At 39.9% G+C, this 119,013-nt stretch overlaps 18 protein-coding genes and 1 long non-coding RNA gene across 31 annotated transcripts; 7 read left to right on the forward strand and 12 right to left on the reverse strand.

The window, feature by feature from the left end:
* Positions 1–7,985: 7,985 nt before the first annotated feature.
* LOC125312477 (transcription factor bHLH162-like) lies at positions 7,986–14,271 on the forward strand. 2 transcript variants are annotated; one of them, XM_030665759.2, is made up of 3 exons: positions 7,986–8,375; positions 8,703–9,059; positions 13,951–14,271. In XM_030665759.2, the coding sequence occupies exons 1-3, from the start codon at positions 8,058–8,060 to the stop codon at positions 14,017–14,019; spliced, it is 744 nt and encodes a 247-aa protein (XP_030521619.2). In that variant the 5' UTR covers positions 7,986–8,057; the 3' UTR covers positions 14,020–14,271. The 2 variants fall into 2 exon arrangements, with proteins under 2 accessions (XP_030521619.2, XP_048138366.1); XM_048282409.1 differs by lacking the exon at positions 13,951–14,271 and adding an exon at positions 9,517–9,684.
* Positions 14,272–17,075: 2,804 nt separating this feature from the next.
* Positions 17,076–19,049, forward strand: LOC115734816 (transcription factor bHLH162-like). Of its 2 annotated transcripts, XM_030665764.2 has the most exons (3): positions 17,080–17,485; positions 17,818–18,174; positions 18,637–19,049. In XM_030665764.2, the coding sequence occupies exons 1-3, from the start codon at positions 17,348–17,350 to the stop codon at positions 18,703–18,705; spliced, it is 564 nt and encodes a 187-aa protein (XP_030521624.1). In that variant the 5' UTR covers positions 17,080–17,347; the 3' UTR covers positions 18,706–19,049. The 2 variants fall into 2 exon arrangements, with proteins under 2 accessions (XP_048138909.1, XP_030521624.1); XM_048282952.1 differs by lacking the exon at positions 18,637–19,049 and having other exon boundaries at positions 17,076–17,485; positions 17,818–18,252.
* A 4,496-nt stretch (positions 19,050–23,545) lies between these two features.
* On the forward strand, positions 23,546–24,206 carry LOC125316048. The gene is made up of 2 exons (XM_048282953.1): positions 23,546–23,953; positions 24,033–24,206. Exons 1-2 carry the CDS (start codon positions 23,784–23,786, stop codon positions 24,166–24,168), a joined length of 306 nt encoding a protein of 101 aa, XP_048138910.1. The 5' UTR covers positions 23,546–23,783; the 3' UTR covers positions 24,169–24,206.
* A 907-nt stretch (positions 24,207–25,113) lies between these two features.
* LOC115734780 (protein DELETION OF SUV3 SUPPRESSOR 1(I)-like) lies at positions 25,114–26,762 on the reverse strand. 2 transcript variants are annotated; one of them, XM_030665704.2, is made up of 3 exons: positions 26,682–26,762; positions 26,359–26,478; positions 25,114–25,389 (listed from the first exon to the last, which is right to left on the reverse strand). In XM_030665704.2, the coding sequence occupies exons 2-3, from the start codon at positions 26,447–26,449 to the stop codon at positions 25,262–25,264; spliced, it is 219 nt and encodes a 72-aa protein (XP_030521564.1). In that variant the 5' UTR covers positions 26,450–26,478; positions 26,682–26,762; the 3' UTR covers positions 25,114–25,261. The 2 variants fall into 2 exon arrangements, with proteins under 2 accessions (XP_030521564.1, XP_030521563.1); XM_030665703.2 differs by having other exon boundaries at positions 26,677–26,756.
* An 862-nt stretch (positions 26,763–27,624) lies between these two features.
* LOC115734998 (aldehyde dehydrogenase family 2 member B4, mitochondrial-like) lies at positions 27,625–43,466 on the reverse strand. 3 transcript variants are annotated; one of them, XM_048283200.1, is made up of 13 exons: positions 43,416–43,466; positions 31,421–31,455; positions 31,239–31,322; positions 30,623–30,766; positions 30,384–30,526; positions 30,112–30,265; positions 29,798–30,027; positions 29,540–29,629; positions 29,236–29,409; positions 29,008–29,145; positions 28,509–28,646; positions 28,346–28,407; positions 27,625–28,054 (listed from the first exon to the last, which is right to left on the reverse strand). In XM_048283200.1, the coding sequence occupies exons 3-13, from the start codon at positions 31,318–31,320 to the stop codon at positions 27,781–27,783; spliced, it is 1,629 nt and encodes a 542-aa protein (XP_048139157.1). In that variant the 5' UTR covers positions 31,321–31,322; positions 31,421–31,455; positions 43,416–43,466; the 3' UTR covers positions 27,625–27,780. The 3 variants fall into 3 exon arrangements, with proteins under 3 accessions (XP_048139157.1, XP_030521904.1, XP_030521903.1); XM_030666044.2 differs by lacking the exon at positions 43,416–43,466 and having other exon boundaries at positions 31,421–31,564; XM_030666043.2 differs by lacking the exon at positions 43,416–43,466 and having other exon boundaries at positions 31,239–31,514.
* On the forward strand, positions 31,530–56,368 carry LOC125316090. The gene is made up of 5 exons (XR_007199408.1): positions 31,530–31,645; positions 39,853–39,858; positions 50,115–50,125; positions 51,935–51,940; positions 56,358–56,368. It is a non-coding gene; the product is annotated as an uncharacterized LOC125316090 (long non-coding RNA).
* Positions 41,159–43,157, reverse strand: LOC115734999. Its single transcript, XM_030666045.2, has 4 exons — positions 42,825–43,157; positions 42,406–42,486; positions 41,696–41,835; positions 41,159–41,599 (listed from the first exon to the last, which is right to left on the reverse strand). The coding sequence occupies exons 1-4, from the start codon at positions 43,155–43,157 to the stop codon at positions 41,353–41,355; spliced, it is 801 nt and encodes a 266-aa protein (XP_030521905.1). The 3' UTR covers positions 41,159–41,352.
* On the forward strand, positions 43,219–44,320 carry LOC115735001. Its single transcript, XM_030666048.2, has one exon. The coding sequence runs from the start codon at positions 43,219–43,221 to the stop codon at positions 44,068–44,070; it is 852 nt and encodes a 283-aa protein (XP_030521908.2). The 3' UTR covers positions 44,071–44,320.
* LOC115734997 (RNA-dependent RNA polymerase 2) lies at positions 44,517–49,586 on the reverse strand. Its single transcript, XM_030666041.2, has 4 exons — positions 48,893–49,586; positions 45,776–47,682; positions 45,524–45,674; positions 44,517–45,450 (listed from the first exon to the last, which is right to left on the reverse strand). The coding sequence occupies exons 1-4, from the start codon at positions 49,439–49,441 to the stop codon at positions 44,686–44,688; spliced, it is 3,372 nt and encodes a 1,123-aa protein (XP_030521901.1). The 5' UTR covers positions 49,442–49,586; the 3' UTR covers positions 44,517–44,685.
* On the reverse strand, positions 50,464–52,863 carry LOC115734710 (probable inactive receptor kinase At2g26730). The gene is made up of 2 exons (XM_030665608.2): positions 51,379–52,863; positions 50,464–51,031 (listed from the first exon to the last, which is right to left on the reverse strand). The coding sequence occupies exons 1-2, from the start codon at positions 52,652–52,654 to the stop codon at positions 50,469–50,471; spliced, it is 1,839 nt and encodes a 612-aa protein (XP_030521468.2). The 5' UTR covers positions 52,655–52,863; the 3' UTR covers positions 50,464–50,468.
* Positions 53,453–57,544, reverse strand: LOC115735000 (ubiquitin-conjugating enzyme E2-23 kDa-like). Its single transcript, XM_030666046.2, has 7 exons — positions 57,361–57,544; positions 56,555–56,621; positions 55,457–55,536; positions 54,562–54,676; positions 54,344–54,396; positions 53,988–54,116; positions 53,453–53,790 (listed from the first exon to the last, which is right to left on the reverse strand). Exons 2-7 carry the CDS (start codon positions 56,596–56,598, stop codon positions 53,654–53,656), a joined length of 558 nt encoding a protein of 185 aa, XP_030521906.1. The 5' UTR covers positions 56,599–56,621; positions 57,361–57,544; the 3' UTR covers positions 53,453–53,653.
* Positions 57,545–59,599: 2,055 nt separating this feature from the next.
* LOC125316057 (RING-H2 finger protein ATL48-like) lies at positions 59,600–61,296 on the reverse strand. Its single transcript, XM_048283049.1, has 2 exons — positions 61,118–61,296; positions 59,600–59,975 (listed from the first exon to the last, which is right to left on the reverse strand). The coding sequence occupies exons 1-2, from the start codon at positions 61,188–61,190 to the stop codon at positions 59,803–59,805; spliced, it is 246 nt and encodes an 81-aa protein (XP_048139006.1). The 5' UTR covers positions 61,191–61,296; the 3' UTR covers positions 59,600–59,802.
* A 1,984-nt stretch (positions 61,297–63,280) lies between these two features.
* Positions 63,281–67,956, reverse strand: LOC115734885 (protease Do-like 9). 5 transcript variants are annotated; one of them, XM_030665861.2, is made up of 10 exons: positions 67,836–67,852; positions 67,140–67,805; positions 66,370–66,569; positions 66,074–66,254; positions 65,756–65,947; positions 64,886–65,118; positions 64,428–64,523; positions 64,214–64,264; positions 64,024–64,128; positions 63,281–63,759 (listed from the first exon to the last, which is right to left on the reverse strand). In XM_030665861.2, the coding sequence occupies exons 2-10, from the start codon at positions 67,717–67,719 to the stop codon at positions 63,661–63,663; spliced, it is 1,737 nt and encodes a 578-aa protein (XP_030521721.1). In that variant the 5' UTR covers positions 67,720–67,805; positions 67,836–67,852; the 3' UTR covers positions 63,281–63,660. The 5 variants fall into 5 exon arrangements, 3 of the variants coding, with proteins under 3 accessions (XP_030521721.1, XP_030521720.1, XP_030521722.1); XR_007199223.1 differs by having other exon boundaries at positions 64,239–64,264; positions 67,140–67,955; XM_030665860.2 differs by having other exon boundaries at positions 67,140–67,954.
* A 3,516-nt stretch (positions 67,957–71,472) lies between these two features.
* On the forward strand, positions 71,473–78,211 carry LOC115734853 (rac-like GTP-binding protein 3). Its single transcript, XM_030665815.2, has 8 exons — positions 71,473–71,948; positions 72,380–72,467; positions 72,610–72,719; positions 72,809–72,872; positions 74,507–74,571; positions 74,655–74,720; positions 76,912–77,006; positions 77,866–78,211. The coding sequence occupies exons 1-8, from the start codon at positions 71,844–71,846 to the stop codon at positions 77,903–77,905; spliced, it is 633 nt and encodes a 210-aa protein (XP_030521675.1). The 5' UTR covers positions 71,473–71,843; the 3' UTR covers positions 77,906–78,211.
* A 745-nt stretch (positions 78,212–78,956) lies between these two features.
* On the reverse strand, positions 78,957–87,432 carry LOC115734852. Its single transcript, XM_030665814.2, has 4 exons — positions 86,847–87,432; positions 84,748–85,119; positions 80,263–84,666; positions 78,957–79,414 (listed from the first exon to the last, which is right to left on the reverse strand). Exons 1-3 carry the CDS (start codon positions 86,997–86,999, stop codon positions 80,302–80,304), a joined length of 4,890 nt encoding a protein of 1,629 aa, XP_030521674.2. The 5' UTR covers positions 87,000–87,432; the 3' UTR covers positions 78,957–79,414; positions 80,263–80,301.
* A 1,614-nt stretch (positions 87,433–89,046) lies between these two features.
* LOC115734854 lies at positions 89,047–91,357 on the reverse strand. The gene is made up of 4 exons (XM_030665816.2): positions 91,218–91,357; positions 90,283–90,378; positions 89,995–90,144; positions 89,047–89,376 (listed from the first exon to the last, which is right to left on the reverse strand). The coding sequence occupies exons 1-4, from the start codon at positions 91,234–91,236 to the stop codon at positions 89,318–89,320; spliced, it is 324 nt and encodes a 107-aa protein (XP_030521676.1). The 5' UTR covers positions 91,237–91,357; the 3' UTR covers positions 89,047–89,317.
* A 14,115-nt stretch (positions 91,358–105,472) lies between these two features.
* LOC115734695 (nucleobase-ascorbate transporter 6-like) lies at positions 105,473–111,673 on the forward strand. 4 transcript variants are annotated; one of them, XM_048281848.1, is made up of 15 exons: positions 105,473–105,514; positions 106,985–107,139; positions 107,903–108,000; positions 108,098–108,274; positions 108,409–108,509; positions 108,729–108,804; positions 108,894–108,953; positions 109,100–109,284; positions 109,695–109,791; positions 109,880–109,966; positions 110,452–110,510; positions 110,601–110,692; positions 110,790–110,867; positions 110,966–111,126; positions 111,247–111,673. In XM_048281848.1, exons 2-15 carry the CDS (start codon positions 107,049–107,051, stop codon positions 111,463–111,465), a joined length of 1,581 nt encoding a protein of 526 aa, XP_048137805.1. In that variant the 5' UTR covers positions 105,473–105,514; positions 106,985–107,048; the 3' UTR covers positions 111,466–111,673. The 4 variants fall into 4 exon arrangements, with proteins under 4 accessions (XP_048137805.1, XP_030521453.1, XP_030521455.1 ...); XM_030665593.2 differs by lacking the exon at positions 105,473–105,514 and adding an exon at positions 106,456–106,658 and having other exon boundaries at positions 106,852–107,139; XM_030665594.2 differs by lacking the exon at positions 105,473–105,514 and adding an exon at positions 106,464–106,614 and having other exon boundaries at positions 106,852–107,139.
* Positions 111,674–111,945: 272 nt separating this feature from the next.
* Positions 111,946–114,899, reverse strand: LOC115734697 (LIM domain-containing protein WLIM1-like). The gene is made up of 5 exons (XM_030665596.2): positions 114,536–114,899; positions 113,455–113,551; positions 113,341–113,375; positions 113,118–113,207; positions 111,946–112,548 (listed from the first exon to the last, which is right to left on the reverse strand). Exons 1-5 carry the CDS (start codon positions 114,671–114,673, stop codon positions 112,330–112,332), a joined length of 579 nt encoding a protein of 192 aa, XP_030521456.1. The 5' UTR covers positions 114,674–114,899; the 3' UTR covers positions 111,946–112,329.
* A 1,131-nt stretch (positions 114,900–116,030) lies between these two features.
* Positions 116,031–118,245, reverse strand: LOC115734982 (mogroside IE synthase-like). Its single transcript, XM_030666023.2, has 2 exons — positions 117,544–118,245; positions 116,031–117,113 (listed from the first exon to the last, which is right to left on the reverse strand). The coding sequence occupies exons 1-2, from the start codon at positions 118,177–118,179 to the stop codon at positions 116,358–116,360; spliced, it is 1,392 nt and encodes a 463-aa protein (XP_030521883.2). The 5' UTR covers positions 118,180–118,245; the 3' UTR covers positions 116,031–116,357.
* Between the last annotated feature and the right edge of the window lie 768 nt (positions 118,246–119,013).

Below are 119,013 nucleotides of genomic sequence, written 5' to 3' on the forward strand. Positions count from 1 at the left end.
TATCATTTATGTACTGCTCGTCGGCGAATTACGATCTACATCCTATCGATTCACCTCGAGAAATAAATTGATCTTTTGCATAAGATGTAGCATTGCCAAGACATCTCGCTCTGTTGGAAAACCCTACGATAGTTAACCGAAATCACAAGAATTAAGATTCGTATCAAGGTCATGTTTGTGGTAATAAAACTTAGAGTTGCTGTCCGAATAAAACTTCGAGGAGTATACATGTACAGATGATGGAGAGAAGCGGCCAAAACCTTGGTTTCCAAGTGAATTTTAACCTCGTGTGATGATAGAGCTACGTACATGTGACTTTTAGGGTTTTGGACAGAGCTAATGGACTACTCTGGTACCATAACTTAGAGAATATTAACGGGGGGCTTGGTCATATTGTTGTACTTGCAACATGAATCGCCAGCTCTAGACAGATATTAACTCCATTAGAATCACTATATTCGATAAGTTTCGCGTCAAATTTGAGGGACTGTATCATTTTCGCTCCATTGATCTCTTGGGTGAAAACGAAAACCGTGAACTGCATGAAACCGAACCACTAAATAATGATCATCACAACACTTGACAAAGAGAATTTATGACACCATCAATGGCAAACCGAGGAGGAAAAGGAGTAGAACTCTAGAGATGAGGATGATGATTAAATTGCCATGAGGGGCAATCTCCGTCATTAACAATAGTAACAAAAGTCATTGACAAAAAACGATTTGAGATCCTTCGCTTTCATCTGTTCAATGTAATTTTTTACTATTCATGAAAATATTAAAAAGACAAGTCCGAGATAACGTGAACCCATCCTTATATTGCGATATAATAGGAAAGGGAAGCAATCATGGAATTATCAGAGAAACAAACGAGGAATAATGAACGATCCTAGAGATTTACCTGTTTCGGTCCAAATATTGGGTACTTACTCCATAGGAGAGCCAGCAGCAAATAATCAACTAATAATCGAATAATCACAGAGTTAATAATTCTTAGGAATTTCCTTACCAAAAAAATAATAATAATAATTCTTCGCACGCTTGAATGTTTTGCACATCTGAATTACATCTATTTCCTCGACGTTTACAAATGAAATAACTCCATTTAGTGGAAAACTCGCAACACGAGATCCTCCGCGTGTTCGGTGCTCCTTTAGTTCAGAGCACTCCGTACGACTGAAAATGACGGCGCCGCCACCGTAACCGACCATTTTTTGTGCGGCATGCAGGAGGAGGGAAATCAGAAAGCAAAACCCATGCTTTTCTTTCTTCCTATGGCCATCTCCTGGGCCCACTCACAGGTACTTATTTAGAATTAGGGTTGTCGAATAGGTAGATCGAATCAAATTTAGATTGAGTCAAAAATTGATTTATCTAATTCATTTGATATATTTATATACAATATAAATTTAGTGGCCCATACTCAACTTGATCTGTACCCAACACGACGATTTACAATAGTAATTTCATATTTAATAGAACTTATAAAATTTAGACAAAAAAAGAACTTATGAAAATTCGTACCTACCTGATTAATTCTAAACCCATTTATTGAACATAGCTCGCTCATATAATGACTCAGCCATTTAAATATGGTTTTACTTAGAATATGTGAGCCCTACTTTTTCTGTGACGCAAAGAAGTCACTCCACTGTGCATATTATAAAGAAAAGGGTCCAAAAAGTCAAACCAGTCAAAGCTTGGATAATCTTCTTTGATAGAAAACAAAATCAAGTTCCACCACCTAAAAATTTCCAAATCTAATTCGGATAAAAGGGCACATTGAATTTCAAATGAGTTCGGATTCGTGGGCGACTCAAACTCAAGACACAATTTGTCAATGTACTCTTGATTTCTGAACGTGGCTGTTGCTTGTTGGTTGATCTCATCCGCGAGAAGATGCTAGAGAGTCAACTTGATATTTTATGCCCCTTGAAATCAGCCGTAACTTCGATCTATTAGACTCTTCCCCATTAGCGCAAACGCCGGCCGGCGTGTCTCCACTAGTTACCAGTTGTTATGTTGGACAAGAGATTGCTAAACTAAATGGAGATAAGTTGGGTGCCCAAAAAGTCTTGAACATTCCATTGTTACATAAAAAAAGACATTGATTTCTTATAGGAAGGTAAATGCCGAAGTGTAAATGGAGTTTTATGAAAGTTAATATAGACAAAAAAAAAAGTATTTATCGCTTAACTTGCTTGTAAAGTTAGTAGATCCTATCAATTTTCTGCTATGAAAATTTCACATCATCCATTAGTTTATATATAACAGTCAAATTGCATAACTTAGGAAATATGCCTTCGACCGCATAAGACAATAATGAAGTGCTTTTAAAATAGAAAATCATGTCTTTAACATTGCAAAATACACCTATTATATAATTCTAATTCAAAAAGGAAAACCTTTTTTGTCTACTATTTATATTGTCCTTTTTGTGTTTTAAGTTTCTACTTAAATTTTTCATATTTAGTATGATAGATGAATGCTGGAGGAAATTCTGCAAAAAGTCCTAAAATCTATTACACTTTTGCCAATTTAGTGCTAAACATTTTAATTTTGTCAATTAAGTCACAAACTGTTTTATGTGTAGCCAATTGAGCCCATTTAGTCAATTTTCACCGAAAATTGCTGAAGTAGATGACGATCATCCTAAATGGCATAATAGGCGTTGAGGTGGATAATTTATATATTTTTTTTATTTTTAATTAATTAATTATTTATTTATTTTTTCTTATGTTTCCTTCCTTCCTTACTTTTTTCTTTTTTCTTTTCCTTTTCTTTTTTATTTTTTCCCTTTGCCATCCATTATCGAACCTCGACGGCTAACATCAGCGGTCTCGGGCGAGGGTGAAGGGTGCTCTAACCCCATCCAGTGAAGGCAACCCTTGCTTGAGGCTAGCGACCTCCATCAGCCATCGACGATGGCCGGAGGAGGAAAAAGAAAAAAAAAAAAAAAATAAAAAATTGAAGAATTGAAGAATGAAAGCTAAAGAGATGAAAAAAGGAAAATAAAAATTCAAAAAAATATTAGAATATTATCAAAATTGTCCACGTCAATGTCAATCGTGTCACGTAGGACAATCGGTGTCCACGTTAGCGAGTTCGGCCAAAATTGGCTAAACGTGCTAAATTGACACCATTTGAAAAATGTTTAGGACTCAATTGGCAAAATTAAAAGGTTTTAGATTGAGGTGGCAAAAGTATAACAAATTTTAAGACTTTTTGAAAGATTCTCCTTAAAATTCTACAAAACTATGCACGATCAAGAAAATTTTGCTTTGGCTATTGACCCCACCAACAAGTCTTCACGCTCCATCTCCATTCCCGAGCACTGTGATGTACTAGATTAAACTTATTTAGTGTTGAACATGATCCATTTCCTTAAATGTCTACTTGTTGACACCTAAATTTTGATTTTTAGAAAATCATTCACAAAAATGAGAATTAGATATAGTTCTCACTAAAAGTAAATTTATCATGCATTGCAAATTTATTTTTCGTCTGTCATGCGTATCATTGCATTCGGGCCATAGGTGAGTCAACCGAGCTTAATTTTAGAGGCGGCTGGACCAGACTCGGTTTAAAATTTTCGATCATGCACAAAAGGGTGTGCCGAATTTTATAATGGCCAATTGGACCTAGTTTCAAGCTCAATTCAACCCATTTTTGCTCATTTAATTGTTAAAGGCTTTTAATTAATTGTTCATTTAATTAATTAAAATTCAATTTGAGCCCAAAGTTGTGCGTGATGGCCCGCAAGGAATTAAAATTCGATAGCCCATATCATAGTCCTTCTTGGCCAAAAATTGCAGAATTTTAAGAGATCCGGACTCTTGGAGATTTAAGTCAGATTTTTTTTAAGAGTCCTATCTTATCTAAAAAACCTAGTTGACTAGGATATTGGTAAACCCTTTGCCAATTGCAATACACGGCCATAAGTGTGAGAAGAAAAAAAGTATTCGTTCTTCCTGCAGGTTTGAAGGGAGGCTTGCTGATGTACGAAAAGAGAGAACAGACGATCTCTTCCTGGAAAAGATCTTGGTGAAACACGTGAAGAGGGAGAGCGGCTGGGGAGTGAAGAATAATTGAAGGAGCCCATGGGCAGGGACTTCCTTCTCATGAAGTTCAGGCCTTTACATGTTCATCATCATGATCGCATGAAACGCTTCACATTCGTACTTCCAATTTGAGTTTTTCATTGTTTTATTTGGATTATTCACTAACCACAAAAGCAATTTGCAGCGGCCACATTGGAGATACGACAGAGAAAGGAGGAGGCGTTGGGGACCGGTGATTTTTGTCTTCGGTGGTCCATGCCGAAAGGATAAGAGAGAATTTAGGGGTTCTTTGTGCAGGTTCTGAAGGTCCACACAAGGGGGGGACACAAAAAGAGTCACGCATGGTTCGTCCAGGAGCAAGAAGGAGATGAAAAACAGGGTTGTTTCGCCACTGCTCGGAGGCCCTTTTAATGCTGTTTCACGCTCAAAACAGCACTGTTTTAGGCGTTTTATACTTACCTTTTCAGTGCAGAATTTTTGCTACGAGTTGAGGGATCAGTTGGCTGCTGTTCGTGACAAAAAACAGCAACTTTTTTTTGGGACAATTACACTAACTATTCAGTGCAGATTTTGCCCGCTGTCCATGGTCAATTTTACTGCTATTTGCGCATGGTTTCTTCACTGTTTTGTGGTGATTTTTATGTGGATTCGTGCTCAAAATTTCCGCTGCAAGTTGAGCCTTGACAAGCAGCAAATTAACCTCCACCGAAACCTTTGATCCGTGCGCAAATCCCCTTAGCAGAATATTTTGCTGAATGTTAATAGATTATAGTTACTTGATTTGAAATCTTGAATTCGAAATATCTTGAGAAAATTGTGCATATATTTGTAAAATTGTGCGCATCTTTTTGAATATTCATGGTTATCCGGTGATCAAAAGATGAATGCATCCGAGAGCATATCGGAAATGATCTTTATCTCGGTTGGGAATTCTAAACATATCTTTAAAATTCAGGGAATTATCTAAAAAATTCTTCCAAATCTCAAGAGACAACTTTCATGAATTAAAAAGATATGATCCTTTGTGGACGGGATCTTATACCCTTTAAAATTTCGGCAATCCCCTAGTTGGCCGAAAATTTCACTTCTATTTTTTTATACCATGGTCTAAATGAAATATTTTTATAATATTTCTTGAGTAAAATACATGCTCCTTTGTGCCTTGTCGCTCGGAATTTGTGCATTATGGATGACTATCCGACTTCACCCTAGAAGTGTGACGTCATCTGCAGAATGGATTGCCGAAAATTTCACTTCCTTTTTTTATACCATGGTCTAAATCAAATATTTTTATAATATTTATTGAGTAAAATACATGCTCCTTTGTGCCTTGTTGCTCGGAATTTGTGTATTATGGATGACTATCTGACTTCACCCCACAAATACGACGTCATCCGCACAATGGAATTGTCTATCTTATTTCATCACTTTGGGATCGGACTGATAAATTTCATAATACATAAATTCACTATCTGACCCCAATCCCAAGGTACGACGTGAATAAATTATCTTCTGGGTACGAAGCGAATTTATCGAAAATTTCGGATATAAATGTGTATGGTGCTCAAGGTTTATTATACATTTATTTGATTCATTTTTCATAAAAAAAATCATTAAAAAATCATGTCTTGACTGTAAATGAATTTTTTCATATATTACATTCAAAGATGACTTAATATAAATTATATTTTAACCGATCAATTTGTATTAATTATCAGGCTAATATATATAAAAATCGAAAATTCATTAAAAGATGACGACATTTCATTTACATTCCATATAGTCTAATTCATCATGCATTCTTATATGTCATTCATGCATTTTTATGTATTTTTGCTGGACATTGATTTGGATTCATATTTGCTATGCATCAAAATCCAATTTTTGAAATTCATCATGCATTGTTTTACCATGTCATAAATTCCTTTTCATGTCATCTAGATTAGAATATATATTTACTCGCATTAAAATTCATTTTTTTAAAAAGTCATCATGCATGGTCATTGCTCATATCATATATTTTCCATCATGTCATCATATAGTTGCATTTCATGTAATCATTATTCATGTCATATAGTTGCATTTGCATTCATTCAATCAAGAAAACCCAAAAAATAATTGCACATTAATTCATTCATTGAAATCAATTGAATATATCAATCAAGAAAATAGTCACAAGAATGGTACCGAAAGGGTGTTGATTGCAAAATTAACATAATCAAGTTCCCTAACCTAAATCTCTAGTTTGCAGAAAATAAAGTATTCTCCCATACTTTATTTAGGTATCTAATATACCTATAAAAAAATATTAGTGGCGGCTCGAAAATTAAAAATCTTTTGATTAAAATCAAGTGAACCTAAGTTGTGAATTGGTAGAGCTTGATAGAGCTCGGACTAGATTAGTTAATTCATTTAATTAATCTGGTAATCCATTAACCCGAAATTCAACCGAATTTTAGGTCGCAACACTACTTGCAATCTATCGCGCTGCGTCGCTTAGTATACAAATTTTGGAAATATAATGGTGCTCTTTGATTGAGCGTGTCTTCCAAATTCGTCCTTTTATATAACTACGAAAAAAGTATCAAGGGTGAATTTTTTCAAAAGACCGACCACATAATCAATTAAAGACAATTACGCGGACCATATAATAGACGTACAGTAGAAAATTAGAAAAGAAAATTGCTACTTTGAGCACGCATATGACATTTTTCATTCAATCTCGATGCATTTACATGCGAGAGATGCCCACTTTTAGCTACGCCATGGACATATAGAGATCCACGTAAAGATTTCACCATAACACGTATCGCCGAGCCGATTGAGTAAAGGATAAACATTGATCTACGACTTTGCTTGACGGCGGCCAGAAAATCTACGACTCGCATCATGTTTGGCAAAACAGTCCGTGAAACATAACACGAGAAACCCTAGACTAGCAACATATGGTTCGGTGGCCATGTACATTAGGGAGCCAAGAAATTGGTCTGGTCTTTCACGATAATGTCACGAACACGGTGGTTGGCTTGGTCGAGATGGGTCAAAACGATTGTTGTGGTCTTCGATTAGAATGTCAACCCCCTTCCCCAAAAAACAAATCGTTTTTGTCATTCCTTTGATTGTCAAAAATCTCCAAGTGAGCATCATCTAGATATGGTCAAAAGACCAAATTCTCTCACCGTGATAAAGAAGAAATTACACCTAAGGACGACCTTATTAAAAAAAAATTGTCACTTGGTTAAAAATTTAGTTAGGAGAGGCCAGACGGCCAAACTTTCGAAGCCAACTGGAAGAAAGGGACAGGGGGGGTACGATGGTGTGGCCGGTGAAAGCGCGGGGGAGAGAGTCAAGGGTCAAGAGTCAACGAAGCCAGATGACCCGCCTCTTAGGACAACATTTAACAAAATACGTAATTAATCGCCCAACACTTGTAAATTAATTAATTTACGTGGTCTTCAATTACGAAGAAAAAGGGGAAATAGTCAAGGGTCACGTGCTCTTTGCGATCTTCAATTACCCGTAAGCTTAAACGTTATGGGTCGGGACTTTCTGATATGATATCAGAGAGCCTGATTTTGCCTCCGTTTATTTCGTGTGTGCGGCCCATGATCGTCAAGATTCCATGTGACTTTCCTAATCCCCTTGCAAGACAAAGGGAAAGTTAAAGTCAGTCGTGCGGCTTGTCTATGGGAGTTTATACAGAAGTATAAATGCGTTGCATTAAAACACGTACGTACATAGCAAAATCGGGTCACAGTTGAAATTCCAAAGCGAGACTTTGGCCCCATTGTATTGCCTTGAGCACAATATTGGACTATTGGAATACAAGTCAAGCAGCAAATTTTTTTTACTTAACAAGTTGTCTTTGAAGGTCCTCAACTTCCCATTCGCGTTGCTGTTGAAAGCTACGGTCGGAGGTGGGGTTCAATAATCTCTCTGTTCAATTTCGGTTTTTCTTGCTCCTCATCAACAATCTTTCCATTTATAAGCACGCATGCCCGCAAATATCAGACCTCTTCACACAGAAAATACTTCCTGTCGAAAGTCTCAGGAGTCTCTCAAGACGCGCTCTCTTTGCAGCTGTAATTGCCTTCTGCTCCTTTTCAGACTCGATAAGCTATATGTTCTGCGGGTGAATGATACTAGGGCTGATCAAATCCGGAACAAAAAGATGAAGAAAAGTGCGAGCAACAGTCAGTCGTCAGCAAAAGTCGAGCGCAAGACCGTGGAGAAAAACCGAAGAATCCGCATGAAAGTTCTCTGCTCCAAGCTTGCTTCCCTCGTTCCTCAACACCCTATCACCACTTCTAAGGTCTCTCTCTCTCTCTCTGAGGGTTTACTAGAAGTGATCAAGTAAAGTGCTTAACCTTCTTTCCCAGCTTAACCGTTTGATAACACATCAATTTCTTTTTTTATTTTTTTTTTTTGTATTGGCTTTTTAACAGCAAGTTGTTGAAAATAAACTGTCTTTTGCAATCTTTAGTTTTCTTGGAAATGGATGGAATTGTTCTATCAAAGTATTGTTGTGTATAATTAGATAAATATGTACATAAATCCGGGTTACGTGCCTCAACTTCAACAATCAAGAACAAGTGAAAATTTCCTTAATTTGCCTTTCTTTCTTTTTTTTGGATTTCAGGAATTGCTGTCGCAGCAAGATCTGCTGGATCAAGCAGCGACACACATAAAGCAGTTGAAAGAAAAGATTGAAGGGTTGAAACTGAGGAAGGAACAAGCGCTATTGCAGTCCAAAGGGATTGGCACAAGCAGCTATTTGACTTCACCGGATGATCAGGGGGCTCAACTAGGGTTCGTGCTTCCGGTGTTCGAACTGAGAAACCACGGTTTAGGTCTAGAAGTGATCTTGATCAGTGGGAGGAGGAAGAACTTCATGTTGTATGAAGTGATCAACATTCTTGAGGAAGAAGGAGCTGAGGTTCTCAGTGCCAGCTCTTCGGTTATTGGTGATAAGATCTTCCACACACTCCATGCTCAGGTAATTCATTATCTAGACTTATTTCATCTAGGATGTTACAACTTTGGTTTAGCAGAAATAAAGATCATGTAGTCTGGATGTTATCCTCAATTAATTAAAGAATGGAAACTAGGGCTTCTTAAGTACACGTGAAAGTAGAGATATGGTGCGGTATTAACTGATTTTGGCAATTCAAAAGTTGTAAATACCGCGTGGTAATATAGTCTTTAAGTAGAGGTTAAATTATATATAATTTGAAGCCTATCTAGGTTCGAGAGTTAAATTTAATGAGGTTATATAACTAGTATAAACTTCACTACACTTCGTTCTTGGTGTGTTGAAGTTTAGGATGATAATTTCCCTCACTTAGTTCTTTTTTTTTTTTTTGCTCCTCTCTTCAGTTCTTTGTTGTAAGCATTTCGGCCGACCCATGATAAGATGTCTAGCTCTCATATTATAATTTGTGATGGAATTGCAGGTAAGATTGTGTAGAGTTGGAGTCGAGACCACAAGGGTGAGGGAGAGATTGAAAGAATTGATCCGGTGATTCTCTCCAGAGATCCATCTTGTAATGTTGCAACAACAAATGGTACGAGAAAAGACATGAACTTTTGCTTGAAAGATGGCAATCGACCTATGCAGATTGGAGACGGGACGAAATGCAGAGTCAACGATGTTACATATCGTTGGAGAACTGAAGTGTTACATATCGTTGGAGAACTGAAGTGGCCACATCTAGCAAGCTGTATAGTCATTTGTAGCAAATGTTGAAGACGTAATCTTAGTAGTAAAAAAGGCCAACATAGAGTGATATGTGTAAAATGCTTACATGCGGTTATTACGCGCTTCATGTATACACAGACCGGCATATACTACTTCTGAAGCAATTTTGGATCTATAAAATATCATTTTTGTACTGCTCGTCGGGGAGTTACAGTCTACATCCCGTCGATTCACCTGGAGAAAGAAACTGATCTTTTGCACAAGATGTAGCATTGGCAAGGCATCTTGCTCTGTTGGAAAACCCTAAGCTAGTTAACCGAAATCACAATAATTAAGGTTCTGTATCAAGGTCATGTTCGTGGCAATAAAACTTAGAGTTGCTGTCGGAATAAAACTTCGAGGAGTATACCTGTACAGATGATGAAGAGAAGAGGCCAAAACTTTTGTTTCCAAGTGAATTTTACAGTCACCTCATGTGATGATAGAGTTACATACATGTGAGTTTTAGGGTTTTGGATAGCTAATGGACCGGTCTGGCACCATAACTTAGAGAACATTAACGGGTGGCTTGGTCATATTCTTGTATTCGCGACTTGAACCAATAGCTCTAGATAGATATTAACTTCGTTCGAATTGCTAAATCCTATGAGTTTTCCATCAAATTTGATGGACCGTGTCATTTTCACTCCATCAACCTCTTGGGAGAAAACGAAAACGGTGAGCTACATGACACAGAACCACTAAATAGTGATCATCACAGCACTTAACGAAAATAATTCATGACAGCATCAATGGCAAACCGAGGAAGAGAAGGAACAGGATTCCATATATGAGGGCAATGATTAAATTGCCGTAAGGGGCAATCTCCGTCATTAACAATAGTAATAAAAGTCATTGACAAGAAAAAATTTGAGATTCTTCACTTTCATCTATTCAATGTAATTTTATACTATTCACGAAAATATTAAAAAGATAAGTCTGAGATAATATGAACCCATACTTATATTGTGATATAACTGGGAATGGAATCTAATCGGATCTTGCAATTAAATCATCATGAAGAACGCTGGAGATTTACATGTTTCAATCCAAATATCGGTACCTACTTCATGGAGAGAATCAACAGCAAAAAATCAATTAATAACCGAATAATCGTAGCGTTAATGGTTCTTCGCACCCTCATTCTACATCTAAATCCTCGGATGTTTACAAATAAAATACCTTCATTGAATGTAGAACTCACAACATGAGATCCTCCACGTGTGAAAATGAGTGCGGCCGCTAGCGCACCCGACGGTTTTTTATGCGGCTTGCAGGAGGAAGGAAATCAGAAAGCAAAACAGCGCTTTTCTTTCTTCCTCTCACAATTTTCCCGGCCCCACTCAGAGACACTTATTTAGAATTAGGGTCGTTTAATAGTCAGGTCGACCTGATGCAAATTGTTTATTTAGACTGATTTGACATATTTATACATAATTAAATTTAGTATCTCATACTCAATCCAACCCATACCCAACTTGACGCATTTACTATAGTAATTTCATATTTAATCCCGCTTATGAAAATCCGTACTCATCTGGTTAATTTTAAACTTATTTATTGAATATAACTGATTCATATAATGACTCAGCCCTTTAAATATGGCTTAAATGGTAACGGATCTACTTAGATCATGTGAGCCCTACTTTTTCTGCGGCGCATAGAAGTCCCACCTCTGTGCACATTAGAAAGAAAAGATTCCAAAAAGTCAAACCAGACAATGTTTGGATGATCTTCTTCAATAAATAAATAAAAAAGGTTCCACCGCCCAAAAAATTCCAGATGTAATTCGGATTAAAGGGCATATTTAAATTTCAAACGAGTCTGGATTCAAGGACGACTCAAACTTGAGACACAATTTGACAACTTACTCTTGACTTTTGAATGTGACTGTTGCTTGTTGCTTAATCTCATCCGCGAGGAGACATAGAGAGGCAACTTGATATTTTATGCCCCCCGAAATCAGCCGTAACTTCTATCCATTAGGCTCTTCCCCATTAGTGCGAACACCAGCCGGCGTGTCTCCGTTAGTTACCAGTTGTTATGTTGGATGAGAGATTACTAAACTAAATGGAGATAAGTTGGGTGCTCAAAAAGTCTCAAAGATTCCATTGTTACCGAAAAAAGACACTGATTTCTTATAAGAAGGTAAATGCCGAATGGTAAATGGAGTTTTATGAAATTTAATATAGACAAAAAAAATATTTATCGCTAAATTTGCTTGTAAAGTTAGTAGATACTATCTATTGTCCGGTATGCATCCATTAGGAAGTATGCCTTCGACCGCATAAGACAATAATGAAGTGCTTTCAAAATAGAAAATCACGTCTTTAACATTGCAAAATACACATATTAAATAATCCTAAATAAAAAAGGGAATCCTTTTTTTGTCTAATATTTATATTGTCATTGTGTGTTTTAAGTTTCTATTTAATTCATTTTCCATATTATGATAGATGAATTCTGGGGAAATTGTCCAAAAAGTCTTAAAATCTATTGTACTTTTGCCAACTCAGTAATAAATATTTTAATTTCATTAATTGAGTTCTAAATCATTTCATGTGTTGCTAATTGAGTACCTTCAGTCAATTTTCTTCGAAAATTGCTAAATCCCTTGCCAATTGCAATACACGGCAATAAGTGTGAGAAGAAAAAAAGTATTCGTTCTTCCTGCAGGTTTGAAGGGAGGCTTGCTGATGTACGAAAAGAGAGAACAGACGATCTCTTCCTGGAAAAGATCTTGGTGAAACACGTGAAGAGGGAGAGCGGCTGGGGAGTGAAGAATAATTGAAGGAGTCCATGGGCAGGGACTTCCTTCTCATGAAGTTCACGCCTTTACACGTTCATCATCATGATTGCACGAAACGCTTTAGATTCGTACTTCCAATTTGAGTTTTTCATTGTTTTATTTGGATTATTCACTAACCACAAAAGCAATTTGTAGCGGCCACATTGGAGATACGACAGAGAAAGGAGGAGGCATTGGGGACCGGTGATTTTTGTCTTCGGTGGTCCATGCCAAAAGGAAAAGAGAGAATTTAGGGGGTTCTTTGTGTAGGTTCTGAAGGTCCACACAAGGGGGAACACAATGTGAATGCATCTGAGAGCATATCGGATAAAATCTTTATCTTAGTTGGGAAATCTAAACATATCTTTAAAATTCAGGGGATTATCTAAAAAATTCTTCCAAATCTCAAGAGATAACTTTCTTGAATTAAAAAGATATGATCCTTTGTGGACAGGATCTTATACCCTTTAAAATTTCGGCAATCCCCTAGTTGGCCGAAAATTTCACTTCCTTTTTTTATACCATGGTCTAAATCAAATATTTTTATAATATTTCTTGAGTAAAATACATGCTCCTTTGTGCCTCTCTCTCTCTCTCTTAGGGTTTCCTAGAAGTGATCAAGTAGAGTGCTAAACCTTCTTTCCGAGCCTAACCGTTAGATGACACAGCAATTTCTATTTTTTTTTTTTCATTGGCTTCTTAAGAACAAGTTGTTGCAAATAACTGTCTTTTGAAGTCTTTAGTTTTCTTGGGAATAGATGGAATCGATCTATCAAAATTTTGTTGTATATAATAGAGAAATACGTTACTTAAATCCGGGTCATGTGCATCAACTTCAACAATCAAGGACAAGTGAAAATTTCCATAATTTCCCCTCATCTTTTTTTTTTAATTTCGGGAATCACTATTGTAGCAAGATCTGCTGGATCAAGCAACAACATACATAAAGCAGTTAAAAGAAAGGATTAAAGGGTTGAAGCTGAGGAAGGAACAAGCAGTGCTGCGGTCAAAGGATTGACACAAGCAGCTCTTTAACTTTGCCGGATGATCAAGAGGCTCAACTAGGGTTTGCGCTTCCGGTGTTCAAACTGAGAGACCACGGTTTAGGTCTGGAAGTGATCTTGATCAGTGGGAGGAGGAAGAACTTCATGTTGTATGAAGTGATCAGCATTCCTGAGGTAGAAGGAGCTAAGGTTGTCAGTGCCAGCTTTTCGGCTATGGGTGATAAAATTTAGGATGACAAGTTTCGTCATTAAGTTCTATATTCTTTTGTTCCTCTCTTAAGTTCTTTATTGTAAGCACTTCGGCCGACCCATCATTAGATGTCTAGCTCTCATATTATAGTTTGTGATGGAATTGCAGGTGGGACTATGTAGAGTTGGAGTAGAGACCACTAGGGTGAGGGAAAGATTAAAAGAATTGATCCGCTGATTCTCTCTAGAGATCGATCTTCTAATGTTGCAACAACAAACAATACGAGAAATGACACAAACTTTGGCCTGAAAAATGGTAATCAACTGATGCAGATTGGAGACAGAACGAAATGCAGAGTCGGCGTATGTTTCATGTTGTCGCAAAACTGAAGTAGCCACGACTAGCAAGCTACATAGTCATTAGTAGCAAATGTTGAAGCTATAATCTTAATAATAAAAAAGCCAACCAAGAGTGATATGTGTAAACGGCTTACATACACTTGTTTCACGTGGTTTGTATACCTATACAGGCATATGCAAGTCCTAAAGGAATTTTGGATCTGTAAAATATCATTTTTGTATTGCTCGTCGGGGAGTTACGATCTATATCTTGTCGATTCACCTTGAGAAATAAATTGATCTTTTGCATAAGATAAAGCATGGGCAAGGCATTTTGCTCTGTTGGAAAACCCTAAAGTAGTTAACCGAAATCACAAGAATTAAGGTTCTTTATCAAGGTCGTGTTCATGGTAATGAAACTTAGAGTTGCTGTCGGAATAAAACTTCGAGGAGTACACCTGTTCAGATGATGGAGAGAAGAGGCCAGAATTTTGTTTTCAAAGTGAATTTTGAGGTCACCTCGTGCGATGATTTCCAGAGAAATTATCTTGATTAGAACTACTTTTGGGTTTCTTCCTAAAGAGTTGTGGCTCTTGTTGATGTTGTGGTGCCATTGTAGAGCTACATACATGTGAGCTTTAGGGTTTCGGATCAAGCTAATGGACCGGTCTGGTACCATAACTCGCGACATGAATCGACATTAACTCGACAGATATTAACTCTACTCGAATAGCTAAATCTGATAAGTTTCGCATCAAATTCAATGGACCGTGTCATTTTCGGTCCATCAATCTCTTGGGAGAAAACAAAAACGGTGAATTGCACGGAATTGAACCACTACATAGCGATAATCACAGCAGTTCATGAAGAAAATTCATGTCATCATCAATGGCAAACCGAGGAAGAGAAGGAGCAGAACTTCATAGATGAAGATGACGATTAAACTGCCGTGAGGGGCAATCTCCATCATTAACAACATTAACAAAAGTCATTGACAAGAACCAATTTGAGATCCTTTGCTTTTATATGTTCAATGTAATTTTGTACTATCCACGAAAATATTAAAAAGATAAGCCCGAGATAACGAGATCCCATACTTACATTGTGATATAACGCGAAAGCTAACCTGGTCTTGTAATTAAAATCATCACAAAATTATCGGAGAAAGAAATGAGGAACAATAAAGAATACTGGAGATTTACATGGTTCTTTCCAATTATCGGTATCTATGAATGGGGAGAGTCAACAGCAAAAAACCAATAATCGTAGCGTTAACAATTCTTCGCATGCTCAAATATTTTCCATACCTAAATTACATCCAATTCTTTGAATGTAGAGCTCACAACACGACATCCTCCGCGTGTTTGGTGCTCCTTGAGTTCAATGCATTCCCTTGCACGACTGAAAATGCGGGCGGCCGCTACCGTACCCGACCGTTTTTTGTACAGGAGGAAGGAAATCACAAAGCAAAACACGGGGCTTTTCTTTCTTCCTCTCACAATCGCCTGGCCCACTAAGAGATACTTATTTAGTATTAGGGCCGTTTAAAAGTTACGCGGGACCGGATTTAGATTGGATCGAAAACGACCCGGTGCAAATTGATTTATTTAACTGGTTTTCATATATTTATATGCAATATAAATTTAGTAGCCCGTACTCGACCCGACCCGTGCCCAACTCAACGCATTTACTATTGTAATTTCATATTTAATCCCGCTTATGAAAATCCATACCAACTTGATTAATTTCAAACTTATTTATTAAATATAACTGACTCATATAATGACTTAACCCTTTAAATATGGCTTAAATGGTAACGGGTCTATGTAGAATATGTGAGCACTACTTTTTTTTGCAGTGCAAAGAAGTCCCTCCGCTGTGCACATTATAAAGAAAAGAGGCAAAACGTCAAATCAGTCAAAGCTTGGATGATCTTCTTCAATAGAAAATAAAGTCAAGTTCCACCGCCCCCAAAAATTCCAGATCTAATTCAGATTAAAGGATACATTTGAATTTTAAACGAGTCTAGTTTCGTGGACGACTCAAACTCGAGACATAGTTTGACAACTTACTCTTGACTTTTGAATGTGACCGTTGTTTATTTTTTAATCTCATCCGTGAGGAGACGATAAAGAGTCTACTTGATATTTTATGCCTCTTGAAATCAGCCGTAACTTCGATCCGTTAGACTTTTTCCCATTAGCGCAAACACCGGCTGGCGCGTCTCCACTAGTTACTAGTTGTTATGTTGGACGAGAGATTGCTAAACTAAATGGAGATCAGTCGGGTGCTAAAAAAGTCTCGAACATTCCATTGCTACCTTAAAAAAAAGACACTGATTTCTTATAGGAAGGCAAATGCCGAAGGGTAAATGGAGTTTTATGAAAGTTAATTTAGACAAAAAAAAATATTTATTGCTTAATTTGCTTGTAAAGTTAGCAGATACTATCCATTGTCCGGTATGGAAATTTCATATCATCCATTAGTTTATATAGAACCGTCAAATGGCATAACTAAGGAAATATGCCTTCGACCCATAAGACAATAATGAAGAGCTTTTAAAATAGAAAATCATGTCTTTAACATTGCAAAATACACCTACTATATAATTCTAAATGAAAAAGGAAATCCTTTTTTGTCTACTTTTTGTATTGTCCTTTTTGTCTTTTTAAGTTTCTACTTAAATTTTTCATATTTAGTATGATAGATGAATTCTGTGGGAAATTGTCCAAAAAGTCCTCAAATCTATTGCACTTTTACTAACTCAATACTTAACAATTTAATTTTATTAATTGAGTCGTTAACCTTTTTATTTATTTTTATTTTTATTTATTTTTATTTTTTTCTTTTCTCGTGTTTCCTTTTTATTTCTTTTTATTTTTATTTTTTCCCTTTGCCATCCATTGTCTTTGAAGGTCCTCAACTTCCCATTCGCGTTGCTGTTGAAAGCTACGGTCGGTGGTGGGGTTCAATAATCTCTCTGTTCAATTTCGGTTTTTCTTGCGCTTCATCAATAATCTTTCCATTTATAAGTACACATGCACCCAAATGTCGGACCTCTTCACTTCACGTTTCAAAGCACTCTCTATCGAAAGTCGTCTCAGGAGTCTCCCAAGATGCCCTCTCTTCTCAGCTATCGTTGCCTCCTGCTCTCTTTTTCTCAGACACGATAAGCTTAGGTTCTGTGGGTGAACGATACTACAGCTGATCCAATCTGGAACCCAAAGATGAAGAAAAGCACAAGCAATGATCAGTCGGCGAAAGTCGAGCGCAAAACCGTGGAGAAAAACCGTAGAATCCGCATGAAAGCTCTATGCTCCAAGCTTGCTTCCCTCATCCCTCAACACCATATCTCCACTTCTAAGGTCTCTCTCTCTCTCTTTCCCTTAGGGTATACTAGAAGTGATCAAGTAAAGTGCTAAACCTTCTTTCCGAGCCTTACCGTTAGATTACACAGCAATTTCTTTTTCTTTCTTTTTTTGTTGGTTTCTTAACAACAAGTTGAAAATAACTGTCTTTTGAAGTCTTTAGTTTTCTTGGAAATAGATGGAATATATCTATCAAAATTTTGTTGCATATAATAGAGAAACACGTTACTTAGATCCGGGTCATGTGCATCAACTTCAACAATTAAGAACAAGTGAAATTTTCCATAATTTCCCTTTGTCTTTTTTTTTTTTTTTTTTTTGAATTTCAGGAATCACTGTCGCAGCAAGATCTGCTGGATCAAGCAGTACCATACATAAAGCAGTTGAAAGAAAGGATTGAAGAGTTGAAGCTGAGGAAGGAACAAGCAGTGCTGCTATCCAAAGGAATTGACACAAGCAGCTCTTTGACTTTGCCGGATGGTGAGAACGCTCAACTAGGGTTAGTGCTTCCGGTGTTTGAACTGAGAGACGATGATTTAGGTCTGGAAGTGATCTTGATCAGTGGGAGGAGGAAGAACTTCACGTTGTATGAAGTGATCAACATTCTTGAGGAAGAAGGAGCTGAGGTTGTCAGTGCCAGCTTTTCGGTTATGGGTGATAAGATCTTCCACACACTCCATGCTAAGGTAATTCATTATCTATACTTATTTCATCTAGGATGTTATAATTTTGGTTTAGCAGAAATAAAGATAATATAGTCTGGATGTTATGCTCATTTAGTTAAAGAATGGAAACATGGAAACTAGGGTTTCTTAAGTATGCGCAAAATTAGAGATATGTTGTAGTATTAACTGATTTTGGAAATTCAAAATTTATAAGCACCACGTAGTAATATTGTCTTTAAGGTAGAGGCCAAATTACATATAATTTGAAGGGTAGCTAGGTTCGAGAGTTAAATTTAATAGGTTATATAACTAGTGCAAACTTCATCATGCTTTGCTCTTGGTGCGTTGAAATTTAGGATGACAATTTCCGACACTGAGTTATATTTTCTTTTGCTCCTCTCTTCGGTTCTTCATTGTAAGCATTTCTGCCAACCCATGATAAGATGTCTAGCTTTCATTTCATAATTTGTGATGGAATTGCAGGTGAGACTGTGTAGAGTTGGAGTAGACACCACAAGGGTGAGGGAGAGATTGAAAGAATTGATCCAGTGATTCTCTCTAGAGATCGATCTTGTAATGTTGCAACAACAAATGGTATGACAAAAGACACAAACTTTTGCTTGAAAAATGGTAATCAGCCGATGCAGATTGGAGACGGAACGAAATGTAGAGTTGACCTATGTTCCATGTTGTTGCAGAACTAAATTACCCATGACTAGCAAGCCATATAGTCATTAGTAGCAAATGTTGAAGAAGTAATCTTAGTAGGAAAAAAGGTCAACATAGAGTGATATGTGTAAAAGGCTTACATTCGGCTATTGCGCGCGGCATGTATACTCATACCAGCATATACTAGTTCTGAAGCAATTTTGGATCTATAAAATATCATTTTTGTACTGCTCGTTGGGGAGTTGTGATCTACATCATGTCGATTCACCTCCAAAAATAAACTGATCTTTTGCATAAGATGTAATATTGGCAAGGCATCTTACTGTGTTGGAAAACCCTAAGGTAGTTAATTGAAATCACAAGAATTAAGGTTGTGTATCAAGGTTGTGTATCAAGGTCGTGTTCGTGGGAATAAAACTTAGAGTTGCTGTCGGAATAAAAATTTCGAGGAGTATGCTTGTACAGATGATGGAGAGAAGAGGCCAAAACTTTGCTTCCAAATGAATTTTATGGTCACCTCGTGTGATGATTTTCAGAGTTTGGCATTCTTCCTTGAGAGTTATGGCTCTTGTTGATGTTATGGTGCCATTGTAGAGCTACATACATGTGAGTTTTAAGGTTTTGAACAGAGCTAATGGACTAACGACATGAATAGACAGCTCTAGACATATGTTAACTCGATAGATAATATTTCCGTTTGAATTGCTAAATCCGATAAGTTGCGTGTCAAATTCAATGGACCATGTCATTTTTGTTCCATCAATCTCTTGGGAGAAAACAAAAACGGTGAACTGCAAGAAACTAAACCACTAAATAGTGATCATCACAATAGTTCACGAAGAGAATTCATGACACCATCAATGGCAAACCGAGAAAGAGAAGGAGCAAAACTCCAGAGATGAGGATGACGATTAAACTGTCATGAGGGGCAATCTCCATCATTGACAACAGTAACAAAAGTCATCGACAAGAAACAATTTGAGATCTTTCGCTTTTATCTGTTCAATGTAATTTTGTACTATCCACAAAAATATTAAAAAGATAAGTCTGAGATAACAAGAATACATACTTACATTGCGATATAACGTGTAAGCTACCCCGATCTTGTAATTAAATCATCATGAAATTATCGGAGAAACAAACGAGGAACAATGAAGAGCGCTGGGAATTTACATGATTCTTTCCAATTATCGGTACCTACTTCATGGGAGAATTTACAGCAAAAAATCAACTAATAATCGAATAATCGTAGCGTTAATAATTCTTCGTGCCCTCAAGTATTTTTCACAACTAAATTACATCCAAATCCTCGATGTTTACAAATAAAATACCTTCATTGAATGTAGAGCTCACAACACGACATTCTCCGCGTGTTTGGTGCTCCTTTAGTTCAATGCATTCCTTCGCACAACTGAAAAAAAGTGCGGCCGCTACCGTACCCGACCGCTTTTTGTGCAGGAGGAGGAAAATCAGACAGCAAAACACGTGCTGTTCTTTCTTCCTCTCACAGTCTCCTGGCCCACTAAGAGATACTCATTTAGAATTAGGGTCGTTTAATAGTTTGGTCGGATCGGATTTAAATTGAGTCGAAAACAACCTGACGCAAATTGATTTAATTAACCCATTTTGGTAAATTTATATATAACATAAATTTAGTGTCTCATACTCAACTTGACCCATATCCAACTCGACGCATTTATTATAGTAATTTTATTTTTAATCCCGCTTGTGAAAATCCATACCTACCCGATTAATTTTAAATTTATTTATTGAATATAACTAATTCATATAATGACTCAGCTCTTTAAATATGGCTTAAATGGTAACGAGTCTACTTAGAACATGTGAGCCCTACTTTTTTTGCGGCGCAAAGAAGTGCCTCCTCTGTGCACATTATAAAGAAAAGAGTCCAAAAAGTCAAACTAGCCGAAGCTTGGCTGATCTTCTTCATAGAAAATAAAAGCAAGTTCCACTGCCCAAAAAATTTCAGATTTAATTAGGATTAAAGGGAAAATTTGAATTTCAAAAAGAATTTGGATTCATGAACGACTCAAACTCGAGACACAATTTGACAACTTACTCTTGACTTTTGAATGTGACCGTTGCTTGTTGCTTAATCTCATCCACGAGGAGATGCTAGAGAGTCCACTTGATATTTTATGCCCCTTGAAATCAGCCGTAACTTCGATCTATTAGGCTCTTTACCATTAGCACAAACACTAGCCGGCGCGTCTCCACTAGTTACTAGTTGTTATGTTGGACGAGAGATTGCTAAACTAAATGGAGATGAGTCGGGTGCTCAAAAAGTCTCAGACATTCCATTGTTACCTAAAAAAAAAGACACCGATTTCTTATAGGAAGGCGAATGTCAAAGGATAAATGGAGTTTTATGAAAGTTAATTTAGACAAAAAAAAATATTTATTGCTTAATTTGCTTGTAAAGTTAGCAGATATGATATAGTCCCCTCTCTGTCTGTCTCTTCGAGTTTCTACTACTAAGTAGCACTTATGCTATTCAATCATAGAATCGATTTCGATCCAACTGAAAAAACCTTAACTGGTATGAAAATTTCATATCATCCATTAGTTTTTATGTAACCGTTAAATGGCATAACTTAGGAATTATGCCTTCGACTACATAAGACAATAATGAAGTGCTTTTAAAATAGAAAATCATGTCCTTAACATTGCAAAATACACCTATTATATAATTGTAAATAAAAAAGGAAATCCTTTTTTGTCTACTTTTTGTATTGTCCCTTTTGTGTTTTTAAGTTTCTAATTAAATCTTGCTAGATGAATTCTATGGGAAATTGTCCAAAAAGTCCTAAAATCTATTGCACTTTTTGCTAACTCAATTCTAAACAATTTAAATTTCTTAATTGAGTCCTAAACATTTTCACGTGTTGCCGATTGAGCCCATTTAGTCAATTTTCACAGAGAATTGATGAAGCGGATGTCAAGTTGGCGACCATCTTACTTGGCTTAGCAAGTGCTGAGATGGACAATTTATAATAATTTTTAATTAATGTTTATTTATTTTATTTTTCATTTTTTTCTTTTCTTCTGTTTCCTTTTTGTTTCTTTTTATTTTTATTTTTTCCCTCTACCATCCATTGTCAAACCTCGATGGTCGACCCCAGTGGTCTCGGGCAAGGGTGAAGAGCGCTCTAGCCTGATTCGGTGAGGGCAGCCCTCTCGTGGACATTGACGTGGACAGTTTTGATAATATTTTAATATTTTTTTTTGAATTTTTATTTTCCTTGTTTTCTTTTCTTTTGTTTCCTTCTTCACTTTTTTATTTTTCTTTTTTCTTTTCACTCCTCTGGCTATCATTGTGCATCGTAAAAAAAAGATATTAAAATTTTTTTAACTGAATTGGTAAGTGCAATAAATATTAAGGCTTTTCCGACCATTGTCCTTAAAATTCTTCAAAACTAAGCGCAATCAAGATTCTTTTGCTTTGCCTATTGACCCCACCAGCAAAGTCTTCACGCTCCATCTCCGTCACCGAACACTGTGATGTACTGGATTGGACTTAATGAGCGTTGAACATGTGCCTACTTGCATTGCGTCACGTTGCGCCGCTTTTTACACAAATTTTGGAAATCTAATGATGCTCTTTGATTGAACGTGTCTTCCAAATGCATGCTTTTTATATGATTACGAAAAGAGCACCAAGGGAGAATCTTCGTTGAACTAGGTCGGGCTGGGCCGGCCACAGCCAATGGTTCATGCCGTGCCGGTCGGACTCCTCAATCAGCCCAGCGTGGTCCAAGGCGCATGTTCGGCCCGTGTCGGGCGCCGGCCAGATATGTGGGGCCTCTCTGTGGCCGAATTGCCTTCGGCCCGATCTTTCCTACAATTCAATGTAGATGGGGGACAACTAGTAAGAAATCGACAACTTGGGCAATGCAAACTCTCTGTGGTTGAAGGAAGATAGGAACCGGTCATTGTCACCGATAATTAATGTATATCGCCCAACTATAGGTGTGTTGGCACTATCAATCCTGTCGCTATCGCTCGCACTAAGTAAAATCTTCGTAATTGAGTGCATTGCTGAACATCAAATTGAGTGTGGAATGCGCTGCACCACCCGTATATTATATTCGAGATTCACTAGGCAATTCATCAATTCAACCCCATAAGAGACCCTAGGTGGATTATTTATCAATCCTAACATTTCAATCTTCAAGAATTGCTTCAATCGAGGATTTCTTGATCCTGGAGGCGGAAGTTTGTCATGCTTGTTTAGGGAAAGAAACCGAAAAATGTGTTCCGTGGATCATTTTTATCATTATCCCATCTAAATTGAGTTGCGAAGCAGATAAAGTTCATCTTTTTACGGGGTCTTCGCATCTCCGGGGTTCGAGTCTGGAGAGCCCGACTAATTGGAGGCTACGACGGAGCTATCATTTCGATAATACCCGATCTCGGGGCGATGCCCGCTAAATCATATAAAGCACCCCGGCTATTGGACGGAGGAGAGTGCCGTGATCTATTTAGGTAGCTTTAATGGTAATTAGTAACTCGTGTAAGATGATCTATGGAGAGAAATGTTCCATTAAAAGCTCAAATAAGAGTCTTTCCTGAGAGAAGAACAGGGTCCACCCTGGAGCCTGGTTTGGAAAAAGATTGACCACCCCCACCCTATAAATCTTTGACCTTTCAAGAGAAACTCGGAATGATTTGTTTTTTTTTGGGGGGGTGGGAGGTGGTCTTGCTTCAGGTTCTCTTCATTATTTAATGTCACGAAAGACAGGAACAACACTTGTAACCAAGAGCCCCCTTCAGGTTTCTGCTTTCGCCCGCCTAACTCCACAGATCCCACGCACAACACTTGGGTTGCTCACTTGCTTTCTCAAGACTGCTCAGTTTCTGCCTCCTCTTCAAGTAAACTGCAGAGTTCCTGAGACGACTGGGTCCAGATACGATCAAAGACCTCTTGCCGTGATTCTTGAATGAGACTTGACCCTCCAGAGGAAGCTTCTTCTTCTGGTTCAGTTTCTGATAAGCACAAACCCGATCCAGTCAACATCAAGAGAACCAACCTCCCGAAGAAGAAGAGGAAGCATGGAGGAGATGAGAACTCCTCTGTTTCCGGGCTCTTCGGCTATGGAAGTTTAGTCTGGTAATGGAGATAGTCATTTCCGTGGTCTTGCTGTTCGTGGGTATCGCAGTCTTGGTGGTGATACATGTGTGCGTGGTAGGGAGAGCGTTCCGGGAAGGAGGATTCAGTGGAGGCCCGGTGAGGAGACATGTCAACTCCGCGGCCGCGAAATTGTCAGCCGAAGACTTGAAGAAGCTGCCTTGCTTCGAGTATGGTTCGGAGGAGAAGGTTTCTAACCGGAATGTGGACTGTGCGGTGTGCTTGGAGAATTTCAAAGCGGGAGAGAAGTGCAGGGTATTGCCTAACTGCAAGCACTGCTTCCATGCTCTATGCATAGATTTGTGGTTGTTGAAGACGGCCGTTTGTCCCGTTTGTAGGACCTCCATAGCTCCCCCGGAAAGAGGCGCCTGTTTAATTGAGGAAGGTCGAATAGAGCATAATGCTCCTGTTGAACTCGCGTAGGACGCCGAGAGATCTACCATCCGAGATTCCTGGTTTGAACTTCCGAAGGCCACATACAAAGCCAGAGTGTTTCCAGCGATCTCATGGTGATCATGGTTTCAATTGGTAATAACTGTGCCTTAAGACAGGTGCATGATCGCAGTAGCAGGTACTCTTTGGCTCGTCAATTATCATGGTCGAAAACCTATACCAAACAATAAGATAGCCTTTGCCAAACCGCACAGTTTGTCTTATTGATGTAAAAAATCTTCATGTTAGTGAGCCATTTTCTTGTGATGAATTTTTGGGGTACAGGAACTGAAGCTGCAGACTTGAATACTAGAGGCACTTCGCAGAGACCCCTTTCAAACTAGGCTCGTGGATATCAAAGACATAACTCGGATGTGCATTTTCGATATGGAGCTTGATTTTCCATGAAAAGAATGAAATTTCTGATGCGGAAAGCATGCGATAAGTCCTTGTATTCGAAGAATCCATATAACAATGGGAAAGAATTCCCTACGAATTTGCTAAATTTGCTAGACAATTATGCCGCCTTAGCAAGATAGCCAACAAAACTATTTTGTGGAACGAAGAAAGTACATGTTGCTCGGTCATTCCATACCACTTAGCAGAATTACCTTCCAACTCTTAGCGGTATTTTTCCTTTTTCTGTACTTGCATTTCCAAGTGAATTAGCAAGGGGAGGAGGGTGGAGAGAGCAGCAAAAAGAGCTAACATTCAGAATTTCAATCTCTTAACAAGAAGGGATGCAGAAGTTTCCAGTTAAACACGCGAAGGTACAAAGCTTGTTTTGCGAAGTAGACAATGATTACCAAACCAATACCTTGAACTACGAACGACAATCAAGAATTCCTAGGTCAATCTTCAGCTCTTGGCAGCATTTTCCAGCTCTCTCCTTAGCTGCAGAGAAAAATCATCGTTCACATCGTCATCATCCCAATCATCCTCCCACTGCTGGGGCGCTTCTATTACCTCTTCCAGAGCGTCCCACTCTGCCGTGAAGATTCATTTCAAAAAACAGAGGAGGAAAATAAAAAAACATCTCTATCCAAGAAGAACGACTGGGACAAGTTTTCAGAATACATTGGCCTTCCCAATGGTTAGACGAAGTGAAACCCTCTTGACACTATAAGAACAATGACACGCTAAGATTACCAACGATCTAAATTCTCAGAATAAGGCACATAAGAAGCAAGCAAGCAAGCAAAGAACCCTACAAGCATGACAATTCTATCGACATGCCGCCAGCATAATTTTTGTATGTGAAAGATACTATGGAGATACAGAGCTTGTCCATGAGTGGTATGACACAGAACAACAAGACTGGCAAGACAGAGAACGCCAGATTAGGAACCAAGCATCTGCCTTGGAAAACTAATAAGGCAAGGAAAATCATAGCCGCATCTCACGCTGGAATTTCCTAATTCTTCCATGCTGCTATTTTGTCTAGCCAGCTCTCTAATCTCTTTTATCAATAATCAAGAAGCAATGCTCTTCCATGGAAGCTCAGATTCTTGTAAATAGCATGTATTACCTAGCGGTACCACCAGAAGAAATGCATTCACAGCAAAGAAACAGGACAACAGAAACAAATCGGTCCAGCCATATCGCAAAACATAGAGCCAACTCCTATAAGCGCTCAACATTCCTTAGACTGATTCACCCAACCGCCTCACCAGTATTGATTCAGCAGACAAACGATGCCCGGAATCGAGAAACCAGTAGCTGACAGATACTATTTCTGCCGAAGAAAGGCCTAGGTAAGAATCCTAGATTCGCGCATGTGACGAGAAGTCGACGAATGACTAAGTGGCCAAATTCTGATCCCTAACAGAAAGAAAGTACAAAATTTTCCAGACGAGACTTCACATAAGGAAACCAAACAACGTAGGTTTCACAGAAGCTTTTGCTCATTCGGTACTGTTTCAGGTCCCATTCGAGGAAAATAAGACGAATCGCACCTTCGTTGATCTCAAACTCTTCGAACTCATCGTCGTCCTCGAACAAATCGTTCTTCGCGTCCTCCGTCACCGCTTTCGGCTCGGCCGCCATCTGGAACCCACAAGCCCACAGAAATCAACCTGCCCAACATTTGCCAAATCGAAATTTTCAGATTCTGCGCTCACTTCCGGACAAGTAAAATCACCAAAAACCCTAGCGACGACGAAAAGGAATTAGGATCTAAATCAACAGAAGCGGGGATGAGACTGGATGAAACCGGCAACAAATTGCTACATTCAATCGCGAGTTGCGAGTACGAATGGGGCGGTGAAGATAACCTTACCGGCGATTTCTTCGTAGAATCTCTTGTACGTCGTCGTGCCAGTGGAAAGCGATGCAGGCGTGACACGCGCAAGCCAGCTCGCGAGGGAAGATCTTACTTGCAGGGGTGGTGAGATACGAAGAAACGCCGTCGTTTTTAGCGTTTAACTCCTCAATGTTTCTTGTGCGAGAAGTAGCGTTTTAGCACAGAGAATAATTAATATTCCCACTACCATTATTGCAAAATAAAACACGACTTTTAAAGGAACGACGTCGTTTCTGTTCACGTGTACAGTGCCTGACAAGCACGCCAGCAATGTTTACCCTTCAAAACGACCTCAAGCCTCGCGCAAACTCTTTCTTGACAAAATTAATTTGGAATTGGGGCCACAAAAGGAATTGATTTTCTTACTAAGTTTCACCTCCGGCGACTCTTTGGATCTTGCACGTGGGTCCATGTCAGGCATTTTTTTTTTTTTTTGAGAGGCGTAACGAGCACTATGAGTGAATGCCTTTCATAATACGATATATCAATCCGGAGAACTTACTTTTAGTCCTAAGTCATCCATCCCGCTCTAGATAGCTTTATACCCTTCATCAAGCTCGAAAAAAATCCGAGAGGCGATTTTATTGCTTTCCCATGTGGAGCGTAACCCTAACTCGCAACAACTCGAAAACCATCAACATCCACAATTTCTTATCTTCCACTACCCTAAGGTATGAAATGATCATTAATATTCGCAACGATTAATCAAGATCGACCGATCAACATTTACACAGTAAATGGTTCATCCTTAATCATTCAATTCCGTTCGGCTTATCATCAGAAAAAGCCGGTCACTCATACTGCGAGCGGAGTCGAATCTATTCACGCCAGCTACCCGAAATTGCTGTGGAAATTTGATCAGAATGGAGGTAAGTGCCTCCTGAAAAAGATTTGACCGTGAGGACAAAGAAGACTACAATAGGAGACAAAGACTGTTATAGAAGTTCGTCATGTTGCTTCAATACGCTCTCATTACACACAGATTGCGAGGTGTCTCATCTCAGCAGACAGACGGAGAGAGTCTGTAAAAGCAGACCTGAACATGGTTGAAGATTATTTCTATGATCTCACATTTCTATAGCCATGCCGGGTTCCTGAGAGGCGTCACCACAGCCTTCACCTGCAGGTAGCCGTTGAGGCTGTAGATCCCCTTCTCCCTGCCGATCCCGCTCATCTTGTACCCGCCGAACGGGATGGCGGCGTCAAACACGTCATAGCAGTTGACCCACACGGTCCCGGCCCTCAGTGCCCGGGTCAGCGTGTTGGCCGTGTCGATGTTCTTGGTGTAGACTCCTGCGGCAAGACCGTATGTTGTCGCATTGGCCCTCCGTATCACTTCATCGAGGTCCCTGAGTCCAAGGGCAAGGTTTAGAATTCCACGGCATGTACGATCAATGCGTGATGATACACGAGTATAAATACAGGTTTCCGCAAAGCTTGTAATGGACTGATCATCTTTTCCTACCATTCCACATCCTTGTTTTACTCTCAAACAGCAGTTATCAATCTAGAGTCAGTGAATAGATCGTGATAACATAGCCTACGTTCCCCTCCCTGACTGAAGTTTTTTAATTACCAGCTTCAGAGAATCTTGTCCTAAAAAGAGAGATGAATATGATGTTACTGTTTGTTTTACTCACTTAAATTTCAGGATCGATTGAACGGGGCCGAAGATCTCGTCCTGTGCTATCGGCATATCATCCTGATGCAAGGAGATTTTAGTTTCATGACAATGAAACGAAGCCTACAAGAAACATTGAGCTGCCTTTGAGGAGATTAGATTAGAAGGGCAATAAGTAAAACCTGGACATTGGAGAAAACTGTTGGCTGTATAAAGAAGCCTTTGGATCCGAACCTTTCACCTCCGCACTCGAGGGTCGCGTTGCTTTCGACGCCTAATCTTATGTATCTCAGGATTTTCTCGAATTGCTCCACATCAATCTGAAAGGATTTTGTGAGGTCATAGCAAGTGTTACTACCATTCACAAGCACCATATTCTGTTATGAGATGATGACCAAAAGATCAAACCATTACGGAGAACCCCGTCGCCGATTCTGCAAATAGGTTAATTACAAAGAAAACTGACATGCATTTCCCTTAACGTAAACTTGAATTATATATGGTTTCCCTATTTGACAAAGCCTAAGCTTGTTCAATGTGTTTTTTTGCTTCATCTTGTTTTCCTTCTACACATACTCTGCTAAAGGTTTTTCTTGGAAGTCCAATCTTCAGAACCGTTCAAGAATCCCATTCAGGGTGTGCCTGTTCATAATAAGCTACTAGGAACCTGAAATCATGTACCTGGGGACCTTGCTCGACGCCCTTTTTGAAGGGATCGCCCACCACGCGTTTCATGGCACGAGCTTTTGCTTTCTCCAAGAACTCATCGTAAATTCGTTCATGCACATAGGTACGTGACCCGGCACAACAGCATTGCCCCTGTAGTGGCAAATTGTTCTCATTCACTATCGGGAAGTTCCATACAAATCACAAGTCCAGGCCATGGAATAAGGTCAAGCTATGAGTAACCTGATTAAAGAAGAGAGCAAAGTGCGCAGCCTCAACGGCCTCATCGATGTCGGCATCTTCACATATGATGAAAGGTGACTTTCCTCCGAGCTCCAAAGTCACCGCCTTAAGATTGCTCCTGGCAGCCAGTTCGAGAACGATCTTACCAGTTTGAGTTGATCCTGTGAAGGAGAGCTGCCGAAACAACATGGCAAGTGGTCGTCAAAAATCGACATGTCATGAGAATGTTTTAGGTGCACAAAAGCCGCCATCATCATATGTACTGAAATTTGAAGTCAAGCCCGAAATAATAAACCTAATGTACCTTGTCCACATTCATATGGCTTGCGAGGGCAGCACCGGCAGTTGGACCATAGCCAGAAATGACGTTCAGGACGCCCGGTGGAAGACCAGCCTGCCACGAAGGAAATGGACCATAACACAAAACATTACCTTGGACAAGAGAGGGAGATAGCATTGTCTTATGTCATCTCAATGTTGATCTAATTTCAGTCTCGCGTTATAATCGATCTCTTATGTCAGTGAGGCTGACGAGAAAAGGCGGGGATCGAGAGAGTTTTACCTCATGAAGAAGCTTTGCAGCATATAGAGCAGTCAAAGGCGTCTGCTCGGCGGATTTAAGGACGACAGTATTACCACAAGCAAGAGCAGGTCCGACTTTCCAAGCAAACAGGATCAGCGGAAAGTTCCACGGAATAATCTGTCCTGCCACGCCGATTGGTTCATGCAGTATCTGCATATGATAATTCCCATCAGCCGGAACAGTTAATCCGTGTATTTTGTCCGCCCAACCTGAGAAATTGGATCAGATGTGTCAGCCATTTCGAACAAGGACAGTACATGCCTAGTAAACAAGGAGACAATTCATTTTAGTACCGGCATAATAACGAAAGAGGCGCGCCAGCGATGGGATTTCTGAGTGAAGAGCCTGCTCATAAGGTTTTCCATTGTTCCATGTCTCCAGCGCAGCAAGCTCCTCACTATGTTTCTCGACCAAATCGGCGAAGCGCAGCAGGATCCGACATCTTTCCTGAATACAGAAGGGTAGAAAATAGCAACATAACTAGTAACATAAGGCGATCCAAACTTTTATTTCCAACAGTGCCGATTCAACTCAATTGGGCGCAAGAAAAAGGTTAGATTCTAACATAAGGAGTCATCTTCGGCCACGGCCCCTCATCAAATGCTTTCCGAGCAGCAGCCACCGCCCTGTCAATATCCTCAACCTCGCCCTCGGCTACGTTGGCAATCACCTCCGCAGTTCGCGGATCATAGGCCGGGAATGTTTTCCCTATAAAAAACAGAGAACGAATCAGACCACAATGATGAACAAATGAGTCCAGAGATTTTCAACTTCCATTTGTTTGAGGATAAAGTAAAGGGCCACCTGAGGCTGAATCAACAAATTGACCATTGATCAAATGCTGCGTGTAACAGACTTGAACAGGAGGGGTGACTAGCTTCTCAAGTGCAGCCGCAGCCGCAGCCGTGCTGAACCTGTTGATACTCCTTCTCGAGCCCGGATTTTTCCCTGGAGGTTGAAATCCATTGACTGAGTTCAGGGGAAACAAGAGTTCTGATTTATGATCAGTTTGAATCATCCTTTTTTGAGAGATTCACAACTTTGAAGGGGTTTACAGATTTATCAGAACTGAGGGGGAAAAAAAAGACGTTTGAAGCCAAGACCCATGAAATTGAACAGGCTGATCAAGATCAGTGAGCTGAGTACAGAAAGATCTCCCTTTTATCTTCCTCTGCTTTTTGTTTGTTGGTCCAATGAAAGTTGCCAGAAAACAGGTCTTGTCGCAGTAATTTTCCAAATCAAAAAGGATAAGAATCAATCAACTGGGAATATAGGCAGGTTTGAATATATGATCAAACATCAATCTCCTGATTCCAAGCACGAGACCAACAGACCGAGGCACCATCACCATTCAAGATGGAGAAATTCAAGAACAAAACAAGTGTGCATGGAACAGGAAAGAAAGACAAGCTCTGCCAACCTCGAGAGAGGAGCAGGGAAGAACACCCAGAAGGAGCAGGGAGCGAGCGAGCGAGCAGCGATGATATCCTGCGAGCCGCCATTACTGCACCCACAAAAGCACCCAAGGTCATCTTTTTCCCTTCGTTTCAGAGAGTTGTTGAACTCAAGCCAAGGTTCTCATATCAGAAACAGAGAAAATACAGCACAAGCTCTCCACCAAACTCGTTCACTTCACACTTTCCTCCCCTCCGTCTAATCTCTCTCTCTCTCTTTCTCCACTCAGCGGGACAAGCTACTCTGGCACTCACAAAACCCAGACAGGAAGGTGGTGAGCAAGGACAAAGATGTCAACTTCGGGCAAAGAAAATGATACCCAAGTCGATGAACCGAGGCTTAATGATATTATAGAAAAGTCGTTCGATTGAAGTTTTTTTTTTTTTTTTTTTTTGAGGGGGGGTTGCGGGTGGTGTTTTTTGTTTTAAATTCGATACCCAACAATGTCATGTTCGTCACCCTCCAGGTCTGTCGCTCGTCTAAAGAGGCCTCCGTTTTCTTCACCTCATACTTTTGTTTATGTGTATATCACATAGTCAAAAGAGAGTTTATTCTCACTTTTTTAATGTTAACGTTGCATTATAAATCTCGCATTAGAATATGCAATTATTGAGATGCATTGTGAGTTATGTCAGAAAAATCTCACTTCGAATAATTGGTATAGTATAGGGTAATTAGCTTTTGAATGAAGGCGGGTCTAATTGGATATCCCGATAAACTCGGACTTGATGACGTAGTTTTTACAAAACAAACGGCCTTATCTAACTTTTTTTCCCAAAAATTATATCTTCATTTTCATGTAACGCATCCACGATCACGCAAATGAGTAGCTTGTGCCTCAACGGTGGTTACAAAATATGCAAGCTGCCTCTTTCGACAAAAGTGCTTAATGCGGCATCTGGTGGCGCTAGGGCTAGCAAGACTGATGTGTACAACGGATATGTCATCTGAGCCAAACTGAAACTACATATTTTCCAACGAAAAAACAACGTACTTTGAATAGGCTTTGTCTCTCTCTCTCTCTTTTTCCGGAGCCCCAAATCGGAATTGCACAGCGGGTGGCCATGATTTCGCAACATCGATTTTGTAAGTTAATATACGAAATTCGAGCAAATCATAAAGTTGGATTTGTGTTTAGAGTTTGTAAATTAAGGTTTCAAATAATTTATTTCGTCACGAATGGAGCAAGTAACTCATTATAATCAAAGCAGAATGGCAACAATTTTTACTCGACTGAGATATCACATAACTGCCATTAGCCACATCATACAAAAACTTCTTTGGACAGAAAAGTCAATGATGAATGCTCATATCCCTCGAGAAACATTTCATTCCTTTTTGTGCATCGTTTTAAAAATGAGATTATACATGTCCAATAGGTATAATTTATCAATATTTTCGTCCGAGGGTGTAAGTTCATGGCTTTTCTTTTTTTCATGTGGCATTTTTACATAATGAATTAATCAACACGTGCCGGTTGCTCAGTTCGGTGAAACTCACATAAAACCGCTATGATGTTATGGCTCACATGCGTTGGGGTTTACATGCATCGGTGCGTGCAAAGACTTAGCTCATAGCAACGACAGCGATGCATATTTCCGCGATTTCTAAAGCTTTTTCTTCTTATGATTCTTACTACTTTGTGCTGGAAAGAGGCCCTCGTTTCTTCATCTTATCCTCTTTTCGGCCATGGTGGTAGAAAGAATTGTGGGTGACCACACATATATATGCTGAGAAATTGCCCTGTTGATGTGACTGATTTGCTGACCTAAGTTCCAGCAATTTTGCCACCAAATTGGAGCAAGTCATGTTAGGTAAATCAAGATGCGATTAGGATGGCAGGCAACGACCTTTGTGGAAGTAATTTTGCGTGTGAATAAAGGAGGTGGGCCTCTGGAAAGAGTGAACGTGAAGAGACTGCTACAGCACTTGAGAGCAAGGATAGCAACATGCCACCTAATAAAACGTACTCAGGGCCAGCATTAGAGGCTAATCATAAAGAAAGGAAGCGCATAGACCATCATCTTATACAATAGAATATAGCAATTATTGTCGGGGTCCGAGAAAACAAAGTCCAGAAATTGACAAGCTTGAATATTTAATCCAGCTTTTATTTCATAAGAAGCATATCCGAATGGGGCAGTAACAGTCAATCAAAAGAATGTTATGATGAGAGGAATTAAGGATTAGCGGAGGAGGTGTGAGGCTGTGCGGGCTTTGCGACATCTCATCAATCCACAATAGACATTTGAGTAAGGACAGGAGCTAATGATGAAAGATATAATCATTAACTATGAGAACAACGATGTTTTCCTCCACTTATCTTGATGAGCTAATCTCAACCGAGGATTAAAATAATATGAATTTTGGAGGATAGGATCTTGTCTTCCGAATCCCTAGGACTGTTGTTTTCTAGAGCCTTTGGTTGAAAAAGTACAAATCTTTTTTAGACAACAAATTTTTTTAAAAAAAAAATTTATGTTATGATAAATGAGAAAACAAAGACGAAATTAAAATCGACAATAAGAAACAAATACAAAAATTTACGTAGAAACTCTTGTGGAAAAAATTACGGGAAGAGGAGAAGCAAAATCCACTATAAAAAAAAGAATTACAAAAGGTGGTTCTCAAAACCAATGACTCTTTCTATCTCTACTTCTTAATCTAATAATTTGAGAAAAATAATATTTATACTACTTCTCTCAAGCCCTAACGTTGGGCCCGTATATTATTCAAGACATACTCAACAAATTTTCACTTCGACTTGAATTCGTCAGATAAACATAAGTAACAAATAATCCTCTCCTTCCACCAAAGTAAAACTCGGTTGCAACATACATTAACCAAATCCAAATAATGTCTGAATTTGGCACTAGGCAAGAGCCTCGTCAACATATCAATTGGATTATTTTTTACACCAATCTTCAAGATATTAATATAGCCATCATTAAGAATGTCTCGAATATAATGATATTGCAAATCAATGTGCTTTCTCCTCTCATGAAACATCTTATCTTTAGTAAGATGTATAGTACTTTGACTATCACAAGGGACAACAGTTAGACCACGATCTACACTGAGCTTTACAAATAAGCCTCTTAACCATATGGCTTCTTTAACTGTCTCTGTAATAGTCATATACTCTGCCTTTGCAATAGACAAAGCAACAATATGTTATGAAGAAGCTTTCTACACTACCTCCAAATAGTAAAGATATACCTAGTCAAAGACCTCTCTTATAAGGTCATCAGCATAATTAGAATTAACATATACTATAAGAGTGTCACTAGTGTTCCCAAATTCTAAAGTACCCTGCAGATATTTCAAAATTCACTTTACAGCTTGCCAATGAACTTTGCATGGGTATGATAAATATCTACTTTCCACGCCAATAGCATGTGAAATATCGGGTCAAGTACAAACCATAGCATACATATGGCTATCAACTACACTAGAGTATATAACACGTGGCATATATTTTAGCTCTTCATCTGTTTGTGGAATAAACTAGCTGATAAATTAAAGTGAGTAGCAAGAGAAATACTTGTTGATTTGGGATCTTTCATGCCAAAACGATCTAACACATTCTCAATGTAGCTTTTATAGGAAAGATATAATTTTCCCCTTTTTCAATCTTGCCGAATTTCCATGTCGGGGATTTTCTTTGATACATCTATATAAGCTCAATTGTGCCTTCAAATTTTGTATATCATATTTATCTTTTGCTGCAATCAACATGTCATCAACACATAACAGCAAATAAATATAAGAGTCATTTGAAAGTTTGCATAGATATACACCACTGTCATATTTGCTCATACAATAGCCAAATTAAGCCATAAATGAATAAAACATTTTATACCACTATCTAGGTGATTGCTTCAAGCCATATATAGACTTTTTCAATAAACAAACATGATATTCCTTACTTTCAAACTGAAAACCCTCTAGTTGACCCATATAGATTTTCTCTTCAAGTTCACCATGTAAGAAAGCTGTTTTCACATCGAGTTGTTCCAACTCTAAATCATGTATAGCAACAAATGCAAGAAAAACATGAATGGGGATGTGCTCAACGACCGGTGAAAACACATCATTAAAGTTAACTACTTTAATTGTGCCGATTTGCCTTAGCAACTAGACGAGCTTTAAATCCGACGTCTTCAACTTTAGGAATACCTTCTTTTCTTTTGAAAACCCACTTGCAACTTACAATTTTCTTTCCTTTTGGTGGCTTAACAAGTTCTCAAGTCAGATTCCTTTTAAGAGATTTCATCTCTTCATTTTCATCAACTAACTGCTTTGTTGAATCTTTTGAAGAAATAACTTCCTAGTCCATTTTAGGCCCACCTATACTCTACCGACTTTGCAACTGAAAGAGCATAAGTAGCCAAATCTGAGTACCCATATTTTCATGGAGGTTTCATTGTCCTTCTTCACCTATCTCTTGCAATAAAATAATGGTTCTCTTCAATATTATCAGTAGATGATTAAATTAGTTGCGAAGAAATTACTTCAAACTCCACCTTCTCCACAGCACTTTTCAGATTTTCATGACAAGGAATAGACGATTCATTGCTGGGATGAATCATAGCAAACTTATCAAAAGTAACATCTCTGCTAACCTTAGATGAATCAAAAGACCAAAGCCTATAATGCTTTATGTCATAAGCATAATCAAGAAAGATTCATTTTTTTGCTCTAGGCTCTAGTTTCCCCTTATTAACATGTGCATATGCCGAATATCCAAATATCTGAAGAAAAGAATAATCAATGTATTTACCCGATCATACCTTCTTGAGTGTCTTGCACTTAATAGATGTGCAAGGCTAACGATTTATCAACCAATAAGTTGTATTGATTGCCTTAGCCTAGAACTTGTCGAAACCAGTGTTAGACAACATACACTTAGTCCTTTCTAATAAGGTTTTGTTCATTGGGTTCCGTAATACCGCTCTGCTATGGTGTATTCGCTATCGTATGATGTCTCACAATGCCTTCATTCTTGCGGAACTCATTGAACTCGCCTCTTTAAACCTCCATCTCATCATCTATTCTCAGCCTCTTAATCTTTCTTACCGGTCCACTTCTAAATCAATGCTTTCCTCTTGTTTTTTTTTTTTTTGGTCAAAATATTTCCATTGTTCGAATATAACAAAAACATCACTTTCTTGAGAAAATGACACTTTTGGTGCCAAAAGTTGCGTACAAAGATCACTTTGGTGCCAAAAGTTTCCGTCAGATTATTTTAATGCGAATTTTTTTTAAAAAGGATCACTTAAATGTCAACTCCGATATTCTTTGCCGAAAATCCGATGTGGCACTTTTTTATTAATATATGACGATGACGTGGCTCGCCAGAGGTCCACTGTGGTATTTTTTTTAAATTTAAATTTTTTATTTAAAATAATTTAAAAAATAAGCTGAAATTTTTTTTTAAAAAGCCAATTTTTTTTTAAAAAAAGGGATCCATAATCTGCCTTTTTTTTTTTGCTAATTTTTTTAGGTTATTTTAATTTATTTTAAATCAAGTTTTTTTTTCAAAAAAATATGTTAATTTTTCTTTTTTTAAAGTTGAATTTTATTTTTTAATTATTTTCTAAATTTCAAAGTCCACATGGAACCCATGTGGACTTTTTAAAAAAAATGCTAATTAAAATTCAAAAATTAATAAAAAATGCCAAGTATTGAGAATGGTCGAAATTTTTCGCCGTAGGCACAAAAATAATCGTTTTGTCTCCGATTTAGCACTTAAGTGATCCGGAGAAAACTTTTGCCTCCAAAGTGATCTTTGTACACAATTTTTGACACTAAAAGTGTTTTTTTTACTCGATTCTTGTTTTAGAAAATAGACCCAAACTTTTATTGAAAAATCATCAATAAAAGCGAGTAAATACCTTGAATCAAGTCCTTTGAAGGAACTTTTGTAGGCCCCCAAAAGATCAAATTGAATATAATCCAAAGTGCCATTTGTTGTGTAAATTTTTGTTTTGAAACCGACCCTTTTATCTTTCCCAAAAGCACAATGCTCACAAAAATCCAGCTTTTTAACTTTCTAACCACACAAAAAACCTTTCTTACTGAGCTCTTCCATCGCTTTAATACTTATATGGCCTAATCTCATATGCTAAAATTTGGTATTGTCTAATTCTGTCATAGCGGATGATACCGCAGCTGAACCAGCAACTATAGTGCCTTGAAGCTGATACAAAGTGCCATTTGTAGCCCTTTCATCAATAGAAGTGAACCTTTCATAATATTCATAACTCCGCTTTCAGCAGTAAACCCACACCCATTAGCATCAAATGTACCCAATGAGATGAGGTTCTTCAAATCAAGAACGTGTCCGCCATTCTCTAAGGTTTTGATCATCCCTTTGTGCATCTTAATGTTGATAGTCTCGATCCCAACTGCTTTGCATTTAGCGTTATGTTCCATTAGAGTAACTCCACCTTTATATTCTTTGTACATGGAGAACCAATCACAATTAGGACACATGTGATACAAACAGCCTGAATCAAGAAACCAATTATCGTTGAATTTGTCTTCATCGTCCGCAAGTAATAACCAATCTACGTTTTCTTCTTCAGTAATACTAGCTTGAGCAAGATTTTCATTTCCCTAATTATGTTTGTTCTAGTATTTTTTATTGTGCCTATTTGCATTCCTTTGATTTTGCTAATTTATATTAGTTTCTCTTAACTACTTTGCCTTTACTTTCGGACAATTTATCTGAATATGCTCCTTAGACTTACAATAGTTGCAAGTAAGATCCTTATGCTTCAATTTTGACCTGCACTGCCAATATTGCTTCTCTCAATAGACCCCCCATCAAATAAAGCATCCCCATAATCATTATTATCTTCAAAACTCAATTCCATATACAGTATTCGCTTATTTAGCGAACTAGTCTTAATATCTTCAACATCGATCGACTAACAATCACAATCTATATGAAATTCTAATAAGAGGGAGGTAGTGAAACCAATAGTAAAAGAGCTTGATCCTTATCTTCAATCTTAACATCAGTCCTTCCCAATACAGAGATAGTAGCATTGAACTTAGTACCATGACACTTCAGGGAAGCACCTTTAGCCATACGAAGAGTGAAGAGACGTTGCTTGAGTCTCAATCGATTGGTGAGGGATTTTGTTAAAAAAAAATTCCCCAATTTCGTCCATAAATTTGCAGCTAATTCTGATCTAGCACCCTACAAAACTTTATTCATAAGACATAACTGGATAGTAGATAAAGCTTTTTCATCCAATTCTTCCCAAATTTTATCTGACGTGCTCTCTAGTTTCTTCCTTTCCCAAGCAGAATTTTCTTCAAACCCCGCTACGTAAGACAACCAACATAAGAACTTGGCATATATTGAAATTGCCGCTCCCTTCAAACTTCTTAATATCAATTTTCGTTGTTGGACTTAAAGTCATAGCTAGAATATTGAGATATCCTATGGCTCTGATAGCAAATTGTTCTGACCAATATAGAAACAATAACAAAACTAAAACTGAGAAGAAGAAGCAAACACAAATATTTACATCGAGACCCTTCGGAAAAATCACGAGGAGCAAAATCCACCATGAAAAATAAAGAATCACAAAAATGGCTCTCAAAACTAAAGAATTTTTTTTTTTTTACTTCTTAATCTAATAACTTGAGAAAAATAATATTTATACCACTGCTCTCAATCCCAAATGTTAGCCCAAGCGCATAAAGAATTCATGACATACTTAACAAATGTGTTATAATCTAATGTAGCGAGCTTTTTTTGTTGTGCTTGAATACGACTTGGTTACTTAAATTTCCATTTGTTGATTCGTCGCACCCTTTTATAAGTTCATCTTGGTATTTTTATTATCATCTCCGTCTAAAAGAGAATCTCATGAATAATTTAATCATAAATTTTCATTTTGTTAATAATCGCGTTGTAAAAACGAGTTTACAATTAAAAACATACGAAGCATAAAAAAATTGTGGGCCCATGACCGGTTTTATTGGACTTAATTCCCTAAAAAACTCCAAACTTTAAGTGAAATCTCAAATCTGCCCCAAATAGTTTTTTGTCGCAGAAAAAAAACTCCCAACTTTAGGTTCAATCCCAAATCCGCCTCGAACTTTTTTTTGTCTCATAAAAAACCTTAAGCTTTAAGTCCAGTTTTAAGTCTACCCCGAACTTTTTCTATCTAAGAAAAATCACATATTTTTAGTCTAATAGCAAATCTGCCCCATTAGCCATTTGTCCAAAAATTGTCATTAGTCATCCCTAATTTGCATATCCTAAAATGATTTTATTATGAAGAATTTCTTTATTAGGGCGACTTTGTTATCCATGTCAAAATGCCACCTCAGCCCGTACATATCGCCCCATTACTTTGCTAAAGTGGGGTTTTTTTTTTATTGGCGTGAAAATGCCTTGTTGGAACTAGACCACGAGTAAGATTTGATAATACATTGAAAATTTGTGATTTTTTTAAATAAAACATATTCGGGGTAGATTTGATATTGTATCTAAAGTTTGTAGTTTTTTTGAAGACAAAAAGAAGTTCGGGTTAGATTTGGGACTTAACCTAAAGTTGAGGGTTCTTTTCGAGACAAAAAAAAAAAAAAGAGTTTGGGATAGATTTGGGATTGGACCAGTTTTAGGGAATTAGGCCCATTATGTAAGATGAGTAGCAATTTGGGCTTGAAACAGTTGGCTGGCCCATAAACTGAACCTTCATTACCACTAGTTACAAGGGAGGAGACACATAAATCAATTGGCCAAAAAAGAGGCATGTATCAACCAGCCAAACCAGATTTTCGTGCGAGATATCGCGCAACTTAGGGTTAGATGTCACTAACATTTCCCGCCTTAATAAGGTCCTGTGTGAGCAAATTTCGACTCGACGAACCATTCAAGAATGAAAGCGACTACGTAAAGGCGTAGTGTGGGTATGTAGTTTCTCGTCGGCTAAATTGATTCTCACTCTCAACAAAACATTAGCGATGGCCATGTTTTCTCTCGGGAGCACTTAATCTATAGAAGTTTCATTTTTTAACAACGTTAGTTACATAGTTCACGAAGATTTAATGTGTATGGTGAATGTAGTATGTTCTTTATTCGTTCGTCCTCCACTTTCGCTGCATTATTGCAGTTTCCTGCTCTGACTCTGAGCATGAGAGCACCAGCGACCACTGGTAATTCATAGAAGACTCGAGAGTTATTTTTTTTTCCTTTGGGTTTCTTCTGTTAACTAAAATGATGGATTTCATACGTTTGGAAAGGAAAAAAATGGCTGAGAACACCAACTTCAGCTGTTGATGGAAATCGAGAATGGAATTGGAGGGGTTCATGAAGAAGAACCGCAACATTCATGAGGTCAGCAAATCCTTTCCTTCAATCCCTGGATGATACTATGTTGACATTTCCCCAGCTTGGCCAGGTGTATATGTAACAGAGCATGTCTGTAGATCAAATGATAGAGAAATGTGTGCTTTCTTTCCTGGTTTTTGTTGCCCTTAAAAGTGATTCACGAAAAATCGTGAGGACCAGGTTGGACCAGCTCCTGGACAGACGTTGTTCTCTATTTGGCTCACGTTGTTTTGATTTTGAAAAATGGGATCTTGTTCTGTCGATCAATTGTATCTTTTGCCGTCCGGAGAACCATGGGGTGGATAAAGGACAACACAACCCACGATTCCGTGGCAGTTCACATAGACACGCTTATGTCTAGTCCTGGACAAGTATTCTTATTGTTTTTGCTAGACTACTGCAGATCCAGATCAGATTCTCATAGTCAGCAGGAAAAATTCAATCTTAGAAGAGCTGGAACGACAGTGAAACGAAATTGAAGAAAGAACCATAGAACAAAAGGAATGGAGATAACACCATGCGTATAGAGTTCTCATTGTATAGAATTCATCAAATTCATCTGCAAATTTTCAGAAAATTGCCATTCTACTGAGATCACAGACAAGTTTTGTTATTTGTCTCACAACAGCTATTAGCACTAGTGGCCGAAAGTTAAAACTACAACAACATTGTAGCTTTGTGTAATAGAAGCAAAATGCACACACCAGAAGCGCGATGTTCTTTAAAGGGGAAGCCCCGTTTCATTATCTTTTGTGTTCATGGAGAGTATACACAAACCATGAGGAAGGAAAAAATAAGTAGCCATAAATACAAGAATACCAAGGTCAGCTTCTTCGCCCACTGCTGGCCGACGAGGATTAACCCAATATATCTGGCTTGCACACCATACACAATACAGGCTTGCGACAATCCCCATAAGTTTCAGAGATTGATAGGATCTGTTCCTGATGGACTTAACGGACTTCACTCTGCAAAGCAATCATATTTAAGTAACAAGAACCAAAAAGTGTCCACAATCATGCCACAAGAAAACTAAGTGAAATGGATCTTGATGGGAATAGAACCTGTTGATGTAAACAAAACCACAAATGAGGCAAATGCATAAGAAACCAACAACAACAACAGCATCAGGGTTGACAGGTGCACGGTTTTTCCACCAACCAGTGCTCAATATCCAAGTATACATAGATGAATGGCCATTTTCCTGCAAAGTGGAGAAACACACACGTAACGATGAATGTTCAACTTAAGATTTCTAGCAAATTTAATGATTTGAAACCCACCATCAACCATGAGTAAGTGCAAAAGTTTTTGCAAGCAAGACAGTGAGAACACATTTCTCATATTCTAAGAAGTATTCTCATTCTTCTTTCAAACTGAGCCTTCATCATACACCCAATGCTAAAAATGAATATATTGGCTTTAATAGAATCAGTTCGTACAGAGTTAACTCACCCATTACTGAAATGATCGACATGGCATTCACTAAATCTTGTGCAAGTTAAAATTTTATGGAACAATAAGAAACTCAATTCACATTTACACGGTCAGCGCCATTTGAAGAAAATCAAATAGCTTAAGCAACATCAATGAGAAGGGCAAATATGCAACTTAGTTCTAAGTTCTTGTACGCAAGATATAGTACAAATTACATGATAAAGCAGCTTAAAGTTGTATATAAACTCCAATATCATCTCCACAAAGGAGGATATGTAAAGATGATGTCGTATTGACTTTAAAGATGCTCGATAACACCTCAGGACGAAATCAGTACCTCAAACAAATGGTCTAGGAAAAAGTGGGATAAAGAACCGGCAGCTACCAACAGCAGACATTGCCTTCTAGTAAGGGGCACCTGCACCAAATCATACCAAGTCGAGGATTATTAAGGAAGCAACTTAAGGGCACTATTATGATCACTGAACGGCAGTACACTATAGTTGGACTTACAAGGCCACCTTGGCACTTCACAAGATTGAAAATTTATGAGGCCACTGACTTTGTAACCTTGATCTCACTAAACTCGACTCATCATCATATTCATCACCAAGAGACTTGCTCTTTCCCTGTTTGCCAAAATTACACCCCCAAACCCATAAAATCGCACAAACCCCTCAACAAAATCAAACAACCCATATTTCTTCACCACTCTTCTACATGAACCAAGCGATCAAAACACTTGAGAGAACTCACCCTAGAAACAGAATCAAGAAGGCCCTTTTGGAGCAAAACCTTGGAGACCCAAGAATAGAGGATCGAGAAAGGCAAGCCCAGGATCAGCACGTAGTAGAACGGGTCGTGGACGGCGTCGGCCAGGAGGGAGCCGAGGGGGCCGGCGAAGCCGAAGCCGGGCAGGTCGGAGAGGGTGTAGCCGAGCCACTCGGAGAAGGAGCCGATGTCGGGGCCGAAGAAGGCGTTGAGGGTGTAGGCGAGGGTGTGGTGGGGAGCGAATCTGCCGTTGGAGAGGGACGTGAGGGCGAGCCCTGAGCCCATGGCGTACATCAGGTGAGGGCCCGGGCCTGGCATTTTCACCCAGAGAGAGAGAGAGAGAGAGTGCAACTATTGCAGGATTTTGAGCTGACCCGGCATGAACTCTAGTCGTGCAGATCACAGGATTTTACGATGCACCGCGGAGCAGCTGATCTTGATCACCGCTTGGGTCTTTCTAAGCATATCCTCTTCTACTCGCTCGGAAGTTACCGAATTGCCCCTTCCTCATCACTCGCTCGGATGTGAAATATCATCCCCCCGCGATCCCCTGTTTCACTTAAGCTACAACGTAACCTTTCCTCTCCCTCTCTCTCTCTCTCTCTCTCTCTCTCAACATCACCGGAAAAGAGTACAGACAAGAACTCTCACCCACCGGAGAGAGAGAGAGAGAGAAACCATGGAAGAAGTGGAATCGCCCGCTTCGTCGAGGCGCAACAAGGAAGCGGATCCAATGATCGAAGAAGGATCGTCTCCGGCCCACGACACCTCCCTCTGCTGCAACCACTGCTTCGGCTTCCGCCGCCCGGGCCGCGCCCGCCCGTCCTCCTCGTCCAGCTTCTGGGAGCGGATCGGGTCGTCGCACTTCGACCGCCGGTGGTGGGCCCCGGGGCTCAGGGTCCTGAAGAAGCTCCGGGAGTGGTCGGAGATCGTCGCGGGCCCGAGGTGGAAGACCTTCATCCGGCGGTTCAGCCGGAGCCGGGCCATCGGCGCAGCTGGAGGGGCGCACAACCCAAACAGGCACGGCAAGTTCAACTACGATCCCATGAGTTACGCCCTCAACTTCGACGAGGGGCCGGGGCACGACCCTCACCTCGACGACGAAGACCACTTCCGCCGGTACCGGAACTTCTCCTTCGTCCGGCACGCGTGGGCTCCCGGCGGCGGGGACTTGGCGGCGGAGGACGTGGCCGGTAAGGGTAAGGATGCGATGGTGACCGCGGTTGCATGACAGGGCCCCAACTTCCCATGACTCGCTCGTCGTGGGGAGTTGGACTCGATGACGTCACTTGGCGGCTTGATATTTAATACCTCGGTGGATCGTAAAAGCGTCGTCGTTTTGAGTGGGTTTGTGTTGTCGTTTTTGGTTGCAACCATACGGATGGCTTGTAAAAGGTAGATTGCACGTAGGAAGTGAAGCTGCGTCATCCATGCGCGGATTGGAAACAATTCCGTGCACGTATTACTTAAATTGTTCCTTCTTCTATTAAGCCAAAAAAAAAAAATATATAGGGGGATTTTTTAAAAAACATATTTGAAAAACCATATAAAAATCCTTACTTGTGTGGACTGAAGTGGAAGAGCAAATTGTCTCATTTATTAATTTTAAACTTTTTTACGGTTTGGTTTGGTTTATCTAATCAACGAATTGGCCACCCAGTCACACCTGACAACTCGAAACTTGCAAAGGTTGAATTCTAATTGCATCCACGCGATCGCATGAGCATAAGCATGAAATATGGAATACGACACAGCGTTTCTCGTTTATGCGCACGAAACGATCCCTTGAACACAAGATTCGGGCAAGTAAATGGTGACTTGATGATACCACACAGCAGAGCAGGTGCTAAGCGAGGGATTTTCTCCTGTTCACTGATCTTATGCTGAGCAACACATCCCCCACGATCCACGGGAAGCTCAAGAAGTTGAAGCTCCGGCGAATGAAGGATGGATGGTACGCCACGCGATACCATGCTGAGGCCAGGCGCTCCCTCTCGTTCGCCTTGCACCCGCTCTCGAACCATTCTCTGGCCTCTTTGTGCAGGCTCTTCACCGACAGCGAGATCCGGTCCTTCATATCTCCGTATTTCCTGTTGTCCCTCCGCAGATACACGGCTCGGCTCCGCAGATTGCCGGTCAAGATTTCATCCTCGCTCTCCGCCCCGTAGAAATGCATCAGTGCGCTCAGTTTCTCTATGTACTTGTCCCTATGAGTGACTGCTGTGTCGACGAATGCCTCGTAACCGTCGACTTCCAGATCACGATCGTAGTACTCTCGAGCGACTTCCTCCGACCAGATGATGTTCGACTTCTCTAGCGAGAACTCCTGCGTCGCACGATACAGTTTTCCAAGCACACCGGTAGATGTGTACATTGGTTTGTCTACTCTCTCCATGAAATCTGGAAATTCTCTTGGCTTCAAAACCCTCGGCATCTCAGCTGGTGCACCAGTCTTTGCAAAGTCCACAGCCATAGAGTGAAGAGTCGCCAACTGTAGACACTTTTCACTCCGGGCCTTTTCTGGTTCACGGTCAGCATGAACCAAATGAGCAGTTGAGATGGCACCCAGCGTGTCATTGATCATGTAGTCAACGAAAAATTTATGAATTTCCTGAAAAATATTTGGTACTGTTAAAGAAAGGATACTACAACCCTATGACAAAACAAAGTCTTGAGACACTCACCTCCAGTGTCACTTCATGATCCGTTATGCGTGGTCTCCTCCCAGTATAATCCATTGGAGTATCAGTTCGCATCGGGATGATATCTTCATCCCAACTGATAAAGAACAGGTCTCCATCCAGATCGCCACCAGAGCACTCGTTAGGATGAGGCCTGTCAAAGCACGTTATAAACCCAATTTTAACATGCATGGCGAGCAAAGTTGCAATTATCGGATGTGGAAGAGTATAACACAGATATGCAGCAACTCGGACCTTTCTCCTTTTTGAGGGAAGACAATGCAATCGACCAAGCCCGTTTCTTCCAATTCCACCTCAAAAACAGCCTCAAGGACTCTGATATCCCCAGGGTGAAGGCAAGGGTTTTTAGTGACAACTACCTTCCCTATAACTGCTGCTGTTGTCTCATCTACCTTCCGCAAAAATCTTTGCTCCCCACTTTCTAGCTCTGCTTTTGTCATGGTAACTCGTACATAAACTTGGCCATAGTCAAGTATTCCGGCCTCATCCAAACAACCAAGCAAGATCCGACCCTTTGGAACATGAATGCGGCACCTGCTCTTCAATTCAGACAGCTGAATCTCATGATGCGCTCGAAGCATCATCAGAAGGTAAGGATCCGCAGTTGGTTCATATCCCGCGACTAGCATTTTCAATATAATGTTTCTGCGCTCTGCACCGCTCAAACTCTCCAACGCAGTTAAAGCAGCCTCCCTGTCAGTTAACATTCTCCCGAGAATAAGCAACTGTTTCTGTTGCATAGCCGCAAGCTTTTCATCTTCCACTCCAAGAGTGGAAAGAAGAGAAATGATCTCCCTGTTAAGATAGCACGGCATTGAGTCACTCCACTTTGTAACATTAAGCATCCTGTTGGATGACTCAAACTTATGCATGCTCTCACGAAGAGAGAGCTTTCGGAAGGAACGGCGGTCAACAGCAATAACACCTTTATAGCCACCATATCGGATTTGAAAGGCTGAAGGACTGTCAGTCAAGCCACACTTCTGAGCAACTTGCCTAGCAAAAGATTTTGAGATCTTTCCAATCCCATCCGAGAAACAGTAGTCAAATCCTCTGGTGTTGACCTCAATATCAGGAATGATCTCCACATCTTGTGCAGGGACAACCATAGTCTGTACAGAAGAGCTAAACATTTGACCCATCCTCGCTGCACACTTGGACACGCTTCGGATTTTGTTGAAGCAGCCCATCCATTCTCTGATCTGTTCTGCAGTCACCTCGTCATTTGAAGAAAACATCCAGACGGAGTTTGACCGAAGTTGACTAGCTGAGAAAGCAAGAAACTGAAACTTCTTCTCACCAATCACAATACCTTCACGAAGAACAGTCAATATACGATGATATATTCCAGTCCTCAGAGGTTTTGAAAAAACGCCTTGCTGAGTACTGGTAGATAAGGCATTCGGGGGAATTTTGCTCCAATCTTCTTCGACGAAAGAAACCCTTAGAAAGTCAGAAGAATGTGATGCAAAGTTCTTCACCACGTAGTTAGAGGTCTCCAGCTCAGGACCTAAGCAATAAATCCTTGTCGGGGTAACAAAAGCTCTGTGACAAAACATTACATTACTGTCTGTTAACCTTCTAAGAGCGGATGAAGGAAGATTTTTGCTGTCTCTCTTAAGGACATGTAACTGGGTCTTCACAAATGGCACGGGATCATAACAAGTGGATGTAAGCTTGTGCAGCTTCTGGAGAACCAAGACAGCAGTGTCAACATCCAAAGTGCTAAGGATGTCGGTTAACTCATACGCAGCAGCCAGACTTATTTTCTGGGTATGAACAAGAGCATTAAGTTGGAATACGATCGCGTAGTCTAACTTAGGACCAGAGTTACACTCCAGGAGTGGAACTATCTCAGATGCAGAATGAAAGTCCCCACCTTCTTCTATAGTAAGATCAATTGTTCCTTCTTTATAATACGGAAAACTTGCAAATACATCTGCAGCTGGTAATTGCAGCACTTCATCAACTTCCCAACAGAAAGTAGTCGATTGACCAACTGCCTTCACAGGAGAAAAGTCTGTTGTGCGGACCCAAAGAAAATTGAAATCTTCTTTGTAGATATGGTATCGATCAGGACTAAACTTCGAGTTTACATCAGATCCAGAAATTCTCTTGTAGATCCTTGGTCCGTTTTTAACCTGTGATAGGAGAAAACAATGTTCAAGCACCATAAATGACCCTTTTCTCACACGAACTAACGGGTTATAGACCAACAAAGAACTGGAAAACCCAATCTGAGAGGAAACAACAGGAGAAAAATAGAGTATATTTCCCTGTAGTACAGTGGGACAGATACATTTTGATGCATAAAAATTTTCTGGATAAGTTAATTAAACATATGCACTAACATAATTATCTAGCACCCATAAATTAGATATTGATGCGTGCAGTGTTTCAGTAAATATTCCTAAAAAATGTTTGTCTACCACAGTGATCTGTCTCCTTCCAGCGTTGAACCGAACCGATCTAAGTCAAACAGATGAATATCGAGGCAAAAACTTGGAGGCAAATGCATAATGCAGATCACCGCTACCTAACCAACATTATACTCTTCCTATAAAATTTATGATTTGCCAAATTCATAAACATTTCCCTAAATTAAGTAAAGCCGGTCAACTAAGGATACCGCTTCATAAACGATCTTCATTTTTTGGCCTTGTAACCTGTATAAATCCATTTAAGCTCAAACACATTTATAGAACTAGTCTACGATTATCCTTCCAAAAGGTAAAGTCATATATGGAAGCGTAAGTTGTAAATGAAATTGGGAACGCACACAAGCAAGGGTAAAATCGGAGTGCTTAGAAGCAAGTTCTAACTCGCCTAGATATGAACTGAAAGTTAAATTTCCCAGAAAAACTCGATTCCAATACACATTCATTTAGGAAAAAACTAACCTCATTGAAAACTAGAAATTCGCCAAATTAGATTTTTATTTTTTATTGGCAAGGATCGTGGTAGATTATCAAAACCTTAATCATGCTCGACTGCAATATTAAAGTATATGCAATGGGAGAGTCTCCTAGTTCATATGATGGTAAACTCAGCGAGATTTTCCTTCTTCTGGAAACGTTCAGAAACATTAGGCTACCTTCATTTGCTCGGATTATCATTGGATTAGACTGCCTGAACAGTGCTAAACCAAGAAATTGAACTCGAAATACAGGCAAGAGCTAGCAATTACAATTATAACCAAGCACAAAACCAACAAGCCATCAGGTTGCCACATCGACGGAAAAAACACGGCAAACAACCACAAATAAATCAACCCTTCTTTGATTTTAAGGAATTTCTACTACATCGATGAATTATCTCCCAAAACATCATAAAAAAGATGAAGGCATATACCGTCAAGAGAAGCGCATTGATTGCTTTGCCGGCGGAACCACCACCATCACCACTCGACCGACACTCAACACTCTCCACCACATCATCAAACCCAACCTCGAGCTTATAACACTCCTCCTCCACCCAGACCCAGAACTCAACCCTCCTCCTCTCGGGCATCAACCAAACCCTAACCCTCCTCCAGCGCTCCAGTTCGCAGAGGCAGCCCCTCTCCGCCATGAACCCGGCGTGGAGGATCCCGCCGTCGACGCGGTGCCTCTCGTGGACGGGCCGCGGGACGATGTCGTCGTAGGCGTCGGAGAGCGCCAGGGTCTGGGACTTGAGCACGAGGGGCTTGGAGAGGGCGAGGTCCCGGTGGTGGAGGGAGGCGAACTGGACGCGGCCGAAGCCGCGGGGCTTCCAGTTCTTGCGGTCGGTGACGATGTCGATGGCGTAGACGGAGCCGGGGCCGAGGGCGGACTCGAGGAAGCGGAGGAGGTCGTGGGCCGTGACGGTCTGAGGGATGTTGGTGACCCGCAGGGTGGGCCTCTCCGCCACGGGACCTCCCATTGTTGCAGTTGCAGTTGCAGAGAGAGAGAGAGAGACAGCGCGGCTGTTTGCTCGCACTCTCCGAGTGTTGCGAGGAAGACGACAAGGTCAATCGGTCTGCGTTTTTCTTTGCTTATTCGCGCGCACTGCGTCTTTCTTTTGCCTTTCTACTTTAGCGTAACTCTCAACTATTATTATTATTATTATTATTATTATTATTATTATTATTTGTGAATGACATCTTCCTTCCGATAAAAAAAAAAAATTGAGAATCACTATAAAGAAAAAAAGTATCACATCCTATATTAAAAAAAATTAAATAAAAATCCGAAATTCCTTCATTTTCTTCTCGTAAAAGTATCCAAATGAATCTTATTTCAAATAAAAGCATGAAATGTCCAACTTTATTTTCGATAAAATTAATATTTAATTAAGTCTATCATCAAGAATAATGCCAATTACAAAAAAAAATGATTGAGACTACAAAAAAAAAATCTCAAGTTATTCCAAGTATGACACTAATACCTCAATTTTTTTTTCCCAAAACCCTCGAACTCGTTCCTGACTTTTCAATCACACTAGTACAAATTTAGGGCATCGGTGATATGAAAAGAGCTTGGCGGTATCGATGTCAAAGCGGGTAAAACTTTGGGGTTTTTTTTTTTTGGTCAAATGGGTTTTCTATGTTTGACAGAGGGTTTATTTGTCACACTGGTACAAATTTAAAGTTTTAGTGGTAATAAAAGAAATTGAAACATTGATCCTAATGCAAGTACAGTTTAAGATTTTTTTGTGGCATTCTTCTGAAAAAAAAAAGAAGGGGGAGAGATTTGTAGGGAAGTCATGCGAGTAATTGACGCATTTTCTGTGCATAATCCTCCTGGAAAAGTAGTCAAATTATTGAATCACGTCGTTGAAGCAAAGAATAACAAATAAGTAGTCCGCTTTTTCCCTGTTCAGAAACTTACTGCATCAATTGACAGGAGCAAAACGATCAAACCATAGAACAATTTCATCTCGCAAAAGCCCTCAGCATTTTCACGTCCCATCAGGAATCGGACGACACGGACCGCTCCTCTTCGTCTTTGATCGAGCTTATCAGCGCCGCGGCTTGCCTCGAGCTTGGCCTTTCGGCGGGAGAAGGGTTTATGCATTGGAGGCCTACTTGCAACAGTCTCACCATCCTTTCCTCGTCCGCGCCTTCGGATATCAGGACGCCATCAAAGACTTCCCCGGTCCATTCCTCCCTAACCACGGAGTGCACCCACTTGGCCAGATCATACCCGTTGTTCTGGACCATCTTGCCTGTCAGGAGCTCGAGAAGAATTAGCCCGAGGCCGTACACGTCGTCCTTGAAGGCGTCGTGAGGTGAAGCAGCGCTGCTTCTTATCTCGGGAATTTGAGAGTAGTCTTGGGTTTTCACCACCATTAGGCCGTATTCGCTGATGCACGGATCCATGTCTTTGTCAAGCAAGATGTTCGTGGTCTTTAGATTGCCGTGAGCGATCCCGTCTTCACGAAGCTCCGAGTGCATAAAGGCCAAAGCTTCCGCCACAGTGGCCGCAACGCTTAGCCTGCTTCCCCAATCAAATATTTGCGCATTCTGCATTCCTGAAATTAAAAACGATGCACATGAACTTGAATCAGCTTCTCCTCTCCAGTCCATCACTTCCAGAGGTTAAAATTATACCAGATAACTTCAGCCTCTTGATCAGAAGAGATGGGATGACATGTCTCTCACATTTGTGGCAATTCAAATAAGGGGCAACAGCAAGACAATGTTTCCGTTCAGTCTTTCAGTCGATTCGGTCTAGGAAAACTAAATTTAGGTTGCTTTTTCGATGTTCTGTATTGCTGTTTTATCGTTTATCGTCCTATGCCGCAACAACATAAACCCTTGAGGGAAGCACGTCAATCTAATTGGAAACTGAAAGTAATCAGTGTAACTACCAACTTACCATGGAGAAGATTGAAGAGACTCCCGTTTGGTTTATACTCATACACCAGGAGCTTCTCTTGCTTGGAGCAGTAAAACGCGACAGGCGGCAGAACGTGAGGATGCTTTGCTCGATCCATCTTCCGCATCCTGCCCTTGAAGTCCTCGCTAGGAATCCCCAAATCCTTGATTCTCTTCACGGCCAGAGCAAGGCCGTTGCTGAGCACGACTTTGTAGAGACTTCCGTGCTTTCCTCTTCCAAGCTGTTCGGCCGGCGCTCTAAGCAAGTCCTCGAACTTCAAATCCCTCAGCGCGGGAGCATCCGATAGTACCACAAGTGAGGACGTGGTCATGCCACTCTCCACTGAAGTTATCGAGTACTCGGACCGGTTCTCGCTTGTCTTTGGTTCGCTCAGCGCCCCATTAGCCTTGCTGCTGCTAGTATCAGATCTCCTATTCTTACCACCATCAAACCCATCTTCTTTTTTCTTGGATCTTCTTGCTATTTTGTAGACCAAGAAGAGCACAACGATTAGGCCGAGAATTACATAGCCTAAGTAGATAAAAATCTTATCGAGCGATACGTCTTTTTGTTTCTTCTTGGCTGGTTGAGGGGCCGGACATGAATTCGGCAGCGGACTTCCGCACAATCCCAGATTCCCCAGAAAGCTGTTCTCCTGGAAACGACCTCCGCCATCAGGAATCTGACCAGTAAAATTGTTGTCCGAGACATTGAAATGCTCCAAGTTGGCGAAGTCGAACTGGGGAAGTTCTCCAGTGAAATTGTTGTTCTGAGCAAAGAAGGTAATCATGCCCGAGATCCGAGCAAGATTCGGCAATGGACCGGAGAAGTTGTTATCGGATACATCGAGCCTCTTCAAATTATTTAACCTCGAGAGGGCGTCGGGGAGTTGCCCCGAGAACCGGTTCCCGCCTAAGTACAAGTGTGTCAAATGCTTGCAGTTTGCAATTTCTTTCGGAATCCCTCCTGCCACATTGTTGCCCTTGAGGCTAAGAACAGCGAGAGACTGTACCCTGCAGAGAGGACTGGCATCGAGAGTCCCCGATAAGTTAAGCTCCTCGAGAACAATCCTCTTCACTGATTGCGACTCACATTCCACGCCCTTCCATTGATCGGCGCAGGGATCCGTGGACAAGCTCCAACCTTGGTCGCTCCCGGGAGAAACTTTGTCCATGAACTGAATCATCGACTGCTTGGTACCCTCATCCACCGAAGTCGCCACTCGAAAGGCAAGAAAGATCAGAATGGCGAGTGCCCGGATAGTTGCTCGACGCATTTTGGGTCAATCAAGGCGAGGCCACGAGAAACAGATTGACCTAATATTTGCCTCTGTTATGCTTATAATACATGAATGTGGTGTGAGCTCGGGTCGTAAACAAGGTTGGGGATGGTGGGTGTTTGAATCAGCTGTGAATGACAATTGGCTGAACTTACAATGGCAAATAGTTCTAAAGTCATTTCCGGCCGGCAATGTCACTAAGTGCTGCGTAATGAGCCAAAAGCTCAACAAGCCATTGTGTCTCTCTTCGTTAAAAAATTGGATGCCGGCAGTCTGAAGAAGTCAGGATTAAAGGGTCAATGTCCTTTATCAGTTTGTCCTCTGCGCATTAACTGGTCTTCAAAGATCCAAATGATACATTAATTTAACCATCTTGGCGCAATCTGGAGACCCGAGAATGGCGTAACCGTACCAGACCTTGGCAACATCGCTGAGGAAATCCCTGGTAAATAACAAGCAAAATCTGTCCGAAGTGGGACAATGAGAAAACCACATGCCAAGAAGAAGTCCTTCCATGTGGTAAGCTTTTGGCACCTAAGCCTTTTCAAGATTCATATAAGCAATGAGGGGTCGGAGAGAGTCTGCGTACCAACGTAAGAAACTTGTGTCCACCGTGCGAGAAGTAACCGACAGAGTACCCGTGAAAAGTATTGGTAATCTGACGGACCGTTTGCATGCATATGAAATCATTGTCGGGGCATGTTTGGCTAGTCCTCTTCTTTTACGGATTGATCTGTATAGCCAAAAACTTTAATGAATCAGAAATTCAATATCAAGTGAAGGAATTGCTCCACCTTGAGTGACAATCCCTTTCTTATCTTCCAATGAAAATGTTCGCTACAAAGTTGCTCCGGGCTTCCTCACAACAATGGCCAGTCTCATGATATTACAAACATACAACTCCGAATTAAATATGATTGGACAGGCGGACATGAAGAATGGGGGTTGTGCCTTCAATTATGGAATAATCTGAATAGATATTGGCCCTACACTTATTTATGGGTCTGCATGTCCAGCTATCTCGTCGTCATCGCTCGATTCGCTTTCCTCGACGCTGATTTCCTCATCGTCGCTGTCTTCTTCAGCTCTGGAGTTGCTGATGTGCTCCTTCTTTGCATATCGCTCGCAATACTCTGTATCCACAAAGCATAATACGAAGAATAAAGCACTGCCAGTAAATAGTATGAAATCAGATTGCAAATTATCTAAACAGCGCAAGTCTCAAGATAGTTCAGCTCGGTAGAGCATTTTCAGAAGCATGTCTCTTGATCTAGAACTCAATTTATCACATTTCGACACCATAAAAGTAACTGGGGCAAATGAAAGTCACCTTTGACTTTTTGATCGTATTGCTTCTTGTCTTTCATCATTAGTGAAGCAGCATCACCGTTTAGAGGGTCTGAAGGGTTGGGATAAAGCAAGAGCTGAGGAAGAAACACCTCAAATACATTCAACAGATCTGCAATAGCAGAATAGAAGGGATCGTGTGGAAAGTCCCTTGTAAGAGCTACAAAAGATGCAGAATGTAAAAAAATGCGCATAAACTGACTTCTTGCACATTATGGCTAACTGAAGGAGATGTGGAGATCAAAGAAATTGGATGAGCATTAAAAAAAGGAGTGTCAGAAGATGCAAAGAAGAGGAACGATCTTAAAGCGGAAAAATCTAGTATCTTTCTGTACTAACCAAACATTGGACTCCATGATTGGTTGATAACGTCCAGGCATACAGACCCCGACCTGCAATTTCAACCAACATGCAGTAGTCAAGACATAAACTATACTGCAGTCTACAATGTCAGTTGTTCATTATTAACTGTAGCAATCATTCACTTAAAGCAGCCAAACCATCCAAGACACGAGTAGTACAAGAACATAGGTGTTCCCAGGAATACAATTACTCACATCTCATCAACATTGGGGTGATATATCTTGTTCACAAATCCAATTGAAGGTGACTTGTAGGGATACGCATCAGGAAGTTCCACTCGGATCTTCCAAACACCACCTTCGTATAGACCTGAAATCAGTTTATTAAGTAAAGCTTGCTGAATAACAGAATTCAGAGAGCCAGTCGAATTCCTCAAAGGCAGCTCTTTGAAATTTTAGGTAGTTACTCTTAACATATCATAACTTCCATAATTACTACATCAATGAAACATAAGCATTCATGAATAACTTGAAAGTCATATGAAGAAACCCAACCGCCTTCAAAACCCAAACACCCCACCCCACCCAAAAAAATTTTTTTCCTCCCTTCTACTCCACACACAGAGAGAAAGGGGAGGGAGGGAGGGAGGGAGAAAATATGGAAAAGTGAACATCTATGTTTTGAGGAGAAGTCATGCACCACAGCGTTGGTATGAATAAATCATCCAGCCGTACCTCATCCTTGCACTATCAGAAGTATGCAAGAAATTATTCCAAGTGCGGCAGAGAAGTTATTCAAAAGGCAAGAGACTTTTTGATCGAATCGCAACTATGCTAGGGACAAAAAGTTGAATAATCATTTTATTACTGACTTTGTTAAAATTGCACCTCAGCACTAACATTGAGACTTAAAGTTACCCTGTAAAGTTAGCGGCCTCGGGCCTGTAGATTTTATATCAGTTTATTGAGGTGCAGAATACGCAACCTCATGCTACGATGATATGCTGATTGATTCTTCAAGCAATTTTCCTAAGCAGAACAGTTCTTTCTGCATCCCATAACATTCTTCGACAGATAAAACTTAATCATAGTTTCACCTCTGAGAGAGAGACGGAGGGAGGGAGAGAGGGCAGAGGAAGAGAGACTATACTTTCTTTTGGCCCATGAAATTCCACATTGAATTCATTAAGTCCATCGTTGATTGTCTCCACAGTATAATCACTCATCATCCTGGATAACATAAACATGGAGCAAAAGGACATAAGAAGGCTTTGTTAACTTCACCAAGTACAGAAGTACCCTAGAAAACTGATCCACTAGATAACTATGTGGTGCCTACAAACAAACTTTCGAGGAGACAGAAAGATAATGGGATATCATCGATTGCAGTGCATATACCTAGAACCTTTATATTCAATTAGATTGAGCCAATCCTAGGACTGACAAAAACATAATCTGAGCAAACAGATTACATAATAACACATAACCATACTGCAAATGAAAAAATCGCATCAACACCCAAATACTGACGTACATGAAATTTGACAATATCTGTAACTTTAGTCCAACAGCTTCATCATTTTGTGTAAATATTTCCATTGTCTCTAAAGTTTAGCTTCACATGGTAATCGCTATGCCCTCTCTAACTCATTTTCATGCCCTGGGGTAATATCTAGTTCCTTACAGAAAGAAAATACAACAAGTTCTCTGATAATGAGTCTACATGCCACTTTTACCTTTTTTTCCATTCCCCACTGTTAATTAATGACATCAGATCAGATTTTCACTCCATTTTCAAGGTTGCCCAATCTCATGAAAGACTCAATTATCTGGGGTTACTTCTGTAAGATCCCATAGGAATCAATTAGCAATGCAAACAACTTCTGGTCAAGTGCACCTTCAGAAGAATAGGCTGGAAATTTCTAATCTTTCGTCATGAATTTTTCCCCCAATAAAATACGACCAAAAACCCAAAGAACATAAAATCATACCATGATGTGACCACTTTCATCAAAGAGATCATATCAAGGAACCAAGTGGCTATTGTACAGACGAAAACATCTACCCCACCCTATCCATATAAAGTTCCTTGACATACTTATGTGATTCTTGTTTGATCAGGATGCAAAGTAAAAGCAGGATTCATTTTTTATTTCTTAGGTACAAATGGAAACACATGTTCCGTGCTATGTAAAGAAGAAGTGAAGATAATGAGTTAGCATGTGTAGTACTGACTATAGGGACTTACAGCTTCATAACATCCATCTCTCTCCTCTTACTAGGAGAAGACATTCTCAGTGCTTATTACTCGAAGCCTGCAATAGTTGGACTGGAGATATTAGTATTAGTGATTTTCAAAGTGATAAGGTAGGAGAGCAACACGGCACAAATACAAAATATACTCCAATTAAGCGACCATAGCTTGTCAAGCATGTCATTATCTCAAGTGTCACTCCACAGCAGTAATAACTTGGCCAATTAGCCAATCCAAGGTCAATGACAGCATTTACTATCATATGGTGGACAGATTCTACAGTACTCCAGGCAACGCAATCAATTCAAACAACATATGTGAATCTTGCATCTGACACATTGATTTCAAATCCCATTTCAAGCGTCTTCCGGTGGTAAAAGAACCTTCCACCCCTAGATTGAGCTGGACGCGCTAGAATTTTGCGGACATTTCTCAACTATCGACTTTGGACATGTTTGTCTTATCAAAGTGCGGGCTACACACAATTCGGTATCGGACAATGCTACTACTACTCAGTTCACAGCTTCAAGTTATATTCATCACCAAGAACAGATTAACAGCTGTAGCGAAAACCAAGAGAGAAACAAAAAACAAAAAAAGAGAGAAAAAGCAGGATAGTGAGGAAAAATCAAACGAAAGACGGAACGATCACATGCGGCACTTGCGAGGACCAGATCGATTACCCCAGAGTCTCATCGCGAACACCGTCCGACGACGATCGCCGACGACACAAGCGAAGAGAGCGGGAAAAGCGAGAAATGCGAATCGAGAGGAGAAAGGAGTCGAGATCGAGATCTTACGAGGTGAATCCGGGGAGCCGAGCCGAGCCGAGCCGTCGACGCGGTGGGGGGGGCGCGGAGAGGGAGGAAGAACGGCCAAGGAGGCGCGGTTGATCGGAGCTCTCGGAGTGGAAAGGCAAGAGGCACGAAGAGATGCGACTGAGAGAATCGTAGAAAGAGAGAGAGATCGAGAATTTCGACGAAGATGGTGAGGACAGAATTTATAGCTAACCTTTTCAGGGGAGGCAGAGAGAGAGAGAGAGAGAGAGAGAGAAAGGTGCTCCTGCATGTCGTCATAATCAGTGAGCACGTGTTCCAGCTTGAAAATGAAATCTTGCTTTATGAATAGTGATCCCCGCCATTACATATTGATTTTGCTAATTGCTCTCTTTCACTTATCTTTTTCTTCCTTGGTTTCTTTTTCTTTTTCTTTTTCTTTCTTTTTTTTCGAGGCTAATTAAGGGATTCGATCTCGGCTCGTGCCTCCCGCCGCGCCATCTCGCCCCCCTAGTGCTCCGCCCATGCCGTCGGATCGCGACGCGAAAATGGTCTGCCTTCGTCGATTCGATTCTGAGCGAATTCGTATTTTACTATGATAAAGTTCGGCACAACAAATTCTTAATGCACCATAAATGGAAAAGGGAAAGCCATTCGGTCTTATTTGTTCTCTTGCCTTATTATGTTTTAGATTTTATAATCGAGCACTTCGCGAGGTAATCGAGGCGATATTCGTCCTCCAATCGATTGTATGGTATATGGAATGAACGGATTGCAATTTGAGTTTAGCACGAACAAAGTGCATTAGAATAAAGATTAGAAAGCAAAGAATAGTTTTCCATGGTTGGAAGTCGTCGTGGTTTATGATGTGGTGATAAGAAAGCAAAAGCACCAAAAAGTATATGCTAGAAAGAAGCAAGCGAAGTGAGATTTGGCGGGTGGAGGGGGGCCTTTGCGAATGATGTACGGAAAGAGATAAGTAAAACTGTAAAACATTAAAAAAAATTAAAAATTAAAATTTATTACAATTATATCAATTCATAAAACTATTTTTTTTTCAATCAAATCATAAATCTTTTACATTTGTACAAATTCAATCCATCCAATTAATTTTGACCGAAAATCACCGACGTGCGCAAATAAATTTTATTGATATTTTAATATTTTTTTTTTCTTTTTTTTTGCTTTTTTTTCTAGGGACTTAGGGCCGAGACACCCACTTCGGCCAAGGCGAAGGCACATGACCCCTTGCCTAGATCTAGGTTGCGATGCCCTTGCCAAATCCGGCCGGACGAGGATGCTGTGGCCCTCGCCGTCCTCGGGAGAGGGCGTCGCAGCCCTTGCCGGTCCTAAGCTAGGGAAAAAACACCAAAAGTGAAAAAAAAAATTATTAAATTTTGTCCACACTAGCACCAGTCGTGTTGAGTAGAAAATCACGATTTACAACAAAAATTGATCGGATAAACTCAATTAGTAAAACGTGAAAAGGGTTTAAAATTGAAATAGGAAAAAAAAAATTAGGATAGAAGGTTTATCACTTTTTAGGCCCCTGAAGGGATGTATGGTGGATTCAAACTGCAGGGGTGGCGATGATACAAGATGAGAATGGCTTGCAATCTCGGGTGGATGAGCAAAGCGCATGGTGCAACCCCAAAATAGTAATCCACGTTACCTGATGTCAAGTTGGCTTTCCACATTGTTCTCAGAAATGCCTCGTAAACCAATGTATCTAGCATGCAGCCGGAAAATCGGATGCTAAGCTCACCGACCGGTATTCTAGCTTCTGTAGAATCAGCGCACGCGGTTGATATCGACAGGCAAAAGGAGGGTAAAGGAAATTCAAATAGAGGCCGGGTTTTCGCAAGAGCATATAACTTTGAGAGACTATTTCGGAAAACTCACTATAATATGCTGGGAGCTCAAGAACTCATCCCGGTTCTTTCTGCTGAAATCATGCACGATCCACTTCAACCGACAACAAAGAAGGAAACATTATAGGAAGATACGAAGAAACACCATACGAAATCAAAGTTTCTTCAGGTGACTGCCCATCCGATCCGTACCTTCTTTTCCCTTTCATCTTTCTGATTCTTCTTTGCACAAAAGAGGAAAATAAACAATTTGTTTCTCAAGTTGTCACCTGAATTCAACTCTCAGCTGCTTACAAAGAAAAGCACAATCTCAATTGAAATAATTTCCAGATCCAAACACCAAAGAGAACCCGAACAGACACTTTACCGATCCAGGTATCCACGGGGTGTTGGGAGAGAATAGAACTTACTTGTGAATCAATAATTTGCTTTGTGAGTGAACTCATTCACCACATTCCGAATAGTATTACACCAACAGATGACACTGAATGTGGCCATAAAGCTGATACAGATCGAAGTAGCCCCTCGATATCAATATAGCCAAAATTTGATACAAATAAATCAAGTGATAATGGAGACTAAATTTTTCATGATTCTAATGTGATTTCCAGGGATTTCCTCCATAGTAATAGGCAGTGCCAACCATAAGTGCAACTGTAGCACCTTGGACCACCACACGAGCTCTCATCAGCGTCTGTCCTAACTGGGAGTTCCCTCTTCTGAAACTTATCAACCCCGCCGTCAGCACTCCAGCAGTCATGAACGCACCTATTTAAAGTTGTTCATGTTAGACAAGGCTAGTTAACATTAAGAAGGAAAAAGTAACAAAGAAACTGATAATCTTTTCATTCTACAGAAAGTAATGAGTGAGTGCTCAAGTAATCCCTAAATTAAAGGTGTGATGTAGATACAAAGTAGTCCCGAATCACTCTTTTCCAGACTCTGCTCCTGTTTTGACTGGGCTTAAATTTTAATGCCCCATTTCTAATCGTCCATGGATTACTTTGTGAGATAAGAGGCAACATGGAGGTACCTCAAAAAACTCAAAAGAAGTCCTGAAATCGATAGCCCAAAATCAACAAAACAACCAGTATGCAAGATAAACAAAAGCAAAGGAGGAGAGCATGAGCAATTCAACTGGAGAAAACCAGAGAAATATCCATGACTCAACACAAGGGGGTTAGCTTGTCTGCTAGGAAGTAAACCGGTAATTATGAGAAGAATCAGAGACCAACTCTCCTGAAAAACATGAAGATATACAAAATCATTTGGTCTGGGGCAATAGTTTTTATAAATCATCAAAATGTGATTGCAAATCTTCAATATGCAAAAGCCTATATACTTTGAAACCGGGGTTTCAAAGCAAGTTGCTTCATTTGTATAACATTGTATGCCAAGAAGCGATCTTTCTACAAAGTTGCTAATTTTTCCGCAAAACACACAGTGGATAATATCACAAAGAAGTTAAATCTCATCTGTGCTCCCCTCTCCCTCTTCCCCCCCGCGCCGCGGCGGGCGGCACTCCAAGAAGAGACGCCCATCTTTCGTTTCGAGCAAAAAAACAAAGGAAAGGAAGAACACATGTTCAGATTCTTTCACTATATACAATGATAAGCAGAGTCCACTGCTTCCTAGACCAAACTCGAATTCTACAAGATCCCCAGAAAAGCACGTAAATACACATGCCAAAATGGGGAGTGGACCCTTCATTGGGATTGCAATATCGCCCCTGATTAACCCTCAATTCAATTCCTCCCGCGACTCGCACGCCGATTTCCAGAAGAGGAAAACGTCCCCAAATCGACGAGGGTCTCTACAATCCATGTACTTTAAAAATTGACTACGAGGCAAGAATGAAAGGATAAACAAATCCTTCGCAAGAAAATGAAGAAGCGTAGGAGGAGACTTGCCTACTGGTACGAGAGGGTTTCTGACGCGCTGCTTCTGTTGCAAGAACTCCAAGTCGTCTTCCGCCGAACCCATCCTGCTCCTCCTCTTCTTCTTCTTCTTCTTCTTCTTCTGTGAAAGTCTGAGAATGACCGAGAAGCGAGCGAGAAGGAGAAGGAGAAGGCGCGACCCTGTTGTATCGTGCAAAGCACCGACTACTAATAGGGTCCCTATTTTACTTTTTTCGTCATTTAGCTTTTCTTTTATATAACCTCAAATGCATCACCTTAAACAAGAAAATGAAAGCATAAATTTGACAATTTTCCCCGACTAGGGAAATTTCAAATAAAGTAGTGCCATCATTTTTATCGAGAGTTAATGTCACGAAAAACTCCAAACTAATATATTTATGACTAGTTTACCCCAAATTATTTTTTTGACCAACAAAAATGCTAAAATGGTACAGCTATATCAAATTTATCCTAAATTAATTTTGTTGACCATGAAAAATCTCAAATTGGTACATCTCTGACCAATTTATCATTTTTTTAAATTGGGTTAGCACCACAAAAAATTTCAAATTGATGCACCTCTGACAAACAAAGGGTAAAAATCATAAATTGGTACACCCATAAAACTACCACATATCATCTAACTCAACAATTTGACGGTTAAATTTAACGAGGGTTAATACCATGAAAAACTCCAAACTGGTACACCTATGACAAATTTATTCCAAACTATTTTTTTGACCACCAAAAGCCTTAAACTGATACATTTGTGAAAAATTTACCATAAACTAATTTTTTTTACTACGAAAATCCCAAATTAGGTTAAGACCACGAAAAATTTCAAATGATACGGTTGCAATAAACAGAGAGTAAAAACCCCAAGCCGATACACCCATTGATTGTCTCGTGTCATATAACTTAGCACTTTGATGGTTTGATTCAACGAAAACTAACGGATGGTAAATTTGTCACGTATATACTAGTTTGAGGTAAATTTATCATAAGTGTACCAGTTTAAAATTTTTTGTGACTAAAAAAATAATTTGGGGTAAATTTGTCACAAGTGTACCAATTTGGGATTTTTCGTGACACTAACCCATTTAACAAAAACTAAGGGGTCAATTTATCACAAGTGTACCGGCTTGAAATTTTTTATGATCAAAAAAATAATTTGAGATAAATTTGTTATAAATGTACCAGTTTAGGATTTTTCGTTATATTAACCATTTTATCAGTAAAGGCCTCTAATAGATATTGCTTTAATAAGCACATGAAGTGACCATATCAATTTCAAAGAAAAGGCCCCACCTCGCAGATCGAAAGACACTTTTGTTTCTTTTCTTTTTGAATTTTTTCCTTTCTCTTTTCTTTTTTTATCTTATCTTTTTCTTTTGTCTTTTTTCCTCTTTCCTCCGTTGAACTCGCGAACTCAGGCGAGGGTTGCCCTAGCTTGACAATTATTTAGTGAGCGCAATGTTCACAAATTCAAAAGGAAAAATATTATAATCCGTATGTCTTTTCATAACTACCTACGTGCATAGATACCTAAAATTTCAAATGTGTCTTGCGTACTCAAGGGAAAATTATATACTCATATGATAGTGTGGAATTCGATAATATTACTCGTTTGTCAAATGTACCATACACAGCAAAGTTAAAAGGTATTCATTGCCATTAATCAAATATATCAGGTGCGATCACATCTCTTTTCAGTTTAAACATCACCCTTTTTTCTTTAGGGGGGGGTTGATTTGATGCTTGTACGACATTTCCTGTAGTAATCCGTAACCCGCAATGGAATTGATGGTAAGACGTTAGAGAGAAGATTGTTGGAATTGTACAACAAGCACCATGAAATGATAGATCATCCCAGACATCTCAACTGTCAAGTTCCTTATAAACATCAATGTCTATGCTCTCATTTCGTTCAGCACATCTTCAGACACGAGCAATCTTGCGACCATGCATTCGTAGGCGGAGGAGGACTCAAAGCTGCGAAAGGATCAAATGACGAACAATAGCTAACGGAAATAACCCCAAAACTGGTCTAGTTCGATATAGCAGCCTCAGCTTGAGATAAGAGACACTTGAAAAGGTCGTTCGCTGCAGAGGAACTTGCAGTTTCGAAAGTTGAAACCCAATCCCCGTGTATGTCATTGAATTTCAATTAGACCCAGAAGCAACGGATCCCTCATAAAAGAATAAGCAAAGTTATAGAAGCATAGTCACCCATCATGTTGGAGAATTCTCTTAACAGTGGGCAGTGTACATCTGGACACAAGAATGAAACAATCACAAAGGTGGAGATAAATAAGCTAAAATGCATCCTATGGTTCTGCAGCACAATAAGAAATCATGCTACCATCCCATCCCCATCCAGAAATGTCTCCTACAGTAAGTAATCCAGAAAAAATGAAAAACAATTTCCTACTATCAAAGAGGAACGTATAAGACCTGACCCTTTCTCTGCTATCGGTTCACAGCTCCCCAAAACAGAAGCAGTGCGATTTACCCTAGACACACAAAAACAATATCATGCAACCATATTATGGGCTTCAGCTCTTCAGATCATCAGACATCGCTGACGGTATGCAGTGGGTTTTGAGTATATCCAGGGTAGCTGCTTTTGCAGTCTCTGTTCGAAGAACTACAATCTGCAAAAAAGGATGCCAATAAAGAGAGAACAAAACAAACAAGTGCGAGGACATGACGCCAGTCTTTACCGGTGCTACATTTGCGCAACAATACAGACATGCCAATGGACTACCATTGGATCACACTCCTATGCATGCCTAGAGAGCATACAAATGTGCACAAGATGTGTCTGAGAGAGAGAGAGAGAGAGAGAGAGAGAGAGAGAGAGTGTGTGTGTGTGTGTGTGTGTGTGATGTGAGAGAGAGAGAGAGAGAGAGAGAGACCTGTTGGTATTCCAGATCAAATTTCAGAAATTCTTCCTTGCAGTTCTCCACCATGCTGGCTAAGCTCTTCAAGTTTTCCACAGGTTTACCATTGAAAGCAAGAACCTAAACATGCCCAACAAGATGGCTTCAAAATTTGGCATGCTAAAGCATAGAATCCAAGAAAAAAGTAAATAAAGCTGTTGCTCACCTGAGTGTTTACAATGCCTTCGTACCCAATGTTGATATCAGCCGCCAGCACCTACCGTGTGTCGCCAAAAGTAGACAGAAAAACGAATCAGATCCTACAGCGGATAAACCCATACATTAGTATAGGCAATGATGATGCCATAATTCTTCGAGCTTCATGGGTTGATAGTTGAATGGAGAAAGGATGATATGGTGGATGTGTACGGGGAGAGTACCTGAGAAACCACAACAAGCTGCTCACCCGGTGATTGTGGCATTGAATGCAAGAGTTTGTCCAACAGCTTCACGGGAGTTTCAGATTCATCCTTATACTGAAATACAGCCAAAGCATGAGCAAAATAATTCGTAAAATGTCATAGCTTGTAACATCTACCACAGAATCTATAAAGCTAAAACAAGCATAGCAGGTCAAGAGATCTACATGTCGAAAATACGTGACTGGGAGTAAGAGACATGATAAATAAACAAGAAATTCAAAATCCCTGATGAAAAGGTGGCAATCTAAAAATAGAAAAAAATCAATTCCAACAAAAAATAGACGGGTGCTCATTGTATAATGAGCAGATAATGATGATAGCATCCATGAGTATATATGTTATCATAGCTCGTTACACAAACGATGAGCACAAAAATGCACATGTTTACATAGAAGGGCTCCAAGTCAAAAACGCACCTCAGAACGAAGATATGGAACAGAGACGGTGCTAAAAACGAATCCAGCAATTATATAGTAGGAGGGCGGCCTGCCTTCATTGTGCAATGGGATGACCCTCTTGTGAGTAGCAAGTTTCACATTAAATGTATAGATTTTGGAATCGCGCAGGACTTTGATCACTGAATTATCCCCTGTGTACTTCTGCGAGACAAGGTAACTGAAGCCAATACGCTCTCCATGACGAGAAGGTACTAGAGAATACCCAGAACAAGTAGTAAAGGGTCAGATCACGAGTAGTGTACATGAAATGCAAGTAATAATAAAGTGGGACAAAAAAAAATGGATTTCATTAAAAATGCCCGCAGGGCACTTGTTAAGCAATCAAATAAGAAGATGTTGCAATTTCAAATACATGAATTGTCCCCGTAATATGCACAATTGGTTTTTGAAAAATTGAATATTTCCTCATTAAAATTGCTTCACATGTGCCCCGGGAGCACTTATTAACAAGACAGGGACATAAATATCTGTGTGCGCGCGTGCCCGCTCAAACTCATCATGATACCCCATTGCAAGGTTGCAAGTTTTAGCAACAAAGCCTCATATTCAAAGCTCAGCATTTCCCCTAAAAGAAGTAGGATTCTTCAACTTCATAATCTTTCTCTTGAACTACTTACTTTTTCAAGTAAAATCATGCATACGGCCAAACAGAATTTAAAGATGTCCTTTTAAAAAGCAAAAGACAAAATAGATGATAAAAAATCAAGAGATGCATCAGTCGCTAATGCTGCTAAATTGTCAGAACGACCTAATAGAAATTTTAAAAATACAGAATAAATAATTAAGTTTCTTTAAGATGATTAGCTCTTAGAGAAGCTCTAGGCTTACCAGTTCCATCATTGGCAATATCAACCCCATCGAAGCTGAGAATGATATCTGATGGCTTCAGGACTGCAGATTCTGGAGAGGTAGGATCAACTCTTTTAATGCGCACACCCTTTTGATCAGCATTCATGCTCATTGCCATACGTAAATCGGGATTTTCCATCTTCTGCCACTCAATCCCAAAAATAGGAAAACCTGTGTCATGAAAAAAAAACAATCAAGAAGATAGGAAAGCACATCAGAGAAGGCCCGTGTATGTTCTTTGGGGGATTTGGGTTTTCTTTTTTTCGGGTTCTCATGCGTGCGGGGTTTGAAAAGTACCCGTATATGCTCCATTCTTCCCATAGTCTCTAATAAAATGCATGATTACTGGTGTTGGTATGACATAACCAATGTTCTCCACATCTTCTTGTTTAAGGGACTGAAACGCAATACCCACACAATTGCCCTTATTATTAAAGGCAGGGCCACCCGAATTGCCAGAATTTATAGCTGCATCAATCTTGAACCATGACCATAGAAAGGTATCAGACAATGTTTAATGTGTCAGAAGACGTACCTAATGCCTGCCATAAATGTTAAAAAATTATAAGATCAGTAACATATAAAATGAAAACCTGCAGTCCGAGCAGCTCAGTAGAACCATGGACATATGACAAGATCTCGATACGTGATACCACACCACTAGTCACAGATACTGTGTCTCCGCCAACAGGATAGCCGACAACAGTCACAGCATCCTGAAGTGCAGGCAAATCACCAAACTCCACAGATGACACTCCTTCCCAAAAGTCATCATCATCAACCGAAAGCATAGCTGCATACCACAGAGCAAACATTTGACTCCAAAATGCAGGGACTATCATATTTCAAATTCATTTCACCCCATGAGCACAATATCACCTAATGTCCCTAAAAAAGATACTTCTACTGATAACCAGTATCTCCAAAAGTCATCATCATCAACCGAAAGCATAGCTGCATACCACAGAGCAAACACTTGACTCCAAAATGCAAGGACTATCATATTTCAAATTCATCTCACTCCATGAGCACAATATCACCTAATGTCCCTAAAAAAGATACTTCTACTGATAAATAGTATCATTTTACCACGCAGCATGCGTCCTTTCAAGTAGTCTAGAAACTTAACTCAATAAACTTCTATAATCTCACGGAACGTTTCAATCAGTGAGTACCCAAGACCTGTTTCTAGATGTCAAGAATGCTAGAAGCCAGCCTAATCAGAATCACCACAAAACGTATCATAACAAACAATCACAGAGGGACAGAAATCCTACCTTAAACGGTAACAGTATCAGAGGAAATACAAGAATTCAAAATGTTTACAAGGAAATTATGTAGACTAAGTTCAATGAGGACGTACCAATGTCACATTCAGTCCCAATTGCCAACACCTTGGCCACATACTTGGTATCAGACCCCCGCTTCTTCACCTTCACTTGCGTGTAATGCTCCACCGAATGAGCATTCGTCAATACTCTCCTCCCCTTAATCACAAATCCACTGCTGTTACTGCTGTATTGCCTCTTCATCTGCCACGGGAGCGAGAAATTCGGCTCCGTGTGCACACAGAACACTTTCACCACCGAGTCCATCGCCGGGAGCACCCTCGCCCCAGCCTCCTCTGCCATCTCGGCCGCCACTGCGCGCCGCAGCAAATCGCCTGGGGTCAAAGCGAAGTCGCCGCTCTCGATGCCGCGGGGGACGCTCCGCGCGGGCATGATGGCCGGCGAGGAAGCTTCGGGTTTCTCCGACGCCTTGTGGCGTTTCCTGCCTCCGCGGCGGCGCCCGGCGGCGCTGCTGGCTGGCTCGATCATCTCCGCGTTCCCGACGGGGAGTTTCTCGTCGAGGGCGGGGCGAAAGTCGGCGGCTTCGGCAGTGGCGGCGGCCGTTTTGGATTCGGATTCCGATTTTCGGCCCCTTTTTCGCTTGGTCTCGCCCATCCCCGTTCCAGTTCTATCGACGCAGAGCGCGGACTAGGGCCTTCCGGGTCGGGTAGTGTCCAATTTCGAATGCGATCGATTGGAACAAGCGGCGGCGGCGACCCTGTGGATTCAAAGAGCGGCGGCGACGAACGACGGAGGTGAAAATGGAGGGAAATGACGTGAATCTCTTGGGGTGATTCTTCCTTGTCCCCTCGTCCACGGTACGGTAGTTGCAGAGAGAGACAGAGACAGGAAAAACGACGACCATTTCTCTTTTTTCTTCCTTAAATTCTCCGTGTTCAGACTGGGATAAGAAACTGAACGCGTGGAAGACAAGTACGCTGTTGGTGTTGCATCCGGGTTGTAGCGAGGATAGCAAGAAAAAAATTTAGCTCAAGCTAAGGAGCCCGCCTTGCTTGCTAATGATCCAAAAATAATCACATAGATTTAAACTAAACACAATTAAGACGACCCGAAAGGCAAAAACTTGAAAAATTTTATCTATCTAAAAAAATAGGAACCAAATTCTTGTTAATATTAATAATAAGAGTATCTATAGATTAATTAATATCATTTATAGATGTATTTATTAGAAGACTTGGGACTTAAAATAGTAGAAATATCAATCCGGTGTAACTGCTGTAAATGAGGTTCTACTTTTGCTATCATAGAGATCCTAAGTTAAATTACAACTTAATTGAGCTATTATTACAAATACCAAAAAGGCACAAAAAGTAATTAAAAAGATACCGTATTCGCTGTTGATTTGGATTGAAATCAAAATACTATCCTAAAATCAGGTTGTGAAAACTCGTGGATAGTACTAGATGATCGAATCGATTTCGTTGTGAGAATTTAAAGGGCTAGATTGAACAAACAGAAAGTTTAGGGACTAGATTGCACATCTTCGGATATTTTTAAAAATGGATTGTACATTTCATAATAGATTAGGGACTTGCAATGACTTTTTCTCCCAATGTAATCAACAAGAGGATTCCATTGGACATCTAAGTATAGTTCAAAGACAACATTGAACGAACTAAAAATTCATAACCGGCATTCCAAAATTATGCTAAAAGCTTATGAACTAGTAGTGTCGTTTTTCCCTTTATTTGAGTAGTTGTGGTTCAAGAAACCTTTTTTTTTTTTTTTTGTTAATTGGTTGGAATTTATTTTTCAAATTTTAACAAGTCAAACTTACTTATTTTTTTAAAAAAAAATTTGGAGAGCTCGATTAGACGTGGGCTCAGTTTTGCAAATGCGGATCCTATGGGGAGACCCATGGAATGGGCTTACATTTGCTGAAATGGTGAGCCCAGCCCAATGTCACACGTGCACGAGTGGGAGGTAGCACGAGTTATCGAGCGCAACGGTTACACCTCGTGACAATGACATGTGAAAAAAAAAATCTATTAATGCGTGATATTTTTTCCAATAAAAAAAAAAGTAAAGGACGAAAAAAGCTAATGTATATGTGTAGAGGTGTCATGGTTAGCTCGTTGCACCACATTAGTCACCTAATGAATGTCCGATATACTGTTAGGATACACATGTGAGTTGTGTTAGAAAAATGTCATATCGAAAAATTGGTATGGTATAAAGCGGTTAATATAAGTTCTAGTTGGTCTAGGTGGGTCCAACAGTATCCGTTGATAGACTCGAATTTAGGCTCCCTCTTGACGATCTATTCAAGCAAAAGGTATTGAATTTCTACTGTGTGCTCCCTCGCTCTAGTACTTTGACATGCTCCACACTACATTAAGCCAATCAAGCAAATGAATGAAGCGGCGGGAGAGGCGCGAAGTAACTCGCCCTAAATTTTGGAAAAGGAGCCGATCCTTTCAACTACATCAAAAACCCTTATCGTGAGAAGTTTGGATAGTTAGGCCTTTGTGCTTATGCCCTCGGGTCATTTGAAAATAAGTTTCCGCCACGACCAAAAGGGATACTCCGGGAGGCAAATTTCATGTAGAGGAATTGGTGTTGATGCTGCTGCCGACGACAATTCGGACCGTTCGAGCCGAGTGAAGGACTTTGATATCAATAAGCTATTGAAGGTAGAGGTGAACGGCTCTGGGTTACGTGCAGATTCCACCTAGAATCTAGAACTCTACCCATCGGAATATGTTTCTCATTTTTTGAAACCCGAAACCTTCCCTATCACGGGTTTCAAGATCGGTTTCGGAATCTATAGAGGTTCCACATGTATTCTTAATTGAATGATTATAGTGAATCATCACATTTTTTTTTTGTCTAAGAATCATCACCTTTAACTACCAACATTTGCTGCTATAATCCATTGACCACATTTCATATTTAGACATACGAATAAATATGAAATATTAACAAAGTAAAATTTCTTAATCATAAATATTGCCGAAAATGGAAGTTCACACTAGTGGTTCCAAATTACGCACTCATCATCGGAGACCATAAATTACCACATGATCGCGCAAAGAAATATACCCAAAAAAACACAAAACTTTGTTACAAATTATATTATAGGTTCCATATTCCACTAACCCGGAACCTAGAACATACCAAACGAAACAGGTTCCCCAATTTTTAAAACCCGAATCCTACCCTACATATCTTGAAACTTAAAACCGGACGGTTTTCTCACTTGTCCGATTTCGGATTTTAGATTTTATTGTGGAACCATGCTCACCTCTAATTAGAGGGAAAGCTGAAGACAATGCTCAAGAGGCAGCTCTTGAACCCTCAGTCAAGACAAAACTTGAAACGCAAGTTACACAGATGAAAAAGTGCCCCAGAGTTCAAACTCATCCACAGAATGGATTATACCCCCATCAAAAGTGCCACTTCTAAACAGCCATCATGGTGACCAGCATTGAAGACTAAGCAATCTTGCACAGAGAAAGATGCATTCATGATGGACCAAAGAGCACAAACATGCTCAATAACATGCCTTTAAGCAACAAATTTTTTTATTTTTATTTTATATCTGGTGTAAGAAGGAAAGAGAAATGAAAATGGTGGTTCCATAATACCTTAAGCTGAACATTACATAAAATAAATTATTGCTTATCGAGTAATTAGTAGCTCCATATAAAAGTTACCATTCTTGTATCAAAATTACTACCGGAATATATAAATAAAAGGTCTTTTATCACGAAGATCTACTAATAAGCGTTACCGGTTACAGATATATTTTTAAAGGTTTCACTGAAGACATCAATCTCCTTTCCTATGACTTTTCTTTTAACAGATGTGCGCAATTCCTTCATTTTATTCATTCTTGCTTCATCTTTACTCTTGTCTTCAACCAACCCTCTTAAAGAGTAAAGTATAGCTGCTACCCTAGCTAGCTTGAGTCCCCACTTCTTTTTCATCTATGAAAACCATGTGATGGAAAGAAATCAGAACCCTACCATCTGGCAAATTCAATGTTAGGAAGTCTGTCGAGCATCCTTGATACGTTAGCCATGAAGTCCTCAACCTGAAAAGTTATAAAAGAATAATTTTCATTTTCAATCGAAGTCCGAAGAATTCTATACGCATATTGTAGAATCGCCGTACTTTATGTGTTCAAAGCACTCCCAACTTGTTTTACCGCGACGTAGTAAGCACATTGAAGCATTGTTTGATGTAAGTTATCATGATATGATAAAAAGACAAATATAAGTTTCCAAGAATTGCCCCACCCCAATTGTTTAATGGGGTTAGTTGCATGAGGGCTATAAAATTTGGTGAACCGTTGACCAGGAGCCGTCCAGGCAGTGGAAGACCGTCATACGTAGTCCATTGTTTTTCTGGGATTATCAGTTTGATTCATAAATTTCCCAAGTTGTCTCCTCGAACCGGGCCAATAAAGTTTCCCGCTATTAATGTCGAAGATTATCAAACCCCGCAATGTTTAGCCGAGCCAAGCAGATATCAACAGCACAACAAAGTACAAAAGAACAGCTAATGAGTGAGAATCATGTGATCCACCGCAATTACAGACACACTTGCTCGAATCATTAAAGGCATTAAGCCTGTTCTTCTTCTCCAGCAGCAACGAGATATAGCCCCCAAAAAGCAAAAAACGAAGTTCACAAAACCCAGAATTTCAGAATTTCCGCTTTCTAGATTCAAGGAAGCTTCTTTGTTCCTTTCTTCCTGGTGGGGGTGTTTCTTCAATGGCTGCGAGCGCGTCAAGATTCATCAAATGTGTGACGGTTGGTGATGGGGCTGTGGGCAAGACGTGCATGCTCATCTGCTACACCAGCAACAAGTTTCCAACTGTATGTTCTCCCCCTTTTTATCCAAAAAGTATAACAAGAAGGAAGAAAAGAGAGCAAATGGCTTGTTGACTCATTGGGACTTCTTGGGTATCCCAGTCCTTGATAAATTGTTTGCCTTTCTTGATTTTTGTAATGTTGTGTTTTTCTGATTCTAGGTTTCGCCCCCTTTTTGTTTTTGTTGCCCTTTGGTTATAACATTACAAGAGTTAGTGCCTTTTTTCGTCTCAAGATTCCTGTGAACAGCTTTTGCTTTATGGCCAGTATTTTGTAACCCCTCAAATTGCGTTCCTTTCTCCTTTAAGTTGTGGTTCTTTATCTTACACGAGTGGAAGAGATGGATCATATGTTGCATTCTTTAATTTGTCAGCTTTTTTGCTTTTCTTATATCTTTGTTGCATCTAAATCTTTCTGGTTATCTGTAATATGATCAGGATTATATACCAACAGTGTTTGATAACTTCAGTGCAAATGTAGTAGTTGAAGGTACCACTGTGAACCTGGGACTCTGGGATACTGCTGGTAAGAACTCGGTGCTCTCAATGATGTTTAGAGTTTTGAAAGGCCATTGTACTTGGATTTCATGGGCCTATTCAATTTGGTTGCCGTAATCATTTTTCTGAGTGCATTGTTTTGTTGCACTGCATATGCTTTTGGATGCCAGGGCAAGAAGATTACAATAGATTAAGGCCCCTAAGCTACAGAGGAGCAGATGTCTTTGTCTTGGCTTTCTCTTTAGTTAGTCGAGCTAGCTACGAGAACATACTTAAAAAGGTTCCACTTCGAAATCGTTATTTCCATAATTTTCTGTTGCACTACTCGATGGTTTAGTTTCGAGTTTCTGATGATGATCTGTTGGCCAGTGGATCCCTGAACTCCAGCATTATTCGCCTGGAATCCCTCTGGTCCTTGTGGGCACCAAATTAGGTAAGTTAAACGACTTATCTATACTGTGAAGGCTGCAATTCCACAATCCTCGTCTTGGTTGTTGATATTTTTCTGGCTTTGTGTGATCGTTAAGTCAGGCGGTTGAGTTGAATAAGTGGACTCCTTTCAGTGTCTCACTGCTAGTTGCTTGGAATAGCACTTTTATGATATTGTAATACTTCTGTGCAAGCACCATACAAGGAGCAACTCTTTAAGTTGGGTTTTAGCGAAAATTTCTTTATGAGAGCTTGGAGTGATATCGAGCACAGCTTGTATAATACCACATCACCTAAGATTTAGAGCTTCTCAAGTTGACTCGACTCTTGAAGCCTTAAGTTCACTAATGGGGTTCTGGTAAACAATTGTTTTCAACTCTTTCGGCTCCTTGTAATGCAATAATGTGCAATACTCTGAACTGATCATTAATTTGCTTCGAGAACCTAGTAGATTTGAAGGGTTTCTGTAGCCTTCTTCTGCCCTTGGTGTACCTTTCATTTTGGCTCAGGCAGTCTCACAATTGATTCCAGGCTTGATGTCTAATGTTGGTGAAACCATCTTAGTTTTGTCTCTCTCAACCTATCCTGAAGTGCGACTCCTTTAACTTGACCTGTTCGTAGATATCATGCCTTTATGCTTGACTTGAACTAACTTAGTATGTGAGATCACTTGCTCGTGTTAGGCTTGTGAAGCATAAATGATCTAATAGCATATATTGGAGTGACTGTATTGCTTAGAGATGATTAAGAGAATGCCACTAAATCAATTTGCTCAAGACTTTCTATATTGAGGACTCAGAAACGTGTTACTCAAGTTTTCATATAACTTTGGTTGTTGCTGCTGTTTGCAGTGGCATTGGTGCTGTTCATTGTATACTAATGGCACCCCTGTCCATTAAAAAAAAATACCATCTGGTTTCTGGAGTGTTGACATGTTGCACTTTCTATGGATAATGGATAGTAGCATTAAGTTTATGTACTAGTGATCTGGATAGAAAATCTTGAATTGGCATCACCATAGGAAACTGGTTGTTGGATCTAGATGATAGAAAAATCTTTTGGGAGTTGGCATCAATTAGATGGATCGTCTTTACCATAAGATTCTTGAATGTTTGATTACACATGCTAGGTTAGGGTGAAAGGTTATTAAAGTAAACACACTGACTTTTGCACGGATTCTTCGTGAACAACTTCTGAAATAGGTCTACTTTTCAGTATCATGCAAAGAGGTTTATTTGTCATGATCAGTACGCAGAGAATGTTCATCCTTTCCTAATTGCGAATTCCAGTTAATCATGTCATTAGTCACCAAATAAGTCATTCACAAACAGCATGTCATATCTATAGAGAATTCTGCATATATTTCCCTTCCCAGTTCCTCCTTTCATTCTTGAGTTCTTTAACTCTTTTGCTCTTTCTATTGCTTATTAAGTGTTCTAAGAATCTGAAACCACCACCACCACCCCCCCAAAAAAAAAAAAGAAAAAGAAAAAAGTGTTCTAAGAAGAGAATCATTCTAGAGGGCTAAAACTTCCATTGCTTCTGTTAAATTCTATGGAATCCGGAGTATATTCTTCCTGGTATTAGTCTTACTAGGCAATGTTATTTCCATTTTAATGAATTATAAGAAATATGTAGATCTTCGCGAGGACAAGCACTATTTAGCCGATCATCCTGGTCTAGTGCCTGTTACCACTGCACAGGTTTGGTATCTATTCAGCACCTCATCATGCATCAACAGTATATATGACTTGGTCTACTAATTGTGATGGATCTATGCTTTCAGGGTGAGGAGCTTCGCAAACAAATTGGCGCTGCATATTACATTGAGTGCAGCTCCAAAACACAACAGGTGCTTAAAATCACCCATTGGTTTTGTGCAATTCAAATTAACTAATGTCCGTAGTAGAGCTACACTAACAATTATGTCTATCTGGGTAATGTTTATTTAAAGGGAACGTGTCGACTTAGTAGAGATACGCTAATGTGTAAGTGCTGTGGTGACAAATGGAGCTCATGGTACTTTGAATAACAATTATGTCTATCTGGGTAATGCTAATTTAAAGGGAATGTGTTAATTTTGGAGTACTTCACGCTGAACACTGAACTTCAGTTCCTTTCATTTATTGCATTATTCTTCCGACATTTTGAATCATGCCACTACATTGAGAGGAATTTCAAATGCCACTGTGGAGACGTTTATTGGACATTTTGCCTATATGAAACTAGGCATATCACTCAAGCTTTCTGTGGGGGATATTAGTGGCGCATGGGCATGTGATTCACTGAAAGAACCACACATAATCAAGTTCTTTTCCTGCCAAATGAGGCCACTGCATGGATCCTCTTCAGCTATTTTCTATCTATAATTTCAAGTTTTCTGTAGTATCAAGTACAAAAGTCTCTCTCTGAAGTTTCCTTCCACTGTCTTGTTATGCCTTCTCTTACTGTATTCCGCCTGCATCCACATCATCAAAAGGTTCTATACGCTAGCCTAGCAGATGTGCAGACCATCTCCCACGGATCATCTTCCCTTTTGCATAGTAGAACCAAGATTCTACAACTGCTCTTTCTAATACTTCTTACTCTTGATTACTCATCCCTCTTTCGTATGGAACCTTTCATTTGCTGAATTTGCAACTTATATGGTCCGTCTTTGAAAGACTTTAATCTTTGCATGTTCTGTTTGCTCAAATATCCTATAGTAGTGTCCTTAGGCTTGTGCTATAAAAAGTAAAGAGATAAGTAGTACAAGCTGAATCTTGATGTAACTTCTTGTTATTGAGGAATCATCCATTGCACCTCAAAAGTTTTCCTTACTGAAATCATGACTCGCAACTTTGCTGGCATGCATTTGTTCCATAGCTTATATGTAACTTGTCAAGGAAACCCTTGAGGGACTTCTAAAAGATCTTGTCGTATGGTTTCCACACCTCAATGAAAACCATGCGCAAATTGTTTTGTTCTTCCTTGCGTCGTTCCTCCAACTTATGCAAGAGGTTTTTTCAGGGTTGATGTTTCTGGCACAAAATGTAATTGGCTGTCCTAATTATGCGTTTCTTTCAATAACTTATACACTCTTGCTTTTACCTTTATTGTCCGAATCATCAACTTAATTTTGATGCGGAATGCATCTTACTTGGAATAGATCTCTTGTTTTTCCCTCTTTCTTTCCCTTCTGTAACCAATTTATAATTATCTTTTTTTATTCATTGGAGTCCAAACTTTAACAAGTCTAGACCTCATTGATACTACCTGAAAAGTACCCTAACGTTAAATGGCGGCTCATGTAATTCGGTGTCTAAGCAAGTTAGGCTTGTCCTACGGATGTTAGACTAACGAAAGGAGCCTCTCCAAGCAGTTGGATATTCCATTTCTTCATGACCTTGCTCCATCGGCACAGCTGTTCAAGAGAGAGGAGATGGAAGTTTTACCTTCCCGTAGTTTGTTCCAACTTTGTCATTTAGTGGATAGGGACTTCTGCTGGATCGTGGATCCTGGCATACTTAGGCGACTGTTTTATCTTTCTGAATGATAAGCTTCGGTCCTGAATAGATTAGAAAGTCATGAATAATGAAGTGCCAGATAATCTTTAGCCCAGTCATTCACACTTCAAATGATACTGGACGTACTGTAAGCACTGATACAAATGTGGACTTAGAATTCTATTGCGAAAATGAAAAAGCTGCAAGCATTGAACTTGTGGTGGTTTATTAACATATTATTTATGCTGGCTCAGCCATCTTTTCTTGCTTTTATTCACTTCAATCAGCTTTAACTGGCTTAATAATAATTTTGTCTGATAATTCTGCACTTGATTGTAAGGTACTCTCATAACCAAGATGCTCCCAAGTTGACCTGATTTAGAGTTATAACTTGATTCCAACACGTAATAAGAAAACATGAGTGTTCTTGCTGCCTTACTGCTAAAACATATCATATCTGGCTCGGCAGTTTTTTTTTTTTTTTTCCTGCTGTGGTTTTTTCATTATTACCTCATGATTTGTTGTCATCATTCTAATGACTGCTCTATTCATTTGCAGAATGTAAAAGCAGTCTTTGATGCAGCAATCAGGGTAGTTATTAAACCACCGCAGAAACAAAAGGAGAAGAAAAAGCCCCGTCGGGGATGCCTACAGTGAGTACCTTCATTCTAATAATCCTTCTCTATTTATTTGAGGAATGCATACATTGATCTTTGCTCGTTCAGTTGGGTGATGATAGTAGCTGAGGCACTGAGTGATGGCAAACTGATTACTGGTTATGTTCATTTCAAACAGCATCTATTTAACGAGAAGCAGTTACGAATGTAATGATGACTTTCTTAAGAGACTTAAACTGGAAAATTGTGAGGTTGATAACACGAGCTGAAGCTACATGCTTCTGTTCATATAAGAGGTGCCATATGTGTTACCATCGTGGTCAGGTAAGCAACGTGTCATATTGTCTCATTGTTAAAACGACCTAAGTCTTAACCAATATGATAAGAAGTTGGTTTCGTGGCAAAATAGATGAAAACGTATCAAACCCTGCCAGTTTGTGGTTTATGATTCATTCGAAATTTTAATTTTCTCTAGTTCACTTTGGTTCATGTGCTGCGTAAATGTCCCTGATGCCTAGCGGTAGATCACTGTCTGCAAAAATCATGCTTTTGCTCATTCTTTATTTTGACAAAGTAGGCCTTTCTTGTCCCTCATTATTAGTTGAACTTTCTCTTCTGTGAGCTACAAAACTCTTTGCTGGTCCCATTTAAATCTGCTGGGATCTAAAACATAACGCTTGGGTGCATTTGTTGTTGATAGGATTGTCAATCTGTTCTTTGCTCGCAGATATGGCATGGTTAGATCTATATTCTTCAAACCCTTTTTATCATACTGTTCCTAATCATCAACCCTTCCTCATAATACTACTTATATTTCAGTATGAACTAACATACACCATTGCTCATCATCAAGACCAGAGATTTTTGGTGCATAATCTGTTTGTCTGAGTTGCAGAAACATCTTTTCTGGGAGGAGCCTTGTGTGTCTCATGTGAACTATGACGGCGTGGGGTTTGCGATCCAACTCTCGCAGGCATGCCAGATCCTCACTCTCCCCTATGATCAGATCTGGTGGACAGGACATTAGTGGTTTTCCAACTTCCACGTAGGACACTTTGTATAGCGAGCCGCCTCGGTTCTACCTGACAATAATTTTCATCTGTTTTGTCTCAGTTCTCTTTATTTTTGGTATGTCCCTGGAAGGAAAACTGCTTAGTATGATGCCTATCTCTGTTCAGTGTCTCTGTTGCCAATGAGACATCGATTCAGATTGTTTTTTAGTGTATTTTAGTTTTAAAGTGCTTAAGCTCGCCGCTATTCTCAGATTGAAAAAACGATGCTTCGTCCTTTCCACTGGTGAGCATTAACCTCTGGATAAGCTCTGGCAATGGCCAAATTCAAGACGGTCATGGTGAGAACCTGCCCGGTTAAGTCTGACTGGGTTGTTTACCTTGGGATTGTATGAATCATATGCCCATGCAACAGGCGTTTCTGCAGATTCCTGAAGATCCGGCCCTCCGATATTGATAAGAATAGATCTGTCAATCTTTGAAAGAAGTGTTCGTCCCAATATCACAGTTTCAGAAACCCAGATCATTCCTTCAAAAGACAGTAGGAAACCCCTTTGCTGATTCTTCTAAACCATGGCATTGAATCCCCTTCGAGGAAATATCTACTCTAGAAAACGAAAAAGATATTCGTACGGAACAAAATAGAGAAACGAACTGCCTTATAGTGATACAAATAACACCTTTGGTTCGGGGAATAGGAACCACACATGAAGCTCTCTCTCCCTCCCCCTTTTAGACTTTCCTAAAAGCAGACATTGAAAGTGAAGAGAGCTCCTTCCGCGGCAACTGGATAACCGCAATTTCTGGAACGGAAAGCAAAGAGAGATCAGAATATAGAGGATGCAATAGAATTGGCAGGACCGAAGCAACGACCTTTTTTCACGAGGCTTTGAAGCCTAAAAAAAAAAGAGATGCAAAAAGGGCTTACAATAAACTAAGCAACATCAGATTAAGACAAGCTCACAATACCCCCAACAAGGTGAAACTTTGATCATATATGCCACTGAAGAGAGTTTAAAAAAGGATTAATTAAACCACAATACAAAAGCTTCTGTATAAAGCAGCTCAAAACCAATTTTGCCATTATCAGAAGCCGGATAAGCATGGATGATCTTTGGGGTCCATATTTTTTTTCTTGCAGAATTGATTCACCCAAGACCAGCACTGGACCAAGTTTTTCGATGACGCAAATGACATGCTTTCCGTCAGTCAAAATATCTACATCGGGGGAACAGATCCGCAGCCACGCAGAGAGCATATTCAGCCAATGGTCTTCACATCTCTCACACAGTCTCTTCCCTGTAGAGTGGATACAGCAAAGAAGCGGGGGGTTTGGAGACCATGGACAACATAAATTACTCAGCACCACCCATCAATGAGGATCCCAGGTTAGATGACGACCTCCGGAAGGTGGCCATTGCCCACCCTCAAAAACTGCACATCAAGAAACGTGTAAATAATCTAGACGTAAAAATACGATGCTTGCTAGTGAGAAAAGCAACACCAAAGAGCAAGGGCAGAGAGAGAGAGAGAGAGGCACAGCATAATAGCCAAAAACTCAGGCCCCATGGTAAAGAACGCCATGAAATCATACAGATTTTAAAGAGGCAAACGAGGATGCAGTGAGAGGCTTACATCAACCAATTGAACATGCAATATAATACACTATCAATGATTTTAATGCTACCACATCCACCTTCGATGTACAAGTGTATTTCTAGAAAAGCAAATTGACAAGATCTCAGTAACACCTTGCCCTCCGCTAAAGTTTTTTCCATCTCCTTGCCTCAATTATCAAAACCAACATCATCAAGAAATGACCTCAAAGTGTTCCTTCTCTCCAAAGAAAGCCCTTCTCTACCATCAACAGCGCCAAAAGAAAGGAATGACCAACAGTAAGGCAGACTCATAATCATAAAAGTAGGCTTCCTTTCATACGCCGTCTTTTTGCAAACAATTATACAATTAGGCAAACCTGCAGTTCTACTTCATTAATTTGACACCTATCACGTACGTATGTCCTGCACCGTACTTGGCATCATTATCCTTATCTACCTTTGGGTAAAACACAGATACACATATTTCAATCACCCATCAACTCTCTCTTAGATATTCTTACAGCATTCTTTCAGATATCTTTCTTGCAATTGACTATGTGGTAAATTTACACACATAAAAATGACAAAAAGTGAATGCCCAGAATGCATGCTCCTCAAATATACAGTAGTAATTCCATTGAATTCAAAGACTTGTAAACTCGATAATGCATCATGAAAACTTACAAGCATCTACAGGTCACCAAACTGTACTATTGTGCATCCCTACTGCCAAGAGGACTGCTTGTAATTGTCCCACCCTCCGTCAGGTTCTTTCCTTTTCAGAACGCTGCTTGAAACTTGGTACATCCTTGCTGGGTCCTCTGCTAACGCCTGTGAACTGACTACGGAGAGTTGTCTGGGTGCAAGCGACGATGTCTCATCTCTACCATCCAAATCGGGCCCTCCAGGACCAGAATTAAGGTCCAATGTTTGCCTGTTCCATTTTTTATTGTTCTCGTAACTACTACCACCATCTGGAAGGCTAACAATAAAAGGTCTCGGGTAATGCGTAGATACCGCACTAGGTGCACCTAGTAGCTGTGAATGCACAGGCGGGAAGCAAATCCTGCCACCTGACGATGGATCAACATACGTCGTTGAACTACCTGAAAAAGTTGCTGACTGCAAAGGAAAGTTCGCAGCATAAGGAGGGAAGACAGGATACTGAAATGGAGCGGATGGGAAGGCCACGGCAGGAGAAGATGACAACACTGGCGCACGGTAGATTTCAGTAGTAAATGGAATTGCACCAGTAGAAGGCCCCAGCATCCTAGGTTGTCCTCCAGTCGCAACAACAGGTAGAGATTGCTCCCCTCTATTTGACAACATTGATGGAATAGTGACAGCTGAGTATGTGCTCCCAGGAGGAAACCAACTCGAGAAATTCCCTACCTCCAAATTGTTCGTCTTGAGGCCCGAAACAGGTTGCTGAGGCGGCACACTGCTTCTTGCATGCTGATTAGGTATCGATGGTTCAGCACTCAACTCATCAGCAGCAGGCCCATCATTCAAATCGAAGTCTCTGTGGGCACTTGTGTCTGTTCCATTGGGAAGAGTACCAGCTGATGATTTGGCCAATGAAAAGTTGACATCTAGTCTTCGACTACTGCTTGTCGAGTAGCTCCATAAGTCAGTAGCTTCATCAATCTGATTTAAATCAAGACCAAGACCACCAGAGCCACGAGTTGGGGCAGAACTACTCATCTCGTCGCGTCCTATCTCGTGATTACTTTTAAAACTTGGAAGGGAAGTACTCTCCAGAATGCAATTTCTAGAAACTGCATCTTCCACAATCCCTTCATCAGGGACATTCAAGTCAATATCCAATGGAGGGCGACTGGGTTTGGCAGAAGCAGTATCAGGATTAGGAGGGGCATTTGTTGCGAGCAGGGGCATCTCCAGAAGTTTCCTGGGTTCAGCTGGCCTGAATGCACTCGTGGCTGCAGACCCCTTCCATCCAAGTTCCACTTTAGTCCTCAGCAGATCACCAGGAGGAACAAAGGGGCTCTTTGCAGCAGCAGCAACAGGAATTGGTGCACTAAGACTGGTCGACACAGAAGAGGTAGGAAAAGGCAACCGATTAAGCAAAGGAACAACAGCTGCGCTTGCATGTGCAGTCAAGTTTGCTGGCTCACTATATTTCACATCATCTGTATTGAGTCCTTCATTCAAGTCAAACCCGACTTTTGCATCCTTATCAGCAGCCTCAACGCTGGCCAGAGAAGAAACCTCTGGTGAAGCAAATTCCTTGATCTCATCTGCTCCACTGCCTGTCAACTTGCCCAGTCTAGACTTTGCACTCATGTCTTTTACTTGCCCAGGAAGGTCAGACAGCCCTTTGGATGGAGACAAGTTCTGCTCACAATCTGCTCTAGTTTCCATATTCTCCTTCATGCCCCCACCCTTGTGATTAGAAAAGCCTGCACCAGAAGTGGCTACCGAAACCTCCTGACTAATGGATCGCAGCTCCATGTGGGCATCTTGATTTCCAACATCTGTCCCATCAGTCCTTTCAGTCTTCACATCATCAACATTTTTCGTTGCCAGTTCTTTTGGCTTCATATCTTCAGAGACCACTGTGTCAGTAGGCCTCTCGTCCACCTGCATGCCATCTTTTGAATCTTCATTTGTTCGTCTTGCATCCTTTTGACTGGAGAAAGATCCCATCTCGGCAGCTACTGATGCCACTTCAACGCCAGAAACAGCATCAGGTACTTTGTTCCCGGATGACAAAGAGACAATGGCCTTTGTTTTAGAATCAGGAACGGCATCCTGATTTACCCTGTCAATTGCTGTTTTCTCATTAGACTCGTCATCATGTCCACTGTCAACAGTCTCATAAAGTTTGGCTACAGGAAATCTAGCAGCTGAAGTGACCAATGATAACTCGTTTACATTCTTGTCACTTTCTGGACATGGTCCTGCCGCCTGTAGCATTTCAGTAGAGGATGAATTCGGGTTTCTCTTCTGCTCTTCTGAAAGTATGTCTTCAGAAGGTAATGGAGAGGCCTTACTGTCTGCTTTCCTGGTCAGTAGTGCGTCATCATTAACCATATCCTTCTGCACACAATTATTGGCAACATCGCTGGATTGACAATGGTTATGAGGTGATGAGTTCATTTTGGAATCATTGCCCGCACATGACTGCCCGACTGCAGAGGGGTTCCGTTGTGGAGAGTCAACAGGAGATACCATTTCAGACATTAACATCTCTCCAGCAGCCACACTAGCAAGCAAATTCATTCCAACATCATCTTCAACAGATTCAGAAGCACTAGGTTCGAAAACTTTGGCACAACTTTCCACCAAAGCATTCATGGAGCTAGGAGATGCCTCGGGCAATCTCGCCAATTTAAATTCACTCCCTGATGATGACACAGCAGTTTTTGATGTTTCCAATGCCTTCTTAGCGTTTTCACCAGTCTTGAGACAGTCATCCCGAGGAACATTTCCTGGGGACCCATCATCCTCGTCACAAGCAGTCACCATATCTTTCAAATCATTATTCTGCCATGATTCAGCATTCACATCAGACAAAATATTAGCTTGGCATACATTAGTCTTCTCCTTCAGACCAGGATCAGGTTGATCAGGCCTTTCCGGGCGCATTGGAGAGGATGCTCTGCTGATCATGACAGATGGGTCATCGAAGGATCCTCCACTGGCATTTTGAGCAGGACTACGGCCTCTGTTTGGAATCTTAACAATCAATTTGTGACTATTCACCTCAATAGGCACATCAACTGCCCTTTCACTAGTCAATCCAGACTGAGACACTTTTTCTGGAGCCACATTTCTATGCAAGGAAGTTCTGCTAGACCCCATTTCCCTTCCAGATGCACTTGATCCAGGGAGGCAGTTAACTAACTTCTTATGGCGTGAAGGACCACTAGAAACCCTGCCGGAACCAGCTGTGGAGCTCCTAGCATCTTCCTTCCCTGGAGCCCCCCCAGTCTTTGCATGGTCGCTTGAGCACGACTGGCTGTTGTTGTGAGACTGACTAGAACTACTGCTCTTCTCATCTCTCGATATCGTCATAGGAAGATCGGAAACACTGCTAACCACAGCACTACGGGCTTGTCCATCTTTCAAGTTGCCACCAATTGATGCATGCGAAGGAGGTGATTTTAATGACCCAGGAGACACAGCAGATTTAGAGGCAGTCTCCCCCTGAATAAGCTTTACCGAAGGACTTTTAGATGCAGGAAGACCAACAGAGCTCTTTGTAGCAGCCTCAGACGAGCCTCCTAAGTTTCTGTTCCCACCATGACCAACCTCAGGAATCTTAGACCTCGCAGACCATGAAACAGTCTGGTTTGAACCAGATTTTGCATCGTTGATGTTCATTTCAGCTTCAACACGTTTCTTCCAAGTGTCAACCAGACTTCTTGCCTTCTTTTGAATTTCTGAGTTCTTGTGAGAACGCAAATTGTTCACCGACTTGCCTATATTACACATTTGTAAGGCATGAAGGTTAACAGGTAATTTATCCAGTGCTCGAAGTAGTACCAAGATAAATTCATCCACTGACTTATCATTATCCTTAAGGCTATTGCCATCACCAACTTTCCCCTTATGAACCTCCTGCAGCCACTCATCCAACACAGACAGACCCTTCAGTTGAACAAACTGGCCGAGGCAATCTACTTTATCAGTGCCTGCAATCACATCTGTCAGCATTAAGCGGCCAGCTAAATCCACTTTCTTCTCACTCCTGTCTGGCAGCATGAGTTGCACCAATTTCTCAACTCCTTCCAAATCCACAAGGCCTCCTTTATCTGTTATTTTGGCAATTTCATATCTCAAAAAGCTTTCTGTTCTAGAGTGACCAGAATCCCCATCATCCATTTTGATAGATCGTTCACGTTTAATGGGCTCAGAGCCCCGATCTCCACGCTCTCTTTTCTTTCCCTTACTTTGAGAAGCAAAGGATGAAGCACTATTCTGTACACAATCTGAACCAGATTTTAGTTGTGAAGCTGATGTCGGACCATTCATTCGTTTTGGGGAACGACCATTTGGTTGCACTGTTGCATGCATTTCTATTCGAGTCTTATCCAATAGCTGATCTACTTCTTCTTGATGTTCCTGCCAAAAAATTGTCAAATTTAGTTAGACAAACAAACACTTAGGGGCACCAAACTGAAGTTGTACAGAAAGAAAGCTCACATTAATATAGTCTTGGTCAGTTAGCCACCAAAGACAACTGTTTGAAATGTCATAAACTCGTCGACAAACAAAAGAACAGATCCCTGATGGAAGTTCAACACCTTTTGGAAGAAATGCAACTTTACACGGATGGAGTAAAGATGCTGCAAGAGTCTCATCCCGATGAAAGGAATAAAAGATTTCGTTTGGGGCAGCTTCTAGCAGGATGCCTCTGCTAAGCTTAACTTCAGCAGGCCGATAGAGCCAATTTACACCCAACTTCAAGTTGTTCTCTTTACTTAATGTTAATGAACGAATTATACCGATAAAAGGTGGAGAATCCTGGGGTGGTTTAAACAGGGCACAATCACCAACACTGATCTTGCGTCCGTCCTACAAAAGAGGAAAGCTCAAAGATTCATTCATCCATATAAACAACTAAATCTTGCAAAAGTGGAGATGCAGGAGAGCAGAACTGAGCATTTCACAACTGTGCCATGACCATTCTACACAAGCATTAGCAGTTTTCCAAAGAGAGGATATTAGAAACTTGCAAACCTACAAAAACAGAATCTGCTCTTTCCCAATCTCTTGAAAGGAAAAAGAAAAAAAAATTTGGCCATCCAATGAAAGCAAGCTACAACAGAAAACAGAAACTATAAATGCATTAAAAAGTAAAAAAAGAATAATTCAACAAAAGTTACAAAAAATGTTAATCTAAGTCCCATCTGGTGACCATTTCTCTCAAGCATCAATTACTTTATAAATTGTGACCTGGCATGAGCATAATATAAAACACCAATTTGGGAAGCTAAAATGTTATTCAATTGCATCTTTCCACTGAACTGCTAACCCTGAGAACAATTCCTTCGACTTGCTGGACTTTACAACCTTGACATTACATATTCAACTAACACCATCTTAGCTAGAAAATCTTAGCACCAAGACCAAAGATGCATTTAGCACTGGCAAATTGAAGCTTGAAAACTTATCCAAAACCTTACCGTTTCAATAAACTGAAAATCTGATTCACATTGATTAACATTGGCATCAAGATACAATTGGAGTTTTGACAACAAACTGAAAAACACATACATTGTTCAACTAGAACAGAAGAACTGTTTTTCTAGTCAATTGGTGAGTGGCCGTATGTTAGCAAAACAGCCATGATGTCCACCATAACAACATATACAAGCTTGCAGATATTAACACCAAAACCCAAAAAATTGGCAGAAGCTGACAGTGGAAAAAAAGGCTTGTTGCTAAAACAAAAACAGTTAGGCATCAAGAATATTATCATCCAGATAGTCCCCCAAGGGAAAAAAAAGGAAAAGATGGACGAGGGGGAAGACAGGGAGAGAAAGGGGGAGGCGGGAGAGATCGTGACTACACAGAAAATGTCTCTGCATTTTCAATTGCATGTGTGTTTCACTTTTAAAAGGACAGATAACAAAGCAAAGCATCACAGACACCTCTCCAGCAAATTTCTGTGCACCCAAGATCCACTTTCTAGTATGATGGCCAATAACCACTGGTGATTGATAAGCAATATCAACGGAAAGACAAATCATGAATTCAATTCAAGCCACCAAATTAAATTCAAGATCGTTTAGATCAAAACTCCACAATCCCACCATCTCCTTAATGATTCAATATAACTGATAGCAAAATCGTGTAGACCCACAGTTTTTGCTCAGAAAACCGGTAGGGAAATTGCAACGTCCTTATAACCCATAATTTTCTATAAAAAAAAAAAAAGATGAAAATCGCCTAACATAAAACAAACCCCCGATTGTGTGCTCAATTAGATTAATGAACAGCTAGATATAGGTAAACCAATCTTCCATACAACTGAAAGCCAACGAGAACTAATTCATTGCAAAGACGCAGCCAAAAATCACTGCATATTCACCAATCCTTAAAACCAGCTTCCCATCATTTTCCAAATAAGTCATCAATCAACAAACAGCAATAGCCAAGACAATCTACCCCACCAGGCAAACTCAACCAGAACTAATTGGCCGCGATTGTGAAGACCGAGACAAGAACCATCAGCGCACATAATCCAATCCAATCCAATCCAATCCAATATGGAATCAAGACCCGGACCGCCACAATACCTTGTGAAAGAAATTAGGCGACGAAGAGGCGGAAGAAGAAGAAGAACCATCAGCATCAGGTGCAACAGCAACGCCTACACGCGTGGGGACTGTCCGCATGTGCCAATTGCAACTCCGTCTTCCCCTCCTCTCCTCACCTTCTCTCCCATGCATAGCCTTGCATTTTCCCCTATTCCTGCCCTCTCGATAGTAATAATCCCTATTTCACTTCCAGCGACTACCATCAATAATCCCTTCGGCGAAAATCCTCTTTCCAAGCTACGTCGCCCTCGGAAAAAACCCTAATCCACGAAGATCCTCCGCTGCCTCCCGTCAATTCTGATAATCGCGACGAGCCCTAAATCCACCATCCGAAAACCCTAGCCACCAAAACATCCAAACCCTACTCTTCTCGAAAAGATCCCAATTAGCGATTCCGGAGAGGGTCCTCGGGCGACCGATCAATTCGCCATCCGATCCGCCGAATCTGAAGCGATTTGAAACGGCTTTCGATCTAGAGAGAGAGAGAGAGAGAGAGAGAGAGAGAGAGAGACGGAGAGAGAAACGTGAGAATTTGGTGTGAGGAAACAAAATAGATAGCGAAGGAGAGACGGCAAGAGGAAAGGGCGTACTTGGTACTTAGCAGGGCCACGGGCAGGGGACGGGCGGATCGGGCAGTTCGGGCAGGGGCGACGATAACGCGACGGGGCGGTGACTCTGGGTGCGATGACGTGTGAGTAATTATGGACCGCGACCGCACTGGATTGGTGTGATCCAGTGTTGACTGATCCCTACCCATTTGACTTTGCTTATTTTAATGAATTTTGGCCAAAAAAAAAAAAAACAACTTCGTTGTCTGTCCAAGACCCAGATTGCAAGCAGGTTGAGGTGGGGTCCGAGGCAAAATTCAGCGTATCGCTCAGAGACTGTTTTTCTGTCTTTCTTTCTTTTCTTTTTTTGGGTATGATGTTGATGATTATGCGGTGCCCAGAGTCTTGTGAGAGTTAAGAATTACTTGCACAAGGGCTGTTCTCGCCCTCCATGTGAGCTCAACGTGAACAATAGCTCCAGGCCTGTACATGCGTACTGAACATCTAGGGACGAGGATATGATACTCGGCCAGCGCCGTAGGCCTCTTTTACCGACTTATTCCATGTATATCCATCTATCTAGGGTTATCATTAGAACGGTTTGAATTCATACTGACCGTCTCTAACGACGCGCGCATAGAGGGCAAAACTATATCCGATGCCCGCCCATCACGTGCAGTGATTATGTGATGTACAGCACCTACTTGGTGTTTTCTGGCAATCCTTAATATACATTTCAAACTATTTACAGCGGTACAAATGCAGCCTTCGATACAGATAAAGTGATATCTCAACTCTTGCCATAGCTTGTTTCCTGCAGGCCAAGTTTAATCTTTTCCGGATCTAATCAAAGGCCGCTCGTTCATACTCCAAGCTCCTTGAGGGACAACCAACTTCAATTTTAGTTGGTGTAAACGTGCGGCGGTGGTGGTGGCAGCATCACGAATTCGCAAGCATCGATTGGGGTGAGTGGAGGTGGGGTTAGATGGATGGAGGAGCAGCAGTTGGGGCCGGGGGTACGATGGTCAAAAGGTTGTGAGGTACGGCACTTTGAAAGAACAAAAGAAAAGAAAAAGTAATGAAGGAGGACAGTTAAGGTTGTCCCAAGTTGTCCCAACATGCATCACCCGAACTAAGACAATCGTGGTGGTTCTCCAACATAAATGCACTCTGTTTTACAGCAGAGAGGAGGAACAGAAAAGAGGAGAAAGGAAAAAGGATGCAGAGAAATTGATTTCAGGGAGCGGTCATGCTCGAGTAAGCATCCTCAGAAGCGGCCCTTGGGTTTCAGTGAAGAAAGATTCAGGTGTACTTTTCAACAACAAGGAAAAAAAAAAAAAAACCTTTTCTTTTTCCCAGATGACGAAAAAGTATGATTCTGCTTTCTCTCTGGCAAACGACCAACACAACTGACGATGTTGCTCTTTGAGGAGGATGTCAAATTCACGCCCGCGGGATATGACCCTTTTGTCCAAAAGTCGAGCCAATGGAGATTTCCAATGTGGGTAGTGGTGAGATGGGATGGGACGGGATGGGATGGGACGGGGTTAAATCACGCACGTTAACATCATCACCTCCTGTGTGGGTGATTTGCTGCGACGGGGAATTATTGAGACGTTGACACACTTGAGTGTTTTTAATGAGAGTGTCTCCATCTCTACCTATCATTCTTCTTTCACCGCAAAACGGAACTGGGAAAACTTTTTCTCTCGCAACAACGCTTCCGGTTAGAATGACTTGCAAGGTTGAGCTCCATTTGATGAGGAATCAAATTTTCCTTGTGCTGCACGAGTCTGGAGTTTCAAGACGGGCTTCTAATTCGATAACGACTTGATGAGACTTGAGTAGCTGCGCGGTGAACCAACTGAAATGCGAGTTGGAAAATGAAAACTGCGGTCACTTTCAGTCCTCAGACATCATCCCCTGCCCAGAACCCAACTTCAAGTCTTCAATTAAAACTCCTGCAGATCGCAAACGGACCGAGCATCATAAAGACAATATCGTCTTGCATTCACCAGCCCCCGAGGCAATAAAAAAGAGCCCCTGACCGGAATAACCAGATGAATAGGTTTATAGAAAAGGAAAAAACCAAAGCAACTGTTTTAAGGACGTGGAATAAAACAGTATGGGTGTGTGTGGAATAACCAGATCTCACTATGAACTCTTAAAGGGCATAAGCTGTCAGCTGTTCACCAGTAACCAGCTCCAACCTACTTCAACTTCCATCCATCACATTGATTTTATGCAGAGCATCACCAATTGACCATTGTGACAATAGATCAAAGTTTGAACTATGAATACAAGCACTCGAGTATAAATCATCCTAAAGAAGTCATTGGGTTTGTAGTTGCTCTTCAAAAAGTAATGTCCTGGTGCAACATATCTACATCTTCAGTTGAGTTCTGAAAATTGGTTCAGCAAAAAAATGTTCTCAAAGGTGAGGAAACAAAAAATTCTCTAGGCAATGATTTGCCAGCAAGATATAGGAATATAAAGAAGCTGCCATAAAGCATATCAGTGAATTTTGAGTCAAAAACTAGACGAAAATGGGAGCCCAACAAGGTGGAATGGAATGATACCGTTTGGCTCTTTTCGTTGTTTCCAAATCCAGTTCAATTGGATAAGCACCTCAAAGAATGGAACTCTTGAATTAACTAAGTGATTTGACGCGCTGTCTCCCAAGAGCACTTCTGGAGCTGGAAATCTATTGGTTATGTTTGTGTAGGAAGTTGCACATCAGATTAAAAGATCGATTCGATCAGCAGTCACTTACTCAAAAGTTCAAGCAAACATAAGCTGGCGTTGCTGAGTCGTCCGAATGATTGTCTCCTCGAGAAGAACATGGCACTAAAATATGAAGATTGTGCCATGACTCAGGTTCAGCCAACCTGCTTTCCCACCTCCTCCGAAGCCACATCCAGCAAAAGAAGCGGTTTTCAGTTTCATTGGTAAGAGCAGATTCCCTGTAAAATTAAGTTACAGGAATCATCCATGAGTCAATTCCAGACAAAGGTCGAACTAGAACGGATCCTACCTTATAGGGCTCGATCTACAGTGAAAACGACATTCACAGGTTCTCACTTGTGTGCAAGCTGTGAATATCTAGACATCACAATGAGTGGAAACATACAAGCTACTGCATCTGCTTAACCAACATATCTGATCAGAGCTCCCAACAGAACAAACAACTCATCTACTGCAAGTTTATAGGAGAAGCTCCAACGAAAAGCATATGTGGCAGAATTTTTCTTTGAAAAAAGAAATGAGCAGCACAGGGACATCCTACGAGTCCAAACGGTCATTGTCCTGCCGGGTCGAGTAGCTATGGTATAAACCCGACATTCCCCGAAACTTCCATGATAACACTGATAAATAAGTCTGCTACACAGGTTGGCACTTCCTAACATTTTCTTAACCATAAAAAAGCAACTGTCATCTTAATACAACCATGAGTCAGAGTCCGGACTAGAGAGCCCGACAATCTTTAATTCTACAACCGCTGATAACTTGAATGTTGGTTAAAGGACCGCTCGAATAGTTGGGAATTTTATGTATCTACGTAGGTAAAAAATACAACTTTTCGTCGTACAAGCATCGATTTCTTCAGCTAAATACACCTTTCCGGCATCCATCAAAACCTAGCGACACAAGGAAACGTGGCGACGGAGAGAGATGATCCCGGGAATTCCCAGATATAAGCGGCGACAAACATCGCTGAGCGAGGTCTTGGAAAAATTAGCAAAAGAAGGCATCGAATGGCTTCAACACGCAAAGCAAAGTAGAAGAGAGGATCGCAACGTACAGAATCGAGATCGCGGCATGGACGGTGTTGAAGTCCGCGATTGGCTCGAGCACGATCGGATCGAAGCGGTTTCTTTGCGTTAAGCGGGGTACGCAATCGATTCGAGCTTCGCTCTGCAAGTTCGCGATCCATCGGTGATCAACAGAAAAAGGAGTGAAGAAGACGAAGGGGAATTAAGAGAAGGATGCGATTGATCCGAAGTCGCAGCGTGAACAAGGAAGAAATCGAATGGGAGTCGGAACTCTTGCCAGGCTTTTTCGACATTTTCCCTTCTTTTTTTTTTTTTTGTCCACACGAAAAGTACAATTACTTTTTTTTTTTTTAAGGAAGATCATATACCATAATAACACTTAATAGTTATTACTTTTCAATCTAGCTAATTCTAAACAACTGCTAAACAAAATAAAAGCTAAATAAAAAATAATAAATCATTGTCTACAACTAGAAGCACGCTCTCATCTCTCTAGAGTAAATCTATTATCATGAAACTTTGGCTACCAATCACTAGAATCGGTAATAAGCACACATCAAGATCCATCACTCTATTTGCAGTGCGTCTAAATTCAATTCCCTCATCACCATTACTTTGCATAGATACCAATATTAATATGTCAAGAAAGCACAAATCAAATACATTTGGAAAACTCTCAAATATATATCTAAATCTAGTATGGGAGAGTAAAACCCTCAAATCTTGACTTAAACCTAAATCGGGAGAGGAGAGCGGCCTAATCTTGGAGAGGTTTTGGAGCCACGCCACGAATATCTTCCTTAGTGGCTGCATTCAATTGAAAAGAAAAACGACAATCATATAATGATTTGTGGCCTCACGATCCTAAAATTAAACTTAATGTGCAATATCGATCCTAAATTTTTAATTTGTTCGGGTTTTTGAATTTTTGGTACATGTTCAAACTGATCCATAAATTATATGAAAATATTTAATAATGTCGTTGAACTAAAATTATTGTAAGGATAATATTGAAAAATCTCATAAATTTAGGGACTAGTTTGAACCACTTTCAAAAAAATTAAAAATTTAGGGATAACATTGCACATTGATCTAAAACTCGGGGACAATATTGAGTAAATTAAAAATTTCGTGTGCATATTAGGCTAAAGTATGAGAACCACTTGTGTCATTATCTCAAAAGAAAATGCTAACTTATTGGGTAGCAACTCATGTCTAGATCGTGTCCATGTCGCGTTAATGTAGAAATATGTCAATTTGAAAATGATTCGTCTATTAAATTGTATAAAAAAAGACAATCCGAACGCCTCTCAAATGAACCCATTCAACTCTATTAGAGATGACGTGACATTTTGAATAGTTTTGTTAAGTAATAGTTAGACTAGGGAAAAGTGTCCAAAAAGTTCCACACTTTTTGCATTTGTATCAATTCGGCCTTAAATCGTTTGATTGTATCAATTTAGTCCTAAACTTTTTGCATTTATGTCAATTCAGTCCTAAACCTTTCAATTGTGTCAATTCAGTCCTAAACCTTTTGCATTTGTGCCAATTCAATCATAAACCTTTCAATTATGCTAATTTAATCATAAAATTTTTGCATTAATGTCAATTCAATCATAAACCTTTCATTTGTAACAATTTAGTTCCGCACCTTTTGTGTTTGTGTCAATTGAGTCCATCCGGCCAATTTTAATCGAAAATCGCTAATATGGACGTCGATTGTCCTATATGGTAAGGTCGGCGTTAATGTGGAAATTTTTAAATATAATTTTTTTATTTTTAATAAAATTTTTGGTTTTTTTTATTTTCTTTTGTTTTGGGATATAGGGGCGGTGACCATCGCCAGACCTGGGCAACCCCTCATGACCCTCGCCCAATGTTGGCGAGGTCACCGGCCCTCCGTCCAAAAACAAAACAAAGTAAAAACATAGAAAAAAACCAAAAAAATTACTAAAAAATAAAAAAAAAATTGATATTTAAGAAATTTTAAAAAATTGTCCATGTCGGTGTTGACCTTGCCACGTAAGACAATCGGCATTCACATCGGCGATTTCCAACCAAAATTGGTTAAATAGACTCAATTGACACAAATGCAAAATGTTTAAGACTAAATTGTCACAATTAAAAGATTTAAAACTAAATTGGCACAAATGCAAAAAGGTTTAGGACTAAATTGGTGTTATTGAAAAGTTTATGACTGAATTGACACCAATACACAACGTTCATGACTAAATTGGGATAATTGAAAGGTTTATGACTAAATTGGCACTAATGCAAAAGGTTCGGGACAAAATTGACACGATTGAAAGGTTTAAGACTGAATTGGCATCAATGCAAAACTTTTAGGACTAAATTGACATAATTGAAAATTTTGGGACTAAATTAGCGTGAATCCAAAATGTCGACACGGACGCCTCTCAAATGAACTCATTCAATTTACACTTGTCGAATTTGGTCACTCTCTTAGAGATGACGTGACGATTTGAATAATTTTGTTAAGCAATAGTTATGGACCAGCGAGGGCTAGCAGTAGCAAGTGAACTTAACTTTTAATGGATTTTTACTTTCCGTTCTTTGCTTGATCGGAATACAGTGGCGAACGCACTGGACCATTTCTTAAATTGTATATGCATGAAGCGTTCACATTATACAAATGTTGAAGCATAGATTTACTTGCATATTGTTCATAACACTTTTAGAAATTTGGATAAGATTTTAAAATTTGATAGGAATGCAAAAAGAAATCTAACTTATAACCTATCCTAAACAAACAAGCAAATCTTTTTTATGAAATTGATGTGTCTAGTAGGATACAATCATTATTATTATTTTTGGTCAAAAGGATATAATTAATTCACACAAGCAAAATATTCAAAGAAAGAATCATCTAAATCATGAATGTCTTTTTGAGTTTTGCTTAAAAATTTATAATTTTGACTTTCTCAACATTACTAGTAAAGAAATATAGAAAAACAAAGCTAATTTAAATTAGAGAGGTCAATATATATTTGGCCACCGATAAAGTTTACGTGACCTGTTTACTCAAACGGGTCAAATTTGGGTTACACGGGCTGAACTTGAACATGTCATGTTTGTTACAACACGAGCGTGATTAATGTAAATTTCGACCCATTAACTCTATATCGTGTTTGAGTCGTATTATCATGTTGCACGGTCACATGACGAGGGCATACCATTGTAAAAGTTAACTACATGTCCATTGAATGGAGGATCAAAAGGGCTCGCAGTGGTTATTGTCTCTCCTAGCCACTATATTTTCGATGTTAAATTAATATTATATTTTTGCATACAATATCCATTCATCTTGTCTATAAGTGACATTTTGTTAAAGTAATTAGCTAGCGGTATTCAAATTAAAGCTCGGCGTCCGCCACTTTGTCCCATTCACTAGTTTTTGACAAAGCACTTGTTGAATATCCGTAAAAGTATTAATAGTACCCGGGCATGCATGGCAACACTTCTGCTCTATAAATCAACTTCTAGTCAGAAGTTGGTTTTTTTGCTTCTGAGGGGAAGTTAATTTGTTTACTTCTGGAGAAAAGTAATTTTTTTTTATTCCTTTAAGTGGCTCCAAAATTATTTTTGGGGGAAAAAAAAAAGCTCTAGAAATAGAAAAATGAGATTGCATAATCAAACGAATTTCTCGCTCCGAAGTTGCGTTACCGAATGGAGTTTTGCTCGAGAAGTGTTGTCAGGCGGCCTTAATTTGTCTGGTGATTGTGAAATTCATATTTAATGACCTTAATGGAAAAAAAAAATTACTCGATCAAAATAAGGGGAGAGATCTGACCAATAATAATAATAATAAGGGGAGAGAAAGGGAGGATGATACCAACTGGGCTTTAATTGGGCCTTCTGACTGAGCTGGTTACTTAAAGCCCATGGGAATATTAACAAGGATCCATTCATTTGTTTCAGGTTCTGAAAGAATATATATATATATATATTTTAGTATTTCCCTTAAAGTACGAAAAGGTTATCTTAATATTTTATAGAAAATTTTGAAAATATCCCGCTTCAAATAACTTTGAAAATCTTGCTTATATTTCTCGGTATTAATTTAAATCTTAAATTATGAAATTATAAACTATTCTAGATTCACTTGATTTCTTGTATTACCATGATAGCGATGACATGATAGAAAAATGAACCATGTGATTTTCGCATCTATTTGGCTACATCATTATTTTTATTGTTATAATAATAGCAAATTATATGTTTTTTTTTATCAATTTTTGGTACATCATATGTATGTATGTATGTATGTATGTATGTATGTATGTATGTATGTATGTATGTATGTATGTATGTATGGTGCGTGTCAATACGACAAGTAGGTTTGACAATTATGGAAGCGATTGCTTTTGAATTTTTTTTAACTTTTGGCTTCATTTGTTTCGCAGAAAATGAATTATTTAAAAATAATTTTTTCCGGAAATGATTGCTTACAAAAACAAATGAGCGAAATTTTTTTTATGGTCTATGAAAATATTAAACATACATTGTTGTTGGTAACAAGAGTACTTTTCATTTGGTAACTAATTTGAGGGATGCCATCAATCATTTTTAGAAAAATATTTTTTAGATCATTTATTTTTTGCTTGACTTTTGGATTTTGAGATATGTTTGAGGCCCTATCAGTAAGCCTCGTAGAGTTTAGAATAAGTTTGAAAAGTTAATTCCATGAGTACCCTAGAACCCAAACCCGAACCCGATTAACCATATTATTTTTACATCATATGCTAAATTACATATGGATATTTGTGTCGGGACTAGTCCGGATTTATAATGGGTATCGGGTCGGTTTCATAGTTTTCTTATGTCCAAGGGCATGCATGGCAACACTTTCACTCTATAAATCAATTTCTAGCTAGAAATTGATTTATTTTACTTCTGCTTTTAAGCATAAGTTTTTTCTACTTTTGAGTAGAAGTTGATTTTTTATACTTCTTCAAGTAGCTCCAAAACTACTTTCGGAGGAAAAAAATACTCAAGAAGTAAAAAAATGAAGTTGCATGGCTAAACGGATTTTTACTCTAGAAGTTGCGTTATTAAACTGATTTTTGTTCTAAAGCATTTTTGGAGGAGAAATTCTACTTTAGAAATATTGTCATACACACCAACGTTTACAGAAGTGATTTCAAGTTTGAGTTGAGGCTAGATTTTGATGCATATATGTAAGTATGTATGATGATATTTACTAATAATATTTAGTGATTTTTATATCATATAAACATAATATCGGAGGTGGAGAAAAATTGGATCTTCAGTTGATTGTGAAAGCGAAACGATGTCCCCGTCGCATGAAATGGTGCGGCGAACCATTTTGTCCCAAAAGGTACAACGCCCGGAAATTTACTCGTGAATTTTCTGGGGAGATGCGACATTTGAATTTTATTTAAAGAATTTCGGCTCTTCAAATTTAACACACTCGTTTGCGGGAAAAGGCATTTGAAAAGTCATAAACATTTTATATTTGTGTCAATTCCATCATAAACCTTTGGGAAAATTTCGTTTAAGGGCCCAAAGTGTCCTCAATTTTTCAGATAAGGACTCGAAGTGGACGTCGTTTCGGATAAAGGCCTAAAATGCCCTTTTTATTTTAAAGAAGGGCCTGAGCAAGGGTATTTTAGTCATTTCATTTTTTTGAACTTTTTTCCTTTTTATTTCTGCCCTAGCTCACCAGTGGCCACCCACCGGCGAGGGCAGCAGCGGCCTCGCCGGTGGGTGGTGACTAGTGCCCTCACCAGATCTGGCCGACAAGCGTTAGCTAGAAGAGCGCCCTGACGTCGGAGCCGTCGTTGGCCAAGGTGATAAAGGCCGACACATACATCTTGCTGTCCTCTGGGTTCTTGCTGTCGGGGAAGAAGTAGATGGCCTAGTCATAGCCCCTGATCTTGAAGACATCGCTAGAGATGAACTTCCCAGCCCCTATCCCCTTGGCCAACGAGTAGCCGCTCATCGTGAACTCGTGCGAGCCGTTCATCGTCTGGCTGATCGACGTCGAGCCGCACTCGCCGTCGTTGTAGGGCATGATCGGAGCACTCATCGCTTGCCTTGCTCCCGGTGGCATGAGATCGCGACGAGGTATGCGGCAGGGGTTTTGGAATGGCGAGTGGGGGGACAATCTATCGGGGTGGAGAGGGGTTAGAGTTAATTATCGGAGACGTACGGCGGAGGTCGACGGCGGGAGGATTCACTAATCTGCTGCGATTTTGAGATTTCGCAAGTAAATCATTAAATTTCCGTCGGTATCTTCCCCATGGGAGGGCGAAGAGAGTAACAAATCTGTATTCGAAATGACTTTTTTTTTTTCTTTTTTTAAAATTTTTAAAAGTCAGAAAAAAGGAAAAAATGGAGAAAAAAATTAAAATGTAAAATAACGAAAAAGTCCTTCGAGCCGGACCGTTTTTTGAAACACTATGGCCACTTCAGGCCCTTAATTGAAATATAATATATCATTTTGGACCCTCATTTGAAACAAAGTTTACTTGAGACCTTTATTTGAGAAAATAAGAGGACTTCGGGCCCTTTTTTGGATTTTTTCCTAAACCTTTCAATTGTGCCAATTTAGTCTAAATCTTTTGGATTTGTGTTAGTCGAGTCTATTCGGCCAACTTTGATAGGAAATTGCTGATGTGGATATTTTTAAATATTATTTTTTTATTTTTAATATATATATTTTTTGGACAGAGGGCCGGTGACCCTCGCCCGGCCCAAATCTCGGTGAGGGCGTCGCAACCCTCACTTTGGCCGCCGACCCTTGCCGACTCTCTGTCCAAAATCAAAACAAAGTAAAAAAAACAAAAAATTACTAAAAAATATTTAAAATATCCACATTAGTATTGCCATGCCATATAGAACGACCGATGTCCACGTCAACAATTTCCGATCAAAATTGATCAGATTGACTCAATTGGCATAAATGCAAGATGTTTATGATTAAATCAGCACAATTGAAATGTTTAGGAATGAATTGACACAAATGCAAAATGTTTAGGTTTCTTGGGCAACTATTCCCTCGTTTGCTTTGTTGGGTCTTAAAAAGATCAAATTAAGGCTTAAAATAATACTAACAAATTCATGTCTATAACTCTCTTCTTCTTCTCTATCATACTATAAGATTGACTCTTTGAGTTCATGATTAAAGAACACTTTGAAATGCATGAATATTGTGTTCTTATAGAGGCAATGTACCATACGGTTCGTATGTCCGTAAGTGTCGCTTATACCGAGAAAGCTTTCGGGAGGTGCCTTCCTCCAATCTATATTTCTTTATTTTCTTCTTTCGATTTGATTTTTTCCATTTCCTATTTTAATTTTTTGTAGGGGTGAGCATGGTTCCAGGGTAGAACCGAGAACCGGAGAATCGAATCAGCGATTCCGATTTGGTTCCAGGTTCCGGTAAACTAGGATCCGGTTCCCGATTCCACATTTTTAGGAACCGCAAGTTCCGATTCTTGATGGAACCAAACCGGAACTGGACCCGGAACCGGAACCCGAGTGTCTAAAGTTCTAAACCCTAGTTTCAGTTTTCTAGTTTCTATTTTCATCTATCGTCGTATCTTAGTTCACTTTTTCCTCTCAACTCAGCATGTTTGGTTTTCAAATCTCAAACTCTTGCTTCCTTGGCTATCATCGTCTCCCAAGGCTCCTCTGTTTCTTAATTTCTTACTGACTATCATTGCGGCCGACCATGTGAAGGCACAAGTGATGAGCTCCTTTGCAACGATTTTGCTAAAGGATGGTTCAATAAAAAGAAAAAAAGAATAAACCATCTCGATTTACTTCTGAAAATCGAAAGGCGAGCTCAAGGAATCTGCATAAATCTGCGACCATGACCAATTTCAAGCCCTTGCGGAAGGAGAAAACTTGCTAACCCTCTCCCTTTCTCGAGCCATCAAGGATTTGAACTTCGAAGGTACTCTAGAGAGTAACAAAAATGATATTTGATGTAATCTAATTATATTAATTTGTTGTTTCGTTTACTTTCGTGTCGTTAAATTTCGAGTCTCGTGCCATCAGAAGGGAGGCTCGAGATAAGTTATATGCATGTGGTTTTTCAATTGGCAATTTGTGTTTGTTTCATCACATCATGATTTGTGATTAGGATGATTGGCTTATTGTGAGAATGATGGAATTCGTGTTTATGGGTTAGAAAGATGTCAAGGTCGAGTTTGTGTTGAAGGAAATTGGCGGGTTCGCTGGCACCTTAGAACCTGTGAGAGGGTAGGTTTCAGGTTCCAGGGTATGCATGATAGGTTCTGAGTTCCGAAAATTAAGGAACCTGTATTAGTAGGTAGGTTCCAAGTTCCAAGTGGAACCTACCCGTAACCTGGAACCGCTCACCCCTAATTTTCAGTGTACATTTTGATTTTGTAATATTATTTCATAAGTTTGAGGTGTGGCTAAGCCTTGTTGAAATAGGCCAGGGAAAATTTAAATAACTCACCGGTCCTCTCACCATTCCTCGTGACAAATCTCGATCGACAAGTACTTTTACATAATGTTGTGATTTACTACCAATAAGGTCGTAAACTTATTGCATTGGTACCAATTCAGTTTATCCGATCAAATTTGATTGGAAATTATCGACATAAATGTCAGTCATCTTATGTGGCACGACCGGTACTAACATGGACGTTTTTAATATAATTTTGTTTGTAATTTTTCCTACTCGTTTTTCTTCCCTTTTCTTTTTGCTGGTGACAAGTGAGTGCAAGTGTCGACGAGGCCCCCGCCAACCTTCGCCCAGGCCGGAGCAACCTTGCTGGGCATCGCTCGGGCAAGGCAAGGTTCAACATCGCGTCGCTGAACTTGCCTAGGCCGGGATGAGGCTCGTCGAGCCTCGCCCTCGCCCGGGCGCCGCCTAGCAAGGCCGCCTTGGCTTAGGCAAGGCTCGGCCTCGCCAGCCACCAACAAAAAGCAAAGAGGAAGAAAAAAAGGAAATAAAAATTATCAAAAAAATATTAACAATGTCTATGTCAGGGCCGCTTATGTCACGTAGGACGACTAACATCAATGCAATAATTTTCGATCTAAATTGAACGGATGAACTAAATTGGTTGCAAAGTAAAAATGTTTAGGATTAAATTAGTCAAATTAAAAGGTTTATGACTGAATCGATACAAATACACTATGTTTAGGATTTTTTTTTTTTGGTTCTTTTCCCTAAGTTTTAGATGTGACTAAACCTTGTCGGGATAGGTTGGGGCAAATTCAAATAACTCGGCGGTCCTCCCGCCATTCCCGACGGCAAATCTAGGATGAAAAGTACTTTGATAGGATGTTGTGGTTTATTATTGGTTCCTATACAGTCACAATATGAAAAACGAGGATTTTCTTTTCTATAAATCCGTTTCATCGTGGTTCGCATTTCATGTTGAACCAATATGAAACAAACTCCCGATTGACATTTTTCTTAGGAATTGAGTTCTGAAGATTGAAGCGCGAGTGTCTCGGAAGAATCCGCTTGCTCTGGCTTTAGGGACTTGTACTAGATAGTTGAGCGCTCCACAAATCCTTGAGGTTCGTTTGCTGCTGTCTTTAGCGATCGATTTATCCGAAAGTGATTTCATGATCAACTTCTATTTATTTTGTAGCCCTTCTTTCCTAATCTAGAGCTAGATCTGGATTTGGGTGTTCTTCTATCCCGATCTAGAGATATATCTGAAATTTACAAAACGTTTTCCGTGTTCCTTCAACCTTTGGATGTTGTTATGGTTTCTATAAAATGATGGTGCTAGGGACGCTGAATCTAGATGCGCACCACCTTTTGGCAAAACCATAGTTATTGAAGGGAAATTTCTCGACGTTTGCTCATCATTGGTGATGATGCGAGATTTGGTGATTGGCCACCATATAAGTTTTGATGCTGTAACAGATTCGTCTCTGGGGAATGAGCCGGTCTTAGCAAGCAAATTGATTCACTTTTTAGATTTTCTTGTTTTACTTATTTTGTCGGATTCAGATATTTATCTTGGAGTTATGTAATCCTTTTATCATATGAAATAAAGGTTTTCGTTCGGACAAAAAAAAAATGAAACAAACTAAGTACATTTTAAGATTCATCGGTTCCGTGATGAACCTATCTATACAAAAAAAAAAAAAAATTATATCAAAATCGGACATTCCATTTTTTTCCTTGGTCTTGAAAATCATAGATTCCATGGAAAGACCATACGTTTCTTTTAATATTCGATATTTTTGTACAAAAAAATTGCTCCAGAGGTCTAATACACATTGAAAAAAATTTAGTACCGCGAAAAATCCCAAACTGGTACAAATATGATAAATTTACCATAAACTATTTTTTTATCATAAAAAATCTTAAATTGGTACAATGATGACAAATTTACCTTCCGTTAGTGTCTGTTAAATTGGGGTAATACTATGAATAACTACAAACCGGTACACTTGTGACAAACGGAGGTAAAAGAATACCCGGAGTATCAATATTTGTATATGGCGCTCACTTTAGTGTCAATATTTTTTTCTTGAATCACTTAAGTGCCAAATTGGAGAAAAGAATGATAACTTAAGCGCCAATTCCGGCAAAAAAATGATAACAAGCAATTCCGGTGAAACAATACACTTGGCATTTTTACATAATTTTTTAATATTACGTGACAATTATTTTAAAAAAAATCAACCCACGTGGCATCCACTTGGAGTCCATGTGCCATGTGGCGTCCACGTGGACTGTTCAACTTAAAAATAGTTAATTTATTTAAAAAATCAAAATCAAATAGAAAAATAACTTAATAAAAAACAAGAAGCAGAAGTTGCAGCGACGAGGGTTGCGAGCCCTCACAATCGCTACCGCGCTACTATCGCTGGCCATTGTTGGCTAGGGTGGGGAATGACCGAGGGGGTCGCTGGCCCCTAGTGCCCCCCCACAAAATGAGGCCTCGTCATGGCTGGGCATGGCCGGCCTTGCTAAGCGACGGCTCGGCAAGGCTTGGCGGTCGCTAGGCGAGATTGGCCTTGCCGTGGATTTGCGAGCCCGGCCACAACCAGGCCTCGCCGACCCCGGTGAGGCCTCGGCAACCCCCCTCGGCCATCCCCCATCACTCGTCGACCATTACCGGCGATGGTGGGGTGGCGGTGAGGGTTGTGAGCCTTTGTTGTTGCAACTACTGCCATTTTTTTTAGTTTAGTTTTAAGTTTTTTTTAATATTATGTGGATTTTTAATTTATTTTTTTTGCTGACTTAGAAGCTCTAGTGAGTCACGTAGATGTCACGTCAGATTTTTTGGCGAAACTCACTAGAGTTGAGATCGAAATAACCATTTTAAAAAAATGATACTTAAGTGATCCAAAAAAAAATATTAGTACTAAAGTGAGCGCCGTACACAAATATTGGCACTTATAGTGTCCTTTTGCAGACAAATAGAGGATACAAATCTCAAATTGGTACACTCGTCAACCACTACGTGTCAACCAACACAGCAATTTGACAATCACGGAAAATCCAAAACTGGTACACCTACAATAAATTTACCCCAAACTAGTTTTTTTACCACAAAAAATCTCAAACCGTTACACCCGTGACAAATTTACCATAAACCGGTACACCCGTGACAAATTTACCTTCCGTTAATTTTCATTAAATTTAACTGTTAAATTGTTGATTTGGTGACACATGACAATTGATGGATATACCAGTATAGGTTTTGACCCTCCGTTTGTCACACGTTTATTAATTTGCAATTTTTTGTGATATTAAATCAATTTAACGGGGGAAAATTTGTCACATGTGTACCGGTTTGGGATATTTCGTGATCAAAAGAATTAGTTTACGGTAAATTTATCACAGATATACTAGTTTAAGATTTTTTGTGGTAAAAAAAAATAGTTTGGGGTAAATTTGTCATAGGCGTACCAATTTGGGTTTTTTATAGTCAAAAAAATAGTTTGGGGGAAATTTATCACAGATATACCAGTTTAGGGTTTTTCATAGTATTAATCCTAAAATTTAACACGGGGTAAATTTATCTTATATGTATCAATTTGAGATTTTTAGTGATCGAAAAATTAATTTGAGGTAAATTTGTTACATGTGTACCAATTTGAGATTTTTAATGATATGGTCAAAAAATTACTTCGAAGTAAATTCATCATAGATATACTTAGTTTAAAGCTTTTCTTGGCATTAACTCTTAAAAGAGAGAGGGTCTTTCAATTATAGAAAGAAAAATACTTCCACTTATAATGAAAATCCTCTAAAACAACTCTTGAATTTGTTTTGATTTCCTGTCAATAATGTCCGCAAAGACGATGCAAAATGTTTACCATTGCGAAGCGTGTCTACTCCTAGCCGCGCCCTGGAGGTGCTAAGAGCGGCACTAGGTTCTGTCATTATTGGAAGCTGTTGAAGCAGGGGCTGATCATGTCCAATCTTCTACAAATTATTCAGTTCCTCCCATCTCCCCATAAACGGATTGAAGTTTTTTTTTTTTTTTTCAATTGTTAGGGTTGAAGTTGATTATCCATAAAATGGCCTTTTTCCCATTAAGTCTCAATTTTGTAATAAATGTAATTTTATCTAAAAAAAATCCTAACTTTAAGTCCAGTCCAAATCTATCTTGAATTTTTTTTTGTCTAAAAAAATTCCAACTTTAAGTTGGGGCCCAAATATGCCCTAAAATTTAAATTTAAATTTAATTTCAAATCTACCCCCATTATCCCTTTATTCAGAAATAATCGTTTAATCCTTTCTAAATTCCCTGATTTTCGTATCGTAAAATGGTTTTATTTTGGAGTTAATTTTCTACATCACCTTGCTGATGTAGATTTTTTACCTACGTGAAATTACCACACCAAACCACTAATGGCGATTTTTAGACGGAGGGTTATTAGAGGTAATTTTGAGCCTAGATGAAAGTTGGTAATTCTTTTTTAAACAAAGAGTCTATGTTAAATTTAAGACTGGACATATTGTTAGAGACTTTTTTTTTAGACAAGGAAAAGTTCGGGGCCAAAATTGAGACTAAGGCCCTATTTGATAACATTTCTATTCATTTGATTATGTTCCCCGGAATAAAAAAGAATAAAAAACATGTTTGATAACGCAAATGGTTATGATTCTAATTTTGCTCCTGTGAACACTTTTGGACTAAAAATAAGAACAAAAAAAAAAAAAGTTGATCCTTAAAAAAAGAACATTTGTGAGAATAAAAAAGGCAACAATAGCCTTATCTCACTTTGGTCAGCCCCCGTGAGGCAAGGGCTGGGTCAACTCGACCCGATCTGGATAACTTTTTTTTAATAAAATTTTCAAAAAGTAATAAAAATAAAAAATAAAATGATTAAAAAATTCCAAAAATGGAAAATTCATAAAAATTATTTAAAAAATCAGAAAAAATTCCAAAAAAATCTCAAAAATTAGGAGATGGGTCATTTCAACTGGCCAATCCTATTTTTGATAATTTTTCTTTCGATTTCTCCCAAATGATGATTTTTCCCCTAGTGGGCAGATCATTCCGAAAAATCTCTAAAATTACAAAAAAATCTTAAAAAGTAGGAAATGGGTCCATTTAATTGGCCAATTCTGTTTTTCATGATTTTGCCTTCCAATTTTTTCTAAGCCCTACTTGATTCGTTGCCGGAGTACCATACTGCATTAGTAACAATCCACATGGTGTCCAAGGGTAAAAATGAGCCACCTATGTGGCAAAGATGAAATTCTTAGCAATAAAAGATAATTAAAGTCACCTCTTTCATCCTCGGCATATGCAAAGCCTCAAGAAAAGCATGGAAAAATAATAATTTTGGCGTATTATTCTTTCAAGAAATAAATTTGAAGCATCCCTGTTTTGGCCAAAAAAATGTCATGGTGTAATAGGATCACAACTGTGGGATCTGAGTAAAGTCATCAAATGTGATTATATAATTATTTGATTTAAATGACAAATTAGGAAGAGAAATTATTTTTCAGAACATAAATTTTGTGCGATTATCGAAGGCATTTCTATTTGGGAACAGAAATTTTACGCAGCTACCAAACGCGTCCTGTTCCTCTAAAACTCATCTAGGAAATAGAAAAAAAGTCGATTCTAATAAGAATCGCTTTTTTTGAACAGAAACGTTACCAAACATACCCTAAAACTAAAGTATGGGGTGCAAAAAAAAAAACTTTAGGATAGAGCTGATATTGGATCTAAAGTTCGGAGTTTATTAGGGCAAAAAAAAAAGAAAAAGTTGAATATCCTCCGAACCAAGAAAGGCAATAGATTCGACCAAAATAAACAAAAGAAAGAAGAGAGAGAGAGAGAGAGAGAGAGAGAGAGAGAGAGAGAGAGATGTGTACTTTGCCAGCATGTGAGATCCCATCAGAGCATCAAAGAAGCGCCAAAAGAAAGGCTAGACAGAGAATTTGGTGACTTTGTGCGGTCCTCCTACCGATGGAGGAGAGGAGAAGAGATTATTGACTCGAAGTCGCTGAGCGCCCAAAACGAAAGCGACAACTCCATTTCCTTTTCACCCCCCACCTCAACTGTCAATTCTCAATTTCTTGCCTTCTCACGCACCTTCATATGAAAACAAGACCAGACCACAATAATTTAAAGGTTAGGTGGGTAACTAGTCAAGGGAGCAAATCTTGTCGACGCCCCTTCACCGGTATGATCTTGACAGATGTCTTCAAGTTCAAGGGCATTGGAGAAATTGACAGGGAAAATTAAAAAAAAAAAAAAAAGAAAGAGAGAAAAAGTAATCCAGAATCGGACAAATTTTAGAGTTCCCCCTATTTACTCTTTCTGTTCCTAATAAAAATTATGATTTTATGACAAATTTATATTCGGTTGATTTCTATTAAATTTGGGTAACATTATAAAAAAAAAAACCTCGGGATCAGTACACGTGTAACAAATAAAAGGTAAAAATCTAAATTGGTACACCCATCTAACTCAGCAAAACTAACGAAGGGCAAATATGTCAAAGATATACCAATCCGAGATAATTTAAAATAAATTTATCATATGTATATTAATTTGTATTTTTTCATGGTATCAACTCTTTATATTATAACCAACGGAAACCTGATACTGTTGGCTAGTCAATAATGTCTGTGTTCATTTATTGATTTGAGCTATCTGTACTATGTGTTTTTTTTTCTAACGAACTTCGTGGACTTATTATTCGTTGTTTTTATAATTTAGTTCTTGACTTTCTTGTTAAAATGAAAATTCATTTTTAACTTGGATGAAAAAAAGTTTCGGATGGTTTTGATATAAGAAAAGCGAGAAAGCTGTTTGACAGTCTAGCATGAAACTGTTCTTGAATAGTCGTCTTGGCTCCATGCTTCCTTCTTGCTCTGGTTTCTACCACCACCCATCTTCACGTTTCTCACACATTCAACGGTTCTTCAGGCGCATTCACGTCTTCAGCTGCTCGGTTTCTCGAGTAAAGCTTTGAGCTTTAACGCTTCTTGATCTAGCTTCCCAATGGTGGGCGAGTGAAGGGAGCCGCTTTTGAGCTCTCCAGCTTTTTTTTAACTTGGAGCTTTTTCCGGCCAGTGATTCCCATCTTTTTGGTCCATGTTCCCGACCCTTTTAGAGATTCACCTTCGCTTTCGAACCTCTTATCCTCCTACACTCTCTTTATTCCTCCCTTTCACCCTCTTTTCTTGTTTTTTTTCAGACGGGTTGATCCTAGTGTTTCAGTCTTTTGTAATAATCTTGGGGCTTGTCCATTTTCTATCGTGCATTGCCGTGTGCTACTTGATATCTGGGCTGGGTGTGTTCTTGGTTCTTTCAAGAACAGAGTCACAAAGAGAGAGAGAGAGAGAGAGAGAGAGAGAGAGAGAGTTGCAATAGGGTAGAGGAGGAGGAGAAGAAATGGCTGCAAAACCTGATGAGCCACCACCACACCCGCCAAAGGATCAACTGCCCAATGTTTCATACTGCATCACAAGTCCTCCTCCATGGCGTGAGTAGCTCTTTCCTTCACTGATTATGCTATTGCTCTTCCATTTGTTCCTGGAGCTCATTTTCAAGCTCTCACTGCTCCTGGCCAGTTCTGCCAGTTTTCCTAAGTATGGTTCATGTGATTCCTTATAATGTGTTAGAAAGTCCAACCCAAAAGCTTAAGCTGATAGGTGGAAGGAGATTACATGAATATAAAGAGCACATAAGACCCATTCTTAAGCAATGTGGGACAACAACTTCAACATAATGCATCAGAATAATTATGAACACGTCCACGAAGTTACGTGTTCATAATTATGTTGTGTTACTTTGCACACGATTTCCTGCTTCTACAAGCCCGTGAGATGATATCACTTTCACGGGTGATGGTAATTTTTACAAATGTAATGATAATTTCACGTAACTGAATTCCATCACATGTTTATAGATTATGAGTTTCTCGAATTATCTGGTCTATGTCCGCTTTTGCCAAGTGAGTCACTTTTATTGGAAAGAAGCCCCTGTTTCTCCAGTCATTTTTTTCATAATTAGGCGGGAAAACCGGTTTTTCTGTTGATTGACGAATTTGTGGTGGTATGGAAGTCTGATTTGCAGAAGTGCTGTCGTCGTACTTTGCTGTTATTTGTGTACTTCCATTCTCATCTGTTATATTGGTATTTAATGTCTCTTCTTTTGTTAGTAGTTAGTACCAACTTTATATAACTTGAATTCTGTTCTAGAAGAGGCGCTGAATTAATTGTGTAAATTGTTTGGAATGTATGCAGCTGAAGCTATTCTCCTTGGCTTCCAACATTTTCTTGTTATGCTTGGTACAACTGTGCTCATACCGACTGCTCTTGTCCCGCAAATGGGAGGTAGAAATGTAAGGAGTTGCAACATTTTGAGAGCATAACGGCTAAAATTTGCCACTTTGTCTCAAGATAATCCTCGAACATGTGGTTGATCTCACTATTTAATAGGAGGAGAAGGCGGAGGTGATCCAGACATTACTTTTCGTGGCTGGTATAAACACATTGCAGCAATCTTTGTTTGGGACTCGATTGCCTGCAGTTATTGGAGGGTCTTATACCTTTGTTCCAACTACAATCTCCATTATCCTCGCTGGTCGATTCAGTGATGATTCAGACCCTGTTGATGTATTGCCATCTGAACATATCTTCTTTCGTTATGGTGCTTGTGCTTTAAGTTGCTTATCATTTCGGTGCACTGGTCAGCATTATCGTTCGATTTTTTTGATATGACAATGTGATCCTGTTAACGATGTATTCAGAGATTCAAGAGGATTATGAGGGCAATCCAGGGATCTCTTATTGTTGCTTCCATTCTTCAGATTGTCCTAGGATTCAGTGGCCTCTGGCGGAATGTTACAAGGTATGCTCTCTCCCTCTTTCTAAGCTACAAAATCTCATGCAGTTCTAGCACCATAATTCGAATGGAAGTAATCTCTGCTGTAGTCTATCTGAGCGAAGACGATTCCTGAAATGCATTCGCTGCTGCATTAGTTTGCACGATCAGGAGTAGTAATTGGAGGACCATGAGTACCTTCCCATTGTAGTCTAGAAAACAACGGTTGCTCTCTTCATTTTTCAGGTTCTTGACCCCACTTTCAACTGTCCCATTGGTGGCTCTAGTAGGATTTGGGCTATATGAGTTGGGTTTTCCTGGGGTACGTATTCTTTCTTGCTATGTGCGAGTCGTGCATGCTTATAGACGGTATGTTCTTCACATGGTCATTCATGAGCTTTGTATTTTCAGGTCGCCAAGTGCGTGGAGATTGGGCTTCCAGAGCTCATAGTTTTAGTATTCATTTCCCAGGTTTGTCCTTTGAAAGACATGTTCAAATGTTCGAGCCAAGATTTATACCTTCAATTTCCAATAGTTCCTTACAGTTTTTACGGTACATGGGTTGAGAGAGCGATCTTCACAGAGCTGAAGTAGTGTTGTAAAATTTTGCTTTGCAGTATATGCCTCAGGTTATACACTCAGGAAAACATGTGTTCGACCGATTTTCTGTCATATTCTCGGTGGTAGTTGTGTGGATTTACGCTCATCTACTAACTGTTGGTGGGGCTTACAACCATGCTGCACCAAAGACGCAATTAAGCTGCCGCACAGATCGTTCTGGACTCATAGACGCTGCTCCATGGTCAGTTTCCTCTCGTCTTTTCATTTTATCGAGCCCACCGGATGTAACGCTAATGAAATTACTGACATTGACAAGTTGGAAGGACCTTGAGATGCTCTAAACTATTTCGTTCCTACTTACTGATAATCATCCTGGTTCATCAATAAGAGATTTGTGAGGACTTCATCTGTTGCGGACATGCTATGGCATCAAGTTCAACTCATAAAAATTATCTTCGATAGATAACGTGTATGATACATTAAGAAGTTGACTGACATTTTTTTTTTTGTGAAATATTCTTTTTTTTCTTTTGCCACTCACCTAAATATGGTCATTGCTACAGAAGTTTGAAAAGAAAATAGGACCTGATAAAAGATCATTATCTAGTTATATTTCAAGTTTACTATCCTGACTGAAATTTGGGCCGGTAGGATAAGAGTTCCGTATCCTTTTCAATGGGGAGCACCTTCCTTCGATGCTGGCGAAGCCTTCGCAATGATGATGGCTTCTTTTGTTGCTCTCGTGGAGGTACGTATTTGGACTGCTGGTTTCTCTTGAACTTAAACGTTTCAATTGTTGTGATAAGCAAATGAAATATATGCATGGCTCTGCACAGTCTACTGGCGCATTCATGGCAGTTTCAAGATATGCAAGTGCGACTCCTTTACCACCATCCGTTCTCAGTCGTGGTGTTGGCTGGCAGGTATGGAATTGCTGCATAACATGGATTTGCAAATGCATAGTTTAGAATCTCTCAAGGACTGGAGACGATCCCTTTATTGCATTGTTGGCGTCCGATTTCCTTACTGTACTTTGAGCTCTTTTTGCATGTATTCATGTGAAATTCTACAGAATTTGATAATTTGGAATAGGGACATTTCAAGTTTCTGCATCTGATCTGGGAATAGGGACATGTTGCCTCAAAGGCTCATCTTTACCGCACAATGCTAGATTTTCAAGAGAATGGAGTCTCCAATCTTTTTGCCATTTGGGATCTGTACAACAACCCTGTGCAGATCCAAGACACAGACCTGAAAAAAAAAGAAAAAGAAATATGAAGACTACACCAAGCTTATATGACAATAAGAATTTCATTCTGCACAGGGGTGTTGTACAGATCAGATTCTTTTGATGACTACTTTATTCTGGCATTATTACATGCTAATCGATTTTTCACATCCTTTCCAGGGTTTTGGCATCCTGTTATCTGGCGTGTTTGGGACAGTAAATGGTTCCTCTGTATCGGTGTAAGAACTTCACTGTGATAAAAATTTCTCGATGGCATACAAACAAGACGAGGAAGAGAACATAACACAAAACTCTTCTGCTTAATGTAGAGAAAATGCCGGCCTCTTGGCTGTGACGCTTGTCGGCAGTAGAAGGGTTGTGCAGATAGCAGCCGGATTTATGATCTTCTTCTCTGTTCTGGGTATGTTACAAAGCAAAACAAAGCAAGTCTTTTCCTTTAATAGGAAGTTAGGAACTTATGCTGTTTAACAAACAACTACATTTCCATGTTTGTGCAGGTAAATTTGGAGCAGTTTTTGCTTCCATCCCCGCACCCATTGTTGCTGCTCTTTATTGTATTTTCTTTGCATACGTGGGTGAGTTTTTCAGTTCGACGATATGACAAGCATGTAATCTCTTATGTTATTTGATTAGTCTTCTTTTTTTGTTTCGACCATCTGCTCTGAATGTGCAGGGTCTGTCGGCCTGAGCTTGCTTCAGTTCTGCAATCTAAATAGCTTTCGGACCAAGTTCATATTAGGTTCCTCTGTCTTCATCGGATTGTCCGTGCCGCAGTACTTCAACGAATACACTGCAATCAATGGTTATGGTCCAGTTCACACTGGAGCAAGATGGGTATGCACAAACTCCTTTTTTACATGTTTCTCTACGTTTTGTATAATCATGCATGCGGTTTTAAATCGTAGGATGACGACTCTTTTGACTAAAGTTCTGTTGTTTTCTCAACTTTACAAGTTCAATGACATGATCAATGTTCCTCTGTCTTCGGAACCATTTATTGCGGGCTGTTTGGCGTATTTCCTGGATAATACATTGCATAAGAAGGATGATGCAATCAGAAAAGACAGGGGCAAGGAGTGGTGGGACAAGTTCAAGTCATTCGAAGGCGATACAAGAAGTGGAGAATTCTACTCACTGCCCTTCAACCTAAACAAGTATTTCCCATCCGTGTAACTCGCATCACTCTGGTTGACCATATGCTGTATCATCGATCTGCACTTAGTCAACTGATTTCTAGTGTGTATTTAGCATGATGCAGGCCTATTTGCTTATAAGAAGTAAGAATAACTATCTCTCTCTTCTTTTAGTGTTATAGACCAAATGATGAATATTCAGCTGTGGAGGTCTACTGAAAAAGCAATAAAGCTATTCTCTTCTCTCCCATGAGTTGTGATGTTCCACTATATTTCATTTTCTGCGTCTTTGTACGCAGAATTGCTTCTCATCGGCTCCATCACAAGTTTGACTTTATGCTGGACAAAACTGCTATGAAACTGATGGAGAAGAGCTTGTTTCCAAGACATGAATATGCATAAGTAGACTAACCTGTGAACTAGTCTCATTTGATCGGAATCTATCACATAGAACTCTCTACATTTTAATCAGATCAGATCATGTCCATTACTGCATGAAAACTGCAGAGTAACAAGCATGGAAAATGGAAAGCGAAAATAACAAACCGGATAAGTCTGTGTTGGCCTCAGGGAGTTGGTTTCGTACTGGGAGAAAGTGAAACTGCTTCACACTACAATAATACACAAACCTCAAACTTACAATATAAGAATCTCAATACTGTCTCCCTAATCATTGCCTTTTCCAAACCTCACTGACCTTGCCCAAATTCTCAAACCAAAAAATTAAGCCACAAACTGAAAAACCTGTGAGTAAACAAATAATGACATTGTTCATGTTTTGGAGGAAACCATATGGCCATTCGTTGTCTCTTCTAGGACATCCTACTAATCATCCACACGTTGATTGAGACACACTATACGATTTAGTCGCTCAGAGGAGCGTATTAAAGAATATAAATGGAGTTTACTCTGCAACTTCCGCAACTGGCAACTTAGGCACCTCTTCTATTTTTGCATGCTTGTCTAGCTGGCTAAAGTTCCCCTTAACCTTAAAAAGTTGGTTATGGTGGTGCTTACAGTAGAGGCGATTCAGATGAGTGATGTAGTTCGATGGGCTAATAACACAACCTCCATGGCTGCACCTGAAACAAGCTTTATGATATGATGTCCCATCAACTGCCACCTGAAAGAATCAGTAGCCGACAGATAAATTTAAGAAGCTACAAGATGAATAAGAATGAACTCCCGAGATAAATTGTCCTCACACGTAAATTGCATTAAATCACAGAGAAAGAAGGATAGATAAGGTGAAATCATATGGAAAGAAAATACAAAAACTCAAGCTAAAATGACTGTCATTCACTGAATTTTTTCATTTCGTACTCTGTGCAATCACAATGTGAACGACATCAATTATGCTGCCAAGTTACTCACATTTACTCTGAATTTGGAGGATGATTGTGCTGTACTCATTCCAAATCGCTTAAACAATTTTCTAACATAAAACTGCATTAGAAAAAAGAAAACATGACAGAAGAGGCCGAGGAAGAAGCGCATGACTACACAGGCTTCTTATTTCAGTAAGGGAATGAGAATTTCATCTGGGCCACCAAGGGTAGATCAATCATCAATTAACACAATGACAATCCTCAGTCACAAGCAGTTAATTTTTATTCAGGCGTAGTGTTTGGCTGATGCCAAAATATGACTCCAGAAAAAGCAGTAGCTTGCCAGCAAGTTTCTGATACTTACCTTCTCAATTGGATAAACAGTCTTTTTGCACGCAACACACTTCTCTTGGGTTCCAGAAAAGAACCTCGAGACTTTGCTGTTTGTTTGTACCTGTCCAAAATCGACTATTATAAGCATCTTAGCATGATCTTAAGAACTCATACGTCGCAGAAGCAACTGATTTTGCATAATCTAGCTCTTATAGTGAAGCTAGTTGAATGGGGACTTGGCAACCAAGGGTTACCTGATCAGCAGATTTATTAACAGTTCTCGGAGTACCTACATAGACATGCAAAATGGAATGATCAGCAAGTGAATCATTGAGAGACTAGTGTCTATGTTAGTGACTTTCAATCACCTTCAAAACTTTTATCCAAGCTGCCTGTCATCTTAAACAGTTGATCGAAGTGGGGCTTGCAATATAATACGCCTTCAAAGGAGGAGTAGTTACTCAGCTGCAGGAAATAAAGATTTGGAGAGGTAATAATCACAGAAGCAAAAGACAAGATAAAGATGAGCAAAAAACTTGATCCAGCTAGACCAAATTCCATTACAAAGCAAGGGATAATGAGATCAACAAAATGTTTGCATCGAATCTCAGCACGGACAATGGAAGAGATAAAAGACATTCGATGCAATCTTGAGAAATAGGCAATTGGATCACGAGGTGAAGAGCATTCAACCAAGTCAAGAAGCTCCTAGCAACACTCCAATGACTGAGACAACAGCTCCGAACAATCTCCTGCATTCTCTGATAACAACCTCATTTCTTGCTTACGAGGCAATGCCCCGGAGGTGAATATAATTCTGTTGATAGAAAGTTCCATTTGTTGATCGCTACCTACCTATCCTCGAATTCTACTTAGATCTTCCATGGGAAGCTCTAGTTCTAATTCACAGTACCTCAATCAAAGGGAAATCTCAATTGTTTTCACATTATCAAAAATGATAGCAACCTACACAACTTGATTTATATATAGAATTTTGTGTTAAAACTTCAGCTGTAAATGAAGGCATGATATTATGACACTTTAATGTGTAGGCTAGGATTTGACCTAAAAATGAAACACGGGTCTTGATTGTTGGGCGGCCTTTAAAGATTCAAACACGGGACCTTTCGATAGCAAGTAGAATTTCGTTCAATCATACCACTAACCCATCTAAAAGTCTTAAGCTTTCTGATGATAGCGCGATTCAATAATTAATTATTGTAAGAATCATCACACGCATCCCTAATCTCTCCCACCTCTGCAGATCCTGCGACCTTCACATGAATACCAAGCTACAAAAGTTTGTAAAGACAAATTCGATCCCTTCCATCCATCACCTCTCACATCGAAACTGAGATGAACCAGAGTTCAGAAAATCTGACGAAAGAGATTCACTGTGGATGTGATCAACCGAAAGAAAGCAAGAGAAGTTGAGATTGGTTCATATACCTTTAGAGTGCCCTTGCAGTGATGGCATCTGAAGCAAGTCCTGTGATAGACCTTGTTGTCAGCTGTAAGCTGTTCAACAAAGTAGACAGTCTTCTCACATGCCTTGCACTTTTGTGTGGTCCCTGAAAACGTAGCCATCTATCTATCTATCTCAAGATCTTTCGATCTTCAGGCACACCAACAACTAGAAAAAGCAGAAACCTCAATCCTCAAACTCAGACCCGGCAAACAGTTCAAGATTCAAGAACACAAATCTTGAAGGGCTTTCTTGGTTCTTGATGATGAGACAGACCAATTCTCTCCCTCTCTCTCTCTCTCTCTCTGTGACTGTGACAGAGCATTATTAGTATGACATTTGAACCAGCTCAGACAGAGTCAAGACAGATTAAAGAAATGGTGGCCAATTGGCAAAGGGCCACTAAGTAGCAGAGTCTATTCTTTGTTTAAAACTTTGTCAATTTCTTTACAAATGAAAACAAAAAGATAGTCGCGTACTCACGAGGGTCCTTTTGTAAATTCACTGGCAAAAGATGGCTGCCACAAAAATTCCTCCTCTGACCAGTACAGTTACAATGCACAGAACACAGAATTCTGAGCCCTAACGTGGGCAGTTCCCTGCTTTCTTTATGCTTTTCTTTTCTGAAATTTCCTTCTCTGTGTTCAATTTCTTGACACCCATCATTCTCAAAGAAGCACGTGGGAGTAATTTTACGGGTCACGAAAGAAGGTGACCCGGCATCTTGGACTCTGTCCTGTCGCATGAACATGGCTCGAACCCGATATGAATCATTCTTCGACAAGAATCGAAATTTCTGCATCTGAGTGATTTCAATAATGATGCATACTCGTTATAAACATGATGGTACTACAAACCCACTCGATTAAAGAACATGCAAACTAGCTGTAAAAAGAGGTAATCTCTGATGTTTGCAGTCACCGAAAAAGATTGATGCAGATGTTTGTACCCTGTTTGTGTTCCATTCTTCTGGTAAATATCTATACATATTCATCACAACCAATTCCTTAGCCGGAAAATGTTATTAGGTTGAAATCCACCGGTTTACCAGGTGAAATTAAGGAATCTTTCGCGTGCGAATATAAAACATTATCTAATTGTTAACTTCAGAGTGCAAGATGACATCGACACACATGCTCTGTATTTTCCCTCTAACCGGTCTCGTGCATGACAGTGACAAAAGTTTTCGTTTTTCTGAAGAACTAGTGTCGGGTCGATTTGAAATTCAAGAATTAACAGTGACTTTCTGGGCAGCCTGGACCGAAAGTGAGCCTCCAAAGATGGCCCACATTTGCTACATATCTATACCTAAAATGATGCATGAAAACACAGATAGAACAAGCCATCATGGTCGCCCAAGTCACATTCACATTTATTGGCAGTTTGAAGAAAAATTTATAAATCCAAACTTCTCGAATTAACTTCTTCTCAATACTATATTGGATAAATCTCCATATCATATGGCAGAGTAACTTAGTATTATAAATAGGAGCTAATCAGGGAGCCCACTTGACTAGAGAACGATCTTACACCGCCAAAAGTAATCCAAGAGCAAAAAATTCCACAAACTCAATCGCTAAAAACTTCTTTTTTTGCTTACGGGTGGGTCGCCAAGGGAGCTGTCGACTTTACCCCAGTTGCTTTACAAGTCATAAAACATTCGCCACTGTGGGTTGGCTTTACCGTAAACATGAACTATTATGGATAGCAAACGATTAGAAAAATACTTTACCATAGAAGGCAGTTTATCTTGGTTTATGGCATAGCAAATGCACTTATTGGTAGATACAAGTGAGTTAAACACCCTCAGATCATGGTTTCTCGAGGCATCTTCCCCCCTCCTTCCCTTATCTTCGCCACAAACTCGCCGAGATTCTTGTCCGAGCTCCCGCCTTTGCTCACAGCTCTCTTAGCTCTGTCTTTCCAATTCAAAGCATTCTTCTTGAACTCTTCACTTCTCTCTCCCTCCACAACTTCCCTCACGCACATCTCTACTTCTTCCCTGGTCACCGTCCCTTGCTCGCCCTTTCTGGCTCTCAGCCCGACTCGCCACTTTTCCTCCAGAAACTTGGCATTGGTCGCCTGGTCACTCCACAGTGGGACCCCCACCATGGGCATGCCTAGGCTCAATCCCTCCAGGGTCGAGTTCCATCCGCAGTGTGTCACGAAGCAGCCCACGGCACGATGAGCTAGCACCTCTAATTGGTCGCACCATTCCACAACTAGCCCTCTATTCTGGATTGAGTCAAGGAACTGGATGGGTGACTTCAGCTTATGCTCGAAATCCTTCAATACCCAAATGAAGTGCTTGTTGGTTGCTTTCAGGCCAAATGCTATTTCTTCAACTTGGTCCGAAGAAATGTTTCCCATGCTCCCGAACGATACATAAATCACCGAACCCAGCGGTCTTTTGTCAAGCCATCTCGAGCACTGGTCACTGGTGGGGTTCCAGAGACTGCCTCCATATGATGTGTCCCCGTCGATCTGCCGGTCGACATAGGCTGATGGTACCAATGGGCCAACCATCGCCAACGGCCAAATTCCAAACAAGGCCTTCACAAGCTGATACATGAAACAAAGTAACAAAATTAACCGACGAAAAGGGGCCTGCAAAAGCAATCATTAATTTGCACCTCCAATCTAGATAAACAGGACCACCAAAATACTTTGTCCAAGCGCATGATTGGATTTCAGACAATCCTAATCTCAGACCTGAAAAGGGTGTGGTGAATGTCTAAGCAATTTCAAAGAACATCGCAATCAGGATCTGTTGCTCTAATTCTTCTCTATCATCTCTCTTCCTGCCTGATTATCTCGACACTATTGATGATGGAGCACGCAAATAGCGTATATCATTTTGATCGAGTAATGCCCTTACAGAATCACTGAAGTATCATTTCCATGTGATCAGTGTCAGACAACGAGGTAACTTAAAAGGAATTACTTCTCAAAATCTTAAAAAGCTCCATGGACAAGAAAGGCATATGCTCACCTCAGCCTCCAACTCTTCAAAGGAATTGCAGAATACCCAGTCATTTTCTTCCAGGCGAGCAAATTTCTCCATAATCAAAGCCAAATAAGCCGACTGACTCTCAGGATACGCAAGAAAGCTAGGTAAGTCAGAGAATTCAAGCAGAGGAAGCCCGGGCAGCACGATGGGCAGCGCATCGGGGCACAGTGGAGAAGTCAGCCTACCCTGGTGAATATACCAGAACAAGGAGCAGACAGAAGCTGAGTTGGTTAATAAAACAGCTGCATAAATCCCAAAGGTTTTCGCCACATCAAGAGCCCATGGAAGCAATGAATCATACACAATACAGTTCACAGGGTGTTCCGTTTCATAGGACTTGGATATGAGCTCAGATAGTGTTTTCGAGCCCACTCTCCTGAACGACTCTACGTATGCTTGTGTGCTTGGAGCTTGCTTGTACCCACCCTCATCAAAGCCATCAGAAATCGGCTCAACATGCACCCTCTCTGCTTTAATGGAGCCAATGGTGTAATGGGTGGTGGCTAGAGTGGCCCTGAGGCCTTTGGAGGCCAAGCGCTTGGCGAACTGGAGAAGTGGGTTGATGTGGCCCTGAGCGGGATATGGGAGCACGAGGACATGACCTTTCTGATTCTCCATGTCTGCCTCTCTGTTGTTGCGAGTGTTTTACCTTACCAGCTGCAGGGATGGGCTTTGCTGGTTTTAAAGGTAACTTGATTGTAGAAACAAGAATTCTCTTCTTATACTAGTCTGACCGTGATCAGCAAGAATCTACAGCCCTAACTGACAAGTCAAAAGTCAACCATAATGTTCAAGACCCGCATCCTGAAAAAGGAGATATGCACAACTATATATGTTCTGCTTATGATCTGTATTTTTCCCTAGCAAAATTAAAAACAGAAAACGACTTTGCATTTCGGGAAAAATCCAAAAAAGGACCTGAAGTCCTCTTATTTTCTTAAATAAGAGCTCTAAATGATCTCTATTTCAAATAAAGGCACGAAGTACCCTCATTTCTCAAAAAAATAAAATGAAATGAATATTATTTCAAATAAGGGCCTGAAGTAACCATAAAAACTCAAAAAATGACTTGATTTCAAAGGTATTTTTGTCTTTTTACTTATTTGGTTTTTTTCTTTTTTTTTTAACTTTTTTGTGTCCGTTTTACATTTTTTTCCCTCCACTCTCCCTCTTTCCCGATGCGACCAAACCCTTACCTAGAGATGGCCAAAATAAATCGTGGGCCCGAAACCGACCCGGAACCGGCCCGTTAACCGGGCCCACGGTTCCATAATTTTTGGAACCGCCTAGAACCACCGGTTCCGGGCCGGTTTTTTAAAAAAAAAAAAAAAAAAGGAGGCTCGGAAAAAAATAACCATTGGGCCTAGGAACCGGCGATTCCGAACCGGAACCAGAATTGGTCGTTCCAAACCCGGAACAGGAACCAACCCTTTAAGGGCCGGTTCCGATTCC

Source organism: Rhodamnia argentea, chromosome 7 (assembly GCF_020921035.1).
Source record: "Rhodamnia argentea isolate NSW1041297 chromosome 7, ASM2092103v1, whole genome shotgun sequence".
NCBI classification, from domain to species: domain Eukaryota; kingdom Viridiplantae; phylum Streptophyta; class Magnoliopsida; order Myrtales; family Myrtaceae; genus Rhodamnia; species Rhodamnia argentea.

Coding starts and splice junctions, on each gene's coding strand:
- LOC125312477 (XM_030665759.2), top strand. CDS start 8,058: ATGCCCGCAAATATCAGACCTCTTCACACAGAAAATACTTCCTGTCGA. Junction 8,376..8,702: donor ACCCTATCACCACTTCTAAG/GTCTCTCTCTCT, acceptor TTTGGATTTCAG/GAATTGCTGTCGCAGCAAGA. Junction 9,060..13,950: donor TCCACACACTCCATGCTCAG/GTAATTCATTAT, acceptor ATGGAATTGCAG/GTGGGACTATGTAGAGTTGG.
- LOC115734816 (XM_048282952.1), top strand. CDS start 17,348: ATGAAGAAAAGCACAAGCAATGATCAGTCGGCGAAAGTCGAGCGCAAA. Junction 17,486..17,817: donor ACCATATCTCCACTTCTAAG/GTCTCTCTCTCT, acceptor TTTGAATTTCAG/GAATCACTGTCGCAGCAAGA.
- LOC125316048 (XM_048282953.1), top strand. CDS start 23,784: ATGAGACTTGACCCTCCAGAGGAAGCTTCTTCTTCTGGTTCAGTTTCT. Junction 23,954..24,032: donor GGCTATGGAAGTTTAGTCTG/GTAATGGAGATA, acceptor TGTGCGTGGTAG/GGAGAGCGTTCCGGGAAGGA.
- LOC115734780 (XM_030665704.2), bottom strand. CDS start 26,449: ATGGCGGCCGAGCCGAAAGCGGTGACGGAGGACGCGAAGAACGATTTG. Junction 25,390..26,358: donor AGAGTTTGAGATCAACGAAG/GTGCGATTCGTC, acceptor TCTTCACGGCAG/AGTGGGACGCTCTGGAAGAG.
- LOC115734998 (XM_030666043.2), bottom strand. CDS start 31,350: ATGACCTTGGGTGCTTTTGTGGGTGCAGTAATGGCGGCTCGCAGGATA. Junction 30,266..30,383: donor GGCCGAAGATGACTCCTTAT/GTTAGAATCTAA, acceptor TTCTGTATTCAG/GAAAGATGTCGGATCCTGCT. Junction 29,410..29,539: donor GCCATATGAATGTGGACAAG/GTACATTAGGTT, acceptor TTGTTTCGGCAG/CTCTCCTTCACAGGATCAAC.
- LOC115734999 (XM_030666045.2), bottom strand. CDS start 43,157: ATGCCAGGCCCGGGCCCTCACCTGATGTACGCCATGGGCTCAGGGCTC. Junction 41,836..42,405: donor TCCTAGACCATTTGTTTGAG/GTACTGATTTCG, acceptor TCCACTTTGCAG/GAAAATGGCCATTCATCTAT. Junction 41,600..41,695: donor GGTTTTGTTTACATCAACAG/GTTCTATTCCCA, acceptor ATTGCTTTGCAG/AGTGAAGTCCGTTAAGTCCA.
- LOC115735001 (XM_030666048.2), top strand. CDS start 43,219: ATGAACTCTAGTCGTGCAGATCACAGGATTTTACGATGCACCGCGGAG.
- LOC115734997 (XM_030666041.2), bottom strand. CDS start 49,441: ATGGGAGGTCCCGTGGCGGAGAGGCCCACCCTGCGGGTCACCAACATC. Junction 47,683..48,892: donor TCAATGCGCTTCTCTTGACG/GTATATGCCTTC, acceptor CTCCTATCACAG/GTTAAAAACGGACCAAGGAT. Junction 45,675..45,775: donor TTCCCTCAAAAAGGAGAAAG/GTCCGAGTTGCT, acceptor GTGCTTTGACAG/GCCTCATCCTAACGAGTGCT.
- LOC115734710 (XM_030665608.2), bottom strand. CDS start 52,654: ATGCGTCGAGCAACTATCCGGGCACTCGCCATTCTGATCTTTCTTGCC. Junction 51,032..51,378: donor TCTCTTCAATCTTCTCCATG/GTAAGTTGGTAG, acceptor TTTTAATTTCAG/GAATGCAGAATGCGCAAATA.
- LOC115735000 (XM_030666046.2), bottom strand. CDS start 56,598: ATGTCTTCTCCTAGTAAGAGGAGAGAGATGGATGTTATGAAGCT. Junction 55,537..56,554: donor GAGATGGATGTTATGAAGCT/GTAAGTCCCTAT, acceptor TATGTTATCCAG/GATGATGAGTGATTATACTG. Junction 53,791..53,987: donor ATACGATCAAAAAGTCAAAG/GTGACTTTCATT, acceptor TTGTGGATACAG/AGTATTGCGAGCGATATGCA.
- LOC125316057 (XM_048283049.1), bottom strand. CDS start 61,190: ATGGGTTCGGCGGAAGACGACTTGGAGTTCTTGCAACAGAAGCAGCGC. Junction 59,976..61,117: donor AAACCCTCTCGTACCAGTAG/GCAAGTCTCCTC, acceptor AACTTTAAATAG/GTGCGTTCATGACTGCTGGA.
- LOC115734885 (XM_030665860.2), bottom strand. CDS start 67,719: ATGGGCGAGACCAAGCGAAAAAGGGGCCGAAAATCGGAATCCGAATCC. Junction 64,265..64,427: donor AGCTTGTTGTGGTTTCTCAG/GTACTCTCCCCG, acceptor GACACACGGTAG/GTGCTGGCGGCTGATATCAA. Junction 63,760..64,023: donor TTGATCTGGAATACCAACAG/GTCTCTCTCTCT, acceptor CCTTTTTTGCAG/ATTGTAGTTCTTCGAACAGA.
- LOC115734853 (XM_030665815.2), top strand. CDS start 71,844: ATGGCTGCGAGCGCGTCAAGATTCATCAAATGTGTGACGGTTGGTGAT. Junction 74,572..74,654: donor TGCCTGTTACCACTGCACAG/GTTTGGTATCTA, acceptor CTATGCTTTCAG/GGTGAGGAGCTTCGCAAACA. Junction 74,721..76,911: donor GCAGCTCCAAAACACAACAG/GTGCTTAAAATC, acceptor ATTCATTTGCAG/AATGTAAAAGCAGTCTTTGA.
- LOC115734852 (XM_030665814.2), bottom strand. CDS start 86,999: ATGCATGGGAGAGAAGGTGAGGAGAGGAGGGGAAGACGGAGTTGCAAT. Junction 85,120..86,846: donor CGCCTAATTTCTTTCACAAG/GTATTGTGGCGG, acceptor CCTCTTTTGTAG/GACGGACGCAAGATCAGTGT. Junction 84,667..84,747: donor CTGACCAAGACTATATTAAT/GTGAGCTTTCTT, acceptor ATTTTTTGGCAG/GAACATCAAGAAGAAGTAGA.
- LOC115734854 (XM_030665816.2), bottom strand. Junction 90,145..90,282: donor TTGGCTGAACCTGAGTCATG/GCACAATCTTCA, acceptor TCTGATGTGCAA/CTTCCTACACAAACATAACC. Junction 89,377..89,994: donor ACAACGAAAAGAGCCAAACG/GTATCATTCCAT, acceptor TGCGATCTGCAG/GAGTTTTAATTGAAGACTTG.
- LOC115734695 (XM_048281848.1), top strand. CDS start 107,049: ATGGCTGCAAAACCTGATGAGCCACCACCACACCCGCCAAAGGATCAA. Junction 108,510..108,728: donor CTCTGGCGGAATGTTACAAG/GTATGCTCTCTC, acceptor TTCATTTTTCAG/GTTCTTGACCCCACTTTCAA. Junction 110,511..110,600: donor AATGGTTCCTCTGTATCGGT/GTAAGAACTTCA, acceptor TGCTTAATGTAG/AGAAAATGCCGGCCTCTTGG.
- LOC115734697 (XM_030665596.2), bottom strand. CDS start 114,673: ATGGCTACGTTTTCAGGGACCACACAAAAGTGCAAGGCATGTGAGAAG. Junction 113,552..114,535: donor ACTGCAAGGGCACTCTAAAG/GTATATGAACCA, acceptor TATTTCCTGCAG/CTGAGTAACTACTCCTCCTT. Junction 113,208..113,340: donor TTAATAAATCTGCTGATCAG/GTAACCCTTGGT, acceptor GATTTTGGACAG/GTACAAACAAACAGCAAAGT.
- LOC115734982 (XM_030666023.2), bottom strand. CDS start 118,179: ATGGAGAATCAGAAAGGTCATGTCCTCGTGCTCCCATATCCCGCTCAG. Junction 117,114..117,543: donor TTGAAGAGTTGGAGGCTGAG/GTGAGCATATGC, acceptor TTCATGTATCAG/CTTGTGAAGGCCTTGTTTGG.